General features: G+C 43.3%; 1 protein-coding gene across 2 annotated transcripts; it reads left to right on the top strand.

Annotated features, from left to right (window-relative positions):
- The first annotated feature begins 28,079 nt into the window (after positions 1–28,079).
- LOC124605585 (protein slit-like) lies at positions 28,080–136,219 on the top strand. Of its 2 annotated transcripts, none has more exons than XM_047137369.1 (3): positions 28,080–28,190; positions 134,272–134,514; positions 134,611–136,219. In XM_047137369.1, exons 2-3 carry the CDS (start codon positions 134,274–134,276, stop codon positions 135,558–135,560), a joined length of 1,191 nt encoding a protein of 396 aa, XP_046993325.1. In that variant the 5' UTR covers positions 28,080–28,190; positions 134,272–134,273; the 3' UTR covers positions 135,561–136,219. The 2 variants fall into 2 exon arrangements, with proteins under 2 accessions (XP_046993325.1, XP_046993324.1); XM_047137368.1 differs by lacking the exon at positions 28,080–28,190 and adding an exon at positions 124,637–124,699.
- The last annotated feature ends 7,960 nt before the right edge of the window (positions 136,220–144,179 follow it).

Below are 144,179 nucleotides of genomic sequence, written 5' to 3'. Positions count from 1 at the left end.
TTGTTACGGTCTGAAGCCTGGCAAGCAGCATCTCGGAAACGTTAGAATTGGTCGGCTGATCACACTCTAATGTCGTGAGAATCTATGAAAAGTGGTTGAAGGGCAGTGAAACCACTAGTAGGCGACAAGGTGTTGGACATCCACACCTCATCACAGAATCTGGGCTTGACTCTTCTACAGAGCAGGATGGGCGACGATCTGTGTCAGACCTGACAACAGAGTACAATGCTGGTGCAGGCACAAGCGTTTCAGAACTCATCGTTTACAGTAAATTGTTGAATATGGGCCACCGCACCAGACCACCCCTACATTTTGGAGTTGAACCAGCAACATCGGCAATAACATTGTAGTGGGGATGGGATCGTTGAGACTGGACCGCACATCAATGGAAACATGTTGTCTGGTCGGATTAATCACGTTTCTTGTTAAACCATGTTTATGGCTGTGTGCAGTTACACTGTCATCAAGGCAAATGGTTGGTAGAAACATGCACTGTGCCGTGGACACAAGCCGGTGGGTGCTATTATGTTATGGGGAACATTCACCTCAGCTTCCATGGGATCTGTGGCAGTAATCGAAAGCACCATGACAGCTGTAGACTATGTGAACATTATTGCAGACCATCTGTATCTCTTCATGCTTGATTTTTTTCCACTACGTTGATGGCACCTTTCAGCAGGATAACTGTTGGTGTCTCAAGATCAGACTCATGCTCCAGTGGTTTGAGGAATGTGACAGTGAACCCGATGGAACACATAAGGGACGCTGTCAGGAGTCGTTTCGGCGCGGGCAAACCACTAGCTCTTAATTTACGGGATGTGCATGTCTGCATGTACACATGTGATGCCACATACTACCTCAAATCTACCAAGGACTTGCCGAACCTATGCTGCACAGAACTGCTGCAGTAGTGCGTAGTAAAATCGGACCAGCTTTGTGTGTGTGTGTGTGTGTGTGTGTGTGTGTGCGTGACTATAGGTTTTTCTATGCTGCCAGCTAGGATAAGTCCAGAACAGTTGTACCACATTTTTTTCTTTGGCATAAAATTTGTGTGTTTTTCAACATTTTTTGACTTCTGGAAACATGTTCGTATAATGTGCCATATAAACTTAAGTACAATATATTACTTAGGCACTGACACTTAAATACAAGAGATATGATAAAATGATGATATACATGAGTGATGCATCTCACACATACATGAATGGGTGTGACGGACCAGTGTACTGGGACAGAGAGACCATATAAAAAGAGTCAATCATAATTTCATATTTTTGGTTTAAATATGTTCTCATGAATATAGAATTATGCTATTAAATGTTTTAATCCAAAACAATTTTATCAGTTTATTATAAATCCTGACTGAACATTGGCTTTCGTAATGATTGATGGTGTTCAAGCATTCACAACAATTACACTTACTGCCAAATAATGAATAACATTTGTGTGACTTCATGACAGGAAACATACTGAATTCAGTCATCGTTTTCATTAGGCTCATAGTAGATCTCACCACTATTAACACGTTCATCCTCATCCCATTCATCAAAGTTATTTTCGTACTCCTCTATAATGCCTGCATTTGATGAACAGAGTGAACTATTTGCAGTATTTTCCTTTCTTAATTTATTCTGTCTGTTTTCATATTCACTAGTATTTCGATTTGGTGATCTCTTTGTGGCTTTTTTCCTGTCTTTACATGTCGCTCCTTTTTTTTTCTTTTTGGATACGGTTTCTGCATTCCTCTTAAATTTCGCTTTTTAAAAAATCAATATAAGGACCAGGTGATACTCTTTCCAAAAGTTTTGTCTGTGGAGTCTGAAGTGTCAGTGAAGGAATTTGACTTGTGCCCTTTCGAAGTGGTTGGGATCAGTAGGGCTTTTGACGATCTTTGAAGTGGTTGGTGGGCATGTGTATCAGATTCTGCTCTTCCATTTGTTGCCACAGACATATCTTCCGACAAATAAGCATTGTCTGAGACTTTGGCCATCTTCAGTGGGATAATTGCATACGGCTTGAAGCTAAACTTAATTGTGCTCCATCTGTATCACTTTAAAACAATGTTCAATTCCTCCCAAATACACAGACGGGAAAAAAATCAAAACACCAAAAAATAATCAATAGAGAGTAATGAAATTTCGAGAACACATTCGTCTAAGTAGCATATTTAAGCGATTAACATTGCAGAACCACAGGTTAATGTCTGCGCTAGATAAGCCAAGTTGTTGTGGTCTTCAGTCCTGAGACTGGTTTGATGCAGCTCTCCATGCTACTCTATCCTGTGCAAGCTTCCTCATCTCCCAGTACCTACTGCAGCCTACATCCTTCTGAATCTGTTTAGTGTATTCATTTATTGGTCTCCCTCTACGATTTTTATCCTCCACGCTGCCCTCTAGTACTAAATTGGTGATCCCTTGATGCCTCAGAACATGTCCTACTAACCAATACCTTCTTCTAGTCAAGCTGTGCCACAAACTCCTCTTCTCCCCAATCCTATTCAGTACCTCCTCATTAGTTATGTGATCATCTAATCTTCAGCATTTTTCTGTAGCACCACATTTCGAAAGCTTCTATTCTCTTGTTGTCCAAACTGTTTATCATCCATGTTTCACTTCCATACATGGCTACATTCCAAATGAATACTTTCAGAAACGACTTCCTGACACTTAAATCTATACTCGATGTTAACAAATTTCTCTTCTTCAGAAACGCTTTCCTTGCCATTGCCAGTCTACATTTTACATCCTCTCTACTTCGACCATCATCAGTTATTTTGCTCCCCAAATAGCAAAACTCCTTTACTACTTTAAGTGTCTCATTTCCTAATCTAATTCCCTCAACATCACCCTACTTAATTCGACTACATTCCATTATCCTCGTTTTGCTTTTGTTGATGTTTATCTTATACCCTCCTTTCAAAACACTGTTTATTCCGTTCAACTGCTCTTCCAAGTCCTTTGCTGTCTCTGACAGAATTACAATCGGCGAACCTCAAAGTTTTTATTTCTTCTCCGTGGATTTTAATACCTACCCCGAACTTTTCTTTTGTTTCCTTTACTGCTTGCTCAATATACAGATTGAATAGCATCGGGGATAGGCTAATTGCAAATATGAAGTGCTGGTGCATTAATAATCGGTGTAATCACCAGAATGCTGAATACAAGTATGCAAACATGAATGCACTATTTTGTGCAGTGCCGGATATCACTTTGTGGGATGGAATTCCATGCATGTTACACTTGGTCAGTCAGTACAGAGACGGTGAATAATGATGTGGACGACGCTGGAGTTGTCGCCCGATGATATCCCATATTTCCTCGATAGACGAGAGATCTGGTGATCGAGCAGGCCAAGGCAACATGTCGACATCCTGTAGAGTATGTTGGGTTACAACAGCGGTATGTGGGCGATCGTTATCCTGTTGAAAAACACCCCCTGTATGCTGTTCATGAATAGCAGTCCAACAGGTCGAATCACCAGACTGACGTACAAATCTGCAGTCAGGTTGCGTGGGATAACCACGACAGTGCTCCCGCTGCCATACGAAATCACACCTGAGATCATAACTCCAGGTGTAGTTTCAGCGTGTCTAGCATGTAGACAGGTTGCTTTCTTCTAACCAACACAGGGCATCACCGGCACCGAAGCAGAACCAGTTTTCATCAGAAAACACAACAGATCTCCATCCTGCCATCCAATGAGCTTTTGCGTGACACCACTGAACTCGCAGATGGCCGTGAATCGGGGTGAGTGAACGCGCGCTACAAGCCGTCTGGCTCAGAGCTGTCCTTGAAGCAACCGATTTGCAACAGTTCGTTGTGTCACTGTGGTGCCAAATGCTGCTCAAATTGCTGCTGCAGATGCAGTGCGATGCGCCAGAGCCATACGCCGAACACGATGGTCTTCCCTCTCTGTTGTGACACGTGACCGTCCAGAACCTGGTCGTCTTGCGACCATACATTCTCGTGAGCACCGCTACTAGCAATCGTGTACATTATCTACATTCTTGCCAAGTCGGTCTGCAGTATTGCGGAAGGAACATACAGCATCTCGTAGCTCTATTACGAGACCTCGTGTAAACTCGTTGACGGGTTGATAAATGCGTCTTTGTCGCCCTAAAAACTGTGTTGCATTCTTGACTAACATAACCTCACTGCGTCCAAACTAAAAGGTTATGCGACTGGCGTGAAATCTGAATGACACCATCTTTCTTTCTTTCTTTCATTCGCTTAAGCCATAGTCCCGCAGCGATCGCAGGGTCGGCGTGGTTAGAAAGTATTTGGCAAGGTTAGTTTTAGGGGTGGCCGGATGCCCTTCTTGCCTCCATCCCGTACCCCCAGGGATGGAATCAGTGTACCCCAGCTGTCTGCATCTAGTGTAAATCGTGAAACAGTGCGAATGTGTTTGAAATGTCTGCGACGCGTGTAACTGAGGCGGAACGTGGGGACCAGCCCGGTATGCACCTTGCGGGATGTGGAAAACCGTCTAAAAACGACATCCAGGCTGGCCGGCACACCTGCCCTCGTCGTTAATCTGCCGGGCGGATTCGATCCGGGGCTGGCGCGCCTACCCGAGTAGAGGAAGCAGCGCGTTAGCGCTCTCTGCTACCCTGGCGGATGAATGACACCATTTTTCATATGTAGAAACACGCCTCCCAACTTTCATTTATGTCACACGACTCCTTCTTGGTGCTGCTATGTTTTTATTTTTTTAATTTTTTGTCAGTGTACCACCGATCTGTGTCTTTCGATCGTCTGGGCCAGATAGACTACCCCGACTTTTGTCTGTAGGCGGCGAATGTGCAAACGAAGCCTGAACACTAAAAATATGTAACTACACGATAAAACTTTTTAGGGTTACCAGAACAGAGAACGTGATTTTCCCCCAGAATAAACACGGAAAAGACAGAAACACGTCTACACCATGTTAGTTCACAAAAGAGTTTCCCCGCAAGTAGAGAGCCTATGTACAAAGAGAGAGAAGAGAGGGACAGACAGAGAGAGAGAGGGCAATGCTCCTTAGACCACAGATAACACGCACAGGCGGCTGCCATTCTTTGCCATGATTCGAGCGGGATATACTGCCACCTGTAGACTATTACAAGACATGGATTTGACGCTCACATTACAGCAGAAATTCTAGCTTGTTAGTAGATGACTATTATGGATTTACTGTGGAGTGACGGGATGCAGTGTATTAGCCATTTATTACAACGTTCTGCGAAAAAATGGGAAACGACCAGGAAACAAAACAGTTCCATATATATTATTTTAGATGCTCTGAAGTGATGTCAGAGTTTCCTACTTGGATATTTATTGTTGAAGTTAGTAGGCTCTAATTTTTAGGAATGTCTTTCCTTCCTACCTTAATATACTATGAAGCGCCAGAGAAACTGGTATAGGCATGCGTATTCAAGTACAGAGAGATATGTAAACAGACAGAATACGGCGCTGCGGTCGGCAACGCCTATATAATGTAACCTCTCCACAAAAATCAAAGAATAAAAATGCAAAATGGAACCATGCGTGAACTCCCCACAAAATTGATAAATGAAAATTGATCATAAACCCACAATAATATTAATCAAATAATGAACCGAATGTAACATCTCAACGGAAATAATAATATCTGGTAAATTTTATAAGGACAGCAGCGCTGACCTTCGGTCCTGTGAAATAATTAAACCTGATAAATTTTATAAGGACAGCAGCGCTGACCTTCGGCCCTGTGTTCTGAATAAAAAGCAAAAATTCTTACCTCAATAAAAAACTGCATCTATATCTGCTCTTATCTATCGACACAGCTTTGTGTAATGCTGGCGTATATTTAATTTTGATTCTTGGAGGAAATGCATAGGAAATATTCTTTAAATTGAAATGAATGTTTTTCTTTTAAAAGAGTTACTTTATAAAAAATTATTATTGGGGCATTTTTTGAACAAATTAATTACAATTAACATACATTACTAGATGTGCGCAGTGCTGCTTCATTACCTTCTACAACAATACTCATCGTCCAGCACAATCCTGACCAGAGTCGCAAGAACACGCCGTCGACGCATGCCGACGCCTGCTCAGTACAACCGTCCACTCGCTACTACTGACGACTGACTACTACTACAGACAGAGTACAACTGCTGCTGCCGACTCGCTCCCTGCCGCCGTTGGATAAGCAGCTGAGCAGCAAGTCGTATACTCCTAGCTCACTCATTTGTCACATAGTTTAATTCTTAATTTCTTTGCGTGTTTTTGGTACTTGCATTGTTTAATTCATAAATTTCGGGCGTATTATAGTATCTGAGAGTTGTAGCATCGCGTTTTAGTACCTGAATAGTGTAAATTCGCGTAGTCGTTAGTCTTCTGTTTTTGTTTTGAACGGCCAGTGTCGGTTGGTCACAGTCAGTGTGCTCCCTGCCGCCGTTGGATAAGCAGCTGAGCAGCAAGTCGTATACTCCTAGCTCACTCATTTGTTACATAGTTTAATTCTTAATTTCTTTGCGTGTTTTTGGTACTTGCATTGTTTAATTCATAAATTTCGGGCGTATTATAGTATTTGAGAGTTGTAGCATCGCGTTTTAGTACCTGAATAGTGTAAATTCACGTAGTCTCCTTCCGCCGCCGAGCAGTGTCAGCAGTGCGCAAGTAGCAGCATTACTGCATTTACTAGGCAATCTTGTATTTTAATAACCGTTTAAATTTTGTTGATTTGTTTGCGCTCTCTGTAGATTAGTTCAGACGTTCTTTGCAAAACAGTTTTTAGCATGGATAGGGACTGCAACTGCTGTGTTCGGATGCAGGCTGTTGGCATCCCTTCGCTCCCAGCTTCAGGCAGTGTTGGCTTCGGTCAAACAGCTTGAGGCTGTTGCCAATGGGCATCACTGTGGGGGTCCGGATGGGGGTTTGTCGGGGACGGCCAGCTCGTCCCACGCATCCCCTGATCGGACTACGACTGTGGCTGCCCGGGATACTGCCCGCATTGAGGCTGATCCCTCACCTGTGGTAGAGTGGGAGGTCGTCTCAAGGTGTGGCAGGGGGCGAAAGACATTCCGGAGGGCTGAACGGAAAGCCTCTCCAGTTTGTCTGACGAACCGGTTTCAGGCTCTGTCTCAGGCTGATACTGATCTTCGGCCTGACATGGCTGCTTGTCCTGTTCCAGAGGTTGCCCCTCAGTCTGCAAGATCCGGGCAGTCGCAGAGGGTGGGCTTACTGGTAGTTGGGAGCTCCAACGTCAGGCGCGTAATGGGGCCCCTTAGGGATATGGCAGCAAGAGAGGGGAAGAAAACCAATGTGCACTCCGTGTGCATACCCGGGGGAGTTATTCCAGATGTGGAAAGGGTCCTTCCGGATGCCATGAAGGGTACAGGGTGCACCCATCTGCAGGTGGTCGCTCATGTCGGCACCAATGATGTGTGTCGCTATGGATCGGAGGAAATCCTCTCTGGCTTCCGGCGGCTATCTGATTTGGTGAAGACTGCCAGTCTCGCTAGCGGGATGAAAGCAGAGCTCACCATCTGCAGCATCATCGACAGGACTGACTGCGGACCTTTGGTACAGAGCCGAGTGGAGGGTCTGAATCAGAGGCTGAGACGGTTCTGCGACTGTGTGGGCTGCAGATTCCTCGACTTGCGCCATAGGGTGGTGGGGTTTCGGGTTCCGCTGGATAGGTCAGGAGTCCACTACACGCAACAAGCGGCTACACGGGTAGCAGGGGTTGTGTGGCGTGGGCTGGGCGGTTTTTTAGGTTAGATGGCCTTGGGCAAGTACAGAAAGGGCAACAGCCTCAACGGGTGCGGGGCAAAGTCAGGACATGCGGGGACCAAGCAGCAATCGGTATTGTAATTGTAAACTGTCGAAGCTGCGTTGGTAAAGTACCAGAACTTCAAGCGCTGATAGAAAGCACCGAAGCTGAAATCGTTATAGGTACAGAAAGCTGGCTTAAGCCAGAGATAAATTCTGCCGAAATTTTTACAAAGGTACAGACGGTGTTTAGAAAGGATAGATTGCATGCAATCGGTGGTGGAGTGTTCGTCGCTGTTAGTAGTAGTTTATCCTGTAGTGAAGTAGAAGTGGATAGTTCCTGTGAATTATTATGGGTTACACTCAACAACCGAACTAGGTTAATAATTGGCTCCTTTTACCGACCTCCCGACTCAGCAGCATTAGTGGCAGGACAACTGAGAGAAAATTTGGAATACATTTCACATAAATTTTCTCAGCATGTTATAGTCTTACGTGGAGATTTCAATTTACCAGATATAGACTGGGACACTCAGATGTTTAGGACGGGTGGTAGGGACAGAGCATCGAGTGACATTATACTGAATGCACTATCCGAAAATTACCTCGAGCAATTAAACAGAGAACCGACTCGTGGAGATAACATCTTGGACCTACTGATAACAAACAGACCCGAACTTTTCGACTCTGTATGTACAGAACAGGGAATCAGTGATCATAAGGCCGTTGCGGCATCCCTGAATATGGAAGTTAATAGGAATATAAAAAAAGGGAGGAAGGTTTATCTGTTTAGCAAGAGTAATAGAAGGCAGATTTCAGACTACCTAACAGATCAAAACGAAAATTTCTGTTCCGACACTGACAATGTTGAGTGTTTATGGAATAAGTTCAAGGCAATCGTAAAATGCGTTTTAGACAGGTACGTGCCGAGTAAAACTGTGAGGGACGGGAAAAACCCACCGTGGTACAACAACAAAGTTAGGAAACTACTGCGAAAGCAAAGAGAGCTTCACTCAAAGTTTAAACGCAGCCAAAACCTCTCAGACAAACAGAAGCTAAACGATGTCAAAGTTAGCGTAAGTAGGGCTATGCGTGAAGCGTTCAGTGAATTCGAAAGTAAAATTCTATGTACCGACTTGACAGAAAATCCTAGGAAGTTCTGGTCTTACGTTAAATCAGTAAGTGGCTCGAAACAGCATATCCAGACACTACGGGATGATGATGGCATTGAAACAGAGGATGACACGCGTAAAGCTGAAATACTAAACACCTTTTTCCAAAGCTGTTTCACAGAGGAAGACCGCACTGCAGTTCTTTCTCTAAATCCTCGCACAAACTAAAAAATGGCTGACATCGAAATAAGTGTCAAAGGAATAGAAAAGCAACTGGAATCACTCAATAGAGGAAGTCCACTGGACCTGACGGGATACCAGTTCGATTCTACACAGAGTACGCGAAAGAACTTGCCCCCCTACCAACAGCCGTGTACCGCAAGTCTCTAGAGGAACGGAGGGTTCCAAATGATTGGAAAACAGCACAGATAGTCCCAGTCTTCAAGAAGGGTCGTCGAGCAGATGCGCAAAACTATAGACCTATATCTCTGACGTCGATCTGTTGTAGAATTTTAGAACATGTTTTTTGCTCGAGTATCGTGTCGTTTTTGGAAACCCAGAACCTACTATGTAGGAATCAACATGGATTCCGGAAACAGCGATCGTGTGAGACCCAACTCGCTTTATTTGTTCATGAGACCCAGAAAATATTAGATACAGGCTCCCAGGTAGATGCTATTTTTCTTGACTTCCGGAAGGCGTTCGATACAGTTCCGCACTGTCGCCTGATAAACAAAGTAAGAGCCTACGGAATATCAGACCAGCTGTGTGGCTGGATTGAAGAGTTTTTAGCAAACAGAACACAGCATGTTGTTATCAATGGAGAGACGTCTACAGACGTTAAAGTAACCTCTGGCGTGCCACAGGGGAGTGTTATGGGACCATTGCTTTTCACAATATATATAAATGACCTAGTAGATAGTGTCGGAAGTTCCATGCGGCTTTTCGCGGATGATGCTGTAGTATACAGAGAAGTTGCAGCATTAGAAAATTGTAGCGAAATGCAGGAAGATCTGCAGCGGATAGGCACTTGGTGCAGGGAGTGGCAACTCACCCTTAACATAGACAAATGTAATGTATTGCGAATACATAGAAAGAAGGATCCTTTATTGTATGACTATATGATAGCGGAACAAACACTGGTAGCAGTTACTTCTGTAAAATATCTGGGAGTATGCGTGCGGGACGATTTGAAGTGGAATGATCATATAAAATGATTTGTTGGTAAGGCGGGTACCAGGTTGAGATTCATTGGGAGAGTGCTTAGAAAATGTAGTCCATCAACAAAGGAGGTGGCTTACAAAACACTCGTTCGACCTATACTTGAGTATTGCTCATCAGTGTGGGATCCGTACCAGATCGGTCTGACGGAGGAGATAGAGAAGATCCAAAGAAGAGCGGCGCGTTTCGTCACAGGGTTATTTGGTAACCGTGATAGCGTTACGGAGATGTTTAATAAACTCAAGTGGCAGACTCTGCAAGAGAGGCGCTCTGCATCGCGGTGTAGCTTGCTCGCCAGGTTTCGAGAGGGTGCGTTTCTGGATGAGGTATCGAATATATTGCTTCCCCCTACTTATACCTCCCGAGGAGATCACGAATGTAAAATTAGAGAGATTAGAGCGCGCACGGAGGCTTTCAGACAGTCGTTCTTCCCGCGAACCATACGCGACTGGAACAGGAAAGGGAGGTAATGACAGTGGCACGTAAAGTGCCCTCCGCCACACACCGTTGGGTGGCTTGCGGAGTATAAATGTAGATGTAGATGTACATGGTACTGACAGAGTACAACTGAACACTCGCGCGGTCAAGCGCAGACTAGCAACGATAAATAACTCTCTGGTCAGAGATTCTGTCATGCCTCGCCATCGCTGGTAATGAATACATACGTGTTTCATAACCCTCCACTGGGGGGGGGGGGGGGGGGGGGGGCAAAAATTTGGCAGCGATGGTGAGTCATTTGGACTTGCCATGAGCAACTAATTTTTGTTAACTTACTAACAGAATATGTACATATATAGAAGTATAGAACATGAAATAAATATAGTGCACATGCACCGAGTACAGAACATATCAGGTAATGACAAAAAATATATACAATGAGTACAAAACAAATTAACAAATGACATAAGTGCACATGCACTGTAGTTCAGAACATATCAGCAAATGAAAAAATGTATAGGTCATGAATACAAATCATGTTAGCAAAAATGATTTTCACTATGTTACTAGAATTAGGATAGGAAAGGGAAGGATTGCATCATGGTTGTAGCACTTTAGGTTGCATGCAGCTGCACTGAAAGTCCATATCTTTCCACAGAAGCACAACACCAAGTGGGACAATCTGAAGTTCTTTTCCCAGGAGTATTAATCAGCGTAGCCAAGACACTGAAATGTCGTAGTAATATTCCATGTTATCTTTTGGGTAGTACATTAGGTACACCAAACAGTGGGATCATAATAGCATCTCCATTGCTCATGGTGGTGGACAGCATGTCGTGTCAACACCACGTTCTTGTAAGGTACACCAACGTAGAATTAGTGCAAAAACCAAATACAGTGCTCCATGATCATGAGGATATACAGGACAAACGGATATTGCAGTAATTTCAGGTAATTAGGTCAGAAGGTGAAGGACATTAAGTCACATACTAGTCTTCATTGAGAATTACACTAATAGCTGGTGGCACTTGTAACATTATGTGATTGCCTTATCATTTTAAATCATTCACTAATCGAGTAGTCGCTCGGCAACAGCTACAGTTAGCAAATAATGTTGCGAGAATGTAAAAGGTGAACGACCTGTGACGTAACTTGTTTATTGTCGAAGCGCCGTCAGAGATGCTGTGAGTTATTGACTTTGAAAACTGCGGCGCGAAAAACGGACAGAAGAAGAACACTTTTACACTTTTTTTTTTGAGGTACGAGATATTCTCGATGAACAGTTACTCATTCTTCTCTTGTCTCCTGTAACTTGTGTCGGACGCGCATGTCTTGCTGCCGTGTTATTATTGTTAAAAATAATATTGTTCCAGTGTAAAGTAACTGTGTAATACTAAAAGTGCCTAGCAGTAGATTTATTGTATGTGAAAACGTCAAAGGAATTGTTTTCAGTACGAGAAGTGCCAGTCAAAACGGCATCCATGTTAAATCCTTCATTGCAGTGTAAGTTCGTCTATTAATTGTCATAAATTCAGAGTTAAATGGAACTGGTGTATGGACTATTCATTTACTATAGAATCTATGTCTCACTTCTTCATGAAATTATTTAATTTTCTATATGTTTCTGCCAAATAGAGAGTTCACAGTCACGAATTCTTTCGTCGAGTTCGGACGGAAGTTGCATGCGGCGAATTCTTCGCGCCATATTCTACTGGTAAATGCATGATAAACTATGGTCCCTTAGGAAATTCATGTTGAGCTATCCAAAATAATTATATTTTGAATAGGCATTTACTCTCCTCTGCAATGCAACTTCCGACTGATCAGACGATCCAACAAGAAACAGCCGCACACGGTCGGCGTTCGCAATTATGTTTCCACCGCTGATTATAGCTATATGTTACAGCACAAAAGTAACATATTGTTATAATTAGCGACTACGAACGGGGACATTTATAACTGTATGTTCATGTATACACATTACGTAAACATATCGTTATAACTGGCGCCCGAACAGGGACTTGAATTAAAAAAAAAAAAAAAAAAAACTGAAAGGAATAAAAATTTATATAAGATACGCATTGTGGGAATATTCATAAAGAATTGTAGCTAATCTTGTGCTTTTTATTTGTTACATGGCATCAAACACCATCCAATAAAATTTCCATTGAGCGAAAGAAACGAGATATTCAGAGTAAATTACGGAAGAGAGATTATTTTTTTGGAACCGAATTTGTGTGAAAATCTAGTTGCAACGCCCAAGGCAGTCATCAGTACCGTAAGTTAAAATTTCGTTATCCGTAGCCAAGCTTCCTTAATTTCAGCCGACATTAATCAATTTGTGACGATCTTTAGTAGTTGCAGTAAAAATTTGCTTTGAATTCAGTAGATTGCATTTAGTAGAGTAGAAATTTCTTCAAGTATTGTTTAAATTACACTGTTGTGTATTGCATATCAATTGTTTTTAAATGTCCGCTGCCTGTTCACGGAGCTGACCAGCCTTAGTTTTCATTTATTTTGACCAGTGTGCAGCCATACTTTCTTTACGGTCCAGAATAGTCTCTTGTTCTCGTGACGTGCAACTCCCCGACATTCCGAACTTGGACGTAGCAGTGACAACCGACTAGCAACCGATAAATTACATCTCTGTCGACAGCTGACGGCCGTAGCTCAAACGAACTTCATTGACTTACTGTTTGTAAATAAGTGAGCTATGGCAGACGATAAAATGTCATCACTAGATTCAAATGAACAGAATCAAACGAGTGAAGTGTCGCATCGCTTACGGTCCCGCAGGGTAATTAGTAGGGCTGAGACACCAATCGAAACAATTGTAGAAAGTGAAGTGGGAAATCTTACGGCCTTTGGTGCCTCACACCATAATGTTACCGGTACTGAACTAGACAATGCCAACATAGTTTCTGCCACTAGTAGTCGTAGCCATATACCGGTTACAAGGGAGGCAGGTGAAAGCAATTCAGGGGTAGTGACAGACGATGTATTCAAACACCTACTGAGTCAAATAAGTCAAATGATGCAGGACGGAAATCGCCAACTGAAAGAGGAAAATCGCCAAATGGTGAATTCCATTAAAAATAATTTGAAAGACGAAAATAGATAAATGTTAGCTTCGCTTGAAGATAAACTTTCTACAGTAATTGAAGATAAACTTTCTACAGTAAGCGAAGAAATAAAAACTGTTAGAGAAAACGTAGCCAAAGAAGTAGCAAAGCAAGTTAAGGATGCTGTTTCTCAAATGCGAAGTGGAATAATTTTCGAACTGAATGACACTTTAGCTACCATGCAAAGCGAGACAGCTGACATCCAAAACGCAACCAAGAATCTTGACTCCACCGTAACCACGGTTAATCACAGATTAGACAGAGTAACTACGCAGGTAGAAAAACTAACCGAGGGAATGTCAAATTTGACTCTGGAAGCGGAAACGAAAGTAAAGGAGAGGCTAGATAGTCATGAGAGAGAATTTAGAGAAAAGTATGAGAACTGGATTGCTGGCAAGGACAAATTTGTCGAAGATAAAATTAACAAAGACCTAGTAGAGACTGTGAAAGCAACCACTATTGGTATCTTGTCAACTCCTGGAAGCTCCGGAGATACTGTAATGTCTGAGCTCGGTAGCATTAGGCGTACCCTTCAGCAAGAATTACCAAATTGGAAGCAAGAGGTAACGGAACAGCTAAATAACCTGAAGGCACAAGTGAGTAGTGGTTCCCGAATACAGAGACCGAATTATCCTAACTCTTTAGCCTCAGAGGAAGAAGATGAATTATTTCGTCAATTCCGAATACCTGTTGTATCTAATGAACACACTTCACCACCACATGTTCCAGTTAGTCATCGAAACCAAGAATCTGACTCAGTAGTAAAAATGATGAAGGAAGAAAGCATGATAAAGCATCGAGTTTTTCAAACCTTTAACCCGGAAAAACGAAATATCCACCCAATTGTTTTTCTTCGTGGATTCTCCGGCATTTTTCCAAATTCGTGGACTGATAGACAGCGTATCCAATTTGTTACCGGATATATAGGTGGCGAATCGGCAGTATGGGGAACAGAAATGGTTGATAAGTGTCGAACACATAAGGAGTTTGAGCACTGTTTCCTCAGCAAATTTTGGAGCGAAGGTGTTCAGAAGCGCCTTCGTAAAGAAGTCTATAATGCAGAACAATTTGACCCCAGGAATAGTAGCCTGAGAAAGTACTTCGAAAAATATCTTGGCAAAATTAGGTATTGGGATAACCCTATCAATAGTAAAGATGTAATTATGATTCTCAAGTCTAAATTACCCATTTCGATTCGTGAAAAGCCGTTAGCCATACCAGATGATGATCCAGATACCTTTCTGTCGATATTAGATTCCCTAGACCTGATCTATGAGGACATGAGAGCTAACAAACCGCGGAATACTCTGCACAATTCTTGGCCACAACATTACGAGAGTAACGGCTATGAAAAGCCAGGGAACGGTTACAAAAATAGTAACGATTGGCAAAACGGAAATAAAGGCAATGGGTATCCGCACAAAAGGAATAGACATGATCAACACAACCGATTCAATCCCGTGTATAACACGACTGGTAACCAGTACGGCAATCAATCGTACAAGCAGAAGTTTGGAAACGGTTTCAGTCAAAAAGGTTGGCAACAGCATAGCGGATCGCAATGGAATGCACCGTACTCGCGCACCCAACACTCAGATTACGGGCAGCAACAAACAGCTGATAACGCCCACTCATACCAATACAACTCCGCGCCTAGTAAAAATCAAGCGCAGGGAATGTACAGAAACACACAGTTTAACGGCAAACCACAGTGTGAAGGTGGATTTCACAGTAACAATTCCGGAAATCATAATAGTAATAAAAATCATCAGACCCCGCGAAGGCATTACAATCCCCCTGTATTTTTCGCAAACGCGGAAGACAGTAACACGTATTAGACACCAGAACAAACGCAGCAACATTTTGACACGAGGTTTGTGCATAACAGTAATTTTGTTCCTCAGTGTTCTCACAATGTCAGATTGGTCGAACTTTCAAATGATGAAGGCCAATCAAAACCACACAAGCAGGAAAACTAAGTTCAGCATCTGAAAGCTCCCTAAGTGATGCTGTGAGACAGAATGGGGGCGACCACTTCGACGGAGAGACTAACCATGACGTACCTGTACTGAGATACGGTGTTAACTTATAAAGTAGGCGAAAAGGTCTTGGTAAAAACACACTTTAAACCATCGTTGCTCTTACACAAAAATCGAAAATGGCAAAGTCTTTTTGAGGGACCTTACGAGATCCCTCGTATACCGCATACAGGTTGTTATCTGATTTCTGATCCCGCAAATGGAAAAATAAAAGGGTTATACCATCACTCTGATCTTAAAAAATATCATGCTACAGAATAAGTCAAAAGGAAAGCTTTATAATGACAAGAGAAGGTTAGCCGCTAGTGACTAAGTGACAACTGATTTGACTTCGTTAAAAAAAAATGCTTAGAATATATTACACGACAGTGAGTCTATCTTGCTATATAGCAGACAATTTAAAATATGTTATCTTGAGCCTTAATTTAAGTACAGACAAGCTGATAAATAAAAAAATTCTTGTTTAACAAAGAAAGTGATCAACTCCAAGAACTCTAGTTTTAAGATTTAGTTTTAAGGAGATAATATTTAAGAGAGAAAAATGAAATATAAAGCGAAGAATGTGCCTAACAAGCCGGCTTCTGCGATATGAAATGCTAAAGAAGTGAAAATAAAACATAGTATGTAAGAATTTTTTTTTTTTTTAAGTTCAAGGAGCAATGATCCAGAAACGAAATTTACTTTCGTCAAGGACAAGGGTCGCTTGACAATTATTAGTTCCTGATCCCACAAAAATGGAAAACAAGTAACTAGTTTCTAATTCAGCTATGTCTAGATTAAGTTCCAATGTACATAGAAATCTGGAACGGGTTCATCTCTGCATTAAAATAACGTAATGTTTACGAAGCATGTGAGTTACTTGTAAGTACCAACATGACCACGAAAGCGCTATCCTTCAGCTAGATAAACAAAGTGGCATTAATTGTAATTGCAATACGCAGGACAGATACATTCAAAGCCATAAGTGAAATAAATACCAAGTATAAGAGCGGAAGTGGCAAGGACAAAGCAATGATGACTTAAGGTCATATATAGAGGTCAATGCAGTGTAGCGCAAGCAGGCGTCAAGGCGAGAATGAAATGACAATGAAACAGCCGGCAAAACAACCCAACTAGTTCTTAATTGGAGCGCGTACGCAGACGTACGGCGCAAAGGGAAATTAATTTCTAAGTCATAAGGAACAAGGAGTTGTTTGCTAGATTTCTTCTTCTATGTACTATTATATCTATGTCTTTCTTCTGAATTTGTGTAAATACCCTAACCCGCCTAAACCCGTCCCGTAGACTTGACGTCACAGATTGAGAAATGCGGTTGACGTGGAAGGCTGGTTTGGCATACGATTTTCAAAAGGAAACGCGTGAACGAAATCGGGAAAAGCTAGTTTTGAAATGTCTTTATTTTTCCTTTTAAAGTCAATCCGAGATGGAAACCGAGATCGCGATAAGGAATTTGAATATTTTCTTGAATGGTGTTCTGTTCTCATGTGAGAGGGCGATCAAATGTGACTGATTGATCCTCACATCTAGTAAAAAGAGAATTTTTGTTGAAATGACAGTGATAACTTTAATGAATCTAATAAATAGAAAGAACGATTGAAATGAATTAAAATAATAATAATTGCTAACAGATCGGAGAAACTAATGTATTGTGACTGTGAACTAAAAAGCATAATTAGTCTTAGAGAAAGGTGAGGAACAATGTAAAGCGAAATGTTAAAGATAGTTACGAACAAAGTAACAGAAATTGAAATGGACATGATAATCGAAGCTCTCAATTAGCAAGCTTCAAAGTGAGACAAACTATTTGATTATAAATTGTAAAAAAATTGTGTACATAGTAGTGTATAAGTGAAGGCTTAAAATGGTGTGGAAGTCTGCCACAGACACGATGAAGATAAAAAGAGTTAAACGTGCAGATAGGCCGACGTACAATGATAGTCCGGTTGTGTAACCGAAGGCGGTGATATGATTACGTGCAGTGCACCGGAAACCAAGTGTGTTAGCTGCTTTGGAAAGTGCGAGTGCTAGCCTACCTTAAAATCTTCAAAATCGGCTGGAAAATGTGGAGACAGAGATGGTTTCAATGGAGTCTCTGTCCCTGGCAATCCTCGTCCCTCCGCACCAGCTCAGCAAACCACAACACCATCGACGCAACGTGTTCACTGAACCGTGCGCGGAAAAGCTAAAGTACCGCGTGGAGGCTGGTGAGCGCCTCGAGTTGCGATTCAGCTCTAACAGTCAGCCTGTGTCAACGTCCATCGACGCAACAAACGCGTTAAATTTAAAGTGATGTACTTGCACAGCACTCCCGCTGCAGTTCGACGAAACGGACTTTCCATGAAAGCCGCTCCCAAAATAAAAGACTCTTATATGAGTTCACAACATATCACATACTATGCTAATGTTATATCCCGTGGATGAAATGCGAAAAGCCAAACCACACGCGAATAGTGACAAAGTCAAATTCCTATGAATCCCAAGTCCTAAAATAGATTTAAGCTTAGTTTTTAGACTAATGGGTATTTATACTTTTTGTTACATGTAACGTGTGTACGTAACGTGCGAGTGAGACTCGCCTGCCGGAGCTGATGAAAAGTTTTCTACTCGGAGACCGCAAAGTAGCGATCCAACTTCTCAAGGCATAAGCTTCACCTGGAGAAGAATCAAATTTTAACTTACCTGTCAATACACAAACAACGAAAGCGTAAAAATCATAACAATAGTGAGCAATGGAAAATGGACACGTGTGAGAAATTCCATGTGTGAGAATTATGTGCGTATAAAAAGATGAATCCTGTGTGTTTTCTTTCAGGAGCAAAGAGCCTATGAGCTCTGGACAATAACTTGAGGCCACAAAGATGGTCGTTATGAACTCTGTAAAAAAAAGACTGTAATGAGTATAATGTATAATCTCCATTGTAAACTTCATAGATTTACTGTCTTAGTTTTTAAATTTTTTGTGTATATTTACCTTAAAAACTGTCTTTGTCTATGAGTGAGAGATCACCATATTTGTGTAATCCTAATAATCAAATGACAGGAATACTGTGTTTGATGAATGTAAATCCGTAAAGTACTCAATCCCATAATGTTAACGGCGACATGTGAATCTTGGTAATCTCCTTGATTTCCAAGATTCCCATGGAAGGCAATGTAACATTATGTGATTGCCTTATCATTTTAAATCATTCACTAATCGAGCAGTCGCTCGGCAACAGCTACAGTTAGCAAATAATGTTGCGAGAATGTAAAAGGTGAACGACCTGTGACGTAACTTGTTTATTGTCGAATACACATTACGTAAACATATCGTTATACACTCATTGCCCAGTTATTGAACATTTCTGTACCATGTATGTAGTATTACAGAATAATGTTCACGAGTTGTTATACAGAGAACATTTGCACTCATTGCCCAATTATAAACCATCAGAAGTCATCATTGAAAACAGGAGCTAATAAATGACATAGTATTACAGAATAATGTACATAAATCGTTTTACAGAGAACATTGGCACTCATTGCCTAATTATAAACCATCAGAGGTCATCATTGAAAACAAGAGCTAATAAATGACACAGTATAACAGAATAATGTTCATGAGTCGTTTTACAGAGAACATTGGCACTCATTGCCTAATTATAAACCATCAGAAGTCATCATTGAAAACAGGAGCTAATAAATGACATAGTATTACAGAATAATGTTCATCAGTCGTTTTACTGAGAACATTGGCACTCATTGCCTAATTACAAAGCATTTTTTTTAAACAATGCATTGCATTGGGTAATTACTGAAGAATGAAAATATTTGCTTTTGAGTTGTTGCTGCAAATGAAGATGTGTAACGTCATTCGTTATGAGTCAGCTGTATCAAGATTATGAAACAAGTAGAGTATATGTAATCACATTCATAAATGACATAGGTTTAATGAACAACTGCTTATAGCACATTAATTTCATAAATAATTTTTCCTGCAAAATACAAAAATGGATTATTAAACTGAAAGAAGAAACGCATTTTATGCTGAAAAGTAGTGAACTTCGAATTAACTGGTAGTGAAATGTGTATAAAAAAATGTGTTCCCTAGCTGTCCTTTCCAAAACCTTCAGTCATCATACTAAGCAATATAACACATACTGTCAAAACGAACTGCAACAAATACTAAAATAACTACATAGCATAAATACATAACTTCAGCATTATCCTCATCTGTAAAGAAAAAAAAAACTTCATTATCCATCACTTCATTATCTATATTATCATAACTCCATTATTATCATTACCTGTAAGAAAAACTTCATTATCCATAGTAGCATATTCTTCATCATTATTCATCACCATTCATTATCATCTGCAAAAACAGTCACTTCATTACTCATTACACAACTTTTCCTTATTTCTAGCATATTTCATCACTAAAACTAAGATGTGTAGTTCTGTCTGACAGCCTGCATCAATCGCCTTGTATTCTGAAAGGAAAAATTAGTTAAGACTGCTATTCTACGGTGTGTAGTATATTCTTGTTAATGCTTGTTAATCCTGATCCATTTACTCTTCCTCATGAGGTTTTTTTGCATCTTCTTTCGTTCATTCCGAAGGTGAAATTCCCATTTCTGTTTAATTTATTTCTTTTACACGTTATTTCTTTCTGAAAATGATGAACAAAGATTAATGTCTTGCATTTAAATCATATACTCATTAAATAAAAACTGGTTTATAGTAGCATAATTGAGCATACAGCATAGCATGACAGAAAACGTAATATGTCAAAAACATAGATAGTGTTCAGAGGCAAAAATGTACCCAGCGTATCACAATGTAGCAGCAAAAAAAAAAAAGAAGTAAAGTAGTCACGATGTTGAGATACCACAAGACAAAAATGTCAAAGTTAACTGGTGTTTGCTATATCTTAACTATTTCGTAGTGCATACAAACAAAACAGGAAAACAATCGTACATACATAAAAAATGATGACAAAAAATGTGTTCAGCTAGTATGTTGTGTAGTTAATAGAACGCGTGCAAAAAAATCTGTCATTGTCCCGTAATTTCTCTTGTGCCCAGTGGCAGAACTGTACACGACGTTCAAAGTCGAGGTCGCTGATGTTCCACTTGTCGCAGCCATCGTGGTTTTTCCGTTGCCAATAGTGCATATTATGCAGGTTTACGTTACCGCTCTTGGTGAATGACGCTTCGTCGCTAAATAGAACGCGTGCAAAAAATCTGTCATCGTCCCGTAATCTCTCTTGTGCCCAGTGGCAGAACTGTACACGACGTTCAAAGTCGAGGTCGCTGATGTTCCACTTGTCGCAGCCATCGTGGTTTTTCCGTTGCCAATAGTGCATATTATGCAGGTTTACGTTACCGCTCTTGGTGAATGACGCTTCGTCGCTAAATAGAACGCGTGCAAAAAATCTGTCATCGTCCCGTAATCTCTCTTGTGCCCAGTGGCAGAACTGTACACGACGTTCAAAGTCGTCGTCATGCAATTGCCGGTGCAATCGATGCTGATGTAGCATTATCAACACCGACTTTTTTGAGATTCCCGATTCTCGCGCAATTTGTCTACTACTGGTGTGCGGATTAGCCGCGACAGCAGCTAAAACACCTGCTTGGACATCATCATTAGTTGCAGGTCGTGGTTGACGTTTCGCATGCGGCTGAACACTTCCTGTTTCCTTAAATAACGTAACAATCGGGCGAGCGGTCCGGACACTTGGATGATGTCGTCCAGGATACCGAGCAGCATACATAGCACACGCCCGTTGGGCATTTTGATCACAATAGTCACACATCAACACGATATCGACCTTTTCCGCCATTGGTAAACGGTCCATTTTAACACTGGTAATGTATCACGAACCAAATACCGTCCGCACTGGAGGAATGTTACGTGATACCATGTACGTTCTGCCAGCATGCGTTCTCAGAAATAAGTTCACAAAGGTACATGTATCACATTGGAACAATCGAAATAAAATGTTCAAACGTATCTACGTTCTGTATTTTAATTTAAAAAACCTACCTGTTACCAACTGTTCGTCTAAAATTGTGAGCCATATGTTTGTGGCTATTACAGCGCCATCTATCACAAAGCGAAAAAAGTGGTCCAACTAAACTTCATATTTCTTTATGTACTACACGAATATGTAATAAAAATGGGGTCTCCTATTTAAAAAACGCAGTTGATATCCGTTTGACCTATGGCAGCACCATCTAGCGAGCCAACCATAGCGCCATCCGGTTTCCCTCCTCAAGCTAGACGAGTTTCGTTCTTTGTAGCTTTTTCGTTTGATGCTTATTTCGTGGGATATTTGGCCCGGTGATTATCAATGGACCACCCTGTATAATCTTGAATACTACACGCTACACGCAACAATACGACAGGCAGGGTAAATGTTTTGTAGCTAATAGTCTGTGTTTTTCCTTCACAAGACAAGAAATCTGTAGACGTGCTTTTCCGAAGGTATTCAGAGCAATAATATAACTGCAATAAGCACTGCGAACTTAAGATTCTAGAGAGACCTGTGGCAAAAAATCTGTAGACGTGCTTTTCCGAAGGTATTCAGAGCAATAATATAACTGCAATAAGCACTGCGAACTTAAGATTCTAGAGAGACCTGTGGCAAAAAAGGCGTAGCAGCTGATCAGCCAGTAACGTACGATTTCACCAATGGCCTCTCTCTCTCTCTCTCTCTCTCTCTCTCTCTCTCTTCCTCTCTGTATACAGGGTGAACATAATAAAACCGGCAAACTGCAGGGGCTGATTCATGACTGGAAATGAAGAAAAAAAGTCCTATGAACATGTGTCCGGAAATGGATGGTGTGCATGCGACAACAACAAATTGTCTCAGAACACATCCAAGTCACAACAGATGCTCAAATTGGCCTCCATGGGATTGTAGGTGATACGGACAGTAGCCGCTATGATGCAGGATACACATAATCGTACTTTGCCTTACACCGTGTTGCTGGGATACTTGCCTGAAGCTTGTACTGGGGTTCCTCTCAATAACCTGTAGAGCCCTGTCTTCTAAATCTGGTGTATGCATAGTCCGCCGCCTTCCAGCAGGTTCATCTGAATGAAAGGACCCATGAGTACACAATCGCCCAAAAACTGCTTGAAATGTGAGATTTGTTTGGCATCCTTGAGGATACTTGTTTGGTATAGCCGCCGGCCAAAGTGGCCGAGCGGTTCTAGGCGCTTCAGTCTGGAACCGCGCGACCGCTACGGTCGCGGGTTCGAATCCTGCCTCGGGCATGGATGTGTGTGATATCCTTAGGTTAGTTAGGTTTAAGTAGTTCTAAGTTCTAGGGGACTGATGACCTCAGATGTTGAGTCCCATAGTGCTGAGAGCCATTTGAAACATTTTGGTATAGCCGTGCTGCCGCTCGCCCGTTTCCATCTGCTTGGCAATACACAAAAACCGTCTCGGCTTGTTCGCTACATGAATAGTGAACAATTTTACTGCTTACAGTACGCTGCGTCAATCACATAGCCTGCAACACACAAGGAACACACGACATGTGGTCAGAGGAACTCTCATTCGTCAGCGCCATCTACCGTGGCAATGATGCATTCCCAGACACATGTTCATAAGGTCCTTTTTCCTCAGTTTCTAGTCATGAATCCGTCACAGCAGTTTGTCGGTTTTATTAATGTTCTCCCTGTAGAATGCCGCAGTTTTCCTAAAGTTTTCAAAACCATATCCAACTTCAGAAAGCACTGCGAACCACATTCTAATGAATACTGTCATGACTCTCTGGCGCGTAAGTCGTCACCGTTTGACAGCTGGAGCGACACTAGCGCTCCAAGCGGTGAGGAAGCAGACAGTCACGCGGGTCGTACGGATGAAGTTTGTTTCTAATTAACGAAATAGCTGTTATATTTTTGCTTTCCATACGTTAGTAATTACCAAGAGACATGAAGAATCGCGAAATACATGTAAAAACAGCCAAACAACACCGGTTCATTGATGTAAGCTGCAAGTCATTCATGAAGAAATACTTTAGAATACGTCTGTATTTCCAGTTTACTTCGCGGAAAGCAAGAGAATGTAAACCAGTTTCATGCATGAGAAGCATATATTTCTGTAATTGTCTGTTGATGTTATCACAGGCTCCTTCCATGGCATTTAAAATTTTTTTGTGGAATCCAGTAATTCGCCGTTTCTTATACAGGGTGTTCAAAAAGTCTTTCCGCAGTGCTGTATGATAGCCTCGCGTGGCGTATGCCGCAGTGAATATACCGAAATGAGTGAAATACAAGTTATTAATTTATTGGATATTCATTTTTACTTACAAATTTTTACATTAAATGTTGAAAGGGTCCCCCCCCCCCCCCCCCCCTGTTGTTGAATACACAATTCAATTCGTCTAAAATATTTCCAAACACAAGCTATAACATTTCTTCTATAACAGAAGCAGTGTAAGTAGATTTGCAGTTTTCAATTCATCGATGGATTTTGGATGGTTTTTATAGACAGTTGCTTTCGCTGCAGCCCAGAAGAAAAAAACAGGTGGTATTAATTCAGGCGATCGTGGACGATAAAGTCCCTGTGATTTTATGCGATCACCAAAAACATCAGCAAGTAGTGACATTGAAACGCGATCTGTATGCGTGGTTGCACTATCTTGTTGAAATTAACCGTTCAGTATTTCACTTTCACAAGTTCTCCTATGAATGGGTACAGAATATCACCGCAGCATCGTTGTGGCTTTATTTTCGTTGGAAAGTATGGGACCCACAATCCGACGTCTAGAAACTGCAATCCAAACTGCACAGAATGAAGTGGTTTCTCATGAATACGCAATGGATTTGCAATACTCCACGTACGAGAATTTTGTTAAGTTCATGTACCCGGATAAATGAAACCATGCGTCATCAGTGAAAAACATTTCATTAAGAATATCCCTTCCATTTTGTTGAACTAAATTTTTGAACCATTGACAATAATGCAGTCTTTTGCTATGATCAGTGTTTTCTAGTTCTTGCACGACTGTCTCTTTGTATGGGAAAGGTTGTAATTTTTTTCCTTGTAGCTGTGTGGGCCGTTCCGACACTTAACATCGGTTTCCTGGGCGAGTTTTCTTACTGACTTGTTCGGCCTCATGGACATTTTATCGGAAATATCGAGTAGTTTATACTCAGACAAAATGCTAGGACGACCACTTCTCGGTGCATCTATCAACCCGTACTTCGAAATTTGTTAATAAAATCTCGCACAGTATCGCGATGTGGGAGTGTTGTTTCCGGGAAAACTGGATTAAATGTTTGATGAACTGAAACTGTGTATTTACCACCAGCTTTGAACATTTGTTCGACTAAAAAGACACGTTCTTCAATGGTAAGCATTTTAACAGTGACAAAAACGAACAAACGAACAAAGGAACTAAACTTATACGCTCACGTCAACACGTAACGACACACACCAACGATACTACTGACGCTGGCTGAAATAAACGAAACAGTGGAATGTTGGGAGAGTCCAATTGAAGGGAAATAACCCAGGCAGGTGAACAATCATACGGCAAGCGCGGTTAACAATCATATGGCACTGCGGAGAGACTTTGAACACCCTGTACTTCACTCGATTTTCTAATACACGAGTATTTTCGTGAATTAACTTTTGCTTCAAAAGCGAATATGTCGAAGATTCTTGCCTTTTGAGGTCAAGGTTTAGCAACTATTGCGGAATTGGTTTCTCCTCTGATGGGAAACTGTTTCATTGCTTTAGACGGTTTATTGTCACGGCTGTGAGGTTTTCTCTTAAGCTACAGTTGTGGTGGCTTATTTGATACGTTAAATAATGTAGGTATTACATTGCATATAGGTTTCCTACGCTCCACTTCACTGATTTGGCTGGAAGTGTAGTGAACAAAATTTTACTTTGTTGGATGGATATACGACGCCTTTCTGTAAAATGTCAGATCTTCTAGTGTTTCATTAGTATTTTTTGTTATTAACAAAAAATGACATTATTCAGTAAATATATGTACGTTACAAGGGAATCGCAAATAAGCTATCCTGTAATTCACCATTTCGTATCTCTCAGGGTGCTTACGAAACTAATCAATCACAAATCTTGCGTAATTTTTTAGTTATTGTCGATTTTTATGGAATTACCTACACTCCCTATTGTAAAAACTGTGTTACAAATGAATACAAATGTTAGTATCGGATTCATACGATGTATTCAGAAGTGTTGCTTGCTGGCCACTTGGGGTGCTGCTATCGCTGGCGGTAACAAAAACGAGTGTCGTGACTGTTAGACTGTGATGCGAACTTACGGTTCGAGAGCGACTTGTGAAAAAAAAAAATACCGTAGCAGCTGATCAGCCAATCTCGCGAGATTTCACCAGTGGCCTATCCCCCCCTCCCCCCCCCCCCTCTCTCTCTCTCTGTATATACACTACTGACCATTACAATTAAAATTGCTACACCAAGAAGAAATGCAGATGATAAACGAGTATTCATTGGACAAATATACTAGAACTGACATGTGATTACATTTTCACGCAATTTGGGTGCAGAGATCCTGAGAAATCAGTACCCAGAACAACCAACTCTGGCCGTAATAACGGCCTTGATACGCCTGGGCATTGAGTCAAACAGAGCTTGGATGGCGTGTACAGGTTCAGCTGCCCATGCAGCTTCAACACGATACCACAGTTCATCAAGAGTAGTGACTGGGGTATTGTGACGAGCCAGTTGCTCGGCCACCATTAACCAGATGTTTTCAACTGGTGAGAGAGCTGGAGAATGTGCTGGCCAGGACAGCAGTCGAACATTTTCTGTATCCAGAAAGGCCCCGTACATGACCTGCAACAAGCGGTCGTGCATTATCCTGCTGAAATGTAGGGTTTCCCAGGGATCGAATGAAGGGTAGAGCCACGGGTCGTAACACATCTGAAATGTAACGTCCACTGTTCAAAGTGCCGTTAATGCGAACAAGAGGTGACCGAGACGTGTAACCAATGGCACCCCATACCATCACGCTGGGTGATACGCCAGTATGGCGATGACGAATACACGCTTCCAATGTGCGATCACCGCGATGTCGCCAAACACGGATGCTACCATCATGATGCTGTAAACAGAACCTGGATTGGTTCAAATGGCTCTGAGCACTATGGGACTTAACAGCTATGGTCATCAGTCCCCTAGAACTTTAGAACTACTTAAACCTAACTAACCTAAGGACAGCACACAACACCCAGCCATCGCGAGGCAGAGAAAATCCCTGACCCCGCCGGGAATCGAACCCGGGAACCCGGGCGTAGGAAGCGAGAAACTGGATTCAACCGAAAAAATGACGTTTTGCCATTTGTGCACCCAGGTTCGTCGTTGAGTACACCATCACAGGCGGAGCGTCAAGGGTAACCGCAGCCATGGCCTCCGAGCTGATAGTCCATGCTGCTGCAAACGTCGTCGAACTGTTCGTGCAGATGGTTGTTGTCTTGCAAACGTCCCCATCTGTTGACTCAGGGATCGAGACGTGGCTGCACGATCCGTTGCAGCCATGCGGATAAGATGCCTGTCATCTCGATTGCTAGTGATACGTGGCTGTTGGGATCCACCACGGCGTTCCGTATTACCCTCCTGAACCCACTGATTCCATATTCTGCTAACAGTCATTGGATCTCGATCAACGCGAGCAGCAATGTCGCGATACAATAAACAGCAATCGTGATAGGCTACAATCCGACCTTTATCAAAGTCGGAAACGTGATGGTAGGCATTTCTCCTCCTTACACGAGGCATCACAACAACGTTTCACCAGGCAACGCCGGTCAACTGTTGTTTGTATATGAGAAATCGGTTGGAAACCTTTCTCATGTTAGCACGTAGTAGGTGTCGCCATCGGCGCCAACCTTGTGTGAATGCTCTGAAAAGCTAATAATTTGCATATCACAGCATCTTCTTCCTGTCGGTTAAATTTCGCGTCTGTAGCACGTCATCTTCGTGGTGTAGCAATTTTAATGGCCAGTAGTGTAGGTTGTCTGCCCGCAAGTAGCAGGAGGTGCCCTCCAGTGGCGCATTTGTGAAATACGCCACTGGCCCGTCTCACTCAGTGGTCCAGCTCTCCCAGAGTTTCCCTATTATTTCAGTACCTCTTATCTGTGAGTGTGTGCGGTGGCTGCCTATGGTACGTTTGTGGGGTGTCGATTCAGTTAGCTACGACCACGTTTCATTTAAGGAGGCTGATAAATGGGCCCTATCTTTAGAAGAAGGGGAGGGACGTTGGCACAGCGCTGTGACAAGTACGAAGTGTCGGATCGTGCTGGCGGACGCGGTGAGGCGATGGGGCCACAGCTCAGGGGTGGCGGTCACGTAGTCGCCATCAGCCATCAGCGCCAACGAGACCCAATTGGCGCAATGAGAGAGGGAGATCGCCGCGCCGGTTCGCCCCCACGCCCACACACTTCGCCTCACTCTGCGCCGAATCGCCGCCCGGGCCGCACACTCGCTCCGCCTGATCGACGCCTACACGAGAGGGAAAAATAAAAGGACAAACCGGTGAGTACCGCCGGGGCCCGGACACGGCTGCAGCTGGCGCCTCGGTATTAATTGCCGCTGAGCGGCGCCTTCAACTGCTTGTCGTGAGATGACTAGAGTAGCATCTGTCGCGAGATCTTCGTGCTGTCCTCAACTTAAGCCGGGTTCACACAGGCAACCAAAGGTATCGCCACTGCTAATGGCGAACTGCAGTTGCTTTGTGGTGTGAACTCCTAGTTTTCGGTGGCGTCATTTAAGAAGCGCAACTTTTGTCACGCCACAAATAGTTGAACTCGGCTCTACTTTGTTGCGCCATTTTGCCTTCTCCATAATCGAATAACGTCATTCGATTGCTACCTCGCGGCTGGATTCAAACCTTTCTAGTGCGTATTCGTTCGCAGATAGTGCTTTTGTTTGTGCGTTTGTTATTAACATGTCGAAAAAGTGGTCAACAGCGGCAATTATGAGATTCTTGGAGGTGTATCAAGAACGAGAATGCCTTCGGAACCACAAAAGCGAATCATATAAAGACAGAAATTTGAGAGATGCTGCATTAATTGAAATAGTAAACGGTATGCGTGAATATGTATCTGGAATTGATGTAGCTACGACAAAATTAAAAATTCGAAGAATTCGAAATGCTTACATGAATGAACATAAAAAAGTACTGAAATCACTTAAGAGTGGTGCGTCTACAGACGGTATTTATAAACCCAGCCTTGCTTGGTTTGAAGCTGCAGACCGGTTCTTAAAACGTTTAGTCGAGACAAGAGAGACGAGAAACACTTTGGTAAGTAATATTTTACATTTATTATGTTTCCAAAACATCTTATTTAGTAAGATGCACAGCCGTTTAATCAGCTGAGACAGGTGACGCCATTTTGCAAACTGCGCAATTACGAAGAATTTGTGGCGTGAACGGTAGCTCACAGCGCCACTCCAGAATGACTTCACTTGTGGCGATACTTTCGTTGCGTGTGTGAACCCGGCTTTACTCCAAATACTGTTCCTACCAGTCGCGTTTTGTGCGCCAACTCTAGCGCCACAGACCAGAAGTAACCATGGGTCAGTAGCATCAGGACGTCAGATGGTTAATTTGTCCAACATAGCTCACGTAAATAACAGTGATAAAAGTTTGGGTGGATGGTGGTCTGCAGTTACCATCTACTTGATAAATGACATTTTTTTCAGACATTTTAAGCTAGGTATACACGTGAGAGTTTTTCACGCTTATAGAGTTTGCGAGTAAAGGCGCGTTTCCATTGAGCACAGAACATGTTTTTGTCCGGAACATTGTGTGCAACTTGTTCCTTCAACATGTTGACAACATTGTTCGCATTCCCGTTTACACTAGCGGCCAACATTTCTACGTATTCGCATAGTCTGCTGCGGTGAACTGACAGGTTACTTTGTGTATTCACATCAAGAGATACGCTATGTCAAGTGAAGAGGAAGAATTAATGACATTTGGTGATGCATTAATAATACTTAACGAAAGGAACAGACGAAGTAAACGACGTAGTCGTCGTTGGTGGACCAAAACATACTATAGAAGACGTGGCAGGAATGACATGCTTTGTGAGCTGAATTTGGAAGACGGTTCTGGCTTTTGTAACTTCACTAGGATGTCACCGTCAGATTTTGAAATGCTGTTGAATATTATAGAACCAGTTGTTTCAAAGAAAGACACAAATTTCAGAAAAGCAATCCCTCTATACCGAAGACTTGCTGTTACTCTTCCTTTTCTGGCATCAGGAAATGGTTCAAATGGCTCTGAGCACTATGGGACTTAACATCTGTGGTCATCAGTCCCCTAGAACTTAGAACTACTTAAACCTAACTAACCTAAGGACATCACACACATCCAAGCCCGAGGCAGGATTCGAACCTGCGACCGTAGCAGTCGCGCGGTTCCGGACTGAGCGCCTGGCATCAGGAGACTCCTATCAAAGCCAGCCATATCTCAAATAGTTCCATCATCAATGAAACGTAGATATTTAAATCCAAACCACTTCGTTTCGTAAAGTGTGTCAGTACCACATCCAGAATTTTTAGTTCCCTCTATTTTTCTTTTCTCTCGTCGGTACTCAGATAAGAGACATTTAATTTTTTTGTCCATGTCACTGCACCAGCAGCAACTTTTTCCAATGAATGATGCCGGCCGGAGTGGCCGTGCGGTTCTAGGCGCTACAGTCTGGAACCGAGCGACCGCTACAGTCGCAGGTTCGAATCCTGCGTCGGGCATGGATGCGTGCGATGTCCTTAGGTTAGTTAGGTTTAATTAGTTCTAAGTTCTAGGCGATTGATGACGTCAGAAGTTAAGTCCCATAGTGCTGAGAGCCATTTCTTTGTAATGAATGATGTTTGATTTTAGTATTTTTGTAACCTGCGCAACGTACATCCCACAGGCACTCCTCTGCCTCATAGAGCGCTATCAACTGGAAAATTTTGTCTTGTGACCACTCCATTTCAAATAAAAATGAAGGGACATAAAATAAACGCACCACTACACTCCAGCAAAACAAACACCAAAACACTCACTCAGAGCAAACGAACACTAGCGCTGCGTAGCGGAATTTAGTGGAAGCAGTCCACGGACAATATTTCTTTTATCTCTACCGACACAGCCGTGGAAGGAGGAGGAGGGGGAGATTAGTGTTTAACGTCCCGCCGACAACGAGGTCATTAGAGACGGAGCGCAAGCTCGGGTGAGGGAAGGATGGGGAAGGAAATCGGTCGTGCCATTTCAAAGGAACCATCCCGGCATTTGCCTGAAGCGATTTAGGGAAATCATGGAAAACCTAAATCAGGATGGCCGGAGACGGGATTGAACCGTCGTCCTCCCGAATGCGAGTCCAGTGTGCTAACCACTGCGCCACCTCGCTCGGTGCAGCCGTGGAACACTGATTTTATGTTGCGAACATGTTGCCAACATGTTGCGAACATCGGTAGTCTATTACTAGCTACGAACAATGTTGCGAATAATGTAGTAAATAATGTTGCGAACTCAGTGTAAACGCGCCTTAATCGTGCAGTGTAGGCAGCAGAGACAGTCAGCTCGCCAACAGTGTCCGAGAATCCAGCAAGAACAGCCGCGTGGGGTAGCTGCTTGGTCTAGGGCTCTTGTCACGCGTCTACCCCCGTCGGAGGTTCGAGTCCTCCCTCGGGCGTGGGTATGTGTCGTCCTTAGAGTAAGTCAGTTTAAGTTAGATTAAGTAGTGTGTAAGCCTAGGGACCGGTGACCACAGCTATTTGGTCCCATAAGACCTTACCACAGATTTCCAGATTATTTATTTATTTATTTATTTATTTATTTTTCAGCAGCATCTCAGAGAGTCGCACTCTGCGAGTTCAGACTTCTCGTGTAGGTAGCCGCCTCCATCTCTCGATAGCTATTCGCCGTAGTTCTCAGACAAAGAAAAATAACTACACCGGCATTGTCGGGAGAGCAGAGAGTGCTGGGAGGGTACAGAATGTCCATACTGCGTCCCAGAATTGTGCCGTATTCCACATTTTGTACATTACCACTCCCTGGTAATATACTTTGCCGTACTCATGTTCACTTTAAATAAAAGCACCCACGAAAGGGCGTGTTTTGAGCCATAATATGTAGCTATGTCATGTTTCTGAGGGAAAAAATCGCCCGTTTTACCTCCTAAACGAGCAATGCCAGCAGTTAGCCTGTTCCGAAAGTTCCAGATTTAAATAATGTTACGCGGTAAGTATCATATAAACACTTCACAGACAACTACATAGAATTAACAAACGAAAATAAAAAAATTGTCGCTGAATATACTCGATCCCGCGTTATAATACGACAATGTGAAAGAGAGACTGGCGCACTACGCACTGTCACACATCGACTCTGTAACACGCTGCTCTAACAATGTGTACCGCCATTGCCGGGATACGCACTGTGAAGTGAATATCAGCGATGAAGAAAGAGGCCAAGAAGTGGACTCCGGGCGAAGTTTCGCATTTCATTAGTTTGTACGAGGACGGGCCAGCGTTATGGAATGTACAATTTCTCAGGTACAGGAACAGAGGTAAGAAACAAAGTTTGCTGGCCGAAATGGCTACAGTTTTTAACACCTCCACAGATGAAATTTACCAGAATATGAACACTTTAATGAATCAGGTATAAGAATTTTATTACTTAATCTAATTAACATACAGAAACAAGTGAAATTATCTTTGAAAGTAATCGTTTTGGAACTCGGAAAGCTGCCGTTTAACCTCAGGTGACACAGTTGTATCTACAATTTTATGTGACATGGTGTTTATTGATTATATTATTGTTCTAGGTGTTGAAAAACAGACCTTCAGGAACTGACGAGCGATTCCGTAAGTCAATACACGTAAAAACGTTCAAATAACTGTGTATGTCCAGAAATTCTTCATATGTCAAATATCCACCCTATTTGGCATTTGAACGTCTATGGGTATCAATATAAAATTGCTGTAATGTTATTTCGTTACAGTTGTTACTTCGCCAAATATTAATGAGAGTAAACGACTGATGCTATAAATATTAGTGTCACAAGCCGTTTGTCTTTAATAGTAATGGATTTACGCGTACTAGTTTCCAGACTGGCAATTTTGGGCCAGTTTATAAAAAGTATTTCTTACTTCTCCATCGCTAGCATTCTCGTGCAGTTCCGATATTGTTGTGAATTTTGTGTCACAAGCTCTGAAATGAGATTCTTGCGTGCTCTCAGCACAAAAAAGGTAGTTTATGTTTTTCTCTTGCCACTATAAGTATGAAAAGTGCAGCTGCACCCCGCTCTTCCATAGCAACCTATCCCTTCAAGCACGTAACTACGACAGAAAAATCTCGCGGAGAGTAGGCTCTCAGCTCTCACAGACATTCTCATCCTGCTGTGTATAAACACTTCTGACATCATCTCTTGGAAGACTCACAGGCAGCTCTCACAAAGATGTATCATACAGTAACTATAATCGAAAATTCGTCCCGAGTATAAACCGTTTTGCGAATACTATCTGAGAGTACCAAAGTGACTGAGAGCAAAATACTCCAACTATGATTGTCTAAGCTGCGTACAAATTACTTACTATTCGAACGGTTTTCTTACTAGCCTATCATCTGGATCCTTGTAAATGGGCACAAAATTGCCAAACAAGACACTATTATGCGTAAATCCGTTGTTTTTCAAGACAGACTGCTTGTGAGACTAACGTTTCTAGTATCGGATACGTTAATTCTCTTTGATATTTGGTAAGGTAACAATTACGATGAAACAATATTATGCCAGATTTGATCATGATACCCATACTCCTTCAAAAGCCAGTGCGGATATCTGATAAATAAAGTATTTCCGGACACATTTCCATTTCAACGTTAGGAACCGCTTGTAAACTCCTGAGCTCTGTTCTTCAACATTCAATATAATAATATAATCAATAAATACGTCATAAAATTATAAATACAGCTTTTTTACTTGAAGTTAAATGGCAATTTTTCGAGTTCCAAAACGGGTACTTCATTCGTTTCTCCATGTTAATTAATCTATGTTACAAAACTACTTTGCCCGATTCCTTAAATAGTGAATATTCTCACAAAGTTCTTCTGTGGAGCTGTTAAAAGCTACATCTACACCTAAATGGATACTCTGCAAACCACATTTAACTGCCTGGCAAAGAGTTCGTCGAACCACCTTTACAGTTCTCTATTATTCCAATCTCGTACAGCGCTTGGAAAAGACGAACACATATATCTTTCCGTAACTGCTCTGATTTCCCTTATTTTATCATGGTGATCGTATCTCCCTATGCAGGTCGGCGTCAACAAAATATTTTCGCGTTCCGAGGAGAAAGTGACTGGAATTTCGCGAGAAGATCCCTCCGCAACGAAAAACGCCTTTGTTTTAATGATTTCCATCCCAAATCCTGAATCATGTCAGTGACACTCTTCCCCCGTATTTTACGATAATACAAAACATGCTGCCCGTCTTTGAACTTTTTCGATGTACTCCGTCAAGCCTATCTGGTAAGAATCCCACATCGCACAGAAATATTATAAAAGAGGACGGAACAAACACTGGAAGCAGTTACTTCTGTAAAATATCTGGGAGTATGCGTACGGAACGATTTGAAGTGGAATGATCATATAAAATTAATTGTTGGTAAGGCGGGTACCAGGTTGAGAGTCATTGGGAGAGTCCTTAGAAAACGTAGTCCATCAACAAAGGAGGTGGCTTACAAAACATTCGTTCGACCTATACTTGAGTAATGCTCATCAGTGTGGGATCCGTACCAGATCGGGTTGACGGAGGAGATAGAGGAGATCCAAAGAAGAGCGGCGCGTTACTGAGATGTTTAGCAAACTCAAGTGGCAGACTCTGCAAGAGAGGCGCTCTGCATCGCGGTGTAGCTTGCTGTCCAGGTTTCGAGAGGGTGCGTTTCTGTATGAGGTATTGAATATATTGCTTCCCCCTACTTATACCTCCCGAGATCACGAATGTAAAATTAGAGAGATTCGAGCGCGCACGGACGCTTTCCGGCAGTCGTTCTTCCCGCGAACCATACGCGACTGGAACAGGAAAGGGAGGTAATGACAGTGCCACGTAAAGTGCCCTCCGCCACACACCGTTGGGTGGCTTGCGGAGTATAAATATAGATGTAGATGTAGATGTAGGACAAGCGTAGTGTAGGCAGTCGCCTTAGTAGATCTGTTACATTTTCTAAATGTTCTGCCAATAAAACGCAGTCTTTGGTTAGTCTTCTCCACAACATTTCCTATGTGTTCCTTCCAATTTAAGTTCTTCGTAATTCTAATTCCTCGGTATTTAGTTGAATTTATGGCCTTTAGATTTGACTGATTTATCGTGTAACCAAAGTTTAACATTCCTTTTAGCACTCATGTGGACGACCTCACACTTCCCGTTACTTAAGGTCAATTGCCAGTTGTCGCACCATACAGATATATTTTCTAAATCGTTTTGCAATTTGTTTTGATCTTCTGACGACTTTACTAGTCGATAAACGTCAGCTTCATCTGCAAACAAAGTAAGACGGCTGCTCAGATTCTCTCCCAAATCGTTTATAGAGATAAGGAGCAGCAAAGGGCCTGCAACACTACCTTGGGGAATGCCAGAAATCACTTCTGTTTTACTCGATGACTTTCCGTCAATTACTACGAACTGTGACCTCTCTGACAGGAAATCACGAGTTCCAGTCACATAACTGAGACGATATTCAATAAGCACGCTGTTGCTGTAGCCATTTCAGCCACCAAACATAGCTTGTTATCTCTGTGCCTGTAGTCCAGTAACAGTAAAATCCATGACGCTGGCCTTTCCTCGTAGAAACTAATTAAATGCGGAACTTCTCCCCGACTCCACTTCTTGGCCGCTTTCTTCATCACAAGTCGTCACCGACATTCGTGACATTCACTTCAAAATGCGTAGGGATGGCGACATTGGTCTCAACTGTCCCGACAAAGCTGGTACTCGTTTACAGAGCAGCTGCTTGCACTGTCTGTGTGTCGCAACAGATGATGCGTTATTCTTTCGTTCAATATAAGATCGAATCTTTTCGGCGACAATTTTTTTTTCGTTTGTTATTTGTATAATGTTTATGATGATTTTACTGGTTCTTTCTTAAGTTGCATTGTTGTATAGAACTTTCGAAATAGGCTAACTGCTCGTGCTGTTCGTTTAGGAAGTTAAACGGACGGGCAATTTCTTCGCTGAGAAAGATGCCACGGCCACAAATTATGGCTAAAAGCACGCAGTTTCGAAAGTACTTTTATTTACTGTTTGCGTGAGTGGGGCAAAATATATTATTTAGGTGTAGTAGCGTAAAACCTGTCAAATACGGCGCGAATCCTGGACGCAATATGGCCCCTCTGCACTCACATGGCATTCTCTTCTCTCCCGACGATGCTGGTATAGTTTTTCTTGTCTGAGAGCTATGGCGAGCAGCTCTAGAGAGATGGAGGTAGCTGTCTAGACGAGAGTTCTAAATTCGCAGAAAGCCACTATCTGTGGTCTTGCCCGCTCTATGACAGTGCGAGCGAGCCGACTCTCGGCGGTGTTTACACGGCATTTATCTACATCTACATATATACTCCGCTAGCCACCAAGCAGTGTGTGACGGAGGGCACAATTCGCGCAAAAGTCACATTTCCCCCCTCTGTTCCACTCGCGGATCGCGCGAGGGAAAAACGACTGTCTGAACGCCTCAGTACGAGCTCTAATTTCCCTTATCTTTGAATGGTGATAATTGCGCGATTTTGAAGTTGGTGGTAATAATACATGCTCTACATCCTCGGTGAAGATCGGATTTCGGAATTTAGTGAGCAGCCCCTTCCGTTTAGCGCCCCGTCTATCTGCAAGTGTGTCCCATTTCAAACTTTCTATGAGATTAGTAACGCTCTCACGATGGCTAAATGTACCAGTCACGAATCTTGCCGCTCTTCTTTGGACCTTCTCAATCTCTTGAATCAGACCCTACTGGTAAGGGTCCCATACAGACGAACAGTATTCTAAGACTGGACGAACTAACGTATTGTAAGCTATTTTCTTTGCTGAAGGACTTCATCGCCTCAGGATTCTACCAATAAACCGCAATCTAGAGTTTGCCTTACTCGTTACTTTTGTAATCTGATCATTCCATCTGAGATCATTTCGAACAGTCACACCCAGATACTTGACGGATGTTACCGCTTCCAAAGACTGGGCAATTACACTCCTGGAAATGGAAAAAAGAACACATTGACACCGGTGTGTCAGACCCACCATACTTGCTCTGGACACTGCGAGAGGGCTGTACAAGCAATGATCACACGCACGGCACAGCGGACACACCAGGAACCGCGGTGTTGGCCGTCGAATGGCGCTAGCTGCGCAGCATTTGTGCACCGCCGCCGTCAGTGTCAGCCAGTTTGCCGTGGCATACGGAGCTCCATCGCAGTCTTTAACACTGGTAGCATGCCGCGACAGCGTGGACGTGAACCGTATGTGCAGTTGACGGACTTTGAGCGAGGGCGTATAGTGGGCATGCGGGAGGCCGGGTGGACGTACCGCCGAATTGCTCAACACGTGGGGCGTGAGGTCTCCACAGTACATCGATGTTGTCGCCAGTGGTCGGCGGAAGGTGCACGTGCCCGTCGACCTGGGACCGGACCGCAGCGACGCACGGATGCACGCCAAGACCGTAGGATCCTACGCAGTGCCGTAGGGGACCGCACCGCCACTTCCCAGCAAATTAGGGACACTGTTGCTCCTGGGGTATCGGCGAGGACCATTCGCAACCCTCCCCATGAAGCTGGGCTACGGTCCCGCACACCGTTAGGCCGTCTTCCGCTCACGCCCCAACATCGTGCAGCCCGCCTCCAGTGGTGTCGCGACAGGCGTGAATGGAGGGACGAATGGAGACGTGTCGTCTTCAGCGATGAGAGTCGCTTCTGCCTTGGTGCCAATGATGGTCGTATGCGTGTTTGGCGCCGTGCAGGTGAGCGCCACAATCAGGATTGCATACGACCGAGGCACACAGGGCCAACACCCGGCATCATGGTGTGGAGAGCGATCTCCTACACTGGCCGTACACCACTGGTGATCGTCGAGGGGACACTGAATAGTGCACGGTACATCCAAACCGTCATCGAAGCCATCGTTCTACCATTCCTAGACCGGCAAGGGAACTTGCTGTTCCAACAGGACAATGCACGTCCGCATGTATCCCGTGCCACCCAACGTGCTCTAGAAGGTGTAAGTCAACTACCCTGGCCAGCAAGATCTCCGGATCTGTCCCCCATTGAGCATGTTTGGGACTGGATGAAGCGTCGTCTCATGCGGTCTGCACGTCCAGCACGAGCGCTGGTCCAACTGAGGCGCCAGGTGGAAATGGCATGGCAAGCCGTTCCACAGGACTACATCCAGCATCTCTACGATCGTCTCCATGGGAGAATAGCAGCCTGCATTGCTGCGAAAGGTGGATATACACTGTACTAGTGCCGACATTGTGCATGCTCTGTTGCCTGTGTCTATGTGCCTGTGGTTCTGTCAGTGTGATCATGTGATGTATCTGGCCCCAGGAATGTGTCAATAAAGTTTCCCCTTCCTGGGACAATGAATTCACGGTGTTCTTATTTCAATTTCCAGGAGTGTATTTTGTACTCGTACATTAATGGGGATTTTCGCCTTGTTATATGCAGTAGATTACACTTACTAATATTGAGAGGTAACTGCCAGTCACTACATCACGCATTTATTTTCTGCAAATCCTCATTGATTTGCTCACAACTTACGTGTGACACTACTTTCCTGTAGATTACAGCATCATCGGCAAATAGTCTAATGCCGCTGTTAATACCATCAACCAGATCGTTTCTGTAAATCGTAAAAAGCAGCGGACCTATTACGCTGCCCTGGGGCACACCTGAAGTTACGCTTGTTTCTGTTGAAGTCACCCCGTTCAGGACGACATACTGCTCCCTGTCTATTAGAAAACTTCCTATCCAACCGCATATGTCATCGGATAGACCGTAAGCGAGCACTTTTTGGAGCAAGCGACAGTGCGGAACTGAGTCGAACGCCTTTCGAAAGTCGATAAATATGGCATCATCCTGGGAGCCCGTATCTAGAGCCTGTTGCACAAAGAGGGCCAGCTGTGTCTCGCATGACCGCTGTTTCCTAAAACCGTGCTGGTTTCTGCAGATGAGCTTCTCAGAGTCCAGAAAGGTCATTATGTCTGAACACAAAGTGTGTTCCATGATTCTACAACAAATCGATATCGGTGAAATTGGCCGGTAATTATGTGCATCCGATTTTCTACCCTTTTTATAGATTCCTGTGAAATGGGCCTTCTTCCAGTCCCGCGGAACTTTCCCCTGTTCCAGTGATTTATTACTCGCAAAAGTTCTCTGAGAGTGCAAAACTCACACGTGTATGCCTGGCTTATACTCGTACTAATAATATCCAAGTGAGCATCACATGTACTGACTAGGAGCTGCCAGCGTGATGTTTGTCAAGAGGAAAACTTTAAAAATAACTTTAAATCAAAAGGGAAAAAAAACGACGCATCATGAAGGAGTTAACCGAATGGGCCGGAAATCTAGATGTGAAGTACATGTACAGACAAACGAATGATTCCAATTTCAGAAAAACTGGATGATTTATTCGAGAGAAACAGCTCCATAAATTGATCAAGTCAATAACGCGTAGGTCCACCTCTGGCCCTTGTGCAAGCAGTAATTCGTCTTCGCATTGGTTGACAGAGTTGTCTTGACGGATATCGTGTCATATTCTATCCAACTGGCGCGTTAGGTCGCCAGAATCCCGAGATGGTTAGAACGGTTTGCCCATAATGCTCTAAACGTTCTCAACTGGGGAAAGATCAGGAGGCCTTGTCTGACGAGACCTGGTTTGCCAAATACGAAGACAAACAGTAGAAACTTCTGCCGTGTGCGGGCATTATCTTGCTGAAATGTAAGCCGAGTAAGGGATGCCATGAAGGGCAACAAAATAGAGCGTAGAGTATCGTCGACGTACCGCTGTGCTGTAAAGGTGCCGCGGATGACAACCAAAGGGATCCTGCTATGAAGAAGTATGGTACCCCAGACCGCCACACCCGGATGTCGGGCAGTATGCTGGGCAACAATCATGTTGATATCCCACCGTTGTCCGGAGCGCCTCTAGACACATCTTCGGCCTGGAATCTCACGGAAAGGAGTAAAACTGTCTTCACTGATGAGTCCCGCTTCGAACTGAGTCCCGATGACGTGTCTGGAGACGGTCCGGACAGTGGTGGGATACCAACCAGACTGTCGCCCGCCATGTTGTTGTTGTTGTTGTTGTTGTTGTTGTTGTTGTGGTCTTCAGTCCTGAGACTGGTTTGATGCAGCTCTCCATGCTACCCTATCCTGAGCAAGCTTCTTCATCTCCCAGTACTTACTGCTACCTACATCCTTCTGAATCTGCTTAGTGTATTCATCTCTTGGCCTCCCTCTACGATTTTTACTCTCCACGCAATCAGGAGTGAAGGTCTGGGGTGCCATTTCTTTCCGCAGCAGGACCTCTTTGGTTGTCATCTGCGCTACCCTTACATCACAGCGGTACGTATAAGATATTCTACGCCCCGTTTTGTTGCCCTTCATTTCAATGTTATATAAAAACGTAATAATGAATAGTACTTAAATTCCGTTCCAATAAAGTGGAATTTATCAATTGAAGATATGAAGTCTATATATGAGTAGGCTACCATTTTATTTTTAGCACCTTTATTTTCACAAGTCCGTCTTGATCACATAGATTTATTTACACTTTATGACCGGTTTCGGCTTATCGCCGTTGCATATAGTATATCAGTATATGTTTTTATGACAGACGCTCGTTTAGCCAAGGGGGAAAATTTTTTAACTAAAGACAATGCATACCGCATTTTAATCTTTATATTGGCGGCACATGGCTATAAATATTTTATATTTCATGCATCACTAATACTTGTATAGATTTAATCTTAACTAATTGAACCTGGTCGCTTACATATTTATAATTACAACAGATCTAAAGATGACAATAAGCCGAAACCGATCATAAAGTGTAAAGAAATAAACGTGAGCAAGACGGTCTTGTGAAAATAAAAGTGCTAAAAAGTGGGATTTGTGTAATTACTGTTTATAAACGCTTGTCAGAGACTGAAAAATGTTAGGAAATGTGTGTTTGTTATATTAAGTTATTAATTAAAATTATGTTAGTGTAAACTGTATGAATTATACCTATGTTAATATTTTAAGTATTACTATAGAGACTATGATCCAACTCTGCTTGTCTAGTTTACGATACGTGCGCTGCAGGAAAGGCATTAAAACGTGGGACAAATCTTATAAAAATAATTTGGGCTGCGGAAATGGGACAGGATCCGGGAATACAATTTTAAATGGGAACAGTATTGTCTATACAATAGTAGTAAACTATTGTAAATACCTGTTCTTGTTTATTCTTTTTCGAAGACTCGCTCAATAATGTTTGAATATGCCACATCTAATCTTTTAACACTTTAAAAAATTAATCTGTTTCAGTTACTATAAATTATTTAAGTTTAATGCTGCATTTCGGTGCAATAATAGACATTTTGCTCGCTCTCCTCTCTAATGTTGGAATCGAACTGCTTCAACAAAAAATGGACACATATCATCTTCCCTTTCAGAATGAAAAACATTAGAAGGTAGGCAGAGACATACTTTTAATCGTTATCTGTGACTTTACATTATTTCACATTGAGGTTACTCATTGAATTACTATTGTAACATTTTATTGAAAATTTGCGACATAATTTCTGCCTATGACGGAAGGTAGAAAGCATACGAGATGTTACAGACTTTCTCACTTAAACTGTATGAAGAACCATAAAGCAAGGCAGGGCAGGAGTTGTTATACAGTACTGTTACGAGAGCCACATTTTAAGTTTTTGGCACTATTGAGATTTGATACTAGTATTCTTTTAGTGCCATTTGTCGTTAAAAAACTGCAGCTTAGAAAACGGGCAAATAGTTTCATTGAAGCGAGAATTTAAAGAAACAGTCTTCTAATGAAACTCAAATTTCACGGTAAGGTTTTCGTTGAACGATTTTTTACGATTTCCGTAAAGCCCCAACTCAACAACAATACCACGAATCGTTTCGTTCAATTTTGGTAATCAGTCACCTTTAGAAAAGACTGTTTATAATTAGTTTCCGCAGTTGCTTTTGGTCATGCTTCCGTCGACGGTGAATTTCGAGAAGATCAACCAGAACCTATTGCTGAGCCGAGAAACGTTGATGTTGTGCACGTTATTAAAAAGCGTAGCCGTGTGACCTACTGTTCGATAGACGCAATCTTAGTCATACATTCGATTCTGCGTGAATAATTACCTGTAGAAAAATATGTTTCCGATGAATTCAATACAAAAATATCCTCGCAGGTACTGGTGTAAGGAAATATTAAAAAAAAGTCGACTGAGGAAACGTGTAATCCGTATACTACGCACTAAGTGTGTTGCCACCCTTGCTGTTCATATTGTATACTAATGAGATTGCGGACAATATTAATAATGAGCTCAGATTTTTGCAGATCGTGCAGTTATCTGTAATGAAGTGCTCTCTGGAAAAAACTGCGTAAATATTCAGTCCGATCTCGATAAGGTTTTAGAGCGGAAAAAAAACAAAAAACCGGAAACTTACTTAAGTTAAGAAATGTAAAACTGTGCACTTCTCAAAACGAGAAACAGTAGTATCCTATTACTTTAATATCAAAGAGTCACTGTTAAAATCGTACAACCCATACAAACAGCTGGGTTTACAGTGTCACAGAGATACTGTGTGCACTGTAAATGTACATTACAGATTTTTGGACATCTATGGAAATGCCATTTCCAACTTTTTATATTGATTTCGAATTCAATCGGGCGACGCTGCGGGAATTAGATTAAGAAATGAGACGCTTAAAGTAGTAAATGAGGTTTGCTATTTGGGGAGCAAAATAACTGATGATGGTCGAAGTAGAGAGGATATAAAATGTAGACTGGCAATGGCAAGGAAAGCGTTTCTGAAGAAGAGAAATTTGGTAGCATCGAATATAGATTTAAGTGTCAAGAACTCGTTTCTGAAAGTATTTTGTATGGAGTGCAGCCATGTATGGAAGTGAAATGTGGACGATAAATGGATTAGACAAGAAGAGAATAGAAGTTTTCGAAATGTGGTACTACAGAAGAATGCTGAAGATTAGATGGGTAGATCACATAACTAATGAGGAGGTATTGAATGGAATTGGAGAGAAGAGAAATTTGTGGCACAACTTGATTAGAAGAGGGGATCGGTTGGTAGGGCATATTCTGAGGCATCAAGGGATAACCAATTTAGTATTGGAGGGCAGCGTGGAGGGTAAAAATCGTAGAGGGAGACGAAGGGATGAATACACTACACAGATTCAGAAGGAGGTAGGTTGCAGTAGGTACTGGGAGATGAAGAAGCTTGCACAGGATAGAGTAGCATGGAGAGCTGCATCAAACCAGTCTCAGGACTGAAGACCACAACAACAACATTTTGATTTGAAAATGGGCTTTGCCCCCAACTAGTCATCGTATGAAAAATAAAATATTTGCAACCTGAACTGGCTTTTCGTTCTATTGATTAACAGAAGCTGCTGACCCGAGCTACTTCAGCAAGCTTGAAGTTCATGCGATGGAATGATTACATAGGCTCAGTCGTGGATAAAACAGGAATCGTGAGGATAAGATCGGAATAATTACTGCGTGCACAGTGGCATTCAATCATTCTTCCCGCGCTCCATACGTGAATGGAACGGGTACAGTGGGACGGACCCTCTGCCATGCACCTCATGGTGGTTTGCAGAGTATTTATGTAGATGTAGAAGAGGGGACGAAATTTGAATGTATTCTAACGAGCCGGAAACTAACTAGCAATAACGGTTTGCGTCTTCCAAGATGACCCGGAACCAACAAAAGTCGTTTTTCGCGAAGCACTTCCAAGAAAATGGTAAATTGTTTTTTCGGTTGCTCTCGACATGTCCCAACTACTGTGGATGATCGAGAAACAGTTATTGCTGAATGTAACATACCAATTTCATCGCAACAAGTCATACATTAAATCAGGAAAAATAACGTAAAACAGTTCATTGCTCATATAATGTCACATATCACAAAATTTCAACACAAAGAACTTGATAGTTACATCGACCAATCTCGACAACAACTCGAACTGTAATGGCGCGTTTGGCGCCTAAAATTTCTGTAAGTATTACGTACATAGCTTCCAGGTCCTTCCAGAACAGAATATAGTTGAAATGAATTTTATTATGACTGTCTTGACTGAAACTACTTTTCAGCTATAATCTACATAATGTATTCTGGAAATAATTATCTATATAAAGATTTATGCTGATAATAATTAATACTGAAGGTTGCAAATTTCGACTATATGAAAACTATCAGTTTCCTGTTTCTGCATAATTGTCCACTGCAGTATCAATAGTAAAATTAGAAAAATGAAAGCAGAAGTTTTGTTCACAAGAAAAATAAAGCATAATATTAGTTGGACTGTTAATTGTTTTTGACTCATTTAAGTTAACAATTGTGATTATTAATTTTCATGGTTCAAGGTCGATGGTGCTAAGTGGATCAAAAAATAAAATTATATTATCAGAAAAATAGTGTTTGATGATCAAATATTTGCAAAATTAGCTTAAGATGTAGAATATATCATTTAATTTTAAAAGTGAACTCAATCCGAAATTTATAAGGAATCGAATATTTCAACTGAAGTACTGAAGTTCTGAGGAGGCAAGATTCATTACACTCCTCGCTATGCGAAATCCAGCTTTGAAAAATCTGATTGTTTGGCGGAGAATTCACTAGACTTATGACATGATGGCTTTCTTTTGCTCCCTTGTGTGAAACTTATTTGCTGGATTTATTCCAGTTTCTGTCTTCCAATAAGCTTTTTACCCTCCAGCGCCCCTTCAGATACCAAGGAACTTATTTCTTGATGTTTTGACACATGTCTTGTCATTCAGTCCTTTCTCCTTATCAGTGGTCCATGTGTCCCACTCCTCGGCAATACTGTGGAGAACCTCCTCATTACTGTCTTACCAGTGCACCTCATTTTCAGCATTGTTCTAAAGCTTCGATGCTGTTCTGTTCCCATTTTCCCACAGTCCATGATTTATGTCCTTACAATGCTATTTTCCAAGCACAGTACTCAGAAACTTCTTTCTCAAATTAAGGGCGCTGTCTGATATAGTACTTTTGGCCTGGAACGGCCCATTCGTGCTAGTCTACTTTTTATGCCATCCTTGCTTCGTCCGTTATGTGGTTCTTTTTTGATCCACAGACAGCAGAATTCTTTCACTTTCACTGCTTAATAGTCATCAGTTTTGATGTTCAGGTCATCGCTTATCTCATTTCTGCTACTCAGCATTCTTTCGTCTTTCTTCTGTTTACTCTTAATTCACAGAGTGTTCTCGTTAGACTATTCATTCCATTCAACAGGTCCTGCAATGTTTAATTCTTCTCGACTTTCACTGAGGATAGTCATACCATCAGCGATTCTTATCACTGGTATCCTTTCACAATGAATTTTAATATAGCTACTTAATCATCATTTTCTTTTTTACTTGCTTATTCGTTGTATACATTGAACACTAGGGGCGAAAGACTGCATCCATGTCTTAAATCCTTTCTTATCTGAGCACTTCGTCTTTGGTGTCCTATTCTTATTTTTCGCTTTTTATGGATTACACCGATTTTTCTCAGAACTTCGAATATCTGGCACTGTTGTACAGGGCCAAACACTTTTTCCAGGTCGACAGATCACATGAGCGTGTCTTGATTTTTCCTTAAGTCTTGCTTTATTATGAAGCACAACGTTAGAACTGCCTCTCATGTTCCATTACCTTTTCAAAACCAGTCATCTAACTTTCCTCAAATTTATTTTCCTGCCTTCTCTATGTTCTTCTTGTCACCAACTCGGGTGCAAGAGACGTTAAGCCGATTGTGCGTTAGTTCTCGCACTTATCTGGCCTTGCCATCTTCGGGATTGTATGAATGATGTTTTACCGAAAGTGTGATGGTTTATTTTCAGATTCATATACTGCACGAACCAACCTGAGTGCTCATTGAATTACCACTTGCGCAATAATTTTAGAAATTACGAAATAATGTTCCCTAACCCCTATGCCTTGTTGCCAGGCCCTTAAAAACTCTCCCCTATGTTGTTCTGACACGCCATCAGACAGCTCCTTCCCCACGTAGAATTTTCAGTGCAGTCTTTCCAACTGTCCTCTCTCTCCTCTGCGTTTAACAATGGATTTCCTCTTGCCGCATTTGGCTCAAACGACAATTTTCTTCTATATCTTCGCACTGTTATTGCACCTTTGGCTTTGTTGATCTTGCTATTTTGTTTATTCGTGAATGACTTACATTGCTGTATTCATGAACATTTTTGACTCCCTTTTTTCGCCGGTCAGTTGAATTATTTCTTCTATTCTTTCTTATTTTATGATTTCTTCTATTATTCGCACTTCCTTGAAACTTGCGCAGACAGGTGCGCAATACACTGCAGCATTCATTTTCAATAAGCTACCACAAGAATTCAAAAATCTTAGCACTAATCCACGCGCTTTCAAATCGAAACTGAAGACCTTCCTCATGGATAACTCCTGTTCTGTCGAGACGTTTCTGGAAAAATTATGCTGATTCCTATGTTATAATGTTGATTTGGTTTTCTTAAACGTATGGCTTTCCTCTGAGTTTATAAACGTTTTATTTTATCTGTTATTACTCTTATGCTGTAATTTCACGTACTGACACATTTCGTGGCCTTGGAGATTTGCTCCTCAATTTGGTCCTATGGAACTAGAAACGTAAAATGAAAATGAATAAAATTACGTAAGATTTCTTCCCAGTTTCTTTTATTGTACATATATTTGTCTGTGCAACTTCCGTCATTGTCCTTTTAAGAGATGCCATTCCTCTTCTACGTAACCTTACAAGATCGGAGCTAGTACGCTGTGTGCAACGAGTCGAAGCCACGACCCATCCTGAAGATGTCATCCACACAAGGAGGCGAAACGTTTGGTTTACCAGCTAGATCCATTCCGTCACAGAAAAGCAGGCTGGAAAATATTAACATCTGTACCAATTGTGGCATCGAAAGCTTATATTTTGGGATTTACACTATCCAGCAACTCGTAGAATACTTTTTGACTATGGGTTCTGTAGTTTCTAGGAACAGCCTTGGAGAAACTAAGACCTGTTTGAAATATACCGGGTGTCCATAAACTCCCTTTACAACTTCAAAATTTTATTACAACGGCAGTTGTTGAAATATTTTAACATTTCTTTTATTGTAATCACTGTTTACTAAAGTTTTTACATATACAAAAATTTTGTCAATAGATCAAGAACAGCCTTAATCGCATTTATTATCGTTATAATACCGCCAACCGGTTTCAACCAGACGTAGGGGTCATCCTCTGGGCGTTTACACCATTGGTCGACTGCATGTTATGTAGACAGGAGTGACACCACCAGCAGTCGACCAATGGTGTAAACGCCCAGAAGATGACCCCTACGTCGGGTTGAAATACTGAGAGAGTAAGTTCCGGGAGCAATCGGGAAACAAATGAACTCCTCTCGTATACGTGTCACGGAAGTACCACCACGAGAAAACTCGAGAAATTACAGCTAAATACGGATGTTTGCGGACAGTCATTCTTCCTACGAGCCATTCGCGAGTGGAACAGGTTGAGGATGGTACCAGAAGTATCCCCCGCCACACTCCGTAAGATGGCTTGTGAGTATAGATATACAGGGTGTCCATAAAGTCCCTTTACAACTTCAAAATTTTATTACAACGGCAGTTGTTGAAATATTTTAACAAAATTTCTTTTATTGTAATCACTGTTTACTAAAGTTTTTACGTCTGCTGCAGGAGTTTGTTAACCGTCTCCGTACCGCTCTCGTGTCGACTAACGACCCCGTGATGAAGCGCGCTATTCGTCGTTGGGTCTAGCGTGTATCATGCAGAAGTCGAACCTGGTAATGGTCACGGACTGATGAGCCATTCTCAAAATCAGTCGAACAATTGTTTTTTAAGTACCTCTTTCGTGGAAGAATTACATTTCTTTAGGTTTCTTCGAACGAATCTCAACCTGGTCTCAGCTGTTCCCACAATTATTTTAATGTTGTCTTTGCACTTTACATCGCTCCAGACGGTTTCTCCGAGATATTTTGTGGTAGTTACTGCATCCAGTTAGAGTTCGTCAGTACCATAATGTAACAGTAATGATCCTACTCGCCAATTTGTGAGCAACACGCTATATTTCTTCTCGTTCAGGCCCCTGCACTAGAATTGTTGATATTATTAAAAATATAGGGAATCCGTTATATCGATATTTAAGAAATATCATAGCCACCTCGATCATGGATGTATCGTAATTATGTATCGATATATAGCCGACAAAATACGACTTACCGGCCTACAAAAATATCGGCTGCACTAGTAAATATACTGCCAGTCTTAGAGCTGTACATTTAAGTGCTGATTTATTAGTATATATTCTGTACAACAAACAAGCTAGCAGTCTGCTTATTACCCTTCGAGCAAGAATTGAATGGAAAACGATGCACTTTCACACTTGGCAATAAGCACTTTACAACGGTAACTCCATGTAAGTGGCACAACAAAAGCTATCTGATGGGTCTGTCGTTTGGTTCCGTCACATATCGGATCTGTCCAGATTTTTGTTTACCATTTCCAGCATCTGCTTTTTAAGAATGCCGACGTGAAGAAATAACACACTAGTTGCGCTAAAATTGTTTTTTAACGCGACTGGTATGCTGTCTCTTCACATCGGGAATCTTGTATTCCATTTAAACAGTTCCCCCCCTCCAGTGCAAACCGTCCTACTTGTTTGTGCCATCTATATTTGCTTCTCACAGTCAAAGAGAATGACTGGACGTGATGGAAAATCAGAAAGTAGCAAGACTCCTTGACACACTGAAAATAAAATTATGTTCTACTACAATTTCAAAAGAACAGTTTCAAATATTTACTGAAAATTGCGAAAAAAATATAATATAAAATAAAAACATCGGAACTCGAAGCTGCCACTTCGATGTCGAAACATCTATACATCGGAAAAACAAATAGCGGATCTCTATCGATATTTTCGGAAGAAATATCAATATATACGTATATAAAAATCTAAACTCTGTCCGAACGGGCCATGTAGGCCCAACAGTACCAGTATCCTCAGCCCACAGGCGTCACTGGATGCGGATGTGGAGGGGCATGTGATCAGCACACCGCTCTCCCGACCGTATGTCTGTTTACGGAACGATATATATATATGAATGGTGTAGGGTAGGGCTGTTGATAAAATATATCACACCGCTCTCCGGGCCGTACGTCTATCTACGAGACATATATAGGGTGAGTCGCGTAAGACGTAACACCCCCTTTATTCCGGCGGCACGTATCGGCATGCGGTTTTCGGCGAATCATAGCGGACTATGGGGCACATGCGTTGGTACGTGCACAATAATCACAACGTTTATATTGACAGAGATAATTGGGCAAGAACTTGTTTTCTAAATGGGACGCTATACTTTTTTTTACCATCATTCGAACGCTCTGGAAAAGACGCGTATAGTGATGTAACGCATGTTGCTATTGTGATTCAAACTTTGCTTAAAAGAGAGCAGATGAGGATTTACTTTCGTAGCGTAGGCCGTGCATGCTGCATAGAGCACGGCAACTCGGCCTGCGGGTCGCGCGAGGCGTGTTTACAGTCTGCAGCCGCTTCCGACCGCCTCGACCTCCAATCGTACAATATTTCCCAGCGTCTTTTAAGCGAAGCTTGAATCACAATAGCCGGCCGCTGGTGGCCGAGCGGTTCTGGCGCTTCAGTCTGGAACCGCGCGACCGCTACGGTCGCAAGTTCGAATCCTGCCTCGGGCATGGATGTGTGTGTTGTCCTTAGGTTAGTTAGGTTTAAGTAGTTCTGAGTTCTAGGGTACTTACGACCTCAGCAGTTGAGTCCCATAGTGCTCAGAGCCATTTGAACCATTTTGAATCACAATAGCAACATGCGTTACATCACTATACGCGTCTTTTCCAGAGCGTTCGGATGATGGTAAAAAAGTATAGCGTCCCATTTAAAAAACATGTACTTGCCTCATTATCTCGGTCAATATAAACGTTGTGCTTATTGTGCATGTACCGAAGTATATATATATATATATATATATATATATATATATATATATATATATATATCGTAAATAGACACGATATATTTTATCAACAGCCCTACCCTACACCATTCATCGATCCTTCGCTAAGGTCTTCTGACGTTTCAGCATTCCTAAAGAAAACAGCACATTTCACGAACAGTCTCTGAATAGTCCCGAAATTATGTTTACTTATGACGATTTCGTCGTTTAGATTTAGAGTTCCATCTGCAAGGAAGTCCTCAATGCCGTCACAACTCCAGTCTGATGCTCGATAAGGTCGTATTTTGTTCGCTAAACCAAAGAGCAGAGGCGTACCGAATGCTTTCCTGAAGTCAAGCCACACGGCGTCGACCTGCATGCCGTTGTCTACAACGCTGTGGATCCCGTAAAGGAACAGAGCGACCTGAGTTTCGCACCATCTCTGTTTGCGAAATTCATGTTGATTTTTATAGAGCAGATTTTTAGTTGTCAAAAAACGTCCTAATTCGTGAGCATAATACGGGGTGCATTCAAGTTCTAAGGCCTCCGATTTTTTTTCTCCGGACTGGAAAGAGATAGAAACATGCGCATTGTTTTAAAATGAGGCCGCGTTCATTGTCAATACGTCCCAGAGATGGCAGCACCGTACAGCAGATGGAATTTTACCACCAGCGGCGAGAATGAGAACTGTTTTAAATACCTAAAATGGCGACGTTTTCCTTACTTGAACAGCGTGCAATCATTCGTTTTCTGAATTTGCGTGGTGTGAAACCAATTGAAATTCATCGACAGTTGAAGGCGACATGTGGTGATGGAGTTATGGATGTGTCGAAAGTGCGTTCGTGGGTGCAACAGTTTAATGAAGGCAGAACATCGTGTGACAACAAACCGAAACAACCTCGGGCTCGCACAAGCCGGTCTGACGACATGATCGAGAAAGTGGAGAGAATTGTTTTGCGGGATCGCCGAATGACTGTTGAACAGATCGCCTCCAGAGTTGGCATTTCTGTGGGTTCTGTGCACACAATCCTGCAGGACGACATGAAAATGCGAAAAGTGTCATCCAGGTGGGTGCCACGAATGCTGACAGACGACCACATGGCTGCCCGTGTGGCCTGTTGCCAAGCAATGTTGACGCGCAATGACAGCATGAATGGGACTTTCTTTTCGTCGGTTGTGACAATGGATGAGACGTGGATGCCATCCAGAAACAAAGCACCCGTCAGCTCAATGGAAGCACACAGATTCACCGCCACCAAAAAAATTTCGGGTAACTGCTAGTGCTGAAAAAATGATGGTGTCCATGTTCTGCGACAGCGAGGGCGTAATACTTACCCATTGCGTTCCAAAGGGCACTACGGTAACAGGTGCATCCTACGAAAATGTTTTTAAGAACAAATTCCTTCCTGCACTGCAACAAAAACGTCCGGGACGGGCTGCGCATGTGCTGTTTCACCAAGGCAACGCACCCGCCCATCGAGCTAACGTTACGCAACAGTTTCTTCGTGATAACATCTTTGAAGTGATTCCTCATGCTCCTTACTCACTTGACCTGGCTCCTAGTGACTTTTGGCTTTTTCCAACAATGAAAGACACTCTCCGTGGCCGCACATTCACCAGCCGTGCTGCTATTGCCTCAGCGATTTTCCAGTGGTCAAAACAGACTCCTAAAGAAGCCTTCGCCGCTGCCATGGAATCATGGCGTCAGCGTTGTGAAAAATGTGTACGTCTGCAGGGCGATTACGTTGAGAAGTAACGCCAGTTTCATCGATTTCGAGTGAGTAGTTAATTAGAAAAAAAATCGGAGGCCTTAGAACTTGAATGCACCTCGTACATGTTCCATAATTCATCGATTGACGGGAGCGATAAAGGCCTATACTGTTGTGCATCGATCCGCTGGCCCTTCTTACGGCCGAGAATGTCCTGCGCATTTTTACCATCACTTGCTACGCTTAGCTGCTGCAGCGGCCTAAGCAAACTGCTACTAGAAGTGCAGCACGTATTGTCACGTAATATCTGTAGAATCTCACAGATGTCACATCAGGAATTCTTACTTTGCACTACTGAGCGATTTGTCTATTCCACGATCTACAAACATACTCCGAAAACCACCGTATGTGCCACAAGTAGCCGTTTCCTTTCCTTTTCCGCTGGCAAACAGATCGAGGGAAAAACGACTGTCCGTATGCATCCGTGTGAGACCAAATTTCTTGTATCTTTATTGTGGTTAAGTGAAATGTATGTTGGCGGCAGTGGAATCGTTGGGCAGTCAGCTTCCAATGGCGGTTCTCTAAAGATTCCCAGTAGCGTTCCTCCAAAAGAACGTCGCTTTCTCACGAGCGATTCCCATCTGAGTACCAGAAGCATCGCCATAACACTTACGTATTGTTCGAACCTATCAGTAATAAAATCTAACAGCCCGCCTCTGATTTCCTTTGATGCCTTCCTTCAATCCGACCTGGTACGGATCCTAAACACTCGACCGGTACTCAAGAAAAGGTCGCACTAGTGTCCTACATGCAGTATCCTTTACAGATGAGCTACACCTTCCTAAAACTCTCCCAACAAACTGAAGTTGCCCATTCGCCTTTCCTACTACAATACTCACATTCTCGTTCCATCTCATATCGCTTTGCAGTTGTCTCAGTATCTTCTATTTCGTTGTTCGCATCGTGATGAGGAAGGACGTACTGCAATAAGAAATTTTGCAGTGCAAGCCTTTTTGGAAGGCTTAATTTACTATTTTGGCCTTCTCCCTGTCATATTTCTTTTCGGGCCAGTATGGCCTCTAAAGTAGCTGAGTATGTGATTTCGGTCCGCCCGCTGGCTTTACATTGGATCGAAACCTCTTAGGATTTTTAGTCAGATCAATTGCCTAAATTTTACTTTATTTTATTGAGCGGTGTCCGCCCCCGGTAGTTGAGTGGTAGTCTGCATTCAGCAGCGCTGCGGCGAGGACGTCTTGTTTACGTCCCGTCCGCGCGGTCGCGAGTGCCCGTAGTTGTTTACTACTTCGTCGCCGCTAGTTTAGAGTCCATCACTACCGACGCAACATGGCACATTCATACAGACAAACCACCATCAAGATCAGTTTTCAAACCGATCATGCACGACCGCGAGCTTTTGAAGTGGAACGTTTTCTACGTGACGACGTTAAAATTGACCCGCGAGACATAATTGGTATCCATCTCTCTATCACGAGCAGTGTTGTCTACGTCAAGCTAGTAAGTGACGAGGTGTGCAACAGAATCGTGAGCGCACATGCGAACGATCTTAAATTCAAACATTCTGATGGCCATATTGGGGCGGTCTCTATCGATCACGCGGGGCTTGGCCTCCGTACGATACGCGTCTTCGAACTCCCTTTCGAAGTACCACCGGACGTAGTCACCGCGGCTTTCCAGCCCTACGGCAGAGTGATCAGCCATATGGCCGAAAAATGGACCACCTTTACAACGTACCCCGTTCTTAACGGGGTACGACAGATTAAAATTGAACTGACCAAACATGTTCCGTCATATCTTGTCATCGGCGGATGTAGGGCGATCATTATGTATGACGGTCAGCCACGCACTTGTTCTGGTTGTGGCCAAGAAGGGCACGTCCGGTCGGATTGTCTCCGACGACGGCTTACTCAAATCCCGACAGGTGAATCTATGACTCCTCCTACGGTGACGACCCTTCCTCTCAATTACGCCGAAGTTACACGGGCAGCAACTCTTTCCGATGCTGACGACAGTAGTCCGATAGCCGCCCCCGATGGAGAGACCAAAATGGCTTCTGCAGTACAGGATCCGGCCTCTACAACGGCGCCCCCACCTGAAGATAATCACCGATCGACCTTGCAAGAAGGCGTGGATGCCAGAATGGACATTGACCCACGGGTTGTGCCGACAGCGGCTTTTCTTCCAGACACCGGAGCAGCTGACGAAATCCACCCACATTCAGATACTGAAACACACGTCCGTAAACAGCGTTCCCCGCGAAAACACAAGAGACGGCGGCGTGCTCCATCGGACGAGTGTTTGCAGCGATCGTCTGACATGGACTATGGAAATTCCGACGACGGTACCGGCGGTACAGAGGCCGCTGTAACTCCAAACTCAACAGATCGCCGTGGTGACGGCTTCAGCCCCTCAGACCCCACAGCACAGCAGGATCACAAGCAGACATCCGCTGCCGATTCCCAGCCAGCAGAGCCGATGGAGTCAGCGCCGAGTGCCGCAGCAGCCACTAACAGCCACCACCAGCCGATGGTATTTCATGGCGACTGGGCGGACGACTGTGAGGAACACTCCTTGCCCATCGTGTCGGACGACACGGGGGGAAATTTACCCCACCAGTGTTGATCCTTTCCCGCCGTCAGTTACAGTGACGAGACAGCCTTACCAGGGTATTGATGGCCAACACGGATGCTATGGATAGACCTCAAACTTATCGCGTTGCAACTATAAACATTAACACTATACGGACGCGCGCTAAGTTATCCTTGCTTCAGGATATGTTGAACTCTGCTTCCATCGACATAGCCCTTCTCCAGGAAGTGTACGTCGACGACTTCCCAGGCATGTACGGTTACGATGCTTGCGTCTCTCCAGCTTCCCCAACAGGCAGCGGTGTCGCTGTACTTCTTCGGGAAGGGATAGTGGCGGATGATATCCTGTTTCTGCCTGGGGCAAGAGGAATGGCACTCACAGTACTGGGGGTCCGCCTTATCAATATCTACGCACCTTCCGGGACGGACAAACGTCGCGAACGTTCACGATTCTTTGCGGAAGACGTCGCCCCGCTCTTCCAAGGCCGCCACGACCATCTGGTGTTTGGAGGTGACTACAATTGCGTACTTGCGCCCAGAGATCAACTCCCACGACATAATCCGTGCCCAGAACTCGGGACGCTAATTCGAGACCTGCAGATGGTGGACACTTGGGAACATCTTCACGGCCACCGACCGGGATTCACGCACTTCACAAGTCACTCTTCCAGTCGTATCGATCGGATTTATGTCTCACGCTCTCTCGCCGCTGGAACACAGGATGCGGAACTGTGGCCTGCAGCATTCTCGGACCACTCAGCTTACATTTGTGCCGTCACCCTGCGGCGGCAACAAGTGTGGAGAAGCCGCAGCCCGTGGAAATTAAACATCGCTCACCTGTCGTACCCGGATTGCCGCCAAGCCGTTGAGGATACGTGGCATTCGTGTGAAAATCGCCTCCGTGCATATCCCACAACGATCCGCTGGTGGTTGGACTGCGCCAAACCGGCACTGAGGCGAACGTTGATAACCTACGGTCGTGACCACGCTACCTGGCGAAGACATACACTCGACTTTTACTTCCGGGTCCTGCGCGACTGCGATGCTATGGTGCCGTCTCCGGAACGACAAACGGCGGTCCACCGTGCTAAGGCTCAGATCCTCGCTCATATGCGACGCCACCTAGAGGGGGTAGTCATCCGCTCGAGGACGCAGGATCGGATACCGAGCGAACGCCCGTCAATGTTCCACGTCCTTCGTGAACGTAAACGACGCCAACGAGCGCTGATACGCTTCATCGACACGGAGGACGGTCATCGCCTCACCACGCAACAAGACATAAACACAGCGTTCTACAATCATTATTCCCAACTCTATTCCGCTCAGACCCCTGATCCGACAGCACTGGAGGACGTCTCTCAGACGATTTACGGCACCGTCACCCCGGCAATGGAAGCGGCCTTGATGGAAGAAATTACAGAAGAAGAAGTGATCGACGCCTTTCGAAAAGGTGCTGTCAACAAGTCTCCGGGTCCTGATGGCCTCCCCTTGGAATTTTACCGGACTTTTCAATATTTATTAGCCTCCCAATGGACGGACATCTGTCGCGAACTCCTATCCCCGGACGTGCCGCTCCCTGCGGCCCTTGTGGAAGGAATGATTATTCCTATTCACAAACCGTCCGGTGGCTCACGACTGCAGGACTACCGCCCGTTGACGCTATTGAACTGCGACTTTAAGATCTTTTCTCGACTGTTGGCGGCGCGGATACGCCAGACCCTACGAAATGTTATCTCACCCGATCAAACGTCATTAGGAGGCGACAATAATATTCAAACAGCACTCAGTGAATATCGTGACTTGATCTCACTGGCGAGGGCATGTCGTCTGAAGGGTGCACTGGCGGCAATCGATTTTAGTCAAGCTTTCGACCGAGTGGACCACAACTATTTGGAAGCGGTCCTCCAACATATGCGGTACCCACAGCCATTCGTCACTGTCGTCATGCGACTCCTCCGTGGCGCGACGTCCAAGGTGATCGTCAACGGCCGACCTTCGCAGCCCCTCACCATTTCTCGATCGATACGCCAAGGGTGCCCTCTGTCCACTTTACTTTACGCTGTGGCCATGGAACCTCTCCTCTGCGGCCTGCGCCAACGACTAACGGGTATGACGTTACGAGGCCACACTTTCCGGTGTAAAGCGTACGCTGACGACCTGGTGATTGTCATCCGCCACGGTGACGACACCGCTAGCGCACTAAATTGGATAACGAAATATGGCATGGCCGCTGGTAGTCGTATCAACGTCGCAAAATCGGTGGCGATGAACATCGGGGTCGGATTGTCTGAGAACAGTGTCACCCCCTTACAGCTCAGGGATAGTTTGAAATGTCTCGGCATTGACTTTACAGACGATATACGACGGACCGCTGCTCACAACTTTCGACGGCTTTTACGGAATGTTCGGACTGGAATTGCCAACAACCGCCTACGAGCCCTGGACATCGTCCAACGGACCCAGTATGTTAACTCACATTTAGCGTCACGCATTCCGCACATCGCCCAGATATTACCTATACCAGTGATGTTAGCACGCCGTATACATGCGGCTTTTGGGTCCTTCGTGAGTTCAGGAATGCTTTTCAAGATCAAATATGAGACTCTCACCCTTCCTCCGGATCGGGGAGGGCTTGGCCTTTATCACGTTTATGACAGAGCGGTCGCCCTATTTGTGAGCACATTAGTCAAACTACGGCACCGCCGTCCGGACAGTCTGACCAGTTTGTTAATAGAAGAACTAGCACCGCCCTCCCTGTTGCCGCCTGTGCCGATACACCACGTCCCCTCCTCGCTCTTCTACATCGGTGTCTTTTACCTCGAACTCAGTTACGTTCGACTTGCCTTACCAGCGACTCAACTGGCGACGGCAAAGACGGTTTATGGGGTCCTACAACGTGGACGACCCGATAACGTCGTGGAGAGCAAGCACCCGAACTTCAACTGGCGAGTAGTGTGGAGGACAATTCACCACGTAACACTGGACACTGACGTCACGTCGATGTGGTATATCACTGTCAACGGTAAGCAGGTGACCAGATCCAGGCTACATGCGATCCACATGGTGGACTCACCCACGTGCACGTACTGTGGCGTTCAAGACGACGATGAACACCGTCTTAGCTGTGGCGAGTCTACGGCAGTGTGGCACTTAGTGAGGCAAATGTCTGCATACTTCCTTCGGGTAACGCCGAATCATATCGACCCCAAGACTATCTTATTCCCGGATGAAACGTATTACCCACGCACTAAAACTAATGCAATGACGTGGCTTCGTGGACATGCAGTGCATTATTTGTTTCAAGACGGCACTAAGGACACTTTAGACTTTTGGAACTATTTGCAGGAACGACATTGCAAGATCCTCCGTAACCCTAAGTATCGACAATATTTTTCCAATTTTTTGTGGAGTGCGTTCCACGACCCTCCACGTAGCTGGAACATCACGGGTAAGAGAAGCTAAAATTACAATACGATGATAGAACACTACACGGTCCGACGTGGGATCTACTTTCATCATTACGAGAAGTCATACCTGGATGATACAGCAGATGGAGAGTTTCGTTGTGAACCCTCACACTCTGTAGCAGTATTTGCCCCATTCCTCTTTTTGTCCCCGGTGCGAAAAGGTCTTCGCAGTTATAGTTTCCCCATCCGGTGCAAGATGTAGCACTGGTTAATGGTGGTATGGATTCCACCCTTCAGTTTTGTTTCATGGTTTCCTTCGCCCCGCACTTTGTTCTCTTTCTTTATGCCTTTTTCTACAACTATTAGCATGGTTTTAGTTATGTGCGTCCCCAACTCGAAGCAAAGAGTGCACTTACTAGTTTTCAGTTCCTTACTGTTAAAAAAAAAAAAAAAAAGTGCGCTAACGCATTCCTGTGCACTGCTGCTCGACTCGGCGGTAAGCGAGTTCGAATCCGAGTAGTAGAAAAAATTTTGACTGCTGGTTCTGGAAGAAGAATTGGCTTTAGCACTCGTCGCAAGTGCATCATTTGTTTTACTGTAAGAAGCTGATCGTCAGAAGAGATTCTCTTTTGAAATGTATGAGAAATTAATGTCTATCTTAAATCTTTTTCCGGCCGGGGTGGCCGAGCGGTTCTAGGCGCTACAGCTTGGAACCGTGCGACCGCTACGTCAATTTTTTAGTATCTTTTCTAAAAAAAAAAATAAAAAAAAACAAAAAAAAAAGTAAAATAAAAAAAAAAAATAAAAAAATAAAATAAAAAAAAAAAAGTGGTCAGCGCGACAGCATGTCAATTCTAAGGGCCCGGGTTCGATTCCCGGCTATGTCGAAGATTTTTTCCGCTCAGGGACTGGGTGTTATGTTGTCCTAATCATCATTTCATCCCCATCGGCGCGCAAAACGCCAAAGTGGCGTCAAATCGAACAACTTGCACCAGGCGAACGGTCTACCCGACGGGAGGCCCTAGTCACACGACATTATATTATTATTGAGCGGTTACCGCAATGTTCCCCTTACGCTCTTTTGACTATGACCGCTTAAATCTGTGATAAAGTTCTCTTAGCTTTCGTAGGAACCTCCTAACACATCTACTGACCATAGGTGAGCCTTTGCCATCAGTCATTATCTTTATCGGCATATACTAGTGTAAGGCGTATTGTACAATGCTTTTGAATTTTATCCCTTGTGTTTCACAGCTTCTTTCAGACTACTAAATATCTGATGCTGACTGATTCGTTCCTTCACAATCTGCTTGTTGCTAAGCCAAAATATTTTGCTAGATTCTTTAAAATTCCTTGCAACATCTGCAGTCGTTGATTGAAGCGTTCTTTCATCGAAGTACGAGGTCTGTCTAAAAAGTATCTGACCTCTGATTTTGCCGCGCAAAATAGAGACGATACCGCGGCGCCATTATACACAGTGAAGGAAGAGACCTTTATGCGCCGACCAGAGTGGCCGAGCGGTTCTAGGCGCTACAGTCTGGAACCGCGCGACCGCTACGATCGCAGGTTCGAATCCTGCCTCGGGCATGGATGTTTGTGATGTCCTTAGGTTAGTTAGGTTTAAGTAGTTCTAAGTTCTAGGGGACTGATGACCTCAGAAGTTAAGTCCCATAGTGCTCAGAGCCATTTGAACCATTTTTTAGACCTTTATGCACATAACTGAATTTTGTCCCCGCCTTCCAGCGCGTCAGTCGCTGCCTGTCGGTCGCTGAGTGAGGTGCCACACAACGTGTTCGTCGGATTGCCGATTCTCTCTAGATGACTGAACGTGTTGAGCAAAGATACTGCTTCAAATTGAGCCAAAAGCTTGGTGATTCCCAAAGCAGGTGTTTGGAGAAGATGCGATGGGTGTAACACAAACGAAGGAGTGGTTCAACTGATACAAAATGGCCGCACAACAACGGAGAGTGACCAGCGATGTGACAGGCCCCAAACTGCTCGGAGTGCATCTGTTGTTGAGAGGGTGCAAAATTTGGTGATGGCAGATCGTCGTTAGACCGTGCAGGAGATTTCCCAAAAGGTTGGAGTGAGTAAAGATTCTGCCCATGCAATTTTGCTTGATGATTTGAACATGCTCCGAGTGGCTGCGAAATTCGTGCCCAAGTTGTTGTCGGCGGAACAAAAAGACCCCCGTTTTGACGTTGCACAGGACCTTCTGGACACCACCAACACTGATCCTGGGTTTCTGAACCCCGTGATAACCGGAGATGAGTCATGGGCGTACGAGTACGACCCAGAAACAAAAAGACAGTCGTCGCCATGGACGCATCCCGAGTATCCAAGGCCAAAGGATGTGCGGCAGGGCCGAAGCAGAATCAAGGTGACGACTGTTTTCTTTGATTTCCCTGGAATTATGCATCACGAATACGCACCGGAAGGACAAACAGTGACAAAGGAGTACTATCAAGATGTTCTCCGACGACTCCGTGACGCACTTCGGCGTAAAAACACCCGACATGTGGACGGCGATAAACTGGCAACTGCATCACGACAACGCCGCCGCACATTCATCGCACTTGATCCAAAATTTCTTGGCCAAACATGGAATTACAGCCGTTCGCCAACCTCCCTATTCTCCAGACATGACACCTTGCAACTTCTGGTTGTTTCCAAAATTGAAGACGCCACTGAAAGGATCCCGTTTTGAGAGTAGAGAAGAAATAGTGCGGAACACGACGATGGAGATGAACACCTCTGGAAGAAGACTTCCAGAGGTGTTTCTGGCAGTGGAATGATCGGTGAGCTAAATGTGTGCAAGCAAATGGGACCTACTTTGAAGGGGGTTAGGGTCCCAACCCCTCAGGTATTGGAAATATTTTTTCTGGCAAAAGGTCGGATACTTTTTAGACAGGCCTCGTATTTTTCAGACAAGGCATTCAGAACGATCTGACCCGTGTTACTGCCTCTGATATCAGTTTTAATGGATGGAATCTCGAAATATTTATCTGGCAAATTGAATTTTCCATCTATTACAATAGCATGGTCAAGGAACTTACTCGCGTTGGCCTGCAAGTCTTCCCTGTTGCACTCTGCCACCACAGTTTTCGAGGCACGTGATCGACGACGTTTGTAGTTGTCATCTTCATTTCGAAGACAGGTTTGATGCAGCTCTCCACGCTAGCTTACCACCTGTAAGCCTCTTTATCTCTGCAGAACTACCGTAACCTATATCCATTTGAAACTGAAGACATAGTCGAGCCACCGTCTGCCTCTACATATTTTAACCCCACACTTCCCTCTATTTCCCAATTTACGATTCCGTGATGCTTCAGGATGAGGCCTATCAAGTGACGTGTTCTTTAAGTCCGGTCGCACTACGAGTCAATTGCGCTCTGTATCTCCTCATTAGTGGACAGGTGGAAAGAGGGTACTGAGGACCTCTATGAGGGTGAACTTATCTGATGACGTGATAGAAGAATCTATAGAGAAGAGATGGGGGATCCAGTGTTAGAATCAGAATTTAGAAGAAGTTTTTAAGACTTAAAATTAAATAAGGCAGAAGGGGTAGATAGTATTCTATCAGAACTCCTAAAATCATTGGTGGAAGTAGCAACAAAACAGCTATTCACGTTACTGTGTAGAATGCATCAAACTGGCGATGTACCATCAGACTTTCGGAAAAACATCATCCACACAACTCCTGAGATTGCAAAAGCCGACAAGTGCGAGAATATCGTACAACCAGCTTAACAGCTCATTCATCCAAATTGCTGACGAGAATAATACAGGGTGTATCAAAAAGGATCATCCGATTTGGCACGTCTATATTTCTGAAACTAATAAACATATGTAATGAATTTTGTTTTCTGGTGAACGGGAAACTCAAAAAGTTCTTTCTCATACCTTTTCATAGGTGTTCAACGTGCCCCCTTGATATGCACGGCATATGTCAATGAGTTATTGAATTTGTTCCCACACTGCAGCAAACATGTCTTGAGTTACAGCTTCCACAGCTGCTGTTACGTAATGTCTCAGTTCATTCATTGTTGCTGGTAATGCAGGCACATAAATAGAGTCTTTTATAAACCTCCACATTAAATAACCACTTACAGTCAGGTCCGGTGACCTTGGAGGCCATAAATTTAACCCTGAATCATTTTGTCCAGTGCGACCGATCCATGGTCCAGTAATCCTCTGATTTAAAAATTCCCGCGCTTCCAGATACCAGTGCATGTAAACGTCGGCGCGACACACACCAGACAGACATCGGGGGCACGTTGAACTGTCGAGGATTTATGTTGCAAGTGAAACTCTGAGGAAGAAACCTCCTCATCAGTTACTCAGTCAGTCATCTAATCTTAAGCATTCTTTTGAAGCACCGCATTTCAAAAACTTCTGTTGTTCCTTATTTGAACTGTTCACCGTCCATGTTTGACTTTCGTACAAGGTTACGCTTGTCTGTGAAAGCATCGGATTAACATGATTCATCCACCTTTGATACTTTGCTTCGCCCGAATCACTTCATATTAGGAATCTGTAATAACGTCATATGACACCATCAAGTTCTACGCCGCGATGAGTATGCTTGCTAGCCTATCCCTGCAATACGTAATCCACCTGAATTTAAGGTTACGTTCCTATCCACTTTCGGTTTCAGTCAGCTTTAACTATGACACAACCGAGATCATGATGACTGAAAGCATACCGGTATATTATACGTACTTTATTGAATTTCGATTCCCTCCTAGGGGGGGGGGGGGCGAGAGGGGGGGGGGGGGGGGGGGTAAGCTGGCAGTAGCGTAATATGCCGCTCTGTTGCCTACAGAAGAATTAAAAACATGCGGAGGTATCAAAACAGTAAAAACAGGCGAGAAAACGGTGACTGTTTAAAACTGGAACATGGCGAAAAGTTGCGAAGAGAAAATATAAAAACAATTCTTTTGTATCGGTTGTGAATAAATAGTTGCCTCTATGTAAGTTCCAATCTTCGTACTTGCATGTTCTTCGTACCTACCGATAACAAATCTAACTGCCCAGCTCTGAACTGCTTTGATGTCTTCGATTAATCCGACATGGTACAGATCCAAAACATTCGAACAGTTACTCAACAATGGGTCGCACTAGTGTCCTATAAGCTGTCTCCTTTATAGATGTACCACACTTTCCTAAAATTCTCCCAATGAACCGAAGTCGACCATTCCCCTTCGCTACTGCTGTCCTTACGTGATAATTCCATTTCACATTGCTTTGTGACTTTACGCCTAGATATTTAGTCGGCGTGACTATGTCAAGCAACAAACTATTAATACTGTATTCGAGCATCATGGGTTTGTTTTTCCTACTCATCTACATTAACCTGCATTTTTCTACATTTGGAGCTAGCTGCAATTCATCACGCGAAATAGGAGTTTTGTGGGAGTCATCTTGTATCCTCCTATCACCTTCCCGTACGTTACGGCATGATCAGCAGGCAGCCGCTGCTTACCCTGTCCGCCAGATCATTTATGTCCATAGAAAATAACAGTGGTCCTACCACACGTCCCTGCGCATTCCTGACGATACCCTTCTTTCCGATGAACACTCGTCGTCGAGGACAACATACTGGGTTCTGTTACTTTAGAAGCCTTCGAGCCACTCACATATCTGTGAACCTATTCCATATGCTCGTACCTTCTTTAACAGTCTGCAATGGGGCGCCGTGTGAAATGCTACACGGTAATCTAGGAATATGGAGTTCGTCTGTTGCCCTTGATCTACGGTTCTCAGGATCTCATGAGACAAAAGAGCGAGCGAATTTCCGCACCAGCGATGCTTTATAAAACGGTGCTGATTAGTGATCAGAAGCTTTTCCCTCGCAAGGACATTTATTGTATTCGAACTGAGAATGTTTTAAAGGATTCTGGAGCAAACCGTTGTTAAGGATATTGGTCTGTAATTCTGGGAGTCCGTTCTTTTACCCTCCTTATCTACAGGAGAAACATGCTCTTTTTTCCAGTTTCTTGGAACCTCGCACTAGACGAAAATTTCTCGATAAAGGCAAGGTAAGGAGCCAGTGAGGCAGAGTATTGTCTGTGACACCGAACTGGGATTCCATCAGGACCTGCCGACTCATTTGCTTTCATCCCTGCACCAGCAATGTTTATTATATGCCCTCCCATGCGGGAGTCTGTGCGATGGTAAAACGACGGTATGTTTGTACCGTTCTCCCTCGTGAACGATTTCTTAATCGCGAAATTTAAACATCGGCTTTCCTTTTGCTCCGTTATACTGGCACATCACGCTGGTTAACGAATGACTGGAAAGAAGCCTTCGAGAATGGAGGAAGGCCATCAATACTAAAGGGATTCAACTAGGAAGGAATCCAAACAAGATCACTGTCTACTATTTAGCCTTCGCACATGACATGGCATTGATTACAGATTCGCTAGATGATGCCCAAGAACAAATAAGAGAACTGCAAAAACAAGTAGCCAAAGTAGGACTACAAATATCCTTTGAAAAAAAAAAGTTCATGACAAACATCTGTGATGCTCCTCAAAATATTGCAATTGACAACAATACAATACACAAAACAGATTTCTTTAAATACCTAGGAGAGTAGATTACATACAATGCAAAAGAAAAGACAGCTATAGAAACTAGAGTGCATAAAATGGAAAGTGTGTTTCATATGACCAAAAACGTTTATATCAAAAAAATCCTTGTCCTAAATTAAGACACTACCAAACAGTGACCAGACCTGAAGCTCTGGGTGCGGCAGAAACACTTAAACTAACAAGAAATGGAGATTTTTGAGGTCAAAAGAAGAATTTTAAGGAAAATACTGGGAGCTAAAAGAATCTGTAATGCTGCGTACAGGTTAAGACCAAACAGAGAGCTATACTTGAAAACTGAAAAACCAACTGATGTAATGAGGACGAGAAGACTACAGTTTTTTAGACATATATTCAGAATGGATAACAATAGACTAACCAAACGGATATTCACATTGCTCAATAGCTACTAATCCAATCACGCATGGTTCATAGAGACTGAAAAGGACATGGAAAACGCTGGAATTACAGTAGACACAATAGAAAACAGAACATATTTCAGAAAGGCAGTTCAAAAGGCAGAATTTCAGGAGAGAAAGAAAACTAGGCGAAAGTGGACTCAAGAAAAAAGGGAACAACATTCTAAAAGGGTGAAGGATATTTTGGAAACTAAGGAAATCTAAGACAATGAAGAGTAGCCAAAGTTGATTCATCGTACCCTCCAAATGGGTTATTCGAAAGAAGAGGAAGCCTTCGATCCACTTAGCGATTTTTCGTAGTACCAGAATTTTCTCGGGTTTTCGGCAAGGTCTGCTACTAAGGTATGACTCTGGTAGTCATATGCTTCAGGCATCGATGTTTTTACAGACGCTCGAACTCCTGTAAATTTTTGCGACTTTCAGCACTTGTCGTTTCCCTGGCTTGAAACACAACGTTACGTATGTCTATTGCAACTAGTAATTTGTACCACATTGAAGACATCAAGATGTACTGAAATGATTTCAAATATTTTGGAATGACCTTTAGTTCAATATGTGCCTTCACATTCAAATTAAAGTTAAAAGCAAGTTCAGTCGACTTTCGTAATCCCAGCGATTGCTTAGCAAACGGACCTGTGGCATCCATCCGTGCGCACCAACTCTTTTCTAATAGCGCGTGAAGGGGCGATCCAATATTTTCTTTTAAAAGTTTCTATCTTTGGAGACTAGACTTATTCATCAGTATCAGTTGATGGAAATTGATTGTAACACCTCCACGTAGGCTTGGTAGCAACAATATTTTTTTTCTGTAGTGTCTGACTTACTGGTCGCGCATTACAAGCAGAAACATAATGTTTTGCATTTATTTAACCGCTAGTTATATAAGTATATGATCTTTAAAAAACATCCGACGTGAGCAGTGGGGGCCTCCAGCGCTCTCGCCTCTTATTCAAAACCATATGTGTAGATTTTAAAATTTGCGTTTGATTATTTGTATTGTGTATTGTACGGGAGACCTAGAAACAACGGAGAGGCTTCGTCCTGTCATAGCCCTCAGTGGTTCACAACCCCACAACAGGCCACAGCTGTTCACACACCTCACCGCCGCCCCAACATGAACCGAGCCCCAGGGTTATTGTGCGGTTCGGCTCCCACTCCCAGGGGGGTGGCGTGGGGTTTCCTACCGTGTGGTTTCCTACGAGCAGTGGCACACTAAACCTGTCAGAGGCCCGGGCTGGCAAAACAAATCGAGGCTCCCCTTGCTGCCCCCTCCCACCCTCTTCACCACACAGGATTTCTCCCAGAGTTTCAAACGCAAACGGAAGGAAGTCCCACATTGCTTCTCATCTTCATTTTGTGCCGTGATAATTTACAAGGTATAACGTTAGTTTACGTAAAACTGAAAGTGACTGCTCTCGTAATCTCGTTACTATTATTTAATAGCTATGTTGTCCCTTATACGACAGAAATCATTACATGATTTCTGTTGTTCGAATCTATTATTTATGTTTCGCAACTAAGTCGGCATAGAGCGAGCGGGGTGTATAAAAATGAATTCCTATTTGCCAAACCAAGAGGAAGGTCACTGTCTACATAAAACTTCGTTCAGTGCATGGTGGAGGGTACTTCACTTACAGATTTCAACAAAAGCCACAGCGTTACTCCGATCTTGATGAAATTTTGTACATTTGATCTTCAAAACAAGGGGAACCTCACCGTATACGTGGAATTTCATACGGTGTACGACGGAGGGTACCTTACAACAGAACTATGCACCGTTTGACTGATCAGCTTGGGAGTTGACTCATGTATGTATCTTTTCGTGGTGGAGGCATTTACGCAAGCCAACGTATGCTGGCTGGCGGATGTTAAATAAATTCAACATCGTCTCGTCAATCAGCATGATAGTTGGCAGATATACGTATTTTTTCATAGACGGGGAAAGAGGAGATGGCATGACGGAGGCGGAGGAGGAAATATACGGAGAGAGGAGAATGTGATAGGGCGGGGAGGGGGGAGGAGGTGCATCCAGAGAAGTGAGAGAGGCAGATTAAAAGAGAGAGGGAGCAGCAGGTAAACATAAACAGAGAAATGGGGAAGGTGATTAATGACGAAATGGAACACTGTAATAAATATATAAATTAGGGGTGTTATTGTGAATTTGACGTACTATTAGAAAAAGCGGAGGAGGAGGTGGACAGAGACGGGAAGATGGATGGAGAAGGAGAGGAGGATGGAGAGGAGGAGGAAGTGCTGTGAGAGAGGGGGCAGATGGAGGAGATGGAAAGAGAGACGGATGGGCGGAAGGAGGAGGTGGATAGAGAGACGAGATAGGACAAGAGAGATGAGGGAAAAGGGGATGAACTGGCATAAAACTGGGATGAATAAATATCCGGGCAACGACGGGTTTACAATTAGTAATTAGATAAAGATTTACGCGACAATGGGCGTATTCATCTGAAAGAAATTACAGAATATTTCCCTATGGTTAGATGCGACGTATAAAGTCTCGATAACTATTGTTCTTGATGATAATATTCGTTGCTTAATGTAGATGAAATTTCATCTTTATAAAATGAACTACAAAATATTCAGCTGAAAAATGCTCTTTTGGAGCACAATAAAGGCAAATATGATCGTGTTTAAAAGTCTGACAGAAAAGTGTGCAACCAGCTGACTGAGTCCTCGTTCCGCCTTCCTTACCAAAAATTCAGGAAGTTTCACAGGACGAGTGACCATGTTATGTAAGAAATTTACCAAGTAAAATTTCAGTTTTGTTGAGATAAAAATTCAATAAATAGCAGATTCTGTATTAAAACTTTAGAAATACCGTTAAAAGCGTACTTTTGTGACTGAGATCCACCAAACACAAAAAATTAGTTTCGTATGACATATATGACAAAACTCCAGACTCGGCAAGTTAACATTGCGAAATTATTGATGCTGATCGACGACGGCACTGTCTGAGAAACGGTGACAACACCTGCACTGAGGGTGAGCGACTGGGGTAGACAAGCAGTGGGGGAGGCTCAGTTCGTAAACACAGGGAATCGGTTGCTCTGGACAGCTTCGCTACCTGCTGCACCCTTGTAGGAAACCCCACGTAGCCCCCCACTCCCCCCCACTCCCGGGAAAGTCTCATACCACACAAGTGTAGACCCAACGTTTGCGTGGTAGAGTAATTATGGTGTACGCGTACGTGGAGACAGTGTTCGCGCAGCATTCGCCGACAGAGTGTAACTGAGCAGGAATAATGGAAACCAGCCTGCATTCGCCGAGGCAGATGGAAAACCGACTTAAAAACCATCCACAAGCTTGCCGGCACGCCGGACCTCGACACCAATCCCCCGGGCGGATTCGTGCCGGGGACCGGCACGCCTTCCCGCTCGGGAAGCAGCGCGTTATACCGCGCGGCTAGCCGGGCGGGCGTTGACTCTTATTTAGTCAGGCGCCTGAGGCCCGAATCACACATACAGCAACAGTCAGTGACGTAATAGAAGGAGTAAACGAATGTATGAATTCTCCACCCTGCGAACTTTCCGCCCCACTCGAAATCTGCGAATTCTCCGCCTCGTACCTGCGTCCATTGTGTCCCGTCCTACCTGCAGCCGGACCGTCCTATCACCTTGCTCTACCTGTTCCCTGGACTATCACCTTGCTCCACCTGTTCCCTGGACTCGGCCGAACTCCGCCCGCACAGTCCCGTCTGCTCTAGTTTTCGTAGACTTCGCATCGTGCCACTTGGCTACCTCAGTAGCTGTGATATGGAATTTTCAACGACAGTTCGTGGCAAGCCTAGTTGCCACTATGAAGGTTATTCTTACACACTGAAGAAAACGAAAGAAGGTGGGACTGTGATTTGGCGCTGTTCAAAACAGAAAGAGAAGCATTGCCGAGGAAAGCTTAAAACCAAGGAATCTACAGTGCTCTTTTCGCACGAGCATCAATGTGGAGCTCCGGATGACGCAAGGTTGCAAGTACAGAGGACTCTGAACTTCAACTAATACACTGTCTTCTTTTGCATTTGAGTTATGTGCAAGATTTTCAACGTTTTCTTTAACTCCTTCAGTTTTATCAAGAACGACCTCCTTAATAAATGTTAAAAATGACGAAATTCCTCCAGCTGTATTAAGGTGTTGGTTTTATTGGCAACTAGTTTCGATGTTGTTACATCATCATCTTCAGACCCATACTTGTTGACAGCAACCGTATGTGTCTAACACTAGTAGTCAGTAGTGAGATAGGCGTGTTCCATGGGGAAAGCAGGTAGTAACCTCCTTAATAGGTTCTTCATTTTTGTTAGTCTCGTCAATTGTTTGATCATCTACAAATCCACTCTTGAACTATAATATTTTTGCGCCTTCTTTCATATCCTTTGGGTCGAGTGCTTCTCTGACGTAAGTTCAACAAATTTCAGCATTGAACCAGCCAACAAACGGCCCTTCAAAAACCTGACCGCAATTAACTTCCTTAAATTTATTTACTTATTTTGTGTTCCACTTGGGCAACGTCGCTGTGTATTTGTTCGAAACCAAATATCTGCATAAATTAATAGAATCTTTTTTTTTTACTTTTAATCAGTAAGAACTCTCTACGTGAAAACGTATACATATCAGAACTATAACACTGAAATTGTTACATGCAACATATTGTAAAGACTTGTACCATACAGCTTGAGCATGCTAGCTCGCGTCCCCAGGGGATTAGTGGGCACTTGCTAGACCTTTTCTGGGTGGAAATTTCACAGGGCAGAGAATACACGGAGGATTAGTGGACCATTCCTCGACCTTTTCTGGGCGGAAAATTCACAGGACGGAGAATACACGACACAGGAGTAAACACCTTGGAATGGCAGTGGGCTCGTCATGTCGCTCGAAGAAAGGTTATCGGACGGTGAAAACAAACAACAGACTGGAGCCCAGTTTACCAAAACTGTTAAAGGGGAACACTATTGGACAGATGGGAGACAGAGACTTATGAAAAACAGCTGGATCCACTTAGCAATGAGAAGCCTGAGATCTACAGCCCGCCGACTCAGGAAGGTCACATCACCAAGAAATTGAAGTGGCTGATGATGATGGTATGATGACTATATGATATGAAATTTAGGAGGTTAGGGACGCAGCACTCACCAGATACTGTCGTCATAACCGATTCACCGTTTCGTCAGCACAGTCGTGCACGCTGCGTGAGAAACTTCCCACTCGGCAATTGCCGCCGGCGTGATTATGTACTTCTGCACCTCGAGCGGAGTGGAGTGAAGTGGTGGGGTTCATTTATAGCGTGCACCGCGAATCACTGCTCCTCACTGGTTTGACCTCCACACGTGTCGCTGATGGAATTAACCTTGCCGCGTTACGAGGCGACGGGTCAGGGGGCAGGAGAGGGGAGACCACCTTCACATCTACTTCTGCATACAATGACGGAACAAAAACGCACTAAAAATGATAAATGTAGAGAGGATAATGGAATGTAGTCGAATTAAATCGGGTGATGCTGCGGGAATTAGATTAGGAAATGAGACGCTTAAAGTAGTAAACGAGTTTGGCTATTTGGGGAGCAAAATAACTGATGATGGTCAAAGTAGAGAGTATATAAAATGTAGACTGGCAATGGCAAGGAAAGCGTTTCTAAGAAAGAGAAATTTGTTAACATCGAGTATAGACTTAAGTGTCAGGAAGTCGTTTCTGAAAATATGTGTATGGAGTGTAGCCATGTGTGGAAGTGAAACGTGGACGATAAATAGTTTAGACAAGAAGAGAATAGAAGCTTTCGAAATGTTGTGTTACAGAAGAATGCTGAAGATTAGATGGATAGATCACATAACTAATGAGGACGTACTGAATAGAATTGGAGAGAAAATTGTGGCACAACTTGACTAGAAGAAGGGACCGGTTCGTAGGGCATATTCTGAGGTATCAAGGAATCACCAATTTAGTATTGGAGGGCAGCGTGGAGGGTAAAAATCGTAGAGGGAGACCAAGAGATGAATACACTAAACAGATTCAGAAGGATGTAGGTTGCAGTAGGTACTGGGAGATGAAGAACCTTGTACAAGATAGAGTAGCATGGAGAGCTGCATCAAACCAGTCTCTGGGCTGAAGTCCACAACGACGACAACAACAACAATGTAGAGAGACGACATTTCTGGAATACATTTGTCTAGGTAACATATTGTAGTGATTGACATTGCAAGATCTCAAGCTAATGTGCGCGCGAGATAAGCCGCTGGAAGTGTGAAATGCTGGTATGTTAATAAACGGTGCAACCACCAGAATGCTGAATACAGGCGTGCAAACGTGCATGTATTGTGTTGTAGAGGTACCGGATGTCAGTTTGTGGTATGGAGTCCCATGCCCGTTGCACTTGGTTGGGGCAATAAGGGGATGGTGAAGGCTGTTTGTGGGTGATGCTGGAGCTGTCGTCCGCTGATGCTCGATATGTGCTCGATTGGAGACAGATCTGGTGACCGAGCAGACCAAGGCAACTTGCCGATACTGTACAGCATGTTGGGTTCCAACAGCGGTATGTGGGCGAGCGTTATCCTGTTGGAAAACACCCCCTGGAATGCTGCTCATGAATGGCAGCACAACAGGTCGAGGCACCAGACTGACGTAGAAATTTATACTCAGGGTTCGTGGAATAACGACGAGAGTGCTCCTGCTTGTAACGTCTCCCTTCCCTTCTATTGACAATGTTAGAAATATATGACCGTGTAAGCATGAGCCTAAACAATTGGAATAAAAATTTTGAAAAGGCTATCGTTCCGAAGTTTCAATATAAAGTCGATAAATGAGGGGGAGGTTTACAACAAGGTGCCTTCTAGGACAACTTATTCCGCCTACTTAATTACTGTAAAATTCAGTATGGTTGTTCGAAAGGTTTGTGCTATCATTCACGTACTGTGCCAACGAGAAGGGGTACCACATGGATCGGAACAGAATAATAAGAGTTACTGAAATAATTATAGCTAAAAGAAATACGGTCGCCAGCCCAGTTGGGCAAAATTTATGTTCGGTAGGTGAATTAATGAGCCGAACAGTCAATGTCAAGAATTACTCGAACACGCGCGGCAACAGAGGGCTGCACGCACGTTAGCAAAAACATCTGAAACATTTACGTAATAAAGCGAGAAAGAAAATAGTTAGCACTTGAAATATCATTAACTAATAGAGCTGATATTTTGAAAACATACAAGATAACTTAGATTAATGGTTACTTACTGTTGTAAGTGACATTGGCGCTGCCTCACAATAACGTCTACTATTTTGATATGAATTTTGGAAAATGGCAAAAAATAATTAAAAGAAACTCTGTTGACTTCTGAAACAGGGAAGTAGAAATTGATAATTACTGTATCAAAAGGTAATTATTATATTTTAGCACGATTGCAAGTCAAAGTGTCAACCAGAACTTTACTAACAACAATTTACAATAATCACTGATATTTGCACTCACTCATTAATTCTAGTTAGTGTTTTTGTTCATAGTGCCAGGAATCATTTTAATTTGATTAGTTGCTCTACTATTTGCAACAATTAGATCGCCTCAGATTAAAGTTCAAATTTAAAGTTAGGGAGACTGAAATTACTGAATGCTTTAAGTTCAAATCTTTAATGTAACTGAATCATTTAGTTCATAAGCAAAATTAACTGGCACTGCAATTTTCATTTTTCATAAACGGTACTCGGATTATTGTAACAATAGGACAGGACAGGAACCTACTTGGTGAATGATTTTAGGGGATTCACGGGTAAACAGTTTTGATTAAACTATGGTAATTATTCACTCGCAAAACACCACAAAGCTGAGTAACGCCGTTACAAAACTAGTTGACAATAAGCTGTGATGCAGCAATCTTACTTCAGTTGCTGACGATGATACTGCTGCTGGCTCCTTTCCATGATAATTAGCGAGCACGGGTGTTATTGGCAATGATATTGGCCTGGCGGGTTCTTGATGTTGCTGCAGCTAATATTTCCACCGTCCACGCTCATCACTTGCCACGTGCCGCTAAACAGTCACTCCTCCAGTACAGTGCACGCCATCCACGCGTCCGCACTTCACCAAGTCTCACACCAGATTGTTGTTGGTTGTGTTTTGGGGAAGGAGACCAGACAGCGAGGTCAACGGTCTCATCGGATTAGGGAAGGACGGGGAAGGAAGTCGGCCGTGCCCTTTGAAAGGAACCATCCCGGCATTTACCTGGAGCGATTTAGGGAAATCACGGAAAACCTAAATTAGGATGGCCGGACGCGGGATTGAACCGTCGTCCTCCCGAATACGACTCACACCAGAGTTCTCCCTCTGTGTAGAGCGCGCTCTGACGTAACATCCTCCCGCGTCCAGAGACGCCGCTACTCTAACGGTACTTATTCGTTGACAAGAACCTAACGTTTCCTTAACGCTTCCTCAGCGATTACTCAGCGATACTTACATAATATACATAATTGATTATACAGCAAAATAAATTAATGCATATATCGTGTACATATAAATTTACGTAAAGATAAAAGCAAGTAAAAGAAAAATTCGGAGTAGGTATTAAAATCCATGGAGAAGAAATAACAACTTTGAGGTTCGCCGATGACATTGTAATTATGCCAGAGACAGGAAAGAACTTGGAAGAGCAGTTGAACGGAATGGACAGGGTCTTGAAAGGAGGATATAGGATGAACATCAATCAACAAAAGCAAAACGAGGATGATGGAATGTAGTCGAATTAAGTCGTGTGATGCTGAGGGAATTAGATTAGGAAATGAGGCACTTAATGTAGTAAATGAGCTTTGTTATTTGGGGAGCAAAATAACTGATGATGGTCGAAGTAGAGAGGATATAAAATGTAGAATGGTAATGGCAAGGAAAGTGTTTCTGAAGAAGAGAAATTTGGTAACATCGAGTATAGATTTAAGTGTCAGGAAGTCGTTTCTGAAAGTATTTGTATGGAGTGTAGCCATGTATGGAAGTGAAACATGGACGATAACTAATTTGGACAAGAAGAGAATAGAAGCTTTCGAAATGTGGTGCTACAGAAAAATGCTGAAGATTAGATGGGTAGATCATATAACTAATGAGGAGGTATTCAATAAAATTGGGGAGAAGAGAAGTTTGTGGCACAACTTGACTAGAAGAAGGGATCGGTTGGTAGGACATGTTCTGAGGCATCAAGGGATCACGAATTTAATATTGGAGGGCAGCGTGGAGGGTAAAAATCGTAGAGGGAGACCAAGAGATGAATACACTAAACAGATTCAGAAGGATGTAGGTTGCAGTAGGTACTGGGAGATGAAGAAGCTTGCACATGATAGAGTAGCATGGAGAGCTGCATCAAACCAGTCTCAGGACTGAAGACCACAACAACAACATATGGTCAAAGAGCACATCGGCATGAAAGTGTTACATGCTCACAATTGAAGTCGCACCCCTGACCGTAACTCTAGGTGTAGGTCTAGTGTGTAGATCTTCTGGTTGCATTCCCTCAATTAGCCTCCTTCTAACCAACACACGGCCATCACTGGCACCGAGGCAGATCCAGCTTTCATCGGAAAACACAATAGACTCCCATCCTGCACTCCAAAGAGTTCTCGCTTGACACCACTGAAGTCGCTACAGGCTGTCTATCTCTGAGCTGCCCTCGAGTAACCGATTTTTAACAATCCGTTGTCTCACAGTAGTGCCAATTTCTGATGAAGTTACTACTGCAGATGCAGTGCGATGCGCCGGAGCCATACGCCAAATACGATGGTCTACCCTCTCGGCAGTGCCACGTGGCCGTTCGGAGCCAGGTCTCCTTGCGACCGTACATTCTCCCGTGACCATCACTGCCAACGATCATGCGCAGTGGCCACATGTCTGCCAAATCTTTCTGCAATATCGCAGAAGGAACATCCAGCTTCTCGTAGCCCTATTGCACGACATCGTGCAAACTCAGTGAGGTGTTGATAATGGCGTCTTTCTCGCCTTAAAGGCATTCTTGAGCAACATCAACACGCAGTGGCCAGTCTCAGTCGCTCACGACCGTTGCGGCGCATATTTAAAGCAACACCACTCTTTTGCGACTGCAGCGAAATTTAACTAAACGTCATCTTGCAGATGTGGAAACATGTCTACCAACTTCCGCTTATGTCGCACAGCTCTTTCTTGGTGTTGCAATTTTTCCCTTCGTCAGTGTGTAAAGGGTGATTCAGCTAAGCTCTCACCTCAAATGCTTCCGAGACCATTTAACATATTGTGAATCTATTTTCACACAGATGAGTTGTGAGAAACTGCTCACCAAACGATGTTTAGTCTCTTTTCATAGCTATTTTTTTAGCATTCCGTCTTCAGGCCACGAGTGGCTTACCGGGACCATCGGACCGCCGTGTCATCCTCAGAGGAGGTTGTGGATAGGAGGGACGTGGGGTCAGCACACAGCTCTCCCGGTCGTTATGATGGTATTCTTGACCGAGGCCGCTACTACTCGGTCGAGTAGCTCCTCAATTGCCATCACGAGGCTGAATGCACCCCGAAACATGGCAACAGCACATGACGGCTGGATGGTCACCCACGCCTAGCAGCGCTTAACTTCGGTGATCTCACGGGAACCGGTGTATCCACTGCGGCAAGACCGTTGACTCTTTTCATAGCCATATTATTGTATTTACACAGACATGTTTATTAACTTCGATTTTTCAAATGGAACTATAGATTTATAAATGCATGAAAAAATGTTCAAATGTGTGTGAAATGTTATGGGACTTAACCGCTAAGGTCATCAGTCCCTAAGGTTATACACTACTTAACCTAAATTATCCTAAGGACAAACACACACACCCATGTCCGAGGGAGGACTCGAATCTCCGCCGGGGCCAGCCGCACAGTCCATGACTACGGCGCTTAAATGCGTGAGACGGCGCTGTTTATTTGTCTTTTATTATAACTATCAGTTTCCGCTTACACCGTCATCAAGGTTCCTGCATACAGCAAACAAAGCACGAAACAACTAGAAACGCGTAAGGTCCAGTCAGTTATGCATGGGTGGTATAATCTAATACTTGTCGAAGATCAAATATTAATAATATATCATAGCATATCATATCAATATCGTAGGCCATATAATCTGAGCTGTTGAACATCTACAGAACCAAACAAGGCACAAGAGGTGCAACAGAACCATTGCACAAGAGGGGGTATTTCCAAAGCCCAATCTGAAATCAAGTTATAACTAATCACTAGCTGAATATAAACCATAGATGTTCGTTATGGAGTAAAAAGAAACCGATATAACTAACAATGTGACACAGTTATGTAACCGACATTCTAGCTTCATTCCTTACACGAGTACGTACGTAATTATTCCAGCCTACTACTGTGCTAAATTTTAGACATATAACTTTTTAGGAGGATGCGCTATGACTTAGTTGGTGCGTTGAATGGGAGCTAGCTCTAAATATAGAAAAATGTAAGTTAATGCGGATGATCAGGAAGAAAAACCCGTAATGTTCGGATACAGGATTAGTAATGTCCTGTTTGACACAGTCATATCTTTTTAATACCTGATGTAACGTTGCAAAGCGATATGAAATGGAATGAGCATGTGGGGATGGTAATAGGGAAGGCGAATCGCCGACTTCGGTTTGTTGTCAGAATTTTGGGAAAGTGTGGGTCATCTTTAAAGGAGGCTGCATATGGGACGCTAGTGCGACCTATTCTTGGGCACTGCTCGAGTGTTTGGGATCGGCACCAGGTCGGTTAAAGGAAGACGTCGAAGTAATTCAAAGGTAGCAAGTCTGACAGCCTGCCTCTGAATTACTTCGATGACTTTCTGCTGTGAATCCCAAACATTCCAGCAATACTCAAGAATGGGTCCCATTAGCGTCCTACACGCCGTCTCTTTATGGATGAGCTACACTTCCAAAATTCTCCGAATGAAACAAAGTCCAGTATTCGCTTACCCCAACTACCAACTGACGTGCTCATTTCGCAATGTTACATTTAGTTATTTAATCGAAGCGACTGTTTCAAGCAGCACGTTACTAATGGTGTATTCGACTGTTGCAGGATTGTTTTTCCTTCTCATCCGTGTCAACTTACATTTTTCTATATTTAGAGCAAGCTGCCATTCATCACACCAACTAGAAATTCTGTCCAAGCCACCTTGCTTCGCCTTACAGTCACTCCAGGACGAAACCTTCCTGTACATCACAGCATCAACACCAAACAATCGCAAATTACTGTCCATCCTGTCTGCCAAATCGTTTGTGTATTGTGCCGTGTGCTCCTGCGATTTGATTGTTCCAGTGTAGTGTGTTGTATCTCTTTCGATTCGCTTTGCGGTGCGTGGATTGGTGCGCCCTCTGGGATTCCGTGCAGGAAGCCGAAAGGGAGTCTCGGGTAGAGAGAGGGGGGGGGGGAGGGAGGGAGGGAGGGAGGGAGAGAGAGAGAGAGACAGAGAGAGAGAGAGAGCGGGCCTGGGCGGAGCGACGCCGGAAGACCGCGGAAGCCGCGTCGGCAACTGGTGTGTGTGTGGCAGTTTTGCATTGGGGCCGGCCGAGCGCGGAACTGGAGCTGCTGCAGTGACTCGCTGTCGTTCGTTCTGTTTACGAGTTCAACCTTCCTCACGCTGTGGCTACGGGCTGGTGTTATTCTGGCCATTACCTTATTAGCGGCACTTTACTTAATATTGTTAAAGGTGAGCTGTTAGTTTGGTGCATCTTCATCTGGTGTAGTTACAGCGAGACTTCTTTCCGTTGCATTCTGGCTTGCGCTGCTGAGCAGTGAGTGTTCCCACGTCGCGTGTCGAAATACTGACTTGTGCCCTGGTTGACTTACGTATGAACTGGAGTGCCTATGTGGGCGTGTTTTCTTAAATTGTTGATGAAGTTTTCCACGATACCCTTACTTGAGTGTCTTTAAACTGCATTTCAGTTCGTTACTGAACTTATGTCAGTTAAGGGACGCCCAAATTGTCGCGCTAGTCAAGTAAAGTTTAAGTCTACTGTGACACAACTGTTTACCTGTTGGCCTACGACTATTGATGGATTTCTGTGGTAAAATTAAAATGGAGGCACTGTCTTGTTAACTTGTCTGAACTGAATGTGCTTGCCTTGTAGAACAGTTCATTGCTGATTCTGAGTAGTTTAATCAGTGGTAGGGCACTCGTTATTCTGGATCAGACTGTACTTGACATTAATTGCATTGTCTTGGTAAATCGGTGTGCTACGTAAGATTATAACGCTAGCGCCATTGTGGGTAATATTCACCATTTAACTATATGAGTTGGTTCTGTGAATCATAGTGTAAGACAGTGCTGTAGTGGGCAGATATTGCTATACGTCTGTGATATTATTTCCTGTAAGCCATTGTGCCCATTAGGTTATGTAAGGCTTAAATAAAGTGACCAATTTGGTAATTTTCTGTGTTTCGTAATAACATTTTACAAGCATTACAATTTTGGGTTCAAATGGTTCAAATGGCTCTGAGCACTATGGGACTTAACATGTATGGTCATCAGTCCCCTAGAACTTAGAACTACTTAAACCTAACTAACCTAAGGACACCACACAACACCCAGCCATCACGAGACAGAGAAAATCCCTGACCCCGCCGGGAATCGAACCCGGGAACCCGGGCGTGGGAAGCGAGAACGCTACCGCACGACCACGAGATGCGGGCCAATTTTGGGAAAGGTTTAAATCTCATATTTGCAGATTGTTTGATGTTAGATAACATGTTGATGATTCCTGTTAAATCAGCTGATGTACATTTAAATTGAACAAGTTATATGTCAATATGTTGTTACCAGTACCTTGCATGACTTTTCTTGCGCAATAAATTAAAATTTATATTCTATCCTCAATTTGTTGTTCAGCCTTCCACTCCAGCAGCCCCTGTATCCTGCTCCCAACCATATTATGTATATAGAGAACAGCAGCGGTCCTGTTACACCTCGCTGGTGCACTCCTGTCGATACCCTTATCTCTGATGAATACTCACCGTCGAGAACGACGTACTTTGTTCTATTATTTAAAAAGTTTTCGAGTTACTCTCATATCTGGGACCTAAACAGTATGCTCGGTTCTTTAACAGCCTGCAGTGGGGCGCTGTGTCAAATGCTTTCCAGAAATGTAGGAATGCGGAATCAGCCTATTGCCCCTCATCCATAGTTCGCAGTATATCATGTGAGAAAAGGGAAAGCTGATATTCGCACGGGCGATGTTCTCTAAACCCGTGCTGATTGGTGGACAGGTGCTTTTCTGTCTCAAGACGGTTTATTATATTCAAGAATTCTGCAGCAAACCAATGTTAAAGATATTGATCGTCGTTATGCGGACCCGTCCTTTTACGTGCCTTATCTACAGGAGTCATCTGTACTTTTTTCCAGTGGCTTGGGGCTTTACCCTGGGTGAGGGAGTCACGATAAACGCAAACTAAGGGGCCAATGCTTCCAGTTACTTCTCTCCGCCAGAGAAGCCCATTTCTACGTCCTCCACCCAGGAGTCTGTGCGAAGGTCAAACAATTGTTGTTTGTACTTTCTCCCGCGTTAATGCGCGAAATTTAAAGTTTCGGCTTTCCTTTTGCCATCTTCTTTTGCCGCACCAGACTGGCGAGTGGCTGAAGAGAATCCTTCCGCCCACTTTGCGATTTTACGTGTGAGCAACATTTTCTCGGGTTCTCGCCAGGAATTTTGACTTCCTTTTGCCTCTCGACATTCGAGAGTTCTTTTTTAAACCGACAGTGCAAAAGTATCTGGTTCCTCAGCATTCCGAATTTGATTATTAAACCACGGAGGGTGTTTCCCAACCTTAATCCACTTTCTTGACATACACATCTCATCCATAATTCCTCTACGTCCGCCAAACTGGAACTAATGATGTCCATTCATTGCCTAAGTGGGATGCCAGCAACTGCTTATCTGCTTTTTTCTAGCATAAATACTCTCCTAGCCTTCTTGAGGGGTTTATTAACTTAAAACCATGATCGCCATCATGATCACTAATCCTTCTCTCTATTCTGAGACTGTCTATAAACTAAGGTCTGTTTGTAGCTACAACGTCTAAAATATGTCCATTGCGTATGGGCTGTCGAACTGGTTTTTCAAGGCAGTTTTCGGAAAATGTGTTCGAAAGTACTTCACGAGACTGCCTGTTCGTACCACCTGCAGTGAATCCGTACACGTCCGAGTGTATATTTGGAAAATGTTGAGGGGACCTCACATGTACCAAAAATATGCCTGTACGTATTAAGTCGCCTTAATGAAGCAAGAGTCTGTAACATGCATGTGGTACACGTGAAGTCGTCTTAATGAAAGCAAGAGTTTGTAATGTCACGAATCACCATGACTGGCCCCGCGTCCATTAGATATTATGTTTCGAGATGAAATGCTTGTATTCATTTCGTGATGGGATATACATATACCAAAAGCTACAACACTCATATATTCTTCGCCACATCATACTTGAGGTTCAAGTTTCACGATAAACCACACACATCTAAAGCCTGTAAACTGAACACGTAGGCATTAGAATTACGAATAACTTAAATTGGAACGATCACATAGATAATGCTGTGGGGAAAGCAAACCAATTTGTTGGCTGTATTATCGCGAAATAAGTGAGCGAGTGGCACGAATTGGGATGACAGTCATTAAAACCAAGTCGTTTGTCGCTGCGGCAGGATCTTCTCATGAAATTTCAATCAGCAACTTTTTCCTCAAAGTGAGAAAATATTTTGTTGACGCCCACATACATAGGGAGGAATGATCATCATAGTAAAACGACAGAAACAGAGCTCGCAAAACTTTTTCTCGCCGATACCCTTCCCTCTCCTACCACCCCACCCCCATCATAAAATGATGAAAGGAAAAAAATTCTCGTTCACTAAATTTTCGCTGTTCGCGCAGTAGAACATAAGCAGACAAGACGTTTTACTTTATTACTTCTTTACTACTAGCTCAGTTTGCAACACGTTTTGCAGACAGTATTCACATATACCACTGAATGTGCCTGCAACATTATATTACTGTACGAAGCACAGTTCAAGAGATATGGCGTCATACACATTGAGATGCCTCAAACAATAGCTCCTTCTTAAAACAGAGCGCAAATTACCGAGACTAAATTCATTCAGTGTTTGATAATGAGAGTACTTAGCGACTTTCAACAAATGTTAAACATAATTTGAGACCTTTCTAAACTTTTTCTAGCTTTCATGCTTAGTGTCAAATATTTAACAGACTAATTTGTAAACTCAAAATGGTTCAAATGGCTCTAAGCACTATTGGATCTAACATCTGAGGTCATCAGTCCCCTAGACTCAGAACTACTTATCCCTAACCAACCTAAGGACATCACACACATCCATGCCCGAGTCAGGATACGAACCTGCGCCGGCCGGTGTGGCCGAGCAGTTCTAGGCGCTTCAGTCTGGAACCGCGCGACCGCTACGATCGCAGGTTGGAATCCTGCCTCGGGCATGGATGTGTGTGATGTCCTTAGGTTGGTTAGGTTTAAGTAGTTCTATGTTCTAGGGGACTGATGACCTCAGATGTTAAGTCCCATAGCGCTCAGAGCCATTTGAACCATTTTTGAACGAACCTGCGACCGTACCAGCAGGAGCGCGGTTCCGGACTGAAGCGCCTAGAAACGATCGGCCGGCAATTTGTAAACTAACAAGACGTTTGAAGTTGTTCTATACACGGGAGATCGATTCTTTAAAGTATCTGGGATGATGGGTTTACCGGTTGGTACCTATCACCATAGCCTCTGTCTTTTGGTACCACACCAACTAATACATTTTGTTCACGTTTCAGACATTACTGCTGACGTGTGTGTGTATACCTGGAACGTGTTGGATCGCAGAACTAGTTGTGTGAAAATACTGTACGTCCTTTTCTTAAGACGAACCTGACTATAAACAATACAGGGTGCGGCAGCGTTCATAGTTGTTGTTGTTGTTGTGGTCTTCAGTCCTGAGACTGGTTTGATGCAGCTCTCCATGCTACTCTATCCTGTGCAAGCTTCTTCATCTCCCAGTACCTACTGCAACCTTCATCCTTCTGAATCTGCTTCGTGTATTCATCTCTTGGTCTCCCTCTACGATTTTTACCCTCCACGCTGCCCTCCAATGCTAAATTTGTGATCCCTTGATGCCTCAAAACATGTCCTACCAACCGATCCCTTCTTCTAGTCAAGTTGTGCCACAAACTTCTCTTCTCCCCAATCCTATTCAATACCTCCTCATTAGTTACGTGATCTACCCACCTTATCTTCAGCATTCTTCTGTAGCACCACATTTCGAAAGCTTCTATTCTCTTCTTGTCCAAACTGGTTATCGTCCATGTTTCACTTCCATACATGGCTCCACTCCATACAAATACTTTCAGAAACGACTTCCTGACACTTAAATCTATACTCGATGTTAACAAATTTCTCTTCTTCAGAAACGATTTCCTTGCCATTGCCAGTCTACATTTTATATCCTCTTTACTTCGACCATCATCAGTTATTTTACTCCCTAAATAGCAAAACTCCTTTACTACTTTAAGTGTCTCATTTCCTAATCTAATCCCCTCAGCATCACCCGATTTAATTTGACTACATTCCATTATCCTCGTTTTGCTTTTGTTGATGTTCATCTTATATCCTCCTTTCAAGACACTGTCCATTCCGTTCAACTGCTCTTCCAAGTCCTTTGCTGTCTCTGACAGAATTACAATGTCATCGGCGAACCTCAAAGTTTTTACTTCTTCTCCATGAATTTTAATACCTACTCCGAATTTTTCTTTTGTTTCCTTTACTGCTTGCTCAATATACAAATTGAATAACATCGGGGAGAGGCTACAACCCTGTCTCACTCCTTTCCCAACCACTGCTTCCCTTTCATGCCCCTCGACTCTTATAACTGCCATCTGGTTTCTGTACAAATTGTAAATAGCCTTTCGCTCCCAGTATTTTAACCCTGCCACCTTCAGAATTTGAAAGAGAGTATTCCAGTTAACGTTGTCAAAAGCTTTCTCTAAGTTCATAGTACGATATTAAAAACACATGATCAGGCAGTAACTGTAATTTATTTGTTACCTCTTATGTCAATTAATATTTAAAGGTATGCCATTTACTAATGTGTAAGTCATTGTCCATTGCGTGGATTACTTTTTGAATATGACTCCTGTCAAATGATGCCCCTCTGCACAACACATTCATCTAGGCGCCTTTGGAAGCTTTCCATAACTCGGCGTAACGTATTCCCTGGGGCACTGCCGACGGCAGTTCTGATGCGATCCTTCAACTCAGGAATGGTGGCACAACGTGTCCGGAATACTTCTTGCTTCAGGTAGCCCCAAGGAAAAAGTCTGCACATGAAAGGTCAGGTGAGCGAGGCGGCCAGGAAATGTCACCAAAACTGGAAATTACTCAACCGGGAAATGTCTGTCGCAAGAAATCCATTCAAATTCTGGCCACCATTCCTGAGTTGAAGGATCGCATCAGAACTGCCGTCAGCAGTGTCCCAGGATTCAAATGGTTCAAATGGCTCTGAGCACTATGGGACTTAACTTCTGTGGTCATCAGTCCCTTAGGACTTAGAACTACTTAAACCTAACTAACCTAAGGACATCACACACATCCATGCCCGAAGCAGGATTCGAACCTGCGATCGTAGTGGTCACGCGGTTCCAGACTGAAGCGCCTTTAACCGCACGGCCACACCGGCCGGCCTGTCCCAGGGAATACGTTACGTCGAGTTATGGTAAGCTTCCAACGTCGCCTAGATGAATGTGTTGTGCAGAGGTGCATCATTTGACAGGAGTCATATTCAAAAAATGATCCACGCAATAGACAATGACTTACACATTACTAAATGGCATACCTTTAAATATTAATTGACATAAGAGGTAATAAATAAATTACAGTTACCGCCTGATGGTGTGTTTTTAATATCCTACTGTGGTGTCACCGCCAGACACCACACTTGCTAGGTGGTAGCCTTTAAATCGGCCGCGGTCCGGTAGTATACGTCGGACCCGCGTGTCGCCACTATCAGTGATTGCAGACCGAGCGCCGCCACACGGCAGGTCTAGAGAGACGTCCTAGCACTCGCCCCAGTTGTACAGCCGACTTTGCTAGCGATGGTTCACTGACAAATTACGCTCTCATTTGCCGAGACGATAGTTAGCATAGCCTTCAGCTACGTCATTTGCTACGACCTAGCAAGGCGCCATTATCATTTGCTATTTATCTTGTGATGCATGTACCGTCAGACCGATATTCACCAATTATGGATTAAAGTTAAGTATTCCAGAAGCTACGTACCTTTTTTGCTAGTCTCTATTCCTTTAACTGTTCCAGACTTCACGCCATCCTGCGTGAGCTTAAACGCGTGCCCTTCGGCCTGCCGTCCTACTGGATTGGCTGTCTTGCCAGTCCACAAAACCTACTATGAACGCTGCTGCACGCTGTAGCTTTATCAATAATTACCATAAAAAGCAGAACAGCTTCTTGCACCGGACCGTTGCTCGAAATAATGTCCTGATGCTTTTTACGTACGTTTGATGAAATGAAAGATAACTCTATTTCTATGGATCAAATAATATATTTTCTCTAAAATCGACTTTATTGAGCCACTGGTAAAAGTAAGTAAATATGAATAGTTGATAGACAGTTGTATAACCTCTCTCGTCTATCTTCGTTCAGTCCCCTTTAAAATACATAAAAGCAGAAGCTATATTAATCTCGCTATTCAACCTCAAGAAGCCCTCACTGGTCTACCTCTAGCAGATGCTGAGAAAAAGAAGTATCCAACAGCAAGAAAATCTAACATTTAAAAATGCATTGTGTTGTTTATTACTTATTAGAACAGTAATGACACTGGCTTCTTTCTAAATACTGAGAGAGCACTTTGAGGCACTGAATATCCGTTTAAATGTTTCGTTGTAATTTACATTAGAACTGGTCTCAGGTCTTATGATATAGCTCAGAAATTGACTTCCCACACAAGCTGATGCGGAGGAATGTAGACTATCGTTTTTCTTTCTCTCTGTCTGTGTGTGGGGCAGGAAAGGTACAGGGTCCGTCATTCATCGTATGGTCGCTTGCGGAGAATGTATGCAGATGTAGATACAGATGTAGATGTAGACATGGTCGCATGTTAATGTAACTTCATACACATACACAATATTGTTAGGTACATAAATGATAAGAGTTGCAATTCTCTGTCACAGGTGTAACGGCTACCATTAGTGTTATTACCAGATCTGGTAGAGTACATATGGCGTGTGAAAAGCAGCAGGTGGTGATTGATCACTGAAGGACACGGAGATGCTGCGTAAGTGGGTAAATCAGCAACATCAGCACCTACGAGAGATTGAAGGAGACTTCATTGTAGGTATCCATTTGGCCCGCTGGTCGAATAGTACAATATCTAGAATTTTTGGACAATCGGACACGACATTGCCCCGATGTTGAACTGTGTGGGAGTGTCAGGGCGAGCATACTCGTCTCCGAGGTTCCGGCCGGCCACGTCTGCCCTCCCCAGGGGAGGATCGCCTTATTGTGCACCAAGCACAGCGTAACCCCTTCTGTATCTCCATTTAGATCTACGCACTCCACAATCCACCGTATGCTGCATGCCAAAGGGTACCTTGTACCAGCACTAGCCATTTCCTTCCCTGTACCACTCGCAAATACTGCGAGGGATAAACGACTGTCTATACAGAGTGGTCCATTGATCGTGACCGGGCCAAATATCTCATTAAATAAGCATCAAAAGAAAAGACTATAAAGAACGAAACTTGTCTAGCTTGAAGGGGGAAGCCAGATGGCGCTATGGTTGTTCCGCTAGATGGCGCTGCCATAGGTCAAGCGGATAACAACTGCGTTTTTTTTTTTTTTTAAATACGAAAACCCATTTTTATTACGTATTTGTGTGGTACGTAAAGAAATATGAATGTTTTAGCTGGACTACTTTTATCGCTTTATGATAGATGGCGCTGTAATAGTCACAAACATATGGCAACAGGTAGCTTTTTAAACTAAAATACAGAACGTAGGTACGTTTGAACATTTTATTTCGGTTGTTCCAATGTGATACATGTACCTTTGTGAACTTATCTTTTCTGAGAACGCATGCTGTTACAGCGTGATTACCTGTAAATACCACATTAATGCAATAAATTCTCAAAATGATGTGCGTCAACCTCAATGCATTTGGCAATACGTGTAACGACATTCTTCTCAACAGCGAGTAGTTCGCCTTCCGTAATGTTCGCACATGCATTGACAATGCGCTGACGGGGAGAAAGAAATCTGGTGACGACAAATCCGGTGAACGTAAGGGCCATGGTATGGTGCTTCGACGACCAATCCACCTGTCATGAAAAATGATATTCAATACCGCTTCAACCGCACGTGAGCTATGTACCGGACATCCATCATGTTGCAAGTACATCGCCATTCTGTCATGCAGTGAAACATCTTGTAGTAAATTCGGTAGAACATTACGTAGGAAATCAGCATACATTGCACCATTTAGATTGCCATCGATAAAATGGGGGCCAATTATCCTTCCTCACATAATGCCGCACCATACATTAACCCGCCAAGGTCGCTAAATGATCCACTTGTCGCAGCCATCGTGGATTTTCCGTTGCCCAATAGTGCATATTATGCCGTTTTTACCGCTGTTGGTGAATGACGCTTCGTCGCTAAATAGAACGCGTGCAAAACATTTGTCATCGTCCCGTAATTTCTCTTGTTCCCAGTGGCAGAACTGTACACGACGTTCAAAGTCGTCGCCATGCAGTTCCTGGTACATAGGAATATGGTACGGGTACAATCGATGTTGATGTAGCATTATCAACACCGACGTTTTTGAGATTCCCGATTCTCGCGCAGTTTGTCTGCTTCTGATATGCGGATTAGCTGCGACAGCAGCTAAAACACCTACTTGGGCATCATCATTTGTTGCAGGTCGTGGTTGACGTTTCACATGTGGCTGAACACTTCCTGTTTCCTTAAATAACTTAACTATCCGGCGAACGGACCGGACACTTGGTTGATGTCCAGGATACCGAGAATCATACATAGCACACGCCCGTTGGGCATTTTGATCACAATAGCCATACATCAACACGATGTCGACCTTTTCCGCAATTGGTAAACGCTCAATTTTAACACGTGTGATGTATCACGAAGCAAATACCGTCCGCGCTGTCGGAATGTTACGTGATACCACGTACTTATGCGTTGTGACTATTACAGCGCCATCTATCACAAAGCGAAAAAAGTGGTCCAACTAAAAATTTCATATTTCTTTACGTACTACACAAATATGTAATAAAAATGGGGGTTCCTATTTTTAAAAAAACGCAGTTGATATCCGTTTGACCTATGGCAGCGCCATCTAGCTGGTCAACCATAGCGCCATCTGGTTTCCCCCTTCAAGGTAGCCGAGTTTCGTTCTTTGTTGTTTTTTCGTTTGGTACTTATTTAGTGAGATATTTGGCCCAGTCACTATCAATGGACCATCCTGTATACCTCCGTACGAGCCCAAATTTCACCAACGCTTTCTTCGTGTTCCTTACGCGAAATGTACGCTGACGGCAGTAGAATCGTTCTGCAGTCAGCTTCACACGCCCGTTCACTGATTTTTCTCAATAGTGTCCCGCATAAAGAACGTCGATTTCCCTCCACAGATTTCGATTTGAATTCACGAAGCATCTCCGTAATAATCGCTTGTCGATCGGAACTACTGGTAACATCTCTAGCAGTCTTCCTCTGCACTGCTTCGATGTCTCCCTTTAATCCGACGTGGTGCGGATCCCAAACACTCGAGCAGTACTCAAGAATCGGTCGCACTAGCGTTCTCTACGCTGTCATCTTTGTAGGTAACCTCCACTTTCCCAAAATCCTCCCAATGAAACGAAATCAGGCATTCGGTTTCCCTACCACCGACCTTATGCGCTCATTCCATTTTGTTTCAGTTGGTAGCGTTTATGCATAGATATTTAATCGACGTGACTGTGTCAAGCAGTACTCTTGCTGTATTAAAACTATATGAGTTTGTTTTTCCTATTTCTAATCTGCATCAGATACATTTACAGCAAGGTGCCATTCATCATACCAACTAGAAATTTTGTCTGGGTCATCTTGTACGAGGGTCACTCCAAAAGAAACGAACACTAGTTTTGCAAAAAAAAAAACAGTTTTCATTCTGCATGTGCAAAAAGTTTTACAGGGTGTAGATACATCCTTCCCGCGTGTTTTCAAACTTAGTTCAACCTGTTCCCGTGAGTGGTGCCGTGATAGCATGTCTTCAAGATGACTGCTACATTTGACGTTCGTCAGAAGCAGCGTGCTGTCATAGAATTGCTGTGCTGTGAAAACGAGACAGTGGGAAACATCCACAAGAGGTTCAAAAAGGTGTATGGAGATGCTGCTGTCGATCGCAGTACAGTTAGTTGGTGGGCAAGCAGGTGACGTGATTAAAGCGGGCACGGCAATATTGTGGATTATCCTCGCAGCGGCAGACCTCGTACTGCACACACTCCAGACAATGTGCAGAGAGTTAACGAATTGGTGAGTGCTGACAGATGCATCACAGTGAACGAATTGTCACGCAACGTTGGGATATGGGAAGGAAGTGTTCGCAGAGTACTGAAAGTGTCGGCGTTAAAAAGGTTTGTGCCACGTGGGTTCCCAGGATGTTGACAGTGGTTCACAAATAAACAAGAAAAACGGTATGCAGCGAACTTTTGGGACAGTACGAGAATGGTGGAGATGAATTTCTTGGAAGAATTGTGACAGGTGATGAAACGTGGCTCCATAATTTTTCACCAGAGACGAAGAGGCAATCAATGGAGTGGCATCATGCAAATTCACCCAAGAAAAAAAAAATTCAAAATTATACCTTCTACTGGAAAAGTTATGGCTACGGTGTTTTTCGATTCCGAAGGACGCTTGCTTGTGGATATCATGGCAAGTGGAACCACCATAAATTCTGATGCATATGTGACGACACCGAAGAAACTTCAAGTTCGACTGAGTCGTGTTCGACCACATCGGCAAAAGCAGGATGTTTTGCTGTTGCACGAGTGAGGATTGCCCCAGGCAAGTGCGACAGGACCGCTCTTATTCTCTACATATGCCTCTACATTTACAACTGTACTCTCTGCAGTCACTTTGCTGTGTGTGGCGGAGGGTACTTGTGTACCACTATCACGACAATGCACGGCCACATGTCAGTCAAGAAACCACGGAAGCGATCACAAAACTCGGATGGACAACACTATCACTTCACCCCTTTCCTGACACAGTACAGTACAGGATAGGAAGAAGAACCGTGTGGGCTCAAATACCATCTATCTACGTGAATGATCCGATGGACAGGCTGTCCAGCAGTCTGCGGCTGTTTGCTGAAGACGCTGTGCTATACGGGGAAGGTGTCATCGTTGAGTTTTCAGTGAGCCTAGCCGATCTGAGATGTACACTTGGTACTTTTTGCCTTCATACGGGCTCACTTGGCCTGCTGGGTTGCCTGTATATGGCATGGGTAGAATACACAGACTCAAGTCAACAGTCATAGCAACCTAACAACAAAGACATATGGCTCGTATTTTACTTTTCTTGTTTTCTGAGCAACTGAGCATCTCTTGATGATCAGGGGAGCACAGTTAGTAACCATTCCTCTGTGTAAAGAACACCTTTCTAATGACCATAAGCAAAAGCAGATCAAAAAGTATAAATAAAAATTAATCAGAAAATTAAAACTTGTCTCCATTCCCAAGCCATCAGTAAGCAATAAATTACTTAAAATCTTAACTTCTCCTGAAGGGTAGTTACCCTACAGAGGTTGGATGGTTTTGGGGTTTGATGGGGGCTAAACATCGAGGTCATCAGTCCATTGCTCCAAACAGACATACTTCTAAAAGGCCTATACAGTAAAAGCGCAACCTCTGCACCCAGAGGGAGGGAACACCAAGGGATACAGAGCTAAAATGAACACCGCAGTAACACAAAATATAGGAAACTTAAAAGGAGCAGAGCAAGTAGTCGTCGAGAGTAAAACAGACTACAGTGGTTGATGGATCAGGTAAAAGGTCAACCAATCAACTACAAACGAAGACCCTCCAGCTGGAAACCACTGATAGAGGTACCAACACAACTTGTTACCATAAAAGACACTATTTTGGTATCCACGTCACAATTAAAAGTCACTGGAGTGGGTGTAGCCTGAGAAATCATGCGAGAGCTCTCACACTAGAGCCAGCTGCACGGATAAAACGTAAAACTGAGTCAGCTATAAAGGCATCGCCACCGAGAATTAAAGGAAGTGCAGCTGGTAAATTAAAGGACTGCCGCAAGGGGGCTAAAAGGGGGCAGTTCATCAGAACATGGACTACGGTCAGCCCTGCATCACAGCGACACTTGGGAGGGTTCTCACGACAAAGGAGATAGCTGTGGGTCAACCGCGTTTGTCCAATTCGGAGACGGCAGAGAACAACTGAATCCCTACGCGTGCTCCTCAAGGATGTGTTCCATACGACCGTGGACGACATGACCATGCGGAGCTTATTTGGCGTGTTCAAGACAGACCATTCAGAGCTCCAGACATCGCGGACCTTGCGATGTAGGGCTGACTAGAGGTCTCTTTCCACGAGACCAAGCTCCAGGGGTGGCGAAGTGGTGGCCTGCTTGGCCAACCGTTCGACACGTTCGTCTCCTGGAATGCTGATGTGGGCTGGGATCCACACAAATGTTGCTGAACGACCACACTCGGAGAGAGCAGAAACAGCATCTTGAATACCGCGCACCAAAGGGTCCCGAGAAAAACACTGGTCGAGTGCTTGCAATCCACTCAGGGATTCACTGCATATGACAAATGACTCCCCAGCAAGAGAGGGGAAGAAAACCAATGTGCACTCTGTGTGCATACCGGGGGGAGTCATTCCAGATGTGGAAAGGGTCCTTCCGGATGCCATGAAGGGTACAGGGTGCACCCATCTGCAGGTGGTCGCTCATGTCGGCACCAATGATGTGTGTCGCTATGGATCGGAGGAAATCCTCTCTGGCTTTCGGCGGCTATCTGATTTGGTGAAGACTGCCAGTCTCGCTAACGGGATGAAAGCAGAGCTCACCATCTGCAGCATCGTCGACAGGACTGACTGCGGACCTTTGGTACAGAGCCGAGTGGAGGGTCTGAATCAGAGGCTGAGACGGTTCTGCGACCGTGTGGGTTGCAGATTCCTCGACTTGCGCCATAGGGTGGTGGGGTTTCGGGTTCCGCTGGATAGGTCAGGAGTCCACTACACGCAACAAGCGGCTACACGGGTAGCAGGGGTTGTGTGGCGTGGGCTGGGCGGTTTTTTAGGTTAGATGGCCTTGGGCAAGTACAGAAAGGGCAACAGCCTCAACGGGTGCGGGGCAAAGTCAGGACATGCGGGGACCAAGCAGCAATCGGTATTGTAATTGTCAACTGTCGAAGCTGCGTTGGTAAAGTACCAGAACTTCAAGCGCTGATAGAAAGCACCGAAGCTGAAATCGTCATAGGTACAGAAAGCTGGCTTAAGCCAGAGATAAATTCTGCCGAAATTTTTACAAAGGTACAGACGGTGTTTAGAAAGGATAGATTGCATGCAACCGGTGGTGGAGTGTTCGTCGCTGTTAGTAGTAGTTTATCCTGTAGTGAAGTAGAAGTGGATAGTTCCTGTGAATTATTATGGGTGGAGGTTACACTCAACAACCGAGCTAGGTTAATAATTGGCTCCTTTTACCGACCTCCCGACTCAGCAGCATTAGTGGCAGAACAACTGAGAGAAAATTTGGAATACATTTCACATAAATTTTCTCAGCATGTTATAGTCTTAGGTGGAGATTTCAATTTACCAGATATAGACTGGGACACTCAGATGTTTAGGACGGGTGGTAGGGACAGAGCATCGAGTGACATTATACTGAGTGCACTATCCGAAAATTACCTCGAGCAATTAAACAGAGAACCGACTCGTGGAGATAACATCTTGGACCTACTGATAACAAACAGACCCGAACTTTTCGACTCTTTAAGTGCAGAACAGGGCATCAGTGATCATAAGGCCGTTGCAGCATCCCTGAATATGGAAGTTAATAGGAATATAAAAAAAAGGGAGGAAGGTTTATCTGTTTAGCAAGAGTAATAGAAGGCAGATTTCAGACTACCTAACAGATCAAAACGAAAATTTCTGTTCCGACACTGACAATGTTGAGTGTTTATGGAAAAAGTTCAAGGCAATCGTAAAATGCGTTTTAGACAGGTACGTGCCGAGTAAAACTGTGAGGGACGGGAAAAACCCACCGTGGTACAACAACAAAGTTAGGAAACTACTGCGAAAGCAAAGAGAGCTTCACTCCAAGTTTAAACGCAGCCAAAACCTCTCAGACAAACAGAAGCTAAACGATGTCAAAGTTAGCGTAAGGGGGGCTATGCGAGAAGCGTTCAGTGAATTCGAAAGTAAAAGTCTATGTACCGACTTGACAGAAAATCCTAGGAAGTTCTGGTCTTACGTTAAATCAGTAAGTGGCTCGAAACAGCATATCCAGACACTCCGGGATGATGATGGCATTGAAACAGAGGATGACACGCGTAAAACTGAAATACTAAACACCTTTTTCCAAAGCTGCTTCACAGAGGAAAACCGCACTGCAGTTCCTTCTCTAAATCCTCGCACAAACGAAAAAATGGCTGACATCGAAATAAGTGTCCAAGGAATAGAAAAGCAACTGGAATCACTCAATAGAGGAAAGTCCACTGGACCTGATGGGATACCAATTCGATTCTACACAGAGTACGCGAAAGAACTTGCCCCCCTTCTAACAGCCGTGTACCGCAAGTCTCTAGAGGAACGGAGGTTCCAAATGATTGGAAAAGAGCACAGGTAGTCCCAGTCTTCAAGAAGGGTCGTCGAGCAGATGCGCAAAACTATAGACCTATATCTCTGACGTCGATCTGTTGTAGAATTTTAGAACATGTTTTTTGCTCGAGTATCATGTCGTTTTTGGAAACCCAGAATCTACTATGTAGGAATCAACATGGATTCCGGAAACAGCGATCGTGTGAGACCCAACTCGCTTTATTTGTTCATGAGACCCAGAAAATATTAGATACAGGCTCCCAGGTAGATGCTATTTTTCTTGACTTCCGGAAGGCGTTCGATACAGTTCCGCACTGTCGCCTGATATACAAAGTAAGAGCCTACGGAATATCAGACCAGCTGTGTGGCTGGATTGAAGAGTTTTTAGCAAACAGAACACAGCATGTTGTTATCAATGGAGAGACGTCTACAGACGTTAAAGTAACCTCTGGCGTGCCACAGGGGAGTGTTATGGGACCATTGCTTTTCACAATATATACACTCCTGGAAATGGAAAAAAGAACACATTGACACCGGTGTGTCAGACCCACCATACTTGCTCCGGACACTGCGAGAGGGCTGTACAAGCAATGATCACACGCACGGCACAGCGGACACACCAGGAACCGCGGTGTTGGCCGTCGAATGGCGCTAGCTGCGCAGCATTTGTGCACCGCCGCCGTCAGTGTCAGCCAGTTTGCCGTGGCATACGGAGCTCCATCGCAGTCTTTAACACTGGTAGCATGCCGCGACAGCGTGGACGTGAACCGTATGTGCAGTTGACGGACTTTGAGCGAGGGCGTATAGTGGGCATGCGGGAGGCCGGGTGGACGTACCGCCGAATTGCGCAACACGTGGGGCGTGAGGTCTCCACAGTACATCGATGTTGTCGCCAGTGGTCGGCGGAAGGTGCACGTGCCCGTCGACCTGGGACCGGACCGCAGCGACGCACGGATGCACGCCAAGACCGTAGGATCCTACGCAGTGCCGTAGGGAACCGCACCGCCACTTCCCAGCAAATTAGGGACACTGTTGCTCCTGGGGTATCGGCGAGGACCATTCGCAACCGTCTCCATGAAGCTGGGCTACGGTCCCGCACACCGTTAGGCCGTCTTCCGCTCACGCCCCAACATCGTGCAGCCCGCCTCCAGTGGTGTCGGGACAGGCGTGAATGGAGGGACGAATGGAGACGTGTCGTCTTCAGCGATGAGAGTCGCTTCTGCCTTGGTGCCAATGATGGTCGTATGCGTGTTTGGCGCCGTGCAGGTGAGCGCCACAATCAGGACTGCATACGACCGAGGCACACAGGGCCAACACCCGGCATCATGGTGTGGGGAGCGATCTCCTACACTGGCCGTACACCACTGGTGATCGTCGAGGGGACACTGAATAGTGCACGGTACATCCAAACCGTCATCGAACCCATCGTTCTACCATTCCTAGACCGGCAAGGGAACTTGCTGTTCCAACAGGACAATGCACGTCCGCATGTATCCCGTGCCACCCAACGTGCTCTAGAAGGTGTAAGTCAACTACCCTGGCCAGTAAGATCTCCGGATCTGTCCCCCATTGAGCATGTTTGGGACTGGATGAAGCGTCGTCTCATGCGGTCTACACGTCCAGCACGAACGCTGGTCCAACTGAGGCGCCAGGTGGAAATGGCATGGCAAGCCATTCCACAGGACTACAACCAGCATCTCTACGATCGTCTCCATGGGAGAATAGCAGCCTGCATTGCTGCGAAAGGTGGATATACACTGTACTAGTGCCGACATTGTGCATGCTCTGTTGCCTGTGCCTATGTGCCTGTGGTTCTGTCAGTGTGATCATGTGATGTATCTGACCCCAGGAATGTGTCAATAAAGTTTCCCCTTCCTGGGACAATGAATTCACGGTGTTCTTATTTCAATTTCCAGGAGTGTATAAATGACCTAGTAGATAGTGTCGGAAGTTCCATGCGGCTTTTCGCGGATGATGCTCTAGTATACAGAGAAGTTGCAGCATTAGAAAATTGTAGCGAAATGCAGGAAGATCTGCAGCGGATAGGCACTTGGTGCAGGGAGTGGCAACTGTCCCTTAACATAGACAAATGTAATGTATTGCGGATACATAGAAAGAAGGATCCTTTATTGTATGATTATATGATAGCGGAACAAACACTGGTAGCAGTTACTTCTGTAAAATATCTGGGAGTATGCGTGCGGAACGATTTGAAGTGGAATCATCACATAAAATTAATTGTTGGTAAGGCGGGTACCAGGTTGAGATTCATTGGGAGAGTGCTTAGAAAATGTAGTCCATCAACAAAGGAGGTGGCTTACAAAACACTCGTTCGACCTATACTTGAGTATTGCTCATCAGTGTGGGATCCGTACCAGATCGGTTTGACGGAGGAGATAGAGAAGATCCAAAGAAGAGCGGCGCATTTCGTCACAGGGTTATTTGGTAACCGTGATAGCGTTACGGAGATGTTTAATAAACTCAAGTGGCAGACTCTGCAAGAGAGGCGCTCTGCATCGCGGTGTAGATTGCTCGCCAGGTTTCGAGAGGGTGCGTTTCTGGATGAGGTATCGAATATATTGCTTCCCCCTACTTATACCTCCCGAGGAGATCACGAATGTAAAATTAGAGAGATTAGAGCGCGCACGGAGGCTTTCAGACAGTCGTTCTTCCCGCGAACCATACGCGACTGGAACAGGAAAGGGAGGTAATGACAGTGGCACATAAAGTGCCCTCCGCCACACACCGTTGGGTGGCTTGCGGAATATAATGTAGATGTAGATGTAGATGAGGGCAGGAGGAAAGGTGAGCGAGTGCACTATGAAGAGCAACCAGCTCCGCAGTGATAACACTGCTCCCACAAGGCAGGGAATGCTGCTCAACGTAGTCGCTGTGGATGAAAGCAAACCCAATGCGTCCATCGACCACAGAACCATCGGTGTAGACTACATCTGCATCGCAAAACGAGGCAAAAAGGGCCAGGAATTGTTGACAAAGACTGTCAGGTGCAACGGAGGACTTGGAGTGGCACGACAAATCCAAGCAAAGCCGCAAGCGAGGGAGGGACCAAGGAGGGGTAGAAGAAGAGGGCCAGAAAGATGGAGAAAAGGGAGAAGACTCGAGTGACGAGAGAATGGAACGAACGCGGATCGCGATCGGGAGACCCGACCTAGGCCGCCGTCGTGGGGAGGGGAGTGCAGAAGACGGAAAAAGGAGCCTGCAGTTTGGGTAGTCAGGCGCGGCATGGACGCGAGCGATGTATGACGCAAGCAGCTGTTGTCGGCGGAATCGTAGGGAAGCGATTCCAGCTTCTACAAGAAGGCTAGTCACCGGACTAGTGCGGAAGGGACCTGTCGACAGTCTGACGCCACAATGGAGAATTGGGCCGAGGATTTGCAACGTTGAAGGTGCTGCCGAGTCGTACACCACGCTCCCGTGGTCGAGACAAGACTGGACTAAGGCATTATAGAGCTGTGGGAGGGTTGTTCGTGCAGCCCCCCAAACAGTGTGGCTGAGGGAGTGAATGATGTTGAGGTGCCACCAGCACCGTTGTTTAAGCTCGCGAAGATGAGGTGTCCAAATGAGGTGAGCATAAAACAGCATGCCAAGGAAGCGATGCGTCTCCTCAATATAAAGGAGTTCATTGGCAAGGTAGAGCTCTGGATGGAGGTGGACCGTTCGACGACGACAGAAATGCATCACTCGTGTCTTAGAGGCTGAGAACAGAAAACCGTGGTTGGATGCCCAAAAATGTGCCTTACGGATAGCTCCCTGCAGCTGCCGTTCAGCGTCACTGATGCTTAGGGAACTGTAATAAAGACGGAAGTCATCTACATATAGAGAGGAACAGACTGATGAGCCCACTGCACCCGCAAGACCATTAATCGCCACCAAAAAAGAGGGGATCACTGAGAACCGAGCCCTGCAGGACACCATTCTCCTGAATATGGGCAGAGCTAAAATATGTGCCAACTCTAACCCGAAAGGAGCGATTGGAGAGAAAATTCCGAAGAAAAATCGGAAGTGAACCCCGTAAGCCCCATTCATGGAGCGTAGCAAGGATATGATGGCGCCAGGTGGTATTGTACGCCTTCTGAAGATCAAAGAAAACAGCAACTAGATGTTCTCGCTAAGTAAAATCTGTACGAATAGCTGACTCTAGCGAGACTAAATTTTCGATCGCTGAGCGGCCCTGTTGCTGGGCTAGGAGGCCCCGAGCTTTGAGGATTCACATGAGAAGCCAAACTCACCATCCATTCCAGGAGTTTGCACATAACGTTGGTAAGGCTGAGAGGGCGATAGCTATCAACCACCAGCGGATCTGCACCAGGTTTCAGCACTGGGATGGTAATGCTATCCTGCCAATGAGTTGGGAAGACGTCCTCCATCCAAATGCGGTTAAACAGTGCGAGTAATTCACCCTGACAGTGCGCAGCGAGATAGCGAAGAAACTGATTGTGAATTCGGTCTGGACTTGGGAGGTATCGGGGCAAGCTGTAAGGGCACTTTGGAACTCCCATTCACTTAACGGGGTGTTGTATCATTCTCAATGGTGTGTGCGAAACGACAACCGTGTATGCTCGCCTGCTCTTTAATGGCGCGGAATTCTGCGCTGTAGCCTACTGTCGCGGAAATACGAGCGAAGTACTCTGCCAGATGTTCGGCGATGGTGATTGGGTCAGTATAAAATGTACCCCGAAGAGAAAGGCAAGGGACAGACGCATGAGGGCGAACGCCAAAAATGCGCTGGACCCGCGACCACACCTGAGATGGGGAGGTGCGAGAACCTGTGGTGACAACATATCGTTCCCAGCAGCCCTGTTTGTTCCGCTGGATTAACCGCAGAGCCCGGGCCCGCAGCCGTTTAAAGGCAACCGGATTTTCTAGGGAAGGATGACGCCGGTGTCGTTGGCGGGCTCGCTGGCAGTCCCGGATAGCTTCTGCAATCTCTGGTGTCCACCAAGGGACTGACTTATGCCTTAGGGTACTGGAAGAGCAGGGGCAGTTGCCTCAGCAGCAGAAACAATGGCCATAGTGACCTCGTCCACTGCCAAATCAATGTCACCAGGAAGTGGAGTGATGGCCATAGTAGCTGAGGTGTAGGCTGCCCAAACAGCTCCACAAAGAGACCATTGTGGCAGCTGATCAGGGGGTTGGGATTGAAGAAGAGAAACCAGGATAGGAAAGTGGTCGCTACCACAGAGGTCATCGTGGACCCTCCAACTGGGGTATGGAAGAAGCCTGGGCTAATAAGAGAGAGGTCAATGGCTGAATATGTGCCACGAATCAAGCTAGAATGTGTGGGAGCACCAGCATTAAGGAGGCAGATGTCCTGCTGTGCCAAGAGGGCCTCAACGTTCCTACCCTGGCCCGAGATCTGGGCCCCACCCCATAAAGTGTGGTGGGCACTAAAGTCCCCCAAAAGGAGGAATGGCGGGGGAAGCTGGGCAAACAAGGCAGCTAGGTCGGCAAGAGGGACAACCTTATCTGTGGGAAGGCAGAGGTAACAGTCGATAAGCTCCATTTCTGCCCAGATTCTAACAGCCACAGCCTCGAGAGCCGTGTGAAGTGGCACTGGGGCACTAGGAACAGTGGCAAGAACATGAACACAGACACCACCAGACACCCTGTCATATTCTACATAGTTCTTATAGTAACCCCGGTAGCCACAGAAGGAGGGGATCTGCCGGCAGGAAACTAGGTTTCCTGTAGGGCCAGACAAGTGGCAAGGAAGTGGCACAAAAGCTGTTTCAACTCAGCAAGGTGGTGGAAAAAACCATGGCAATTCCATTGAACGATAATAGTATCCAACTGTGAAGACATGAAAGAACCTGGAAAGGGGGGGGGGGGGGTCATAGGTCATGCCTTAGAAGTGCTCGCCGCCACCGATTGCGAAGTAGCCTGATCAATTTCCATAGCAGCTCTGGGTCGAGCAACATCTAGCTCCTGAGGGGACGCTAGATGCTCCACATCATCTTCAGGTGCAGTGGTGAACTCCTTTTCTGTCTCTATGTCCGTCTCCTTTTGCTTTTTCTTCTTTTTGGTAGGGTCCCGTTTGCCCTTCAGTTTATCAGGCTGAGTGGGCTTTTCTGACCCAGTCTCATGGACTGAGGAAGACCTGGAAGCCCTACGGCCCTCAGGTGCTGGCTTTTTCAGCCACTGGCTGACATCTGGAGAGGCAGTAACTGTGGAAGGGAGGGCACCAAGCGATCCCTTCCGTGCGAGGGGAGCCGGAGGCAGCAGGCATTTCTCCGGCTCAGAGGTGGGGACTGAAGTCCCCAAAGAAGGAGGGGTTGTTACTCCCGATGTTGATAACAGGGGAGCAACGAAAGAGGGTGTTCCCCAACTACCTGGGGGGCAGGAATAGATGGCTGGGCTGGAGGGCCGACAAAAAGCGGCTGAGGTTGTTGGCTCGTCGCCAGGGATGGCAACATCGAAGCTGCTGCAGCAAACGTCGATGAAATGCTTCACAGGGTGAAGTCGGTCATACTTGCATTTAGCATCTGTGTTAGCGAGACTATCCAAGGTCTTATACTCCATAATCTTCCGTTCCTTTTGATAAACCATGCAGTCTGAAGAGCAAGGTGAATGTTTCTGTCTGCAGTTGACATAAACAGGGGGCGGCGAACACGGGACTTTGGGGTGAGAGGCACGTCCACAATCCTGACACGTAGGGTTGGCGTCACATCTGGATGACATATGCGCAAACCTCCACCACTTAAAGCAGCACATGGGAGGAGCGACATAAGGCTTAACATCACATTGATATATCATCACCTTGACCTTCTCGGGCAGGGTATCTCGCTCAAAAGCCAAGATGAAGGTGCCGGTGGCGACCCTACTATCTATAGGTCCTCTGAAGTCACGTCGTACAAAGTGGACATTCCAGATTTGCACGGAGCTCTTCGTCAGACTGCAACAACAGGTCACGATGAAAAATAAGTTCCTGAACCTTATTGAGGCTCTTATGAGGCGTAATGGAGACTGCAACATCACCGAGCTTGCCACAGGCATGCAATGCCCGTGACTGTGCTGGGGATGCTGTTTGTATGAGGACTGCTCCAGATCTCATTTTAGACATGCCCTCAACTTCTCCAAACTTGTCCTCCAAATTTTCCACAAAAAACTGAGGCTTTGTGGTCAGAAACGAGTCCCCATCTGTTCGGCTGCAAACCAGAAATCGAGAAGAATACGTCTCACCAGGTAATTTAGACCACCGTTCCTCCCCTGGTGTGGGCAGGGAAGGGAACGATTGGGGGTCATACTGTACAGCATTGAACTTTCCTTTTCTAGAGACTCGTGCTTGCACACTATTTGTATTTTGTTTCATGGTGGTCCCACGAGCAGCTAGGGGAAGGAATGTCCATCCAGATAGAGCCCCGCTTGCCTGGGTAAGCCTAATACAACTGGGGGCAGCAGGTTCCCCAGAGGTCGCCCACTAGCAACTGTTCTAGCTCAACAGCCATGTGTCTCCTCGGTGCGCAGCACACCTTGAGATTGAGGGGTTTTTATAGAGATTTATACCATCCTCGGGACCCAGGCAGTTAAGCCAAGATCCCCAGGCTCTGTAGTGTACAACATTCCACCGTCACGCCTTACAGTGGTCGTTGAACCACGCTCAGAGCTTTTGGTATTGAGGAATGGTGGCGCTTCCCAGTCCCCAGCTCAGGGACCCCGGGGTCGCCAAGCCCGTACCCAGCAACTAAATGCTGAGCCACCTGAGAGGACCCTACAGAGGCAGGCAGACATCATGCTCAGAAACAAGATACTTTGTAACGTGTAATGTTCTCACATCAGTACTGTATAGAAGCAGAATCCACTATTTACTCGGGGGGGGGGCCGGGGGGGGGGCGGGGGGGGGCAGCTGTTTTCTCAGGTTCCACCAAAACCACATCCTCAGAAATCACAATGTATTCAGAAGAAACAATCAAATATTTGTGACAGAAAAGATACAGGTTTCACAGCTGTCCTGTTAGTATGGCAACAATGATTTAAAGTAGTGATACCACAGACAAAGGCAAAGTTTAGAATAAGTGTAACAAACTTTTTAGGTAGCTATCTTAAGTCAGCAAAAGTTCATAAGTTTCCTTAGTCGGAATACATTAAAAAGAAATCTTTCCCAAGTAGCTCGTTTTGCAGTTGGCTGGAGATGAATTGAAGCAGCCCGCTGAAAAAAATCTTTCAGAAACGAAGAAATGAATGAACTGTAGAATGTGCTATCATCAATATCCCTTCTGCTCTCCAAAAATCTCTCTCCGTAGTTCCATACCCAAAATGGTTTTTATACTTGAGTACCACTTGCATGGCCAGACTGAGTGATATTTTGTCTTTTGGGCCATCGTTTAAAAATAATAAAGAGCATCCTTTCAAAACGTATTAAATGCAGCCAAGGGCAAAATACAGTTTGACACATTAAATCTTATTATGTACATCGCAGTCGATGGTTCAAAAACATATTACGTTCAGGGCAAGTTTCTCAGCTATGTTATTAGCCTGCTCTTTTTCTTGCTGTTTCTGCTGTTTTCGTCTTACAGCTCACAGTGTGGTGTTGATTACAAGATAGCGCACAGTGATGTTGCCTTTTGAAAGTTCCACCAGTCTTCAAATAACGCTAACATTAAACTGCAATAGATATGTAACGAGGCTATTGTAGTAGTGTCTACATATTTTTAACTACCACATCACTAGTGTACGAATCAGAATCTGTTTTCCTCTTCTTTCTTGTTATAAACTCATCCCTAATTAGGAACTATCACAACAGCACACAGTGCAAAAACATTAAGCAGCAGCACTTTCATTAAATTCAACTGCAAGTAAGAGCTGAACTGATTAAGAAAACAACAGCTGAGATCAAGGAAGACCATTAATGTACAGAAACTGGTCTTGTCTGAAGTAGGGAGGAGCGATAACTGATAGTGCTCTCGATATATCTACAGTAAAATCTATCAGTGGCGATATTTACTATCGGCAGAGCCGGATAGAGGGGGGCAAACTGGGGTATCTGCCCCGGGCGGCAATTTCAGGAGGCGCCAAATTTATATTCTAGAAGAAAAATAAACACAAAGCGCCTAGTATCCAGCGTATGTCAGTCCATCTATTGTTGAAATAATTTTGAAACAAACTGTTGGTTTTTGAACACATTCTAAGTTGATTTCTGAAAGAATCATAAGCTGATTTTTGAATGTATGCATAGTGTACGTCATGACTCTGCCTGGGCAATCCCCGTCGCATCTAGAAATAAAAGACTTTCCCGTGGACAAAAGAGGACGGGGCTATACGAGCTGAGCCGAATTAACCGGAACGGGTGAATTCCAATCGCTGTTTGCTTATGTGGTTGATTGGGTGTGCGAATGATAAAGCTTTGTTATAACTCTTCGCGAAACCCCTTGATTCAGACCACCACGGTGGAAATAAACGACTAACAGGAACAGCAGGTGAAAAAGATTACATATCCACTTGGTGTATCCAAGAAAGTGAAAGTTAGAGAGAAAATTTTTGCCAGCTCGCTACATTACGAAGGGCCACTTGTACAGTCCCTGGCTATCAGCCGCTTAGTTCTGTTCTCGGAATAAAATGCGGGATAACTACACCGGTGATTTTGGCAGGCTTAGTGAAGTTAACCAGAGAATAAGTTTTGACAATGGCAGGAGTAGTTACACAACTAGCGATGACAAGATTGATTGTTAGAACGAGGAAGGAGACGAAATAGGGATATCGCACAATTTATATGGGAATATGAGGATACTAGATGTATATAAAATTTCGTACTACTACCACTTTTCGATCTCATGCCTGAGAAACTGGAACATATGAATGAAATGAACTATTTCCTAACATTCAACTTTTTGCATATGGTAGGCCTTTTGATATTAGAACTTCGTGAATTATATTCTGTCTTGTTATTTATGTAAATGAGGTAAATAAAAATGATAATTTACGCCAAAACAGTATGGCTTATTTGGCGTGTGTTACAATTGCTGTAATAGTAGAAAGGTCTATTTCGTTTTCTCTAGCAGACAATGACAAAATAGACGTAATCAAATCGAGAAACCACACCAGTCTTGGGTACTATTCGTATTTAATTTGTGCGGGACAATAAGTTGGGAATGTGGGCCTCACGGGTGGCGTGTCAGGGATAAGTCCCCGCAGTCGCACTATCTTCTGTGTCCTCGGTAGCTCAGATGGATAGAGCGCCTACCATGTAAGCAGGAGACCTGGTTTCGAGTCCCGAGCGGGGCACACATTTTCAACTATCCCTGTTGACTTATATTAACGCCTATTCGTAGCTAGGGGTATTCAGTTCATTTTAATTTCATTCTAACGAGCTGCGTGGTCACCGATGGTATCTGTTCTTTCGGACATGTAACTATTCGTATTAACAGCTTTTCCGGTGTAAAGCAACGACATTCTGATTTTTCATGTAGCAAGACGTTTGACGAATGTTAATGAGGTAGTAGAGTCTTTCGCAGAAAGAAAAGCACGCCTTGTAAAGCTGTAGCAAGGTCAGAGAGAGAGAGAAAATGCTGGGACCTAAGGATCGAAGAAATGTGTACTGTCTTGCTTGTCTCTTGTCTTTACTGCTTTTATGTTTCGTATATTTAATTTTGTGTTAGACAGAAGAGAAAGTTATTAGCTAATGGGTAATAAAGAGTGCAAATTTTCTGGAGAATTCTTATTCTTCCGGTCACAATTAATCCCACTCAGTATTAATTATGAGTTCTTTTCTTTTTTTTTTTAAAAAAAAAAAGGGGGGGTAGGATGTCAAACCGGCCATCTAGGAGCAGGACACTGAATATCGGTTTGATGGCGTCTATTACAAAATATACATGGTTGAATTCCACAGAGCGAAATACAGAGAGGCGTGACACAATAATGCTGTGTGAAGAAGCGTGGCACTGCACTTTGGCACACTTAAAACCAGATAACATTTCTTACATTTCCTCGATCGTATATGTTGTATATATTAAACTCTCTAGAAAGATGTGTGATATAAAATGAACATAGTTTTGAAAAATAGATTTTTTTAAATTTTTGACGTCCTACTTCAAATGCTCGAGGAGGGGGTGCAACAATAACGTTTTTGCCCCAGTTCGGAAATACACTCCTGGAAATGGAAAAAAGAACACATTGACACCGGTGTGTCAGACCCACCATACTTGCTCCGGACACTGCGAGAGGGCTGTACAAGCAATGATCACACGCACGGCACAGCGGACACACCAGGAACCGCGGTGTTGGCCGTCGAATGGCGCTAGCTGCGCAGCATTTGTGCACCGCCGCCGTCAGTGTCAGCCAGTTTGCCGTGGCATACGGAGCTCCATCGCAGTCTTTAACAATGATAGCATGCCGCGACAGCGTGGACGTGAACCGTATGTGCAGTTGACGGACTTTGAGCGAGGGCGTATAGTGGGCATGCGGGAGGCCGGGTGGACGTACCGCCGAATTGCTCAACACGTGGGGCGTGAGGTCTCCACAGTACATCGATGTTGCCGCTAGTGGTCGGCGGAAGGTGCACGTGCCCGTCGACCTGGGACCGGACCGCAGCGACGCACGGATGCACGCCAAGACCGTAGGATCCTACGCAGTGCCGTAGGGGACTGCACCGCCACTTCCCAGCAAATTAGGGACACTGTTGCTCCTGGGGTATCGGCGAGGACCATTCGCAACCGTCTCCATGAAGCTGGGCTACGGTCCCGCTCACCGTTAGGCCGTCTTCCGCTCACGCCCCAACATCGTGCAGCCCGCCTCCAGTGGTGTCGCGACAGGCGTGAATGGAGGGACGAATGGAGACGTGTCGTCTTCAGCGATGAGAGTCGCTTCTGCCTTGGTGCCAATGATGGTCGTATGCGTGTTTGGCGCCGTGCAGGTGAGCGCCACAATCAGGACTGCATACGACCGAGGCACACAGGGCCAACACCCAGCATCATAGTGTGGGGTGCGATCTCCTACACTGGCCGTACACCACTGGTGATCGTCGAGGGGACACTGAATAGTGCACGGTACATCCAAACCGTCATCGAACCCATCGTTCTACCATTCCTAGACCGGCAAGGGAACTTGCTGTTCCAACAGGACAATGCACGTCCGCATGTATCCTGTGCCACCCAACGTGCTCTAGAAGGTGTAAGTCAACTACCCTGGCCAGCAAGATCTCCGGATCTGTCCCCCATTGAGCATGTTTGGGACTGGATGAAGCGTCGTCTCACGCGGTCTGCACGTCCAGCACGAACGCTGGTCCAACTGAGGCGCCAGGTGGAAATGGCATGGCAAGCCGTTCCACAGGACTACATCCAGCATCTCTACGATCGTCTCCATGGGAGAATAGCAGCCTGCATTGCTGCGAAAGGTGGATATACACTGTACTAGTGCCGACATTGTGCATGCTCTGTTGCCTGTGTCTATGTGCCTGTGGTTCTGTCAGTGTGATCATGTGATGTATCTGACCCCAGGAATGTGTCAATAAAGTTTCCCCTTCCTGGGACAATGAATTCACGGTGTTCTTATTTCAATTTCCAGGAGTGTATCATTCGTCGAATGACAGAAAACCAAAATATTATTCAATTTCACTACATAGCAACTGGGTTGTGTTTAATTTCATTTAGGTGATTTCGAAGGTGGGGGGTCGGACCCCTGGATCCCACCTTTAGCTACGTCCTTGGTAGGTGACAGGATGTTTGATGCCCGCGTCTCACCGCAGCACAGGACAATCTGAGGTTTACCCACTTCATTAAGCAAGATTGGGTGTGATCTGTGACAGGTCTGACAACAGATTACAATGCTGGTACAGGCAAAAGTGTTCTGAACATACTGTTTAGCATTCATTTTTGAGCCTGGGATTCGACAACAGACAACTCAACGTCTTTCCATGTTGACCCATCCACAGCACCAATTAGGTTTGCAATTGGTATGAGGTCGTTGATACGGGACCGTGGATCAATAGTAACGTGTCGCCTGTTAGATGAATCACGTTTCCTGTTATATTAGGTCGATCGTCGTGTCCGGATTCACCTTCATTTAGGTGAACATCTGCTAAAAACATGAACCGCGCCACACAGCCTATGCACGCCAGCGGAGGTCGGGAGACATTCGTCTGGGTTTCAGCGGGTCCTGTAGTACTGTACACTTAAAGTAGTAAAGGAGTTTTGGTATTTGGGGAGCAAAATAACTGAAGATGGTCGAAGTAGAGAGGATATAAAATGTAGACTGGCAATGGCATGAAAAGCGTTTCTGAAGAAGAGAAATTTGTAAACATTGAGTATAGATTTAAGTGTCAGGAAGTCGTTTCTGAAAGTATTTATTTGGAGTGTAGCCATGTATGGAAGTGAAACATGGACGATAACCAGTTTTGACAAGAAGAGAATAGAAGCTTTCGAAATGTGGTGCTAGAGAAGAATGCTGAAGATTAGATGGGTAGATCACATAACTAACGAGGAGGTATTGAATAGAATTGGGGAGAAGAGGAGTTTGTGGCACAACTTGACAAGAAGAAGGGACCGGTTGGTAGGACATGTTCTGAGGCATCAAGGGATCACAAATTTAGCACTGGAGGGCAGTGTGGAGGGTAAAAATCGTAGAGGGAGACCAAGAGATGAATATACTAAGCAGATTCAGAAGGACGTAGGTTGCAGTAAGTACTGGGAGATGAAGAAGATTGCACAGGATAGAGTGGCATGGAGAGCTGCATCAAACCAGTCTCAGGACTGAAGACCACAACATCAACAACTGTAGTACTGTACAGGGTGGCCAAGATAAACGAGGTCTCGTGTTATAGTAAACGTGATATTTGAAGCTATCTGTCACTACATTTACATGCAACACATCTTTCGAAAGACGAAAAGCGAATTTCGGAAGCAATTTTTCGCTGTCGGTATTTACCTGTTAAATATCTGAATCAGAGTTGTTAGCCCAGCTAAATATGACGCCTGGAAAACAGCTGTTTCAGTTCCTGATTTAGTTGGTACAATCGCTATTTCTGTCCAATTAGACGAAGTGTAAATAGCTTCAATCTGATATTTCTACTTATCCTTCAATGTACAAAAGGCCACTACCTATACTTCAATGCAAAAAAGGCCACTCCGGCCATATTAGCCAAAAAATTTTGAAAACAAGACGAAACCTGACAGCCCAAGCACTTATCATAGCGGGTTGCGTTTACAAGGAAGCGATAACAGATTGCGGAATGGGAAACCCGACAACTAGAAATGTTTACGTGACCACCCAGAAGGCGTATTGGGAAATCGGTTTGCAGCGTGTGTGTGTGTGTGTGTGTGTGTGTGTGTGTGTGTGTGTGTGTGTGTGATTTCTTAACGCTCGGCCGGCACTCGATCGTAGTTATGTGATAGTGATCAGTGCTGCGTTGTCAATAATCAGTTTGCAGCTTGTGAATACAGTTCTGCAGAATACCTTTTGCAATCGAATTTACTGCTGAAACTTTTTTTCGATCTAAATCGTTTAACATGTGAAATGAAAGTTTCGTCGTCCTGCAAAAAGTGTTGTGCACAAACAAATCACTAAATTTAGAGCAACAGATTCAGTCACTAACGCCAAACGTAACTGTGTAAAGAAAGTTTGTTCGCTGGAAAATACTGAACGTGTTCAGGAGACTACGGTAAAAAGTCCATGGAAATCAACTAGATGTCTATCGTCCCAACGGAACGGGGCGGAGGCAACAGCAGCAGCAACAACAACAACCACAACAACACTATCGTGACTGGTTACTCATGCATGTCGCTGACGGTTATCTACACCGAAATCTCCCCTTCAACTCAGACGAATCATGGTTTCATCTTAGCGGGAACGCGACCTCTCAAAACACACGCTCTTTGTTAACAATCCCAAGGAACGCTTTGAGGTGCCTCTGCACTATTTGAAAGTAGGCTTTAAGTGTGCAGTTTCAGGCCAACGGATTGTAGGCCCCAATTTCTTTAACAACACCGAGAACTCTCAAGTATGTGTAACGGAATAAGAAATTTCCTGGCAGATTAAAACTGTGTGCCCGACCGAGACTCGAACTCGGGACCCTTGCCTTTCGCGGGCAAGTGCTCTACCATCTGAGCTACCGAAGCACGACTCACGCCCGGCACTCACAGCTTTACTTCTGCCAGTATCTCGTCTCCTACCTTCCAAACTTTACAGAAGCTCTCCTGCGAACCTTGCAGAACTAGCACTCCTGAGCTAGTAAAGCTTCTGTAAAGTTTGGAAGGTAGGAGACGAGATACTGGCAGAAGTAAAGCTGTGAGTACCGGGCGTGAGTCGTGCTTCGGTAGCTCAGATGGTAGAGCACTTGCCCGCGAAAGGCAAGGGTCCCGAGTTCGAGTCTCGGTCGGGCACACAGTTTTAATCTGCCAGGAAGTTTCATATCAGCGCACACTCCGCTGCAGAGTGAAAATCTCTGTAACGGAATAGTTGCAACCATTCATAGCGCAGCTAACTGAGGAAGAACGAGTGGTTGCGTCCATGAAGTTTTCGGAGCAGGTTTATGGCCTCCATATCGCCCTATCTGTCTACCTGTGATTTTTATTTGTTGGGTAATTCAAAGGGTAAAATCTACAGTAACAACCCGCATAAAACAGAAGAGCTGAAAACAAATATTCGCAATGCGATTGCGGAAATCATAGCAGATGAATTATGTTGAGATGAGCTGATTGTGTATTGAAGTTAATGGTGAACATTTTCAGCACCACCTGCAAACTATTGACCTTCTGAATGTTCAGTGCCTTGTCTTTCGTAACAGTTATTTGCTATTCTATAATTACAATAAACAAGGGAATCTTCTGTAAGTCGATTATAAAGCATGGGACCTCTTATTTTGACCACCCTATAGTAATCGAAGGCACCATGGCAGTTAAGGCCTATGCTAACATTATTATGGAGCACCTGTATCCCTTCATACTTCATGTCCTTTCGAAGGGCGATGCAATCTTCCAGCGGGATAACTGTCCATGTGAGAAGGTCAGAATCATGTTTTTTTTTTTTTTTTTTTTTAGGAGAATGGTAGTTAAATGACGATATCTTAGCCATCAAATTAACCATATCTAAAACCAATGAAAACGACTGGAACACTATAGTGCACCAGCTCCACACTCACAAGCCAATGGCCCCAAATTCACATGAACTGTGCATCGACATCAGGAGGTATCTCTATAAAACCTACCAGAGACCTTTCGAATCCTTGCTAAGCAGAGTCACTGCTATATTGCATTCCACAGCTAGACCACCACCATTAGGGAGGTGGTCATAATGTTTTGCCTCGTCAGAGAGAGAGAGAGAGAGAGAGAGAGAGAGAGAGAATCTACTGCACTCTTCAGCCCTCCAGCCCTCCTCCTCAAAAAGCCACAAACTTGTGTGCACACAACTGGCGGCTATCGGATTCGGTCACATACTTGGGACTTCCCATCCTGTAACTTGTGCACATTGTCGATTCGTGTGAAATACGGGAATCCCTCGAGATGTCCCCTTGGCCAGAACTCTAATGGAATAAAGTCACATGGGCACTGGACCACCTCAACTAGTCCAGTACTCAGTAAACGTTTGTTTCATGCTTTGTGTAGAAAACAGTATGGTGCACTAATGGTGTAAGACAGGCCTATGTGCTGTGTGTGACAACACCATCACAGTATTTAAAAAAAAAGTACAGAGACAAACTTCGCCAATAATAAATTAGCAATAAACGACAAAAGGAAGAAATCCTACCACTACTAAGAACCGACCATTCTCAACAGAAGTGAACTGGCCCATATCTGAACAAGTATTGGCTTCTCGACTTCTTTGTCTAGTTTTGTCTAGTACTATTTTCTGTCAGACACACAGGGACACATTTTTAAACATATTATATCTGTATCGTGGCAGCTAAAACAGGCCATCCAAATCTTATTCGAAATGAATAAATATAATGAGGTGAGGTTATCACTGTCTTATAGTGCACAGTGTGACCAATTTTCAGAGGGTTTTGTGAGCCAGCCTGGTACTTACCTTTAGTTCAGTTCATGAATGATAGTGATTCGCAGAGGTTGAGGCACCAATGAGGACTGCATTGTTCCCAGTTCCAAGTGATAGTTTAAGCGTGCCCGCGCGAAGAAAGCGCGTATCCCATAAATCCATAAATTACATCTCGTTGCATATGCAGAAATTTGCTGCTTACCACCACTATCAGCGATAACGACTCGCAACAAATTCAATGAAAATCCACTAAATGACTCGCCATGATCACATTTAATGCTCGCATTAGCTATGAAGTTCACAGCAGACTGTTCAGAACATCACTGGCTTTCGGAGAATGCGTGACGTACGCGCGCAGAACGATCCAAAATTTCACCGGCATCATTCATGACTCCAACTATAGTTGGATGTGAGAAACCACCTAAAAACCACGTCCAGACTAGGATGATATAAAAAATTAATATAATTGAATATGATAGAGTTATTAAAATGTCTGTGCTTAATTTTTCTTGGCGATCGGCCTTCGCTTACTTTTTAGTTTAGTAGAGAAAGAGAGACAGAGAGAGAGCGCGGACGGCTGAGCCATAAGCTAATTTCGTTTATACATTTGCTTCACTTTAAGCGGTATGTTACTTCTCATTGCTGTTAATTTTATGCCTACGTGTACAAGTCAAAAGAATCACTTATGCTTGTACACATTACTTTACCTTAAAATACACTCCGGAAGAAAAATTACACTCATAATTGCGTACACCATATACAGGGTAGCGCACGAAATATGTTACCATTTTGTTTTTGAATATAAACTTTATTTTCAGTACAATCTGAAAGGAAGAGCCGTCCATGGAGATTTGTTCTAACTCAGCACATGCTCAATATGTCCACCATTTCGTTTTCTAACTTCCTTCAAACGAACACTGAAGTTAGTGATTACCCTACGGCACATGTCTTCCGTAATTTCACTGCAAGCTTGAAGAATAAGTCTTCTGAGCTCCATTAAATCACGTGGACGTTTCAGGAAAAATTTTTCTTTTAGGTACCCCCAAAGAAAAAAGTCACATGGATTGAGGTCTGGACTATTGGGGGGGGGGGGGGGGGGGGCAATTTTGTCCGTCATTGAAGCGACCTGGAAACCTGAGTGAAATGATCCGCATGTAGAAATGCTCGTGTAAAAACTCCATCACAGTGTTTGCAGTATGTGGCCTTGCTCCATCTTGCATGAACCACTGAGTGTTGAAGGGCAAGGCAATAGCAAGAAGCTGTGTAACGAAGCTATTGCGAAGCATGCTCAAATAATGCTCGCCGTTCACAGTTTCTTCAAAGAAAAAGGGTCCAATAAGTCTGTGACTGAAAATTGCTGCCCACGCTGTAATCCTCGGAGCATAATGTTGTCGTTCATGAAGCACTTGTGGGCTTTCAGTGGCCCAAAAGCATACATTTTGTTTGTTAACCACACCGTCTAAATGAAAATGCGCCTCGTCTGAAAACCAACAACGTTTCTTCCCTATCCTCCGCCCCCTGAGCACAAGTCATCTTGTATGGGTACATATGGAGGTCACTTTTAGGAATGTTTGAACGGAGCGTCTGGATATTCCCAGATGCACTGCTGTCTTTCTACACGTTTTCCCGGGACTTCTCTGTACAGCAACTCCTACCGCTTCAGTATTCTCCGGCGAACAAACAGGCTTAGGCCGAGGTCGCTTCGCTTCCAATACTGTTCCTTCCTGCACAAATTTATCGTACAGCTTGTGGATGGTCTTCTTGCAAGGGACCCATCGTGTGTTAAACTATTGTCGAAAACGCCTCTGAGTCACAAGGGTTTTCGTTTCATGAAAAAGTAACACAATTGCCGATCGTTGCTGTGTCGTCAGCAGTGATCTCTGTACTAAGGAGATCACTGGTCGTCAGTCTTCCATTGTCAGCCATTGCTGCTTACTAGTCTCCAAGCGCCAGTATCGTGAATTACACGTCATTTCGTAACTCATTTGTTTTTCCAAGCTCTGCTGGTACTGCTGTAGAGATCCCAGCGGGATAACTAATGTGCGTCGTAAATTGTGAAAGAAACAATTGGTAACACATTTCGTGCGCCACACCGTACAATTACCTTGCGATAAAAAAAGTTACAATGCTTCGTCATTCTATTAAGGCTTTTATATCTTGTCTCTCCCCGTTTTCTCATAGGCTAATCTGTACGTCCCAGGGTATGGTAATTTGGAAATTACATATGGTCCTGAACAGCGTACTTTACTTACTTACTTATCCTTGGCTTGGGCCTTTGTGACCATATGCCTGCTCCACACTCCTCTTCCATCGTTCCCAGTTGCGAGCCTCCTGCCAACACTCGCCCGATCCTAGTCCCATGTCCTCGGTGTCCTTGTCAAAGTTGTCCTTCCATCTTGTCCGTGGTCGTCCCCAGTACCTGGTTCCAGCTACAGCTCCCAGAAACACATCATAGGGTATCCTCCCTTCATTCATCCTTGTTGCATGTCCAGCCTAGGTCAACCTTATTCTTTTTATAATGTCAGGCTGTGCGTAAAGCTCTTTTAGTTCTTTTTTTTTCGAATTCTCCATTCCCCGTTTGTGAATCAATCACAGGACCATATATTTTTCGGAGGGTTTTTCGTTCGAAAACAAGTAGTTTCTCATCATCTGTTCTCCTAAAGGTTAGGCTTTCACCAACGTACATAACCACTGGCATAATCTTACTTTGGTACAGACTGATCTTAAAACATCTTGACAGGGATCTTTTCTTCAGCACATTTTGAAGGCTAAAAGTATGCTCTGTTGCCTCCGACAATTCTTGCATTTATTTCGATTTCACAGTGGTTCTGATCACTGCAAAGACTACGGAGGTATTGGAAAGTATTTCACCTTCTGAATCGGAGACTGTCCACCGTGAGCGGGTCCCCATCTCTCGCTGACTTGCTCAGGACCACGTATTCTGTCTTAACTTCACTGACTTGCAGGCCTGCCCTACTGGCAATCTTGCAGTACGAGCCTGCCATTGTAACAGAGTAAATGTACTAGAGTAATTGCCACTTCTTATTTAGTTTGCAAATTTTTGTCGAATTAGGATGCGTCCTTGAGAGGACTAGTTGCCCTTCAAAAAGTTGTGCAACACATTTCTGTTTCAGTTTCTTGTAACAAATTTTCTTTATATACTCGGCCCTGTCTTGTGTCATTTCTGTAGTGGGTGCCTTTGGTGTGGGCGACTCCTATTCATTCCTTTGTTTTGTTCGGAACATCAATTCATTAGGTGTGAAACCTGTTGAAGAATGTGGAAGGTTATTGACAATTTGCATGAAAGGAATTACGTATTCTACCCATCGGGAGTGTGTGTGAGGGGTGTATGTCCTAAAAATAAACAGCTAAATTCTTTAAAGACTCGTTCAGCTGGGCTTGCTTCTGGGTGATAATGGCTTACTAATATTTGATTTATGCCCTGTGAGGTCATAAATTGTTTCTACTTTTGCCCAAAGAAATATGAAGCATTATCAGTTAGTAGTACCATTGGCTTACCAACTCTTCTCAAACTGTCTACCTCAATCCTTTTTCCGATATTTGTGGCTGTTGCATTTTTAATGGCATACATTTTGATATGTTTCGAGAAAGTGTCTTATAGTGCTACTACGTATTTTACTCCTTTACTTCTTGAATATGGACCAGCTATGTCCAATGATACTATATCTAGAGGGGTTTTTGTGAGTACTGAGTGTAGCTCAGTATTTTTTGACACATTGGACTGTTTTCATTTTTGACATATTGCACGTTTTCTTAATACCTGTAGGACTCGCCTTTTCAAATTGTTGCAATTATTGCAGTACATTTGCTCACTCCATAATGTCCCCATACTTCATGTGTGTGTCTTACAAATTCGTTGATATAGTCTTCAGGAATACACATACATCACTGATCAGATTTTTCATGTTTACTAAGAAACAAAACGCTCTTGTACTCCTGATACCATTTACTTACCTTTCCACCTTCATCTTGCTTAAGGTTTTGCATGACTTTTCTCCATCTACTATCTTACTGTTGTATAATTTTCATCTGCTTGCAAAGCTTTTGGTGATCAGACTTGTGTTGCATCAATAAAGTTCTGAGTTCTGCTTCTTGCTCTGTTAATTCACCAAATTCCTCTGAACCTTGTGGCAGCCTAGACAAGGCATCTGCAATAACGTTCTGACTTCCTTGGATATAAATGATTTCGAGATTGAATTCTTGTAAATATAGACACCACCTAGCTAATCTACAGTGCAATAGTTTACATGTTAAAAGAAATGACAGTGAGTGATGGTCACAGTAAGCTACGGTATTCTTGCCCCACAAAAATAGTGCAACTTTTTAAATGGCCACATTACCGATAAACTTGCCAATTCTGACACTGACTAAGACCTTTCTGCTTCTGATAACGTGCGACTAGCAAAAGTGATGACCTTGGGTACTTCCTTACCTTCTTCCTCTTGCATATGGAACAAGCATACCCCAAGCCCTTGAGATGAGGCATCTGTGCATAGACAAAAATTCTTGGACATATCAAGGTGGCTAAGAATGTTTGCGTTGACTAATTCCTGCTTAATGTTATTAAAGTCCTCTTGACACTTATCATCCCATAACCAAAGCGTGTTTTTTCGTGTCAAGTTGCGCAGTGCATCACTGTTCATGAGTTGCTGTGGTACGAATTTACGAAAAAAGAAGAGTCCTAAAAAAGCTTTTAGTTGTTTTTTATTCCTTGGAGCTGGACAATTGTATATGGCATCCAGTTTTTTATAGACAGTGGCTTTGCTAAGCAATTATGGTCCTAAGACCTTTTCCAGTGCAGATTTAAACACTCCTGCGCTAATGTTCCGTCCAAAAAGTAGAATACGGAATTCATAATTTCTGCCGTCACAAACAAATGCTGTACGTATATTTTCTTCACGGAGTGTCAATTGCCAGTGGGGCATTTTGAGATCGAGTATACTGAAATATTTTGTATTGTAAAACTTTAGAAGCTGTTTGTCCAAGTTGTCTGGTCTTATGCGTACTGGCACTATAATCTTATTGATACCTCTAACATCGAGAACTAATCTTACAGAATCATCTGGTTTGCTTACTGGCAATATTGAACTACAGTAGGGTGAAAGGTTGTATAATTCCCCATCTAATCATACGATTCCGTTACTGCCTCTCGTTTTGCCCATGGAATAGGATATGACATTACACAAAATGTCCCATGTGGATAGACTTCAAATTTATATTCATAGTCTTTGTTTACTCCTGCCTCCTTACTGAAAACAGTGGCATACTTAAATAACAAGTTAGAAAGTTCTTGTCGTTGGATATCGTTTAGTACCTGTGATTCACTTAGTTTCTTCTCTACCATTTCGTAACTAACCTCAGCGTCTGCTTCCTGTTCAGTATCAAATTTGTTTGTGAAATACACAGCTGGACAGGCACATTGTACTATTACATTTGACTCTGGTTTGTTTCTGTTGCTTTCATCAGGTGTTTTGACTAAACCAATAGCAAAAATCTGATCATATATATATATATATATATATATATATATATATATATATATATATATATATATATATATATATGGTTCAAATGGCTCTGAGCACTATGCGACTTAACTTCTGAGGTCATCAGTCGCCTAGAACTTAGAACTAATTATACCTAACTAACCAAAGGACATCACACACATCCATGCCCGAGGCAGGATTCGAACCTGTGACCGTAGCGGTCGCTCGGCTCCAGACTGTAGCGCCTAGAACCACACGGCCACTCCGGCCGGCGATCCTTTACACAAAAGTGGCATTTACTGTTACCTATGTGAACAAGACAATTAACTATAAGTTTGTCATGTATAAGAAAGTTGCACTTCACTGTAAAATGTTCAATTTGTAATGGGATAAGTGTCTGATTCTTAACCACTTTAGTGTTACTGCCTGTAGCAGTCTGTACCGTTTAGTTTTGTATAGGAAATGTTGGGAATATGTCTCTCTTCTTTAGCTCACAAAAAATGCATTTGACATTAGATTGGTAGTTGAACGTGTACCTAAAACTAACTGTGTGTCAATGTTAAATATTTTCACCTAAATTATTGCTTGTACTCGTTCTTCCTTGACTTTATCTACTATATCTAACTCATGCTGATACAAATCATCCTTGATTTCACCTGGTTTGTCAAATCATACGAAACATGTTTGTAGTTCCGCCTTGCCCCCACTCCCTGACAGGTCAATAGCCTGGGGCTTAACTACGACCGGTTGGTGTTTTCCGCCGGGGTAGTGTGACTTAGTTCATTACCTGGAGAAATTTCAGTTAGTTGCACGTGTGAGTACTTCGCCAATTTGTGTCGTTGGCTGCTGTGCTGTTATTTTGCTACCCAAGGGTCGGCTGTACGTACTGTACAGCGTAAGGCATGGCATTGTTGCCGCACGTCGGCCACTGCTGCGGCTGTCTGTATCTATTCATGATCGGCATACGGCCTTGTGATGGTGAATTGCAGTTCGCTCGTGCGTTGAAATTATTCCTGTTGTCTTGAAAATCTCTTTTAAATCGTTTTTTTTTATGTTCCCGTTACCGCACTCGTTATCTCTAGGAACGTAAATTTGCTGTTGTGTGTTTCAAAATGTTCAAATGTGTGTGAATTCCTCAGGGACCAAACTATAGAGGTCATCGGTCCCTAAACTTACACACTACCTAAACTGAGTTAAACTAACTTATGGTAAGAACAACACACACACCCACGCCTGAGGTAGGACTCGAATCACCGGCGGGAGTGGCCGAGCAGCCCGTGACAAGACGCCTCAAATCGCGCGGCCAGCTGTGTGTTTCAATCACGTATTGCTGACTGATTTACATAATTATGTTGTTGTTGTGCCTGATTTTCTGTTCCTTCGGTACACGTATTTCTTCATACACCACTGGTCATTAAAACTGCTACACCACGAAGATGACGTGCTGCATACGCGAAATTTAACCGACAGGAAGAAGATGCTGCGACATGCAAATGATCAGTTTTTCAGAGCACTCACGCAGGGTTGGCGCCGGAGGCGACACCTACATCTTGCAGACATAAGAATAGTTTCCAACCGATTTCTCATACACAAACAGCAGTTGACCGACGTTGCCCGGTGAAACGTTGTTGTGATGCCTCGTGTAAGGAGGAGAAATGCGTACCATCACCTTTCCGACTTTTATAAAGGTCGGATTGTAGCTTATCGCGATTGCGGTTTATCGTATCGCGACACTGCTGCTCGCGTTGGTCGAGATCCAATGACTGTTAGCAGAATATGGAATCGGTGGGTTCAGAAGGGTTATACGGAACGCCGAGCTGGATCCCAACGGCCTCGTATCACTAGCAGTCGAGATGACAGGCGTCTTATCCGCATGGCTGTAACGGATCGCGCAGCCACGTCTCGATCCCTGAGTCAACAGATGGTTAGCAAGACAACAACCATCTGCACGAACAGTTCGACGACGTTTGCAGCAGCATGGACTATCGGCTCGGAGACCATGGCTGCGGTTACCCTTGACGCTTCATCACATATAGGAGCGTCTACGATGGTGTACTCAACGACGAACCTGGGTGCACGAATGGCAAAACATCATTTTTCGGATGAATCCAGGTTCTGTTTACAGCATCATGATGATCGCCTCCGTGTTTGGCGACATCGCGGTAAACGCACATCGGAAGAGTGTATTCGTCATCGCCGTACTGGCGTATCACCCGGCGTGATGGTATGGGGTGCCACTGGTTACACGTCTCGGCCGCCTCTTGTTCGCATTGACGGCACTTTGAACAGTGGACGTTACATTTCAGATGTGTTACGACCCGTGGCTCTACCCTTCATTCGATCCCCGCGAAACCCTACATTTCAGTAGGATGATGCACGACCGCATCTTGCAGATCCTTTACGGGCCTTTCTGGATACAGAAAATGTTCGACTGCTGCCCTGACCAGCAGATTCTCCAGATCTCTCACCAGTTGAACACGTCTGGTCAATGGTGGGTGAGCAACTGGCTCGTCACAATACACCAGTCACCACTCTTGATGAACTGTGGTATCGTGTTGAAGTTGCATGGGCAGCTGTAACTGTACACGCCATGCAAGCTTTGTGTGACTCAATGCCCAGCCGTATCAAGGCCGTTATTACGGCCAGAGGTGGTTGTTCTGGGCACTGATTTCTCAGAATCTATTCACCCAAATTGTGTGAAAATGTAATCACACGTCAGTTCTAATATAATATATTTGTCCAACGAATACCCGTTTATCATCTGTATTTCTTCTTGGTGTAGCAATTTTAATGGCCAGTAGTGTAGATTAAGTCGATAGAATCAAGTACTGACAAAAAATATTCAGTATCATGCCCTGGCGTTGTGACTAATTATTCTCTAATATGCAGAGATAAACGACTTTCTAAAATGTTTAACACGTCTACCTGTGATACTGGGTTCGTCCAGTAGCGTCTCTTGTTCAGGTATTTTTCAAAGTATCCACGTAGACTACCATATTTGCCGTCGAATGGCGCGGGGTTGAAAACCTCGTGTCTGATTCTCTCTTGCACTGCCTCAGACCATTCCTTGTCGAAGAAAGCTCGTTCAAACTGGATATAAGTGCTGCAACGTTCGGCCACTTCAGTTGCCCATAAAAGAACATCACCTTGCGTATAGCCCACGACAAATCTGATTTTACGTGCTTCCGTCCAGTTGCGTGGAAATACGTGACGGAAAGCACTGATAAATACTACTGGATTCATTATTTTACCTTCCGCAGGAAACAGTCGATGTCTCAGCAAACCTTCGTCTGCAAAAGTAATTGATAGACACGTGGCAGCTTCAGTCGTATTTATGTTGCTGTTGTAGTTACCTGTAATTCCGGTTGGTAATTGTTCAGGTATCGGAGTTATGGGTATGCTTACTATTTGCACTCTACAACTGTCACTGGTACCTGCTGTGGGCCTCGTGACAATTTGTGGATAAATACCAACAGGTTGTGGGTTGTTCACTGTAGCCTGTGTATTATTTACATGCACAGTTCGAGATATCGTAATACTTTCTACTAAAAGATTGCGGATCCTACTTTTCGCGGCTTGTGGGTTAATGTTTACCTTCTTCACGATTTCATTTTCTTTACTCTGAATAGCCTTTTCTGCTACATCTGTGTATAACTAGCAATCCTTTACTAACTTCTCTGCAATAGTAGTAATCTTATCTAACGTACCTGCTTCATCTTGACTAACGTTGTCACTCATATTTTCATTAATGTTCTCTCTCGCCTTCTTAGCAATGCCGAGTCAACTTCTAATGTCGCTACCCTTAACGTTACCTCTTCTACAGTTAGAGGTACACTTTCGTAGTCTGTTTAGTCTGTTAACGACAGTGATTACCTTTTTTACTGTCGAAACCAACTAGTTTTGTGTGGCTTCAATGTTTGTGTTTGCGTCTGATTTTCTTTATCTGTTGCTCTACTCGATAGTGGCGGTCATTAAAAGAATCTACCTTCTGTTTTACCTCCGTAATGTTACTGTTAACTTCAGGAAGTATTTCATGCTTTACGTATGTTTTCATATCATTCAATTTTTCATCTGTTTCAGTGCGAAAATTTTTGGCTGAGTCATCGAATTTCTATGAGACCGTGTTTTGCAAATCCTTGAATACTTGTTCTTGTTTCATTGCATTTAGATCTTGTGTAACAGTGTTTTGTCGCTGTTTTACCGTGTTCATGTCTTGTGTCAAATTATCAATTTGGGTATTCATATCTTGCTTCATATTGCTGACATTGGTGTTTATATTGTACGAGGGCTGTGCAGAAAGTAAGTTACGATCGGTCGCGAAATTGAAACGACTATGAAAATCCGATAAAGCTTTGCAAAGATGTGTTGGGCAGTGTCTCTAGTATGACTCTAGGTAGAATTATGTCGCTCTTTTCATTCCTGAGCTCTTAGTGAGCGCGTAAAGATGTTATAGAAAATAGTGTCTCCCGCCAAGTACGAGGGCCTGGTGAGAATTTTCCCCTGAAGCTATGCAACCAACATTACATAACTGTCGTGCGGTTTCTACTTCAAGACAATTCTCAGCCTCATTCTGCAGGCGCAATGAAGATGTTCCTGCATCGTTTCAATTGGAAATGTTTGGTTACCCACAATACAGCCCGTAACTGTCTCCCACTGAGTTTCATCTCTGCTCAAACGAACCGCTGGCTATGATGACAACATTTTGGCATAAACAACGAGCTTTAGGCCAGCATAGAGAATTGGCGGAAAGCACTGGCGGCTGCCTTCTATGATGAGGGTATTGGAAAGTTGGTACAACGCTACGACGAATGTCTGAGTCAGAACGGCGACTACATAGAGAAGTAGCTGAAAGGTGTAGCTAACTGTTACAAATGAAACATTTCTGATTTTCACTGTGATTTTCATTTCGTGATCAAACGTAACTTACTTTCTGGACAGCCCTCGTATAATAACTGCTACAGCAGTGCGTCAGTTTTACTAACGTGGTTGCTGTCCGCTATACTTCCCAAGTTAATGTTTTGTGTTGTGACAAGTGGTGTTTGTAACATGTTATCAAGAATCATATTTGGATCGCTCTCCGACGTTTCATTCATGAGCGGTATGCCGCTCCGGTAGATGCGTGACATTGTCTCGTCAGTGGTAAACATTATGTCGTCCAGGTTATTCTGTTGTGCAGCGTCGCCATCATTTGTCACTCCTGCGACACTCTTCTATGATCTACTTGAACCTTCTGCAGTGGGCATGCATGGCACCTGAACTTCAATTGTTAGATCTCGCAATTCTACACCATCTTGGCTGATTGCGTTTTTGCTATCGCTATCAACAATGGGCATATACTTTTCAGCCGTGTTATATGAATATGCAAAAAATAGAAATTTCACAAAATTGTTAAAATTTCATACGCTAATTATTACAACTGATAAATGTAATGCTTGCTTTACGATTATTATAAAGTGCAAACTATTGTGTAGCAATTCTTTATGTTTTACTGACAATGCATATCACACTGAAAAACTCCTGTAAATTTTTCGCCAATAAAATTCAAGGAAGAGAATAGTGAGATAAAGGTTTCTATCTACATCAAAAGAGTCGCTACCAACCTTTGCAGCGCTGAATAAAACAGCTTACTACGGAAAATTTTACGTGACCTGGGTCCAATTCTTAGTCCTCTCAAAAATTTTCTCCTCAATTTATCCTTTATGCATTACTTGCTCCCCGTCGTGATTCATGCAAACAGAAAATAGAGGCAATTAGTTTTTATAATTCATAACAATGTCATAGAAATTTCTTACTGTAACAATGATTAACAAACACCACTCACGACCGTTGCATCTAAGCCCTCGCACATAGGTCGACAGTTGTAATATTAAAAAAATTTAAATAAATATAATTGAATATGATTGCGTTATTAAAATGTCTGTGCTTATCTTACTTTTTCTTGGTGACCGGACTTCGCTTACTTTTTAGTTGAATGTGCAGGCAGCGACTCTGGAAACACCGACGCTTGTCGTAATCACGAAAATCCTCTTCCCATAAGTTTCCTCTTCACTTCATTAAATAAATGCTTGATACTGTTTTTTAACATCATATTACTCATGCACACACATGATACTTCAAGATCGCAATACTTCAAAATCGCACATCCTCATCGTCCTTCTACATACGAGAGCGACAGTGTGTCTAAAACAAAAAACTGTACAAAAAATGAATGAAAAAATATTTTTGTTTGTCTGCACCTTACCGCGCATTCATAATTAACATCTTTGCTAATGCTTCTAGTCGATCGGTATTTCAGTTTTGTTTTGTTCTTTAATAAGTAGTAACTCTGCGGCATCCTGGGGGTCTTTCATCATGTACTTACACACTAACCAGCACACAGACCCTGGTTGTTAATCCACCACGCAGATTCTGTTCAGAGATGGGGTATCTCCGGGAAGCAATGCTTTAATACGCATGCGTATCTAGGCAGCTGCCAATTTCCATTGTTCATTCACTGTAAATCCATAAAATCACTTTCCCATTTCAAAAACATAATCAAGGCCTTATTGCACTTGTAGTTTAATGATTACGTTCCATAAACTTCACATAATTTTTTTACCACCTACTGCATCTCTATTTCTCATGGAACTCTCCTGTTCAACTTATTACATGGTACGTGACATTGCTTTGGTTCTGTAGAAGAAGACATCATTTTTATTGCCTCTATCATATTCCATTGCGCAAGTGCCTCATGTTCGTTTTTATGATACATGCAAGACAACTTCAAAACTGAAACATAATCAAATAGTAACAAGATAACAGTGCTGCAAACCACTGTCCTATCTCCAGGAAACATGGCCCCACAAACGTCTGTCCCAGGAAACACAGAACTCTGGTATTGTTTGTGTCTATACCACTGCATCTGAGGCCTATTACTCTGTACTCTGCACAGCACAACATGTATATGACATTTGAAATCCTGGAAATGGAAAAAGAACACAAGAACACATTGACACCGGTGTTTCAGACCCACCATACTTGCTCTGGGCACTGCGAGAGGGCTGTACAAGCAATGATCACATGCACGGCACAGCGGACACACCAGGAACCGCGGTGTTGGCCATCGAATGGCGCTAGCTGCGCAGCATTTGTGCACCGCCGCCGTCAGTGTCAGCCAGTTTGCCGTGGCATACGGAGCTCCATCGCAGTCTTTAACACTGGTAGCATGCCGCGACAGCGTGGACGTGAACCGTATGTGCAGTTGACGGACTTTGAGCGAGGGCGTATAGTGGGCATGCGGGAGGCCGGGTGGACGTACCACCGAATTGCTCAACACGTGGGGCGTGAGGTCTCCACAGTACATCGATGTTGTCGCCAGTGGTCGGCGGAAGGTGCACGTGCCCGTCAACCTGAGACCGAACCGCAGCGACGCACGGATTCTCGCCAAGACCGTAGGATCCTACGCAGTGCCGTAGGGGACCGCACCGCCACTTCCCAGCAAATTAGGGACACTGTTGCTCCTGGGGTATCGGCGAGGACCATTCGCAACCGTCTCCATGAAGCTGGGCTACGGTCCCGCACACCGTTAGGCCGTCTTCCGCTCACGCCCTAACATCGTGCAGCCCGCCTCCAGTGGTGTCGCGACAGGCGTGAATGGAGGGACGAATGGAGACGTGTCGTCTTCAGCGATGAGAGTCGCTTCTGCCTTGGTGCCAATGATGGTCGTATGCATGTTTGGCGCCGTGCAGGTGAGCGCCACAATCAGGACTGCATACGACCGAGGCACACAGGACCAACACCCGGCATCATGGTGTGGGGAGCGATCTCCTACACTGGCCGTACACCACTGGTGATCGTCGAGGGGACACTGAATAGTGCACGGTACATCCACACCGTCATCGAACCCATCGTTCTACCATTCCTAGACCGGCAAGGGAACTTGCTGTTCCAACAGGACAATGCACGTCCGCGTGTATCCCGTGGCACCCAACGTGCTCTAGAAGGTGTAAGTCAACTACCCTGGCCAGCAAGATCTCCGGATCTGTCCCCCATTGAGCGTGTTTGGGACTGGATGAAGCGTCGTCTCACGCGGTCTGCACGTCCAGCACGAACGCTGGTCCAACTGAGGCGCCAGGTGGAAATGGCATGGCAAGCCGTTCCACAGGACTACATCCAGCATCTCTACGATCGTCTCCATGAGAGAATAGCAGCCTGCATTGCTGCGAAAGGTGGATATACACTGTACTAGTGCCGACATTGTGCATGCTCTGTTGCCTGTGTCTATGTGCCTGTGGTTCTGTCAGTGTGATCATGTGATGTATCTGACCCCAGGAATGTGTCAATAAAGTTTCCCCTTCCTGGGACAATGAATTCACGGTGTTCTTATTTCAATTTCCAGGAGTGTATATATATATATATATATATATATATATATATATATATATATATATATATATGGCAAATATATGGCAAATTCATTATATCACCCATTAAAACTTAGTGATGACGGCATATCAGTATATTTATTCATTCTGTAGATATTGTTGGTGGCCTGCATCTGCTGGCTAACTCCCTAAGTGCAGATATTTTTGTATGTTGTAGTGTTACCTTTTCCTCGTGGTTCTGCCGTGAAAAATATAAAATAGAAAATCTGATTGATGTCTTGAATTTTGGTGGTTTCAGTTATGGATAAGGCGGACTTATTATTGATTGAGATCGTGCTGTAATTTGACCGTGCATGGCAGACCGGGTCGGCAGCACTACAAAAAGCGACTGTACGGAAATAGCATCAGAAACTAATTGAAATTTACCTTATAATCTTGTTAGATACGCAGTATTAATTACAATATAGTCTTCATGGCTGTCCTCGTCCTAATTTCTCTTGTAGGACGACCCGTCTGTCACTTCTCTCCGTCTGTTGAAAACTTCAAGTTGTCACTGTCATGATCAATTTACAAATTTGATGATAACCACCTCGAATCACTATTGAAACAACCTCGCTTTGTAATGTAATTTTAATTTCCACCCAAAAGCACATTAAACACAAACCCCGAAAAATACACGTATTTCGTATGAAGACAAGAGAGAGAGTGTCATCAATTAGTTGTTAAAAACAAAAACCTACGCAAAAGTAAAAAGACGAACAAAATTATTTATAAAAATCGGTCGCTGACGCAGCGCTCTTCTGCGTGCGCGATGGTAAATTATATCTTTGTATTGGCGGAGGCGCGCAAGTCAAAGTACCATTACAATGCCTCCTCTACTGACACGCTCCGCAAGCGGGCGTGGCAGTATAGAAAATTTACATAGATACATACATATATATATATATATATATATATATATATGAGAAAATAAGAAATTTACATATTACAAAAAATATTTCTGAGCACAATGCTCTTTGCATATCAGTCTTTGTATACAGTCTCTTTGGTGTGTATCTTCTTTAGGAGTCGTAACATTAATGTCTTTGAATTGCAGCGTATTATCGTTGCTTAGCACAGCGTTTGAATTCAGTTCACGTGATTCGTGTTTACAATGGAATTAATTCGAACAATAAATGTTTCTATTATATTGCTCCAATGTCTTTAAACGTAGTATCGGATTCTGAGTGTGTGTGTACTGCCTGCATCTCTTTGCGTTTGACTTGAAGAAAATCCAAAGCTTGTTCAATGTTTCAACACGAAATTGTGATCTCCAGCAGTTGAATTTTGGTGGCGTCTACCGGGGTATAAATGGTCAATGAGGGCACAGGAAACACCTCACTGCCTACGACAGGTGATGAGCTTCTCTTTTACACCAACCTGAAGACCTGCCGGCTTCCATTACACCATACACTTCAAGGCATATTGACACTACGCAAATATTTCTTGACCAGTGTTCCATCACGTTGGTTTCTTCTTTGCATTTTCAGTTCCATTTATATGAATCATGTGCTACATGCACAAGTCCTTTGCAGTTCATTAACATCTCCTTAAAATACGTTTCTTGATATAGTAAGTACATAAATATACAAATATTTACAATTATTCATTACATGAGATAGTTACATTGTTGTCGTATAGTACATATACAGAATTAAATGAGAAATATAGTAAATTTTTACGTTACATTCAATATCATTGTGCTGACATGTGAATTACATTACATTCAGATTGAAATATACATTTTATTTATTTTATTTGTTAGCTCATTCTTTTTTTTCTTTTCTTTCCTTTTTTGTTCCTTTCCCTTTCGTTACACTTGCAACATTTGAAGATAATTGTGGCAACTCGCTAGAATATTCAACTTAAAATTCATCTTGCCTCCTGGAATAAAATTTACACATATTTCAAGCTTCAAGACAGCCCTCTGTAGGAGGATAGGTTCATGGGATGGTTGCTAGCTACTTCATAAATACTAGTAAAGTCATCTCCTACAGTGGACTACACAAAATAAAATATGATAAATAAAATGCATGTTAACTTAATATAATGTAAAAGTTCCTATGCCTAATACCATTTCTAAGTGTGGTGTCCACACTATTGCTGTTTCTAAGAGTAGTACCCCTCTATTACCGTTTCTAAGAGCAGTGCCCCTCTAAATATCTTAGGATCCTACAAGTATGAACATCAGTGTGGTAAGTGTATATATATATATATCTAGTTCAAGTCAGTCATGTTCCTATAAAGTTTGTGTAGTTCATCTCCTTTCTTTAATCAGTATCAAGCAATATAAATAAATGTTTTACTTAATAAATGAACAAATCTTCTTAGATAATTGCTGCTGCGTTCCATGCTGTATATCCATTCTGTATTTACCTTGTGGTACCTGTAAAATTCTGTTCATAAATAAATATGTGTGTATGTCTCTCCATACTGTCAGATAATCACAAATTATATAATGTCAAATATTTCATCAACATGTATAAATTTTTCTAAGGGATGGATGAAAGTATGAGCCGCAACAGAGGACTGACGTTTTGTTTTCTCCTTTCTATTTAATGGTGCATTAGTTCAGTTTAGTAGATGAGCTTTAATTATGTCATTAGATGACTGCTAAATATGTTCTCTTAAATAATTCTTCCAATTTGAAGTGTCAAGCCTACATAACTCCAAAAATTTCATTACAAGTTCCCATTAGATTAGTGTTAAAGTGTTATAGATTTAAATCTTCTAGTATATTTCCAACAGTGGCTGCTGTAAATAATTCTTTCCACATAAATCTATACTTTCACCTTTAGTTATAAGAATATATAAGACATCACATAAGTTGTTATCTCAGGCATACCAATCTTTCAATAAATAATATTCTTTCCAGTACTTTCATTCTATATTCCATGAGTACATGTGATAGTGTTCAAATCTAGTTTCTCTCCTCTCAACATATTCTCAATTACTCATAACATTCTCACCTATCCATTATTCATTCTTCACGAAATAACATACTTATTCTCAGCATTATATATATATATATATATATATATATATATAAAACAAAGATGAGGTGACTTACCGAACAAAAGCGCTGGCAGGTCGATAGACACACAAACAAACACAAACATACACACAAAATTCAAGCTTTCGCAACAAACTGTTGCCTCATCAGGAAAGAGGGAAGGAGAGGGGAAGACGAAAGGAAGTGGGTTTTAAGGGAGAGGGTAAGGAGTCATTCCAATCCCGGGAGCGGAAAGACTTACCTTAGGGGGAAAAAAGGACAGGTATACACTCGCACACACGCACATATCCATCCACACATACAGACACAAGCAGACATATTTTCCTGCTTGTGTCTGTATGTGTGGATGGATATGTGCGTGTGTGCGAGTGTATACCTGTCCTTTTTTCCCCCTAAGGTAAGCAGACATATTTTCCTGCTTGTGTCTGTATGTGTGGATGGATATGTGCGTGTGTGCGAGTGTATACCTGTCCTTTTTTCCCCCTAAGGTAAGTCTTTCCGCTCCCGGGATTGGAATGACTCCTTACCCTCTCCCTTAAAACCCACTTCCTTTCGTCTTCCCCTCTCCTTCCCTCTTTCCTGATGAGGCAACAGTTTGTTGCGAAAGCTTGAATTTTGTGTGTATGTTTGTGTTTGTTTGTGTGTCTATCGACCTGCCAGCGCTTTTGTTCGGTAAGTCACCTCATCTTTGTTTTTATATATAATTTTTCCCACGTGGAATGTTTCCTTCCATATATATATATATATATATATATATATATATATATATATATATATATATATATATATATAAAAAACAAAGATGATGTGACTTACCAAACGAAAGTGCTGGCAGGTCGATAGACACACAAACACACACACAAAATTCAAGCTTTCGCAACAAACTGTTGCCTCATCAGGAAAGAGGGAAAGACGAAAGGATGCGGGTTTTAAGGGAGAGGGTAAGGAGTCATTCCAATCCTGGGAGCGGAAAGACTTACCTTAGGGGGAAAAAGGACGGGTATACGCTCGCGCGCGCACACACGCATGTCCATCCACACATATACAGACACAAGCAGACATATCATGTCTGTATATGTGTGGATGGACATGTGTGCGTGTGTGCGAGTGTATACCCGTCCTTTTTCCCCCTAAGGTAACTCTTTCCGCTCCCGGGATTGGAATGACTCCTTACCCTCTCCCTTAAAACCCACATCCTTTCGTCTTTCCCTCTCCTTCCCTCTTTCCTGATGAGGCAACAGTTTGTTGCGAAAGCTTGAATTTTGTGTGTATGTTTGTGTGTCTATCGACCTGCCAGCGCTTTCGTTTGGTAAGTCACATCATCTTTGTTTTTAGGTATATTTTCCTGCGTGGAATGTTTCCCTTATATATATATTTTCCTCTTATTCATCATCATTTACTTTTTTACTTCAACAATAATAATACCCTTTTCTCATCTTATATTCCATTTACCTCTCTCCATATTACTATTTATCCTCTTATTAAACTAAAATTACATTCACTCATCTCATTCAGTCACTCACATCACTCATATAAACATTACTATTATCACATGCCTCCTAAAGAAAATAATTCTGTTCAGTTCTCTGCCTCCTCTAATGTGTATATACCTCAATAGCAACTCCTCTTGTAACCAAATATCTTATTAGCTATTGGATGGTTCACATTGCTTTCTAGACTTACCTGCATTCATTAGAGTGTAAATATCTGTATAACTTAGATGTAGGCTCATCATAACTGTATATCATATTAATTATCTTCTCCTCATTAGCTATCATTTTACTCTATGTATTTTTTCAAATGTCTGTGTGGATGTAGACCTCTGGGTTTATGTGTTAATGGATATTCTAATGAATAACAGCCAGGGTGTGGAATATTTGCAATTCGGTATGGTCCAGAGTATAAGATCTGCCATTTCCTGTTTAAATGTTTCAGTTTTGTGGGTTTAGGATGTGTTCTTAGTAAAACTAACTCATCAACTTGAAATGTTTGTGCTTTCCTGACACCTCTGTCATATTTCTGCTTTCTTTCCTTAGCTTTGTCACATAATGTTGTGTAAGCTTTACCTTTTCTTCTAAACTATAATGATTTGTTGTTGCTGTAAATTTAGGTAGAGGGTCTGTCCATTCATTTCTTTCTGTTTTGTCCATAATTAATTTAGTTGGTGTGTATCCAGTAGAAATGTGAGTTAAATTGTTCACTATTTGTTCAAATGGTGCTAGGTATTCTACCCATTTTGTGTGCTTCTCTGGTGTGTCTGTTCTCATAAACTGTCCAAATTCTCGAAATGTTCTTTCTACTGGGTTTCCTGCCGCGTGAAATCTTGAAATTAAAATATGTTTAACATTCTGTTCTTCAGTAAAAGTCTTCCATTTTAAACTGGTAAAATATGCTGCATTATCCGTGATCATAACTTCAGGTTTTCCTATTCTTACAAAATAATCTGGTAATAGCAGTGGTAGAAACTGAACGTAAAGCATATAATTTTAAATACTTTGTGAATACATCTAACACAGCAATGATGTATTTCATTCCTCCACGTGCTTGTGGATAGGGTCCTGCAATATCTAAAGAAATTAGCTCTAATGGCCTCTTAGGTATGATTGGGTGCAATTCATTCATGCTTGTGCGATTAGAATATTTGGCTTTCTGACATATGATGCATTTCCTAATATTACTCAATACTCTTAGCCTTAAATTTGGAAAATAGCAATATTGTATAATCTTATCTGTACATTCGGTTACACCATAGTGTCCCCAAGTTCTGTGTGTAAATAAAATAAAATCATCAACATGAGCTTCAGGTAAGCAAACACACCAATGCTGTGATTCAGGGTTTCGTCGGTGAAATAATACTTCTTTGTGTAATGTGTAATATTTTTCAAGATGTGGGTCTGTTCTTGCACGTAATTTATTCTTTATCTGGATCCACCTGGGATCATTGTCCTGCAATATGGCTAACTTCCTGCACATGTTTTTGTAGTAAGGTGCAAATGTACCGTCATACATGAGTAAAATTTTGAAATCTGATGTTTGTTCTGTCACATCTGAAAATTCTTGTAGGCCTTGTGGCAAACGAGATAGAGCATCGGCTATAATGTTGGATTCTCCTTTTATGTATATAATATCAAAATCATATTCTTGTAGTGATGCACACCAGTGTGCAAGACGTGAATGTAATAACTTGCATGATAGCAGGAAAGATGATCAGTATAAAGCTTAGTACGTTTTCCCCATAGAAAGTAGCGAAACGCCCATACATGGCGAGTGTTTCGCGCTCGGTCACTGAATATGACTTTTCACATTCAGTGAGCGTGCGGCTAGCAAAACTTATAGGTTTGATGACTGTTTGTTCATTTTCTACATGAATTTGGAATAAAAATGCTCCGAGCCCATAGGAACTTGCATCTGTTACTAGGCAAAAGTCTGACGTCATGTCAGGATGACATAATAACGGTGCATTTACTAAAGCATTCTTAATCGCTTCAAAATCTGTCTGACAGAACTCTGTCCATTTCCAAATATTATTTCTTTTGAGTAAAGATAGAAGATGTGGACTGTTAAGAAGGTGGTAGGGTACAAATTTCCTGAAGAATGAAGATAGACCAAGAAAGGCTTTGAGTTGTTTACAATTCTGTGGGGATGGAAAATTCTTTATTGCATCAATTTTTCTTGAGTCTGGATAAATGCCTTCAGTTGATATGATGTGACCAAGGAATTTGATTTCTCTCCTCCCTAATTTCGTCTTTGATAAATTGATAGTGACACCTGCATCAGAAAATTTAGTCAGAAGTTGCTTCAAAAGATTAACATGTTCTTCCCAAGTAGTGGTGGCAATGACAATGTCGTCAACATAAACTGTGATTTGCGATAACAATTGTGGTCCAAGACCAGCATCTAAGGCTTCAATAAATACTCCAGCACTCACTCGTAGACCAAAGGGTAGAACACAAAATTGATAACTATGTCCCTCACATAGAAATGCAGTGTATTTACGACTGTTTTTATGGAGGTTCACCTGCCAAAATGATGAGCGGAGGTCGATATTGGTTAAATACTGTACATTATGAAATTTTAAAAGTTGTTCTTCCAAATTTATAGGTCGTGTGTTGATTGGGATTATAACTTTGTTAATTTCTCGTGCGTCCAGCACTAACCTTACACTACCATCCTCTTTATTAACTGCTAGTATCAGACTGCAATATGGTGAATGAGACCTTTCAATGATACCCCAAGCTTGCATTTTTTCAATCTCTTTCAAAACTGCGGGTTTCGTTGACCAAGGAATATTATAATATGTTCTACAGTATGTTTTGTGTGGTTTAACATCCATCTCATAAGTATAGCCTCTAATAATTCCAGGTTTCTCCACAAATACCTCAGCAAATTGCTGCAAAACTTCAAGTAATTCAAGTTGTTGTTCCTTCGTCAGATATTCAGATTCTGTGCATTTCTGATGTAAATCATTGGGTTTAATTCCCTGAGATACAGCTTCATTAAAAGTTAAATCACATATGTTTGTTGCTGGTGGATACACAAAATGTAACTGTTCAAACTTACCTTGTTTACTGTTTAAGTTTTTACCCTGTGTTTACTCTATTGTCAGTTGTTGTTGGTTTACGGTTAAATGACATTTCCCTTTTCCTAAATCTATGATTGCTTGATATTCATTCAAAAAGTCAATCCCTAATATGCAATGCATAACTAATTTGTCTACTACCAGAAAACTGTAATTGAGTGGTATATTTGAAAATGTGAAGTTAATTAGCGCTTGAAATTTCACATTCTTTGGTTTGCTACCGGTGGCACTTATAATGTGACAATTCTGTACTGGCGATGTTTGTATGTTCATTATTTGTTTGAGTTCATTATATAAGGACATTGAAATGACACTTGCTGCTGCTCCTGTATCTAACATTACTTCCACTTCATAACTACCAATCATAACTCGTGTTATAGCCTGAATAATCTTCTTTGTTTTACTGGTACTATTAAAATCTACATCCAGATATAATTCTTTTTCTATTTTCTTACTGTCATCATATCGGAGAAAACAAATCGTCGGTTCCGTTGCGCTCTGCTCCCTATCGACCGTAACTCGAGCGCTTAGCTCGGTCGTCGTTCGTTTTCCGGCAAATTCGGTTGTTGCTGCTGGTTGGGTTCATTGCCCAACTCAATAATATTTACATTTCTGTCGCGCATCACCCAAGTATCAGCTGTTTGGTTGTTGACATTACCTCACGTCGCATTGGGAGTTCCATTAGGTAGGAATTGAGGGTTACTGTATTGCACGTGTCGTGGCGGTGGTCCATTGTGATTTCCCCATACATTATTTCGCCCATGACTGTAACTGGTATTGTCATTACTGTTATTCCTGCAATACATGTTTGGATGTTGTTCTCTGAAAATATCCTGGATGGTACCTGTTATCCTCTCTTCTTTGATCTCTCTGATTTCGGTTCCTTCTTCTGTTGTTGTTGTTTTGAATATAACTGTTATTGTTCTGATTGTAATTACTGTTTGGATAACCATTATAGTAATAATTACTGTTTCTTTGCCAATGCTGCGAGTTGTTTCTCCTAATATTGAATGGATTTGCCCCAGTGTAGTGCGAATTGTTTCTTTGAGTGCTTTGTTGTGGTGTCGGAGGCGGACTCCAGTAGTCTCCGTCATTTCTGTTGTGCGTATGCGAATTGCTTGGATGGATCAGATAAAATTGATTGAAATTCCTGATCTCATCTCTGTAAACAACATCTATCTCATCAACATAACTGAAAAAATTCTTTATGTTGTCCTCGGACACTCCTATTAATTTATCACGGTAAGGAAATGGTAAGTGGCTTTTAAGTGTTCTAATTACGTCTGGTTTTGTCCAATATAATGTTTTGTCTAGGTAGCGTTCAAAGTATTGACGTAAAGTCTCTTTCTTCGGGTTGTAAATTTCTAGATTGTATACTTCTCGTTTTAAACTTTGCTGTTCTGTGATTGACCAGAATTCCTCAAGAAATGCTTGTTCAAATGTTAAACATCGTCTTTTCATTGCTGCTCCCCACTTAGCTGCTCTTCCACGTAACAAATTTGTAACATATCGAATTTTATCGGCTTCTAACCAATGTCTCGGGAAAATACCATCAAAAGAGCGGATGAAAACAATCAGATGCACTTTGTCTTTCTCATCACATGAAAATGTCTGAAAGTATCCATGTCGTACTAATGTTTCATCAGCTACTCCCGAGGGTATTATGGGTCCTGCATTTTGTGTCAAACTGTGCATAGTATATGGTGATGTCTGATAGTAATTTTGATCTTGTGGTAGGATTGAAAATGGTTCATTGGGATTTGTATCACTCATTCGTAATTCTATTTTCGGCTGTGTGCTGGGTCTAGCATTATTCGGTTTTTCATTTCAGTTACGGATAAGGCGGACTTATTATTGATTGAGATCGTGCTGTAATTTGACCGTGCATGGCAGACCGGGTCGGCAACACTACAAAAAGCGACTGTACGGAAGTAGCATCAGAAACTAATTGAAAATTACCTTATAATCTTTTTAGATACGCAGTATTAATTACAATATAGTCTTCATGGCTGTCCTCCTCCTAATTTCTCTTGTAGGACGACCCGTCTGTCACTTCTCTCCGTCTGTTGAAAACTTCAAGTAGTCACTGTCATGATCAGTTTACAAATTTGATGATAACCACCTCGAATCACTATTGAAACAACCTCGCTTTGTAATGTAATTTTAATTTCCACCCAAAAACACATTAAACACATCGCCGAAAAATACACGTCTTTCGTATGAAGACAAGAGAGAGAGTGTCATCAATTAGTTGTTGAAAACAAAAACCTACGCAAAAGTAAAAAGACGAACAAAATTATTTATAAAAATCGGTCGCTGGCGCAGCGCTCTTCTGCGTGCGCGATCGTAAATTATATCTTTGTATTGGCGGAGGCGCGGAAGTCAAAGTACCATTACAGTATTGTACTTTATATGTACACACACCAGTGGTTGGCTGTTTTTCCTATGCATCAAACAGTCTGTCCACAAAAAAGTCATAAACTTTACAACCTGATGTTTTCTGCACAGTCATGCTACACCACTAAGCGGACTATGACTTTCAGTAAAAAAAGTAATGTTCGGAATGTAACTATGTACAAATTAATTAATTTTCAATGTGAATGTATAATGAGTTGTTCCACGTCATTGCAATCCGTCGTGCAAAATGATAAAAAAAATGGTTCAAATGGCTCCGAGCACTATGGGACTTAACTGCTGAGGTCATCAGTCCCCTAGAAATTAGAACTATTTAAACCTAACTAACCTAAGGACATCACACACATCCATGGCCGAGGCAGGATTTGAACCTGCGACTGTAGCGGTCACGCGGTTCCAGACTGTAGCGCCTAGAACCGCTCGGACAATCTGGCCGGCACAAAATGATCGATGGAACACATTACAAACTAACTTTTTTGCATCCATGCATCCACACTTCAGCAGTTGACCTGCCACCCAGGGAAAAGTAAGCATTAATGGCTTGCTGTTGCAGCACGTACCTGGAGGTACTGATCAACCTAAAAATATATGACTTGTAATGGCTATAATTATTAGTCTGGTAATAATGTAAATACAGATGTGACATTGTTCAGTACACCGTCCTCAGTCACCAATATAAATTCCCGGACTTATACACATTATACCCTGTATATGTCCTTCGATACTTGCATTCCAGAGTATCCTATGTAGAGCACAAATTTCAAATAAGATTGATGTACTGTAATTACAATAAAAGTATTTGGATTTCAAGATCATTCATGTTAATTGTGTCCCTAAAGGTTTTAGTACATTGCGAAAAGACATGAAAATTTGTATATTGAAGTCACAAGGCTAAATGTATCTTGTGATATTGTTTCAGATATGGAGGCACCATCTACGGTGTTTGCCTTCTTGCTGTCTCTTGCAGTTCAGTGGCTTCTCGTGTCAGCCAATCTGAGTGGTGCCCCACCTACCACCACAACGGGCCTTGCTGCTGACACCACCAGTACAATTCCATATGGCGCACCTCAAATTGGAGAAAGCCCCACGGCAAAGCTAGACAGCTTCACAGTGGATCTGGATGCACCGACCACAAATCAACAAGCCCATTCTGGAGAAGGAGGTACCTCCAACATGGCCCTATCTACCCTCACTGATATTCCATCCACTACCAGCAAAGTACAGGATGTTACAGGTGTTAACCCCACCACTGTTACAGTGGATCGAGATGCCATCACGGAACGCCCTACTGCTGCCACGACAGACCTGCGCCCGGTTACTACATCCCGCGGCTGTATCGCTCGTAATGCAGCTGGTGTCTCAGCAGTCCAGAGAGGCAGCAAGAGGCTGAGCGCACACAACAAGAACCCATCCACTGTCACCACAGAATCCACGACGAAGCCGGAGACTCTAACTGCCCGTCCCACAAAACCAAAACCCGAGCCCATCTGTCCGGCCGGCTGCAAGTGTGAGAACCTGGAGGTGCACTGCTCACGGGCCGGGCTGGTGGCCTTCCCTGAGGGGCTCGATCCACGCACCACCTACCTGGACGTGGGCCACAACCGCTTGACTGCCATCGCCGATGACGAACTGGCTGAGCTGGGCCTCACCAAGCTCACCAGCCTCATCTGCGATGACAATGCCATCGAGACAGTCGGGCTGTATGCCTTCCGGGGCCTCCACGACCTGGCACTATTGCAGCTGTCTGGAAATCGTATCCGCAAACTGTCCCCATTCATCTTTGTAGGCAACAGGGACCTTCGCCACATTGACCTGACAGGTAACCCTTTGCAGCTGGAGCACGGGCCGCTGCTGATGGTCCAGCAGCTCGAGTGGCTGGACCTCGACCAGTGCAACATCACATACCTGGCACTGGACGCGTTTCGCGACATGCGAGGCCTGCGCTACCTCAACCTGAGTGGCAACCGCTTGACCTGGCTGAGACTGTCACACTTCTCCGGGCTCAACTACCTGCGCTACATCAAGCTGAATGGCAACCCACTGGTGTGCGACTGCAGCACAAAATCCCTCTGGCGCTGGTTCAAGCAGCAGGCAGTCCACGTGGATGCCAAGTGCATTGCCCCTAACAATGGTACCACGCATTCCTGGAATTTCTTGGAGGTGCTGCACTGTGTTGATGAGACCGAATATTATCCACCATTACCATGAGAATTGTCAATGTTACAAATACTCTCTAAAAATCACAGCTCTGAACGCTGTGTTGTATAACTGTTTCCCTTACTTTACCTGCACGTTTGCCAACTTCTGTGGTGTTTTATCACTCTATCCTCAGCACAAAGCTGTTCTGAAACAAAGGATCACAAGAGATCTTGAGCCCTTAAGAACTCCCACTCTTTCAGAGATGCCACATGCAGACCCCAATATGGTTTCTTGAGTGACATTTATCGTGACTTCCAAATATGTTTTGTCATGGCATCTTATCTGCAGTTTCACTCAACCAAAAACAATATTTTTATATCTTCCATTTCCTTTCTGGGCAGTTGACCCACAAATTCATTTTTTCCTTCGTCTTCTTCTATATGGTACCTAGGGATAACAAAGCATGATGAAATGGCTAAGAGAAGTAGAAAATGAACGTGAGCTAGTACATTTGACATTCATTATTACTGGTATATCAGAATTCACAAATGTTCTAAAGAATGTCAAAGATCACTTGCTTGTTTCTTAGTAGTCAAAATATGAAACCAATATGTTCATGTACAAAATGCTCATTTAAAATGTATCACCTTGACTGTAAATGAATTAAACATTTACTAGTTGTTGTACAAAGGCAAAATATTTTGTTACAAATAAATGTTTGCAAAATTCTCCTTATGTGATCATATTGACCCTATTACTATTTTCGAACTATTATTCCATCCAGCACTGTTCCTCTCCCAGTGCTTGAGAAAATTACAGTTGAAAAATGCTCACCTCAGTTACTTCTGCCACTCTGATATATCCTGAGATTAACTGGTTAACAGCAGAGGTGTAACTGGTAAGAACACCTTTTGACTGCATTGCATTTATTGATGGATCTGTGTACGCACTGAAGGAGGTAGTAAAAATCCATTCTTGCAGGAATACTATACTTTTGTTATAGCTACATTGTGATGTCTGTTTCAGTGAGTCGGCAAGCTGAGGGTTAATCACAGTTGTTTCTCCAGCACTGGGTGATCGCTGTGTTGCATGTTTTGCAGGTACATATAGATCTCATTCACATGTGGCTGGCAGCATGCCAGTAACACTGTCTAATGCCACCATGCCACCCTCCTCCCCATTCCCCCCAACCCCGCAAATTTCGAGTGTCCCACAAAAAATATGAGCATCTTACACTCAAGATTTAAGTAACAACGAACTAATTACAAAATAGTAGTAACATTAAAAAAAAGGCAGTTACCTGTTTACAAGAGATACTTGAAGTGGTTGCCATGGGCATGCAGGCATCACTGACTTCATGTGATGATGATAACAGCAACATGTTGTAATTCTGCACGCATAATGTTGCTAAGTTCTCTAGTAATTTTACGTTTAAAATCGTTATTGCCTGAGGATTGACAACATATACTTTGCTTTTTAGTGTGTCCCGTAAATAAGAATCACACAATGCTGAGTCTGAAGACCCTGGTGCCAGAGGCCTTTGCTGACTAGTCTGTCTTCAGGGAACATGTTGATGATGTGAGCCATACTTTGGCTGGGTGTGTGAGCTATTGCTCCATATTGTTGGAATACTGCACCAACTTCTCTGCATATGTTAATTGTGCAAAGTAAGAATCAAAGATCTACAGATACCTAACACTGTTTAAGGTGTGACAGACAACACACACCACACACCTATCTTCTCCGAGTGGAGAGATTCTTCATGTTCAATATGTAGGTTGTCCTGCAGCCAATATCTGACATTCTGGGAGTATACATAACCTGAAAAATGAAACCAGGCCCGATCTGACATGAAGTAAAGCAAGGCATCCAATTACTGTTAGTAACCGATGTTAACAGCAGTTACAATAGTGAATTTTTTTCCCCCCAGTCCTCAAATTTCAACTCTGGAACCACACTCACTTTTAATCATATCTTTCAGTAGATGATGTATGTGATTCACCAACCTGCTGCGACGACCTTACTGATTGCAGGGACTTCTTTTAATGACCGTGTGAATTCTGACAGGGGCCCTCACTATCGGTTGCCTATTGCTCTGCACATTCTGAATGGGATCTACAGCCCTCCATTTCTTATACAGATCTTCAATAATGGTGGTCATGGGGAGTTTCCTAACAGGATATTTCACTTGAAACATTTCGTAACATTCCTTGATAGTGCCTGTCTTTACAAAATAATTCACAATATCAATTCGCTGTTCTTAGGCAAACTGCCCCATTTATTTAACAACTCAACATTACGAGCTCCTCTTAACAACTGATGCACAAACACAGAGCTGCACCGAACATTCTGATAAAATGCAGTGTAACCAACTTTTGAGGCAGTATTGACATTTCACATGCAATTCAATTAGAGATGATTAACTGGTATGTGAGGAGTACATGTTTTATGTGGGAGATCCTGTATTATTCAGTCAAATCTACTACAGATTACAGGTGCTTAGCATGATCTAAACTGTACGAGCTTACCAAGCACTCTCTTCACATGTTACCCGACAGCAAAAACACTGTCTTATGTTGCAATGGGCTAGACAATAGTGCAGTCACAAATGGCAGACCAGCTGTATCAAGACAGTGTCTTAAACCACATAGCAAAACTACCAACAGGCCAAACATACATATTAGGGCCTTCAATATAGCTCACATGTATAAAAGCCTTATCTTTACAAACAATACCTGAAATTTTGCTCCTCCCTTGTAGTTGTGGAATGTCATGCTCTCCACATTATATTCCACAACCCACTGCTCTCTCCTGTGTGCATCTTTTGTCAGTTTATCAAGTTCCAGTCCTTCCTAAGATTCCTAAAAGAAGTATGAAAATCCTACACATGCAGCAGTCTTGACCAGCAGACTCTTAGTACAAGACAAGTCCTCATGAAACAGGACTGCTGCAGGCTTCAACCAAGTTATACACCCACTTCTTCATCTTTGAAACCTGTCTTTGCATCATCATCATCATCATCATCATCATCATCATCATCATCAACAACAACAACAACAACAAAACTCCCACTTTCTGATCCAATAGTACATGCAGACAACTACTTTTCTTACCATCTATTGTTTCTTCCTCACTGACTCTCCAAATTTCAAAGCCCGACTATCAATACCCTTATTTCCTATCCACTCATCAGCAACCACTCTCCACTGCACACACATCCAAATTAGTTTAAATCCTTCCCACAAGCTCTTGAAAACAAATTACCTCTCTTTCTTCACAACCACCTATCTTACCATTTGATTTTACTAGGAGTAGTTAACATTTCTTTAGCAGTCCATAGTGTATCAAAACCCCAATATCACCACCGAAGTTTAAAAAAAAATGTTATTTTTACTTAGAAAATCTGAGATAATAGTTTGGCTATAGCTATGCTACTCATAGAATCAGTCAGAAGCTTTTGTCTGTGACTCACCAGTCTAGTGAAAGTAGCAGCATTTCTTTCACATAACATTTTTTTCTACATTGTACTCAGATCCTGAAATTTTGAAACAGAGGCCATTGCACAGTGTATCACCTTAAGTAAAAGTCCCTGTTTAATTGTTCAGTTCATATAACAACATTTTTAACTATTTTGACAAAGCAATAGAAACTTTGTCATCATTCACTGCACATGCATTTAGACAGTCTGGCAATGACCACAGAGTGGATGAAACCAGTAACTGCATTTTCAAATGTTTTTGTGAATGTTGTCCCAAGAAAATAAATGAAGAGAGGTAGCCACTTATTCACCACTGACAATGTCATTTTCTCAACTGGTAGCAGGTATTACGGAATCATTTTACTGTCACAGACTTCTGCTAGTTGTAAATTGGTGTGTAAACATTTCTTTTGTGACATAAACTATATTAATACACACTATTGGAAGTTTCCTGAGGGAACTCTCTGATCTCTCAAACATATTTTGAACACCAGTTGTTTATATGTAGATCTACACTTTTGTCTTAAATTAGTTTCTAATAGTACTTTGATTCTTGCGTAGTGACAGCTTTATAGCACATATTTTGGCTCAATGCTTTAATGAAAATATATATATATATATATATATATATATATATATATATATATATATATATATATAAAAAAAAAAATCATCTTCACAAGTGGGTCTCTTCAAATTTATTTTTCTCCTTTATTACCTCTGTTGTTGACAATGCAATGTGATCACAGATTCCATTATGAAAGTGAATGGCAGCAAAGAGGATAGAGAGGCTTGTAGACTGCACTTCTAACACAGATCCATTGCCCTGAGATCCATGGCAGTTATCAGAAAAGATGTACTGTATATAACAGTGGTAGTCAACTTGGGCCCTACTGCCCAATAGTGGACATTCCAGCTTTCATAGTGAGCAGTAGGTGGTACTGGTTTTAAAAATATTTTCATTATGTTTTCGAAAAAAATTGTGTAAAGTATTTGGGAAGCAATTTTTATTATACAGGGTGTTACAAAAAGGTACGGCCAAACTTTCAGGAAACATTCCTCACACACAAATAAAGAAAAGATGTTATGTGGACATGTGTCCAGAAACGCTTAATTTCCATGTTAGAGCTCATTTTAGTTTCGTCAGTATGTACTGTACTTCCTCGATTCACCGCCAGTTGGCCCAATTGAAGGAAGTTAATGTTGACTTCGGTGCTTGTGTTGACATGCGACTCATTGCTCTACAGTACTAGCATCAAGCACATCAGTACGTAGCATCAACAGGTTAGTGTTCATCACGAACGTGGTTTTGCAGTCAGTGCAATGTTTACAAATGCGGAGTTGGCAGATGCCCATTTGATGTATGGATTAGCACGGGGCAATAGCTGTGGCGTGGTACGTTTGTATCGAGACAGATTTCCAGAACGAAGGTGTCCCGACAGAAGACGTTCGAAGCAACTGATCGGCGTCTTAGGGAGCACGGAACATTCCAGCCTATGGCTCGCGACTGGGGAAGACCTAGAACGACGAGGACACCTGCAATGGACGAGGCAATTCTTCGTGCAGTTGACGATAACCCTAAAGTCAGCATCAGAGAAGTTGCTGCTGTACAAGGTAACGTTGACCATGTCACTGTATGGAGAGTGCTACAGGAGAACCAGTTGTTTCTGTACCATGTACAGCGTGTGCAGGCACTATCAGCAGCTGATTGGCTTCCACGGGTACACGTCTGCGAATGGTTCATCCGACAATGTGTCAATCCTCATTTCAGTGCAAATGTTCTCTTTACGGACGAGGCTTCATTCCAACGTGATCAAATTGTAAATTTTCACAATCAACATGTGTGGGCTGACGAGAATCTGCACGCAATTGTGCAATCACGTCATCAACACAGATTTTCTGTGAACGTTTGGGCAGGCATTGTTGGTGATGTCTTGATTCGGCCCCACCTACACTCAATGGAGCACGTTATCATGATTTCATACGGGATACTGTACCTGTGCTGCTAGAACATGTGCCTTCACAAGTACGACACAACATGTGGTTCATGCATGATGAAGCTCCTGCATGTTTCAGTCGAAGTGTTCGTACGCTTCTCAACAACAGATTCGGTGACCGATGGATTGGTAGAGGCGGACCAATTCCATGGCATCCACGCTCTCCTGACCTCAACCCTCTTGACTTTCATTTATGGGGGCATTTGAAAGCTCTTGTCTACGCAACCCCGGTACCAAATGTAGCGACTCTTCGTGCTCGTATTGTGGACGGCTGTGATACAATACGCCATTCTCCAGGGCTGCATCAGCGCATCAGGGACTCCATGCGACAGAGTGTGGATGCGTGTATCCTCGCCAACGGAGGACGTTTTGAACATTTCCTGTAACAAAGTGTGTGATGTCACGCTGATATGTTCTGTTGCTGTGTGTTTTCATTCCATGATTAATGTGATTTGAAGAGAAGTTATAAATGAGCTCTAACATGGAAAGTAAGCGTTTCCAGACAGATGTCCACATAACATATTTTCTTTCTTTGTGTGTGAGGAATGTTTCCTGAAAGTTTGGCCATACCTTTTTGTAACACCCTGTATACGTTAATTTGTTGCAACTCTGCTCCATAAATTTTTAAACATAAAGTTACTTCTCTAACTTATAAATCACATTTACTGTGGAACTGGTGGGTGGATAGACAATTTTATTACTAATGAAGATACAAAAGTGAGAAGTAGGAAAAAGAGGTTGACTACCCTGGAATATAATAACCTGTCTTGATTACAAACAGACTAACTAATCTCTTGGCAGATTATTAAAGAAAAAGAAATCATCCGCATTACATATGCCTTGGAACAGCTACAACCTTTGAGCTCCACAAGAACAGATCTGGCATGTCAACTTATCCAATTCCATGAAATGGCCCGATTTGCCCTTCATTGCCCTTTGCTTTTTCTTTCTATTATATAAGAAAAGCTGAACTTTTCTTTCACAACTGTGTAAATCTCATGTTCTTTAAAGAGTGCTGGGGTGACAGCTACTGTATCTACTAGAAAAGAAGTGCAGCGCTAACCTAACTCTATACAGACATCACAGAAGAGTGTATGCAGAATGAATTACTCTAAGGTGCTCCTATTCAGCAGACTAGAATCATTTTTGACACATTCATCTGAAGCAAAAATAGAACAAATTAGCCCATGGTAAACAGCACAGGGCAGAAATCATAAGTTCCTGTAAAGGTGTCACAGGTAGTAGAATGGTGTGTGTGTGTGTGTGTGTGTGTGTGTGTGTGTGTGTGTGTGTGTGTGTGTGTTACTTAAAAATCTATGATGTTAGAAGGAACTATAAAATTTCGACTGCCATTAAGAACTTCATCTTGACATAATAGTTTACTTTCTACTTGCCTGAATATAAAAACATTCTTATAGAACAGTGTACAATGTATTTATTTGACAGTACAAAATTAAGTAATAACTTACCTACTGCTCATCCATGAGCAACCACACCAAGGCAGACACACGGAAATGGGAATACAGAAATTTGAGATTTTGGTGCTATAGAGAAGCTCCATCTGGAACAAAAGAAGGTAAAAGCAAGATGATCTGATGAATGAAATGCATTAAGCCATGGTTGGAGGTGCCTAACGTTTTTCTGTGCAACCTTTCTCTACCTGTTCTGGTTTCCATTCTACTTTTTTCTTTCTAATGAATAACTATTTTTAATCTTCCAGCATGTCTAGTTCCAAGGATTGTTTCCTCTGTGAGCTTGTGATCAGCATTTATATGTTGAATGTCAGTGTGGTGAGCATAATTTGGCAGCTCTCATCATTGAACAGTACAGCTAACAATTACAAAATGGAATTCTTAGGGTGCCATTGGACATCACTTGTGATACTAACCCCTAGAGATTAGACCACAGGAGGTCACTCTAAGATCTGTGACTCACTGTTCATTGTCAACAGTCTTAAGGTAATACTACTACAGTACTACTTCAGAAAAATTACACCTTTTTCACCAGTTTGATTTGCTATATTCAAGTCAATATTTAACAGAAATTGCTGCTGTTATAAATCCTTTATTAAAGGCACAACCGGTTTCATAATTGTGTGTATTCCCAACGGAGCCCCCAGTCTTCACCATTGCCCCCCCCCCCCCCCCCCCTTACCGCACAGGTATGGGCAAAGTTATTTCATGTGCACTCTACGGAATGGGTCTTTAAATATGCTTACTCACAGTTTTTATTTTTATTTATTTCATGTGGTGCTGTTGCCTACTATGCAGCTCTATTGGTACTGGTTTTTACTCATGCCATGGCCACAAAGTAATTTGTTACTTCCCAGTTAGCGCCACAGTGGCTCCCTCCCACCACACACTGCCTCGCAACAGCCACTCTTCAAGTACGTGCATTAGCCATGCCTGTCTATCATTTGACAATGTTCACCCCAAATCATGCACATGTTCATCAACGAGTTCAGTATTTTAATTATTCCTTCAAATTATGTAGATTCATTACTGAAATTCATCTTAAACAATTCCTCACAAATTGAGAATATTTGTGTCCACAGCTAAGAGACCATTATTATTCAGTTCTAAAGCTGTCAGAGAATCACAAGAGAGTCCAAAATGCAGATGAAAAAAAAAAAAAAAAAAAAAAAAAAAAAAAAAAAAACATGATTACTTGTGCAAAACCATAACAACTGACAGGAAGAAAGAAAGTTTTTCAATCTAGCATAAAATCGCTTTTTCTATATAACTACTATTCCACACACAAGTTTTCCATTAAAAACTGGTAGCTTGTAAAAAAGCACCACATTTTAGTGTACAACTGGTTACTAAGCAGTAGAAAAGTCTAATACAATAATTCCTATCAAATACACACTGAGGTGACAAAAGTCATGAGATACCCCCCTCATATCATGTTGGACCTCCTTTTGCCTGGCATAGCACAGCAACTTGACAAGGCATGGTCCCAAAAGTCACTGGAAGTACCCTGCAGAAATACTGAGCCATGCTACCTCTACAGCCATCGATAATTGAGGAAGTGTTGCCAGTTCAAGATTTTGTGTGTGAGCTAACTCTCGATTATGTCCCATAAACATTTGGTGGGTGGCCAACACATTCGCTTGAATTGTCCAGAATGTTCTTCAAAACAATTGCAAACAAGTGTCTCTCAGTGACATGGCTCACTGTCGTTCACAAAAAATTCCATCGTTGTTTGGGAACA

Source organism: Schistocerca americana, chromosome 3 (assembly GCF_021461395.2).
Source record: "Schistocerca americana isolate TAMUIC-IGC-003095 chromosome 3, iqSchAmer2.1, whole genome shotgun sequence".
NCBI classification, from domain to species: Eukaryota; Metazoa; Arthropoda; class Insecta; order Orthoptera; family Acrididae; genus Schistocerca; species Schistocerca americana.
Note: the sequence above shows the minus strand (reverse complement) of the source record. Positions and strands in the feature narration are given on the sequence as shown.

Coding starts and splice junctions, on each gene's coding strand:
- LOC124605585 (XM_047137368.1), top strand. CDS start 124,657: ATGGTCAATGAGGGCACAGGAAACACCTCACTGCCTACGACAG. Junction 124,700..134,271: donor CACCTCACTGCCTACGACAG/GTGATGAGCTTC, acceptor ATATTGTTTCAG/ATATGGAGGCACCATCTACG. Junction 134,515..134,610: donor AGCCCATTCTGGAGAAGGAG/GTACCTCCAACA, acceptor CCACTGTTACAG/TGGATCGAGATGCCATCACG.